Source organism: Nelusetta ayraudi, unplaced genomic scaffold (assembly GCF_046127955.1).
Source record: "Nelusetta ayraudi isolate G7.1 ecotype Tasmania unplaced genomic scaffold, CSIRO-AGI_Nayr_v1 ptg000084l, whole genome shotgun sequence".
Lineage (NCBI taxonomy): Eukaryota > Metazoa > Chordata > Actinopteri > Tetraodontiformes > Monacanthidae > Nelusetta > Nelusetta ayraudi.
The window spans coordinates 1,132,367-1,266,302 of record NW_027466134.1 but is presented as its reverse complement, the minus strand read 5'-3'; the positions used below and the strand labels follow the sequence as shown (position 1 = coordinate 1,266,302).

Sequence of the window (133,936 nt, the reverse complement as noted above, 5' to 3'; positions counted from 1 at the left end):
CCCCCCCCCCCCCCCCCCCCAAAAAAAAAGAAGATGTTTTCATCAAAAGCACCAGGGCCTCTGCTTAGGTTGGCGTTAATAGAAAGAGGACCAAAAAGAGGCACAATCTGCAAATACTTCGGATGAACTATTTACATGTTGTTTTGTAGGAATTAGGTCTTTTTTGTATTGGAGTACTATTCAGACCAGTGACTTTTAATGGTCTGAAACAATGAAGCTTTGTAAGCATAAAAAAATAAATAAGAAACACCACGTCAGGCAAAACTACTTCTTGGGTTGGATGAAGTAATATGTGTCGAGCTAATGGAAGAACACAAAGGTCCACTTTTGTGGTCGTTTTATAAACCTCAGTAAAGGCCATTCAGGACTTGTCACAGATTTTCGTGAATTATGATTTATTCATGAATAATGAATCCCATTAAGGGCCATTTTCAAACCGGAGGCCTGTCTAGCTGGGGCAGACTGGCCCCTTTCAAATTAGATTTTCAGCCCCAAGCAGAACCCCATCATTCTTAATGATAATAAATCAACTAGGAAATGAGAAGTGGGACCTTGGTTAAATTCAGTGGAAAGGTTATGAACGATAACATACAGGGAGTTTTGTCCTATTTCATATGGCTTCATATATTTTTCACGTGTCAGCGCCAGCACATTTTACTGACTGTCAACCCCAACACACAGACAGTTAATAGTGTAATCTTATATCACTGCTGACCTAAACTGTTTTGAGATAATAACACGTTATGGATCAGTGAGTTGGGAACATAATGAGGAGATTAATCAGAAACCAATCAACGTTTTTTTTTTTTCTCTATGAGCTCTGAACTAATATTATTAGTAGTATCTAAGACAAAGCAGGGAAACAGTTTTTGCAATAATAAGAAGCTCTAACATGCAAATACATTGCTGTGAAATAACATAACAAGAAGCGAAACTAGTGAAGCTTTAGTAAATGTTTCACGATTAGGTGCTATGATAATGTGATCATCACTATTTCCATCACGTCTTCAGTCATCTCCAAAACCCAAACCCCCAAAATCGAGATGTCAAGCGTCGTGTTAAAGCGAGCCTTTCACTGGTGGCTGTGAGCTGACCAGTGACGAGCACACAAACAGCTCTCAACACCTCAGGAGAAATGTACTTCGCTGCTGCTGCTGCTGCTGCTGCTGCTGCTGCTGCTGCTGCACAATGAATCGAATCAGCCTTTTCACAGGACGCTGCCGCTCACCTAGCGCCTCTAAATCGTTAGCCTTTACAAAGTACACCGGACAGAGTGCATCACTGGGGTCCTGCCTTTCGTTTCATCTTCATTATTGCACACGAGGGACGTGCGGGCTCTTTTTTCACCCAGTACGTGAGGTCGACGCCAGCCGCATGACGGATCGCAGCAGATTATCGAACTGACACTTTTATCTGGAGTGTATCTGGAGTAATCCTCTCCTCTTTGACCCCCGTGGCTAACAACCCTGCCCCGTCCCCACTCGCGGCGCCTGCCGGTGGGCTCTGAGGGCGGCAGCGACAGCGATGAAACGTACTTCACTTGAACCTTAAGCCATTTGTTTGCTGTTGCCTCCACCTGGAATGTGCGAGAGAATGAGCCGTTGAAAGGCCGTCGCCGGGTTTGCGAGGGGCGCACATGGGCGCTCCGCCTCTCTTTCGAGGTGCAAACACACTCACGCACTCTCGCACACCTTCACTCTACCCTCACTCTATAACTGTGCCCCTCTTCTCCGTGTCCAACCGCGACTGAGGGCGTTTATTGTCCGAGCCGTTCGTCCCCAGGGCCCCAGCGTCCCACATTCGGGCTCCTTTTCACCCCCACACACCACCACCACTGCTCTCACGCAAACATGATAAGCATCTGTTATTTCTCTGCAGGAGCTGTGTAAGGCCCCGACGCCTCAGCCTGCTTCCCCCTCTGACTGAGTAGACCCTGTCAGGGCAGTTATTTACAGGTCAAAACCTGCAGGCTGCATAGTGTGTCTTTGTGCGCCCATGAGAGAGAGAAAAAAAGGGGGGTGTCATGAGGGGAAAAGTAGGCTAAATGGATCACAATATGTTGGGCCAGGTTGAGGTGTTGAGGTTGATTTATGTATTTAACGCCGGACATGGCCTTTTAAAAAAAAAAAAAACATTTAACATATATCATCGGCATAATTTATCATTCTTGGAACAACTTGCATTCTTGGATAAATGCACCCTTGTTTGTCGGTTATTTAGCGATGCATGCCGCAGGAATACAAGAAACAACAAAGGTTGCAGAGGTGGTGGTCCCTGACAATTAAAAAGTTCTATTGATTTTGTTCCATCAGTGCTGATATTTGATTGGCATCATTCATAGTTCAAAGGACACTTTTACTTCATAATATTGTGGTGGTGGGGAAAACTTGGTTCATTCTAACTTATGCCTGGGAGATTTGATTCAACCATAAAATGTAAAACACCAAAAATCATTCATCGGAGACTTTGCAGACCATCACGTTTCATGCTGATATCAGCCGGGTCAAACTGAGATGATACAGGGAAGCGATGGAGCCACCAGCTACTGGATGAAGCTGCTTATCTTGACGTGGATGATAAGACTCTTCTTTAGCAGGACCTGTTGGAGGCACATCAGGTGTCATGGGCTCCTACCGGAAGACAAGTGACAAAACTGATTTTGCTGATCCGAAAAGACGCCCTTATTTTTGTGCACAGTCACAACAACCAGTCAGGTGTTGTTGCTCCGCACGCTGACTCAGTGCTCGGGCCGTGCGGGTGCAGGGAGGGTGTTTGCCCTCCTTTCTCTTTCTTATTTCTCCCCCTCTCCTCTGGCCGTCACTTGCGCTCTTTGTGAAGTCTGGCGGCGCAACATCTGCTTAGCTCGGCCCCCTTTCAGACGGTCCCGGCCGGAGTGTGTGCAGGGGAGAAAAGTGAATTAGTGCGAGTGGGGATGTGGGGGCTCAGCAGCTGTTGGGGCTCCCCTCCTGGCCGCCCATTGTTTCCTCCTCTCTGTGTCCCAGCCGGTTTATGGGCCTTTCCCCCTTTCTGCCCCGGAAAAAATTTACGTCCTTGCACACAGGCCTTTCTCAGGGTATAAATCTAGAGGTGGACGATTTCTGTCGGGAGCCCTGTTGCCAAGTGCCAGAGGCTTTTTTTTTTTTTTTGCATTCCAGAGTCACATTATTGTCATGTGTAGCTGGTCGGAGAAAAAGAAATACTGAAGTAAAGTACAGCTACCTGAAAAATCTACTTAAGTACCGTAACAAAGTATTTGTTCTTTGTTACTTGCCACCTCTGTAAAACACTAATACCAGCGATCTGATGGGCATGAACCCTCTGTTAGCAACACATCCACCAGCTCCTGTCTTATGAAATGTAAACAGAAGTGATATAACAGGGGGGATTACAATAGGAGAGTTTTGTTTACTTGTGTTGATGAAAAGGTTGTGAGGGCTTCTATGAGGATGGAAAGAAATAAAGCGACCAAGTGAGGCCTCCTCAGTTGTAGCACGAGATCTTCTGAAGTCCTTGACTTCAGAACTGAGGCTTAAAGTCTTCTCTTGAATTGACTTCACCCAAGGCTGTAAATACGGCATTAAAGGGTGTGAAGCGCTCACCATTTAAACGTTTTATGATCCAACGAGGGAAGGGAAAATATTTTTATGGACACAGTACCTCAGGTGAGATAAACAGAAGGAAGCTGGTGTGCAAATGGATTATATTTCCTTCTTCTTCTTTTGGAAAGTTTAGCAAAACAACCCGTTTAGCAAGAAAATAAACATGACTCTTTTTTTTTTTTTGCAAGAGGCTGTAAACAGAGGGCTAAGTATGCTGTTATATTATTTTATTTATTTGTTTTAAAATCCGCTAGGTTTTTTTTTAAATTATTTATATTCTATAATATTCTATATGTATGCAAGGCTGTTCCGCTGGGTCCTTGGATGAAGAATAAAGATCTGTGCATGGGGAAATACACCAACTTTACGGGTGAGTTTTACATTTTAAGAGGGAAAATATACACTCTATCTCAGATGTCAGTCTTGATTAACAGCTCATTCCTACTTTTCCTGACACACGCGCACACACACACACACACGCACACACACACAGAATCTTGGAGTTTCTGCTATGACATTTATCAAGGAGAAGTCAGACTTCTTGTCTCCAGCTTCTCTTCTCTATCGCCTTTAAACATTTTTCCTCTTGATTACGCTGTGATGTTTCTATCATGTGATCAGGCTTGACGGCTTGTTTCAGTTTGCACGTTTATCTTTGTGTTCCACTATCTGTGAATTTCCTTGAGTAAACACATAGCGCTGAGTCTCTCAGAAACGTGCCGACACTAACGTAAAACAAAACTATTAACTACGGTTATTGTTATTATTTGCCTTGTCTGAGCCTCAGTCCTATATGTTTGTCAGATCATATTTTCTCTTGCTAGCATTTTTGTGGCACATTTCTTTAAATTACTCCGGATTGTCTTACCACTCCTCAAAGTTTCCGCTCTATTCAAGACGGCCCAGGAAAATATATACATATATGTATGTATATAGATATATATACATACAGTATGTACATTGCTGTAACTACAGCCCACTAATTACTCATATTCAGATTCATATGTACAAACGTAAGATGATTTCCCCTTTTTTTAAAATCAAATTCTGAAATGTATTTAGTAGTTGCCATCTGCTTGTCCCCTGTTGTTGATTTTTTTGATCTAAAGACCTGATAAAAAAAATCTCCCAGAGGTTCTAAGATGTTCGTGGGTGGTATGAAGGGATAAAACTGATATACCATCTCAAGACTAGGGGGATTAGTTTGGAACTCGGTGGCGAGCCGCTGCAATATTGAGTTAAATTGCAATATTATGTTACTGTCCCCCCCATCCTTTGGAAATTTTTACTCCATGCTCAGTGTACGAAAAGTCCGTGGTTTCGAGGCCCTGATTTTCTCCAAGCAAGGAATTATTGTGATGATTTCAGCATACGATCGTACTGTTGTAACTCGGTTGGATTCATTTTTATTAGACGGCTGGAAAGGGGAAACCTATACCAAAAAAACACTCTGAAGGCTATTGGATGAACCCATTGACCACTGCTCACTGCTGGTTGAGGCAGTTGGCAACAGCTGGAGGCTTCCTATTGGTGGAGAATTGACAATAGATGCTCAACACCAACCAAAAATGAGTCTTAATGCATCAGCGGCGCTAAACAGCTCTAGTTGCAGTTTCTTCTTCTTTGTCTTCTTCCTTGGTGAAATGTGAGGAGCACAGCTGCATTGCGAGTTGAGCTGTACCAAAACTATTAGGCCTTTACGAGTCTTAACATTTTTTTTTTTAAGTGAACAGCAAATGACAGGTTGAGAGGATTTGTCTGTCTCTAGATTCCAAGATTCCAGGTTACCCCCCCACACACACACACACCTGCGTAACATCTGTTTCACCTGACTGGCATGAGCGCGATTGTGAAATGTAAAAAAACAAGTCCGAGCCTGAGACGACGCAAAATCAGCGTCTGAAATGACTATATCATATTATCTCAAGCGTAACTTTATTGAAATGAAATTTCAAGCTTCATGGGAAAGCAAATCGAGTCTATCACCTGTCTCTGATCCAGACTAAAGCACCATAAGATTACATTTCCATGAGGGTTAATCATTAAACTTGGTAATCCCCTGAATTCGCCTTGTAAACAACCGCTGTTGACAGACTGCTGCGAAATGGGCCACAAATTAAGATAAAAGACCATCAGGTTAATTGCTCAATTTTGTCCTGTGTAAACTAAAATGAAGCAACCATTCCAAGATTTTTCGGCAAGGAAAACCTACTAATCATTTTTCAGGCTGGAAAAGGAGCTGCAGGTGCGGAGCCTGACGTTTGGGTGAAGTTAAATGACGAGAGAAGAAGAAAAAAAAAAACAACTCTCGGATCGTTGCCTTTAGCCCCCCCCTTCGCACCGAGCAACAGCCGCAGATTCATTTGCACAGCGCCTGTGACATTGTGGCCACTGTGTGAAAATGTCATAAGTCAGAGAGAAGCAGCTGTCAGCGGCCGGCTCAATAAAGATCCCTGAATACTCGATGGCCATCACGAGGTCTTGACCTTCCACTAAATGTGTCACAGTGATGAACGGTTAGTGTGAGTGACACTTTTCAAAGGCCACACTGGACCAGAGTTACTGGCAAACCCTTCATTTTCATTTCGATATAGCAGTGACTCACACAGGCTTTTTTATTTTTTTTTTTATTTTTTTTTTAAACAGACATTTCTCATGGTAACCTCGCAATGCCAGCTGGTCTTCTGAGACCTTAAATCTGAAATCTCTCTCTGGGATGTCCAAAGCTTCAGTCAAAGGAGTTTTCAGTCAGTGTTGTTACTCAACAAAATCAGGCAGTGACTGCTGCAAGCTGCTCAAAAATAGCACAGAAGAAGAAGAAGAAGAAGAACAACAACAACAAACGATGGTGAGTCTAGCTCAGGCATGGGCAAACTACGGCCCAGGGGCCATATGCGGCCTGTTAAGTTTTTAAATCCAGGCCGCCGAACATAAAGGCAATAATTTAATAGTAAGTAAGTCATAAAATAGCTGTATTTCACCAATTTTTTGGTGTTTAAAGAGAAATTTCAAAAAAGAGTTAAATACCGTGAGGCTTCAAAGACACATTTTGTTGCAACTTTGCTTTTGTTCATTTTTAATAGACATTAAAGCACGTATGTTTTCTACATATCCATTGACATATTTTTTCCTCCTCTGAAGTGGGTCACCAAAACACTCCATCCATCTGCTGCTGCTCTGGACCCTCTGTCAAATTTTAGGACCCATTGTGGCCAACCAGTCAAAAAGTTTGCCCACCCCTGGTCTAGCTGCTGCTAAAGAGATTAGCATAGGTGCTGCAATAGCAACCTCTAGCAACCTTTGTCACAACTGGATTAAAATGTACAACTATATAGAAGGACAGAGAACAGCACAGAAGTTTGTTGTTTCTTGTTTTGGGTTTTTTTTTACGTCGAAAAGATGTTTTCTTCCCTCTTGACTCTTTGCCGAGAGTTAAGTAAATACACTGTGGCTCATGGTGCATTGACGCAGGTTTTGTGTCATCCTGAACTGTTGCTCAACTAGCTGTGAATTTAAAAAAAAATCAGACCTATTTCATACGCCTTCCCTTTCCAAACATCTCAATGAATTCTTTACCGGACATGATTGAGGAAACATTCAAGGTTACCTGCAGGTGCCAAAGTTCAGGATGTTCTCCCCCCCCCCCACAAAAAAAAAATAAGGATAAGATCAGTTCTGTGCGATACTATTTGAGGGCCACACAATGTTTTAACTCAGGAAACGTTGTCTCTCAAACAAGGCTACATCGCTGCAGGAATGCAGCTTGATAGCTTATCAACAATTGTACAACACAGGAAAAATAAGAAAACAAAAACCCTCCGCCGGAATGCACAATGCTTTTCCCTCCAAGGAAGTCTTGGAATAGATAACATGAGTTTTCTGGGAAATGTCCAGCTGCAACACTGACAGCCAGATGAGTTATTGTCACGTCCTGACGGACGAAGCCCCGCTGGCCATCGCTCATATGGCAGCTACGGGCAGAGGGGAGTTATTTGTTCATAAATATGGCTGATTAAATCAGTCTGCACGCCCTGTTGTGCAGAACCGGCCACGCTCTTCAGACAAGGCCAGGCACATACCTGCAGGCTGGAATTTTATCAGAGGCATATTTACCACTATTTCACGTCAGGCCCCAATGACAGATAGGCCCCCGGAATTCCTCTGATCACAAAGCTGCAGCAAAGTGGAAAGGTTTTTGTTTTTTTTGAACACATGACAAACGATTATACTTTCTATACCTTTTTATTACTGGTCCTTACATTTAGGACATTCCTTAACTTGGGTTGGAACTTTCATTCATGTTAAATAATCTGACAAAATCGCCTTTTAAACAAAAAAATACCTTTATTGCCAGGGGATCGGGGTTATGCTGAAGAAAATGGTGTTTCAGAATCAGGATCATGAGAATTCCAAAATATTTTACAGCAATATGCAGATTTAGGAAAAAAAAACAAAAAACAAAAACACTGTCAAACATTCTATATTTTACAAATGTTTTACTAGGCATGCCACACTGTATCTTATCTCATAAACATGTGATGCGTAATAAAACTCAGACCGAAGATAAAAACAACAACCTGTGCGCATCAGGTATCTCAGGAGAACTAAGATGAGACAAACAAAACAAGACTTTCACTTCTTGTCATCTGAGAGCAGGAGACCAGATTGCAACATGACTGCAAGAGAGAGCTAAGAAAGGCTCAAGGGTGACATCTGGTGTCCACAAACGGTAACAACAGGCAATTTCATAAAAGTGTCATTTCAACAGATTTACGCGCATTTCAAAAAGAACACTCCCCGTCATTAACACTACGAACCACATTAATATTCTACTGTGTGTTAGATTATTGGTGCAACACAAGACAGATACAAGTTCAACACAGTATCACAGTCAACATAGTGGCTCGGGAAAACAAAGCAAAATAAAAGAAAAAATATAAAAACTACATTTGAGAGCTGTTTGAAGGGGGCGACTCTTTCAGCACAATGCCACACATTTGGGGAAAATACAATATTTTAATTGTTTTTTTTTGTTCTTGTTATTAAACAAAAAAAATGAATTTGTATATCCAATGCAACCACACCTTTTGAAATACAAGATATTTCTGTATTTCATAATACATTCAAATCGAAAGGTATAGGGTTTTCTTCCTTAAGCATAATTACTAACTTCTAAATGCTATCTATATATGTACATGTCCAATATAGCTAGAAATTACAACATTCTGGTGGAGCTCACAGAATTATGTAATGAAGTGAATTTACTTACTATCCTGCAGTTGACAATCTGGTGAACCACCAGACAAACATTATACTGTTGCAAATGATAAACGGGAGTAAAGCCGGGTTTTATTTTTGGTGGATTTTGTCAGAGGACATAAAAAGCTTAAATTAGAAATAAAATGCCAACATTTTACAGCTCAATCAGCCTTTTCCCTGAGAATCCTCTTCTCCTCTTCCACAAAGTTCTTGTCAGAGGTGGCTTGTCCCATGTCCCTCTTCCTCCTCTCCTTTTGCCTGAACGTCTCCACCCGCAGTTTCTTGAACGAATCGTCACCCTTTGACTCCTCCTCATCTGTAAACAGGGTAAGTGGTGAATTTTTGTTTTGTTCTTGTAAAGATGAAAATATCGCCAAACAGAAGACAATAACTAATTGCTATTCTGTGTCATGAAAATAAAATAATTTTAATTTTTTTTTTTTAAAAAAATCAATTTTCCATAGATATAATTGCAGCTGTTTGTATAACAGTGCAAATCTTGCACTGTGGGACCGACCTGACTCAGAAAGTTGTTCCTCTGCAGGTAAGAAGCGAGCCTTTCCTGTGAAAGCCTTCGGCGCATCTGCCCCGTTGTCCTCGTACACACTGGACCACTTGATAGCCATGTCCATGCCGGGAGGAGGGCCTTTCTTCTTCACTGGCTCTGCAGCGTAGCTCTCAGGAGGCGGTACAGCGTTGGTCTTCCATGGTTTGAACTCTTTGACAGGCTTCAAGAAATACAGAGAACAAGGATTTACTTATGATCAGATGGTGACGTTTTTAAGGAGATTGTCAACACCTTTAACTTCACTGTCTGATGATAAGAAAATCCTAAACATAAATAAAAGAGACAGTATGAACGTAGGTAATCTGAGAATTGTTATCAGAATTGTTTCACTCAGAATTTCGTGGCTTGAGCTGCAAAATGAAAAACGCATCAACAAAAAAAAAACAAAATGAGTGAAGGTTAAACAAACATCAAATGTGTGTGGTGTTTTTGATCGACTGACAAACCTTTCAAATTTACATGACATTTTACATGTAAATTGGCCACTAAAAAGAATCAAACCAAGACCCTGACTAAGTGCCACCTTTCTGCGTCATTTCTAAAGTGTTCTTCCGGTCATTGTGTTTCACCAGCTGATCCACCTGCACCTGAGTTACCCATAAAGCAACCAAACAGCGTGGGGGTGACGGTAATGTTGATATAAACACACGGGTTAGCTTGAGCTAACCCCCCCCTCCTGAATGTTCACCTCTTCTGGCGGTTTGACGGCGAGATTGTCCCAGTCTATTTCCTTATTCAACGGATTATAGAGGAAAGTCGGTTTGGACACGGAGCGAAACAGCTCGTCGGGTTTGGGCAGAGCAGCTCCACCGGCGGTTCGTTTGGTCCCGTGCTGGGAGGACTGAGCCCCGCTTTCCGGGGCGCCCGACCCGGGTTTCTTCTTTCCGCGATCCGCTCCCTCGTCCGAGTCGCTGGCGTCGCTGCTGTCACTCAGGTCGTCGTAGCTCGAAAAGAACCCCAGAGAGCCCGACTTCTTTTCCTCTGCCATATTGAAGATGAAGTACCAAGACGGACCCACGACACGCTGTCGACGCAAAGAGAATTAACGGCAGAGGTAGGATCAACGTTAAAGGGCTATCTTACTCCATTTTGAATCAGCCTCCAAAATAGACGGAAAGCAAACCACGCAGTGTCGCGACGACTGCCGCAAAACGAATTTTATTTAAAGGGGACGAACTGAGCGAGTGAAACAATCTCATGTCATCTAAATAACGATTGTGAAGTATGTGTGTGGGTAGTTTGTCTTTCATTTTGTCACGAAAACTCCGGGCTTCTTAATTGAAGCAAAGACAAACAAAGATTGTAATTTTGAAAAGCCGAGCATCATGGGGGAAAAAAAACATGACTTGACAGCAGTTTACTTCAGCTGCCTGCACCCCAAACCGCAGACATTATATGTCGCTGTTGAGTCACATTAACTTTTTTTCCCCCCCCTCGGTTGTGTTTGTTTGTTTGTTTTTAATAAACCTTAAGTTTAAAAGGCAAACCACTATTGCGTTTTGCTGTTATCCTGACTTAGGGCACGCCTGTGATTTAATTATGTTTATCATATTATATCCTTGCTGACAGTGATTGACTCACAATGCTTTAAAGACGTTTTTGCGAGTTTTTACCACTAGAGTGCAGCACAGTCACACAAAAGAGTCTTTCCTACTGATTGACCTCACATATGCGCAGTATAGCAATTACTTTGTTGTTGTTGTTGTTGTCATTGTTGTGTTGTTCTTTTTTAAATTCCTCATAGTAAAACGGTCCTGGCTTTGATTCCTATGACAGGGATGTGGAGTTTGCAAGTTCTGCATGCTCAAGCTTTAGCACACAAGCTTGTTTGGCTCTGACAGAGGATGAATGGATTGATGGATGGATGGGTTTTTTTTTTATGTGATTTACAGTATTTGTCATCTTTACACCATTGTAATTATATCACTAAACCTTTAGACTGTGTACCTCATTCCCACATCTTGACCTTTACCTCCACCTGTCACACCTCTGCGTTCTTGATGACTCTGAGTCAGTTCAGAGAACTAAAGAATGAAAATTATTCTAAGTTGCCATGAGTGGCTGGATTCTTTGGGGGCGTTCTTCACCTCAGTGCAGAGGTCGAACTTGGACTGAAACACAAGGACAGACAAGTAAAGATATATAGAGTGAAATTTCTCCCTCCTGTCAATCTCCTCCCCTCACATGCTCAATAATGACAATACAGACGCTTCAAATGAGATGTTTTGCATTTTTTTGGTGAGCTAGAGGTCAGGTGTGTGCAGAGATTTACTGGAAGTCCGGTCCTAACAGGTCCGAGAGGTAAACGTTCAGGTGCAGAAAAAAAATTCGCATTTTTGGTGCAAAGAGTGTAACATCTTCCTGCCTGTGTTTGAACCTTCCTTTGCACCAGCACATATTTCCAAAAGTGTTACAGATATATAGTGTCTGTAACACTAGGCTGATTTAAGGAGGCAATATTTTATCAGCCTTGTATTAATAACTATCCGAAAAAACACACCGTACATGAGGTGAGTATTCTCACCTCATGTATCCATGAGGTGAGAATACTATTATTTCCCATAAAAACTCAAAAGAAAACTGTTGTCAAATGTTAATTGACAGTGAGCCATAGCTGGATACATTTCAAGTAATGTCTAGCCCAATACATGATGTTTATCTCAAAGTATTAAGCAAATAATTTCAACATTTCATCAACACTTCAATGAAATCATCAAATAAAGCCTGTTTGTGATTTGCATCTTTCAACAATAGAAGCTTTTCAGATGATGTCTGAACTGAAAGAGAAACACATGTCCCTGGTTGCTTTGCTGAAACCAGAAAATTGAACCTGATTTCAAACAATTTAGTCAATTATGCGATTAAGGTCTCAATTTCCCTTTTTCCCCCTTTCTTAGGCCCAAGTGCTATTGAGACAGGCTGAGATTAAAATTTCTCCCCTATGAGCTAATCTTGTAAACGACTGTGTATTTTTCCCATCTGGATATTCTTGCGTTCTGACCAGTTCTTCCTCAGAAAACCCTGAAAAAAGACTTTTAATTCACCAGGGCCAATATTGTCACATAGCTCAAGCAACTGGACCTTCTTTTCAGGCTATTCCCCCACCCCTTTAATCCCCGCAGAAGATGCCCATGATGTGAGACATTCCACATGAAGGTGAAAAGCCACTCCTCCTTACAACTCTGTTTAATTTTAAGTGTCTTATTTCATTCATGCAGGTGATATGGATAGGTTAGAACACAAGTTTGACAAGTGCTTTAACTCACATCAGCAAGCTTATTTTAGGAGGGTTTTTTTTTTTTTGGTTTATTGATGTTTTTTTTTTTTATTATTATTAATTTGCTTTCAAACCTACCTGACAGGAAATGCCAACAAATGAGACTGTCTCCCCAACACACGGAACCAACCAACTAAGGTTTTTGTTTGTTTTTTCATTCCTGGTGAGTTCATTGAAATGACCTATAAATTGAAACAAGAATTTGTAAGGTGAATTTTGCATCATTGAGCCTGTAAACCCCAGGCTGATCAGAAGACCTCGGACCGCTGGCGCGACGTAACGGATGACACGGAGGGCAGAACATTGACCTCACAGACACGACTCTAATGTCAAGATCACGGCCTCTTTTCAGCTCAACATGATTTTTCATACAGAGGGGGAATGTTACCTCTCTGCCATGTGTTCTGTAAAGTCAGCCACCAGTCTCAAGGTTAAGGGTGTTGTTACGCAGGCTGGAATGGAAAAATGCTTGAGCTATTCTGCACATGTGCAACAATGGACTTTGTTTCGCCGCTTTTCCGACGTGTTTCGACGGTTGTGAGTCCCGTGCAGGCACAAGGCAAGCGCCTGTTTTGTTTGTCCCTGTCTGTCGAGATGAGAAAAAACAGAGAAGCCCAATTAGAACCTATTTTGTACAGACCTTTAAAGCACCAACTTGCTTCGCTGTCAGCATTAATCATAACCGCGACATGAGAGGGTCTGTGCAGTTTGGAACGTGAGAGCGGCAAATGTTCTCACTGCTGTGTTTTTCTTTTTAAATGAATTGTTGTTGTTGTTGCTGAGACTTTTTAGCTTTTCGCTATCAGCCAGTCATATTTCATTCTCACCCATCATGCAAGGGCCCACACAAGCGAACCCAGCATTAAAAAGAGTTAATGTCAAACATCGTGGCAGCACTATTAAAGCATTTAAGCTCCACCTCTCCTCATTATGTGGTATCAATCCATTAAGTTCCGCTGTTGCCTCTTTACAAGGCTGCAGTCAAGCAGTGACGCAGCGAGTTTGGAGGTGAGATGAGCTGTCATGACTTGCCCCCTTTCTTTCCACTAAAAAACGAGAAAGAGGCCTTAATGAAGCGTAAAGGCTGTTATTTAAGTGTGCCTGCAGTGCAAATTATAACTATTAAGACGCTCGCAGTGCAGAGTGCGCCGACTTTTCTTCTTCTTTTTTTTTTTTAACCATATCTTTCCTTCGGCTCACCACTGATCTCGTACGTTTCTACAGCCGCCTGGAAAAGTCGCACACGCTTCAAAATCAATCCGCACAAAGACGGTAGCGCGCACGCACAGGGAGCACATGGCTGTTTTTTCTTCTTCTTTTTTTTTCCCCCCCTGGTCACCTCGCACTCAGTCCTGTTTCAGACCTGAGAGGTGGCATTCTTCAGCTTATTACATTAACTCAAGGCTCTGTTTGCACCGCGGCCTGTCAGGGCTCGTGGTTGGAGGCTGGTGCGCGGTCCAACCCAGTGTGCTGAGAGGAGGGAGTGAGAGAGAGGGTGGGAGGGAGGGAGAGGGAGAGGGAGAGGGAAGGGTGGAGAGAGCGGGCGAGGAGACAGTGTGAGAGGGATCTGGGTCAAAAGGACAGTTTGCGGGCAAGCGGGGTGGTATGTGTTGTGGGCAGGGGCGGGTGCCGGGGGTGATCATCCCTATCACATGTTCCTCGGTGTCCTGCAGCGTGGACGGCTGCGGGCTAAGCGCGCACAGCACACTCAACCCCGTGCCCTTCCTGATGCTTTGATTTTTTTTTTTTTTTTTTTTCACCGCTCCTGCTCCTTCTGCGAGCCTGCCGCAACCTCCACAACATGCCCATGCAGACACACTGCCACGTGCGCACACACACACACACACACACACACACACACACACTTCCAGAGGAAAGTTTGCTCATATGATGCCTACAACTCTTGATTCGACGAGTCTCTACTTTTAATATCTTTTTATGACATGTCAGCCAAATGATAAATGATGACTTTAGGGCGTTGCAAGCTTGCAAACTTTGAATATGTTGTGGGTTTTTCATCTCTATGGTATGATATATGGCTTTATTGTCATTTATTGTCTCTATGGTAGAATGTTAACACATGCACATGGAGGGGAAAGGGAAACAAGAACGAAAGGGAACTGATCATGGAATTGAAACATTTGAGCGACATTTGCATTTATTCGTTCAGGCTATTTTGGTTATTTTTGCTATTTCCAGTTCTTTTTCCATTCAATACATGTATATGTGCAGTTACATTTGCTTAATTTTGTGTCTCTTTCTTTGTACTAAAAACCAAACTGTCGCTTCTTGGTGTCTTTTACCCGATGGAGAAACGTTTCGTTCTGAGGTTCACTGCTGAAAGCCGCACTAAAGGAAAAACCAAGTTAAACCCTAACATTTTTAGCTGCATGGGTTAAAGGAAGTGAGTGTCCTTTGTAATACTTGCATTTGCCTCTATAGGGTATGTAATCAACAAGCTGTCAGATTCTATCCAAAGAGACGTTTAACCGTGACAGGTCTCCTATGATCTTGTGGATGAGCTTCAGTGCTTCGGTCTGCGTAACATATTGGTCACTGCATGAAAAAAGCCTTCCGGTCTGTATTTTCTGCATGTCACAGAAGAATGCTTTGAACCAGCGTCTAGTTTTCAAAAGGAAAAAAAACATCATTTAAATGGACATTGTTCCAAACTTTCAGCCAATTTCAAAGATGTAACATACAGGGATGTGCAAAGGATGGGTATCTAGATGGTGAATGCACATTGGTGTACTCTCAAAAATACATATCCAGAAAGAGTATAAAAAATCTTATCTTATATAAGGGCCTAAACTGTTACTGCACTCAGGGTCGCGGGGGTTGCTGGAGTCTATCCCAGTTGTCTGCGGGCGAAGGTGGGGTTATACTGGTGACAAGTCTCCACTTTACCGCTGGGCCAAAAGACAAATCACTCACTCTCACACCTACAGCCAATTTAGGGTTCCCAATCTCGACTCAGGTCCATTGTCTTTGTCCTGTGGGAGGAAGTGGCGTACCCGGACAGAACCTACACAGTCCAGTCCTGGGGATCAAACTCACAATCTTCCTGCCTCTCGTAACCTGACTAAAGCTTGTATATGTTTTAACTTGGTCCATATCCTACCTGATATTGTTAATTAGAAGATGGTTAATTGTAAGACTGCTCTCTGCCCACCACTAGCAGGCGGACGGGATTCGTTGGCATTCACCGCTCATGCTGGCTTGAGGCCACCTTAAAATAAGTTGTGGTTTTAGAACATTTTTTTTGTGGATGAAATTGAATGAATCAATATGGTTTTCTTCTGGATAAAGTGGGAAATTCCAATTCCGTTGGAATACTGAATTTCACCTTCGTGCCTAGCCTCTCCAGTAGCCACAAGGTATGTTCCAAAATGACATACCTCGCAATTAAACACCTATGGAAACAAAGCAAAAAATGGCCTCTCCGAAGGACACAATCCAAAACTTGAGTGTGCAATGACGCACAGTTTGCACTCTCAACAAACAAGACTATTGGCGACATTGTGGAAGTGGCACACGAGCGTTACATGCTAATTTTGCTAAATAGCTAATGTTCTCCTTGACATAGTGGCAAATCAAACATTGTACTATGTGACTGGTGTATGTGCAATGAATTGTAATCTTTAGTGTCTTTTTTTTCTGCAGTAGAAGAAGAAGAGGGGGGTTAAAAAACCCAAAAACAAAGTAGCTTTGCCTCAGTGAAAATTGACAGTGCCAGATTCAGGACAACTCCTCCATTGTTGAGGTTTAAAAGCTACACAAAGTCCGCACACTGCCTTCAAAGTGCACAAACAGAGGTGCGTGAGCCAAGAGTTAGTCCTCTGCCACTGCGCTCGACGGTCCGAGTGCGGTGGGGTCTGATGCATCCTTCCCTCCCGTCTCTCTGTTCCTTTGCCAATCCTTGCTGCTGTAGGTCCGCTGTGTGATGGGGCGTGCAGGAAAAGGATTGGGGGCACATTTCACACCTTGGGGGCAGCTTGGGGGTGGTGGTGGTGGTGGTGGTGGTGGTGGTAGTGGAGGGGCCAGTAGTTGGCATCAGCTTGATGAACAGAGTGCACCTGGCTGAGCTGAGAGGTCCCCACGGATCCCTGGTACAGACACGGTCGGCGGATCAAAGCGGAATAATCCTCGCCGCTCCATTCACTCTCACGCCAACCTTCCGCCTTCTCCTCCGTAGGTCCGTCCTCCAAACCCCCTTCGTCCCCCGCCGTCTCTTCGACCAGCTCCTGAAAAAACGAAGAAAAAAACCAAATCCAAACGAAACACGCCCACTCATCTCCCCCTGTGCCTCAACTACCTGTTTCCCCCGATGCCCACGGTGAACCCTGGAGCCCTGGCTGTGGGATTTTCTGACTCATTAGCTCTGCTCAGTCAAGTGGAGCATGCCTGCAGATTCCTTCCAGCCAAGTTCATCAGCCCAGCCAGTGGCTCCGGCTGTGAGGTGATAAGAGAGAGGGGGCTCCAGCCATCGGACCCTGCCGCGACTTTGTTTAGTGTGAAATGAGACGAGGAGGAGGGGGGACGAAGAGGAGCAGGTTCGGGATGAGAGGCGCGAGCGTTTTTTTTTGTGTGTGCGTCCGAGGTGGGCAGCACGGCGCGGCCCGTCCAGCGCCCTTAATGCAGTGCAGCGTATTTAACGCAGCTTAGCAGTGTAGTTACAGGGGTGTTAACGCCTGTCAGTTATACGACTGCTCGTCTTGGCAGCAGGTGTCTGTTTGACCCTGGGTCTAATGCGCAGACGGCGTCCTGTTGACCCGGACTGTGCGAAGCAATAGAATGAGCTCGGAACAACACGAAAGAAGGGGGAACGCCTTTTCACACCCGCATTCTCGGAAGGTTTACCGTTGACCCTAGATGTTAATGGATGATACCGGCTCTCATCACATGTTCATGTCCGTTTGACAGGGTTTTGGACAGACACTGTTGAAAAGACTTTCTAAAATCACTGCGTTTCGGGGTGAAAGAGCTCTGTTTCCTTCAGGAAGACTTGTGATTGATCTGAGAGAATGGAAAGAGTTTTTTTGTTTGTTTTTTTTTTTTAAATGATGACCATTACAGTTTTTTGTCTTAGATATTTAAGTAGACTTAGAATGCCAATGCCAACTCGCACCTTATTGATAACCAGCCACACCGGATAGAATGCTTCTATTCGGTGTGAGGCCCCCTCAATAAGAATTTGGAAGATTAGTGGACTGAGCGGGTCAATCCATTTTTTCCCTTTTTACAAATTCCTAGCTTTGAGGCTTCCTATCAAAACTTGACTCACACATCGTGGCCGTGTGGCAAAGCGTGACACACTGCAGTGTGCCGCAGCAAAAGAAAAGTAACGTTTTCACTTTCCAGGAGTGAAGTGAAAACATATTTTTTTCCCAAGGAAAAGCAGTCAGTGTGGTGCTTCATTCAGCAACAAATGCAGAAGAAAAAAAACAGTTTTGATTAAACGGCTAATGTCTAGACCACGCCAATTTCTTTAGCAGGAGCCATGATGTACCCACGTAGCAGACACTTTTGTCAGAACCAATCCAGGAAGTGCGCTGGTTACACGACACACACAGGACCAGCAAAAAATGCATCAGTCTGGAGGTTTTCAAGATTTCAAGAACGATCCAGCCCCGAGGTGTGTGTGTGTGTGTGTGTGTGTGTGTGTGTGTGTGTGTGTGTGTGTGTGTGTGTGTGTGTGTGTGTGTGTGTGTGTGTGTGTGTTCCCCTTTATTGAGCGAAATTATGATGGCTTTTCTTTTGGTCTTTATTGTCTCAAATTACATTGTACCTTTTTGCATTTTTATTACAAACGTATTTGTAACTCAAAGAGTATTGACGTCTTCAAGCAGTTTAAGAGATTGGGACTGACCCATCAAGCATTTCAAAAAAGGTGTTTTAGTGAAGATCACAATAAAGTTATTATATTTTTTCTTTTTTTTTGTGTAGCACTTTTATTGCACTAGTGGGACCACTGGTACTGCAACGATTGCAGCAGTCGGTGATCATGTAATAATTGGCGCAGGTTCTTCTTTGTCACGACCCCACTCTCTCACCGCCACCTCATTTCCATTCCAATCTGGAAAAAGGAAAGAATTACTCGAAGGCTACTCGAGGACAAAAATCCGTCACACTCATCTTACATCAATCACATGGGTCCCTCTGTTGGACATTTACAGGAGGAACTGTGAGAGGGTTTGTTGCAGGAGAGTGAGGCCCGGCACTAATGTTACTGCTCAGTAAAAAACCTCCTAGGCCAGTAAAAGCCACTGTACGGCAGGTTTGTAAAAGGACGGTCGCTGATGCAATCGTTTGAAACTGTTAAACTTGACACAGATTTAATGATTGAGCTGCGAAATCTCTGCAGCAGGCCCTGCCAGAGCTCATGATATCATAAAACTCTGGCTTGACAGCGAGGTGCTAGAAAGACAAACTCTATATTCCCAGTGGGACTGTACATTTTTCTCTGTTTTTTTTTTTTTTCCGTCTTTTCCCATTAATTCTGTTTGCAGATGTCACTCCTTTCTGTCGCGCGATTGAAAACGTTTTCATTCAGGATAAAAAGAAGAAGACCCGTAGTTTCCTTGCAATGGCGTGAACGAGGTGGATCGTGCGTCCTTGTGTGTGTCTGTTCCGTCAATAAATTCAGATTTATTGTAATTGTAAGCTTGATGCAGCAGAGCCGCTTTGCTCCATTTAGGTGCATTTAGGTGCATTCCAGTTCCGCTCCTGGCTTACTTTCATGTGTCTTTGCTGGCGTTGAGAATGCAGCCCCCGTGTGAAGCAGCGGCGGGCACGTCGGCGAACAAGAGGGGCGAGAAAATAGCCGAGCGCCGCCTCCATCCAACATTTCTCTTTTATACTGGTGCCTACAGGCGACTCATTAAGAGGAAATTGCTCACAGATCTTCCCTTTGATCCTTCACTTGATCAGCAAGAGGTTATTCAGTTCACATTTGGATCTACCTCACTTTGTCTTGCCTTTAAGTATGCTGCTGATGTTTCCCCTCTCTTGTCTTTTTTTTTTTTATCACGGCGTTGCCACAGAGATTATAATGACCGGTCCCATTGCTGTTCTTTCATTATGTGCTGTAAAGTTGACGCCAAAGGTAGCTGAGAAAATTAGCCTGTAATTTACAGTCGCCTTCTTACGGTCTCCAACCAGTCTGTCCATTCTGACCTTTGACCCCTGACACCAACGAGGCATTTTTCCTCCACGCAACTGCTGCTCACTGGATGTTTTCTCTTTTTGGCACCATTCTATGTAAACCCCACAGGTGGTTGTCGGGTCCGGAAAAGTAAATCAGCAGTTTACGACCAACAACCGCGTTCATCACGTTCAAACTCACTTTAATCCGCCTTCTCCCCCATTTTGATGCTGGCTTTAAACAGAAAGTCGTCTTCACCAACGTCGACATGCCCAAATGCATTGAGGTGCCATAGTAGCAAATCAGTGAGTCTTTTGTGTGTTTCAGGAGCTTCAGGGGACTTAAGAAGATTAACAGCAACGTCTTTAATTGAGGAAAGTGGCTTTTACACACAACTGTGAAGTTAGCACTGTACAAAAACCAAAAAAGCACTCTCTCACAGCAATCAACATCTCCTCCATCTTTTTCATTAAGGAAAAACCACAGCTTGCGCATGGGTGCAGCAACGCCGGAAACGGTGCACCTGGAATTTTTCTGTGGTCTTCTCGGAGCGCCGGATTTATGAGGCACTGTCACATTTTTAAGAGCTTCCTCAAGCAGACTTTACCTGCGAGTTATTTTTGGAAACTTTTATTCAGTCTTATTATGCAACGTAACCACAGCTGACATAACCTGAGTCTTAGCCAGTTGAATGTTTGGGTTTCCACTGAGTCCCGTGTCCAGCAGAGCCAGTCAGCTCAAAACAGTCTGGAAGTCGTGACGGGGATGATGGCCTCAGGAGTATCGCCAGCCGTCTAGACTGGACTCTGGTTCAATCTTCTAGTTTCACGTCTGCAGGCGGATGTGTTTTCAGATAGTCATGTTGTTTCAATCATGCACAGTGCTTTGGTGCAAAAGGCATGACACACTTATTAAAAAATAACAAAAAACATTTATTCATTCTTGAATTTGTAAGGAAATTACTCAAGTGTCCTGCTGTGTCACAACAACCGAACCGTTTATCAACCACTTAACAACGCAGCGCTGTCCTCCTGGAAATCGAACCCTCAAGGGATTTTTAAACATGATGCTTTTGAGTCCTTTTCAAAAATGTACTAATTCCTATGTTCCTGCCAAAAGCAACAGCTGTGAGGAAACCACAAGGTAATCTAATATGATACTTTCCAGTCATGATCCAGTTTCCATCCCCAAAGGGAAATGAACAAGTCGTTCTTGTTTTGTTCTGTTGATGTACACTTACAGACAAGCTGAGAGATCGTGTGAAGTACCAAACATGCATAATGTGCCCATAAATCTTTCAAACTGATACACTTTTTCAAAGCTTCTAATCTTTCTATGTCTTTTTCCAGTCAGTTTTTGCATTCTGGGTTGAAATAAGGTTCCCTTTGGCATAGTAATGCATTTTAAAGTTTAAATTACATTAAGCCATCTTGCGTATTTACATCCCAAAAAAATTTGAAAAACTCCTGCCATGGATATGGACTCTAAATTTTCTGATGAAAATGTTTTTTGTGGGCTTTGTGGCACTGCATAAGGAAATACTTCCAAGGGGAATGGTTATCATTTTAGACATCTAGGATGTTCCCTTGGAACAAACAAGGGGCATAATTATTGTGGTTTTTATTACACACAGATTGTCAAAGTGTAAGATGCAGCCTTAGTTGTAGTGGTGTTTTGCAACATGAGCGGCCCCCGGCTTGGAAGCGCCATTACTGCACCCTGCCTGGTCGGCTGTTGATCTCTCGCGCAGGCGATACCTGCGTTTACAGGGTCACTTTTTTGTCAATCTGATTGAATTGCTTTTAAATTGAGAGCTCAGATCAGCCCGTTTACATGAACACTGAAACTGTTGCACTGCAAGACGTGCATGTGACCCCACACCCAGCAATCCCTGTTAGCCCTGCCAGTAGTTGAGATAGAGTTGTTGGCTTTCTTTTTGTGTTTGTTTGAAATTGCAACACCAAAGAAAAATTCTCCTTGTTTAAAATATGAGCAGGAAGAGACAAGCAGGGTTACATGGACTTTGCTCCAATCAAAATAAAGCCACACCATCTCCTCCGGTCTGATTTAAATTTCCATCGGATCTGGCCGATTTAATTAGCATATTTCCATGATGAGATTTTCATCAGGTCTGTGTTTAATATGACTTCCAGTTCATGTAACCGGGCCCAATGAGTCTATCTCCTTTTGCCCTTTTGGTGTTTTTGGGTTTAGTGTTGGAACTAAATAGCACTTGAAACATAATTTTGGGGGGGATTCTTTGTTTTATACATTAATTTAGTCAAAGTAGTTAAAAGGAGTCTTATTAGCAATTTTGATTTTTTTTTTTTTCTCAACCCTTGAACAACGAAGACGAGACATCCTGTGGCCCTGTGTTTATTTATCTAATTGTCTTATCACGCTATGTCTTTAATATTTTTAGGTCCAACATCCCCAACGGCAAGAATGGCATGCTCTGCATTTAGGAACACAACGGTTTTGATCTCTCTCAGCACCTCAAGGATGGTTGCTTGATTGATTGATTGATTATTAACAGACTCAAGGTCTAGTTCACAAGATTAAAAAAAAAGAAAACAAAGAAAGAAAACAGATGAAACTGAGGCTTTGTTCTTTTACAACTGCAGATCCGTTCTTGGCATGCTGGACGACATCAAACCTTTATAATGACTATTGTTACGTCCTTGTCAGCCCGCCAATAACACCAAATCAGTATGTAGCCTCAATGGCGAAGGCATGAGGTAGTGGAGATTCTGCGTCTGTGTCTGGAGCCTGGCTTTTAACCTGTGTTTGGGCTGACAGGTGGCACTGCTTTGCCCCAGTGCACAGAGACGCCGCAGGGCAGGAAGGCCATAGCTATTTTTTGCGGTGTTGAGTGTAGTCGGAGACACGGAGCAGCTGATGGATAGAAAAGCGTCTCGGCTAAAACTAGAACTGGCATGCGAGGAACAAAAGGTCTTTACCACCCATGAGTTTGCTGAAAAAGGAAACAGGCAGCACGGTGGGTTGGATGTAGGTGGAAAATTAATGTGAAACGTACATGTGACTGGGATCTTGTCGTAGTGGAAGTTTGAATGGCTCTATTTTCCCCTAAATACTTTCTGTTGGGGCAGCACCATGCTGTCGGAGTGCCCAGTGGCCGTTTCAGTGTACTGTGGTCTTGAGCTGTAATTATCTTGGCTGTGCATAGCAACACTTGGTGCTGTAAGTGATGAAACTTGTGACCCTGCAGCTGACTTCAGTCGCACGGAGAGATTCCCGCCTCTCCTAAGTACAGCTGGAACACAAGCTGGGAACAGACACATCCATCAAGACCGGCCGTGTTCAGAGTTGAGAGATCGACTGCAGTCGCGGCAACAGAAGAATATTATTAAACCGGCTTCACACTGTGTGGTTTTTAACAATGGTAGCTAAGATGGTCCCTATTGACTGGGGGTCAGTGTAGTTTCTCCTTCTTTCAGCATCGCCTTGTAGGTAGGCCTGAAAAAACCTTATAGATGAAAGGTCTGTAAGGTCCTGGAACTCTTAATACTTGAGGATTTTGACTGTAAATCCTCGAGTCTATTTCATCTTAGAAATGAACTAAACTCTTTGTAGAAAAAAAAATCATTTTGGGATGGTTTACTGCAACAAAGAGGAATTGTGGAAAGGGGACCAGAGTTGTGAAAAATTTAATAAGGTACCCAAAGTGCACACATTGAAGCTATTATTTATTTGCTCCGCATTCATACTAGTGGTGGTAAACCAGTCCCGCCAAACTGCACTGGATTTTCTGGCCTGTAGACTTTTTTTTTTTGAAAGATTGAAAGTCAACGACTCAAAAACATATGATGGAAAGATTTATTTGAACATTGATTTTGGTTGGAGGCGTCCTGGTAGCCATTTCACACGCATCTACTGTATAGGCAGTCGATAGGAAATTGCTTTTCGGGCCGCATGGGATTTTGGCTACTGTGCTTTGAGCGACGGCTAGGAAAAGAAAATCACCATGCCACTGTATTGGAAACCTGGTATCCAGTTCTTATGATATGTCCACGGGAGTGAAAGATCTGTGTGGTCCCTTTCAATTGACCCACAGAGAGTTTGCACAATGACTTCGAAATTCTGCCTCCTCTTTTCGAATGTTTTCTGTGGGCTCTTTACCAGGCGGGTACGTGAGTAAGACGTAACGAAAGCCGCAAAATCATTTAATGTGGCGTTCCCGGCTGGTATGGATGGACAAACTTTATTCAACCCGAAACACCACATCAGTCTGTGGTTGCACGAGTAAGTGCAGTGCGTGTATGATGAATAGAATCATTTTCCGTGCAGCACAACTTTGTTCTCACTATTGTTGATATCAGATTTTGGTGCCTTGCCATCCAATTATTTCAATACCTTGAGGCAAACAGCCTCGCTGTAAACTGCAGCTAAACAAATCTCCTCTATTGGCAGCCATATGAAACTGATCTGCCCCTCAGTTGTTGCCTTGTGCCTGTTCCACGTTCATCCCTCCTTCTCCTCCTCCTCCATCTCGGGAATGTTATTGTGTAAACCAGGGATCACAGCAGGCCCTCCAACCCCCCCAGCAGTAAATGTGCGTCGTCCCTCCGCTTAAACTGGAAACAATTTTCCGTGGTGCAGTTGTTTTTGATCTTCGGCTGGACAGATTGGGTTTTGTGTGTGAGCTCGCTTTCTCTCTCCCAAGAAATAAATTGTTTTGTTTATCAGTGTTGGTGTTTGAAGTCTCTGACTGGATGAGAGAGGTTGAATAGAATACATCTTTTCCGCGACGTTCGCCCTCGCGGGAACTGTGCAGAACCGCTACAGAAAGGGAGAGCGTTGCATGATGAAAACATTCACATGTAAAATCTATCAAAACAAATCAAGAAGCATCCGGATGTTTCCTGTGTCCTCCGTCTTTGCTTTCTTTGAGCTCTCCTCCATTGAAACCTGTGCCAGACATACTGTTTCTTTAAAAACCACTCGGACAGATGTGGACTGTATACTCAAACAAAACCTGGCTTACGCAGCTTGTCCTTCTCAAATTATATAAACTTTTAAGCACTCACGCTGGATTTGTGGCTAAGTGAATTGAAAAAGCCCGGGGAGCGGAGCTCAAGGAGCCAGCGACGCTTCTGTTTTCCACATCTTGCGGAAGTCTCGCATGGGAGAAATGATCCGGATCCAGAGCCACCATGCGAGGGTCTGGTGTTGTGACAGGTGGCTGTGGCTAGGCTCCCCTGCACCTTTAAAAACATCCTAATCTCTCACTTTGAATCTGCTAAGGCTGACGAAAAGCAATCGTCAATTTCCAGCCGCCTGGCGAATTTTGTTTCCTGCTGATAAAAAGAGGGATAATACTGTCAAAACCCGCCGCGGAAGATGAATGGCGCTCCACTGAGAAGCTGAGAGGGCCGCACTGAAGTTGGCCTGATAAAGTGGGCCCGCGGTCAGATCAGACATGGGAAATATTTTGTACAATAAGAAGGAACTTGGAACTTGGCTGTATGGACATGGTAGCAGACATTGGTTCAAGCCCCACGAGATGATTCGCTTTCTTCAAGACCCACATGTAATGAGATGAGTACAGGCAGTCCCAACTCAACAGCTGGCCTTTACTTTGTACTAACTTTTTTACCACATTAAGCTTTAAGAAATTTTTAAAGTGAACTTTGCAAATTGATAAAGATGGACAACATTTCTTTCTTAGGAGGTTAATAAATACATGAGGTTAAAAAAAAGAGAAAGTAAATGAGTCCAAAGATGTATAACTATATCTGATTCGGAGAAATATTAATGTATAGTTTTACATACACGGTTTTATTCCATATGCACCAGTGCTTGTCAGTGGTGTCCTAAGACTCTAAATCTGTATCACGATTGTTCAACACTTAGTTCTTGCATAAAGATGATATCAGTGGGAGCACAGACTTGGCTTTACATGGAAAATATATAGGATCAGGCAAAAATTGCTCGGAGCCTACTGATATCACTGGAGATAAGAGAGGACGTGCCTTTCAAGGCATTCGCTCAACCCTCCCGAGCAATGAAATCGGATTTTGTATGAGGAACATTGTAGTAAGCAAGCATAAAGCCCCTCTCTGTTCCATAGCCAGCTCCTTGGAGAATTGACGCCAGACAGAGGATCAGCTCCAGAGATGAAAGTGAGGTCAAGGTGGCCTTCTTTCCTCCTCCTCCTCCCCCTCCTACTACTACTTTCCCTCCTCTCCTCTCCAAATCTGCCTTCTCTCCCCTTCTGTCCTCACCTCTGTCCTCTCCTTGTCCCAAACTGAGAGCGGCCAGAGCTCTGGGAAATGAGTGATAATGATGTCAAAGAGGGGTTGCGGTTGTGAATGTTTGGCCAAGTTGGCCCATGTCGTCAGGGTTAGAATTTTCCTCCAAGAGCTTTTGGGCACCGCATTTGTGACGATGAATGGAATATTTAGAAAAGTACAACTCTTTAAAAAAAAAAAAAAAGAAAAAAAGCTGTTCTGCCAAAAGTGAGAAATTCTCCAGTTTTATGTTTGATGCCTGTGCACACTGTGGTGGTTTGCCCTCCTGTGTGTTCTTCCTTCCTCCAATTTTATCATATCAATGCTTATGTTTACAGAAAGTCCATGCTGTCTTTGAGTGACAGCTGCAGCCTTGAGCGGTCTCCTCGGCTTCACCTCAGACGTCTCAAATGACTGAACTTCACCTTTAGTGTGTGTGTGCGTGGTGTTGCTGACTTCTGGAGAATGATTTTTGCAACTCACACGAGACTGATGTGACTTGCTGTCTGTTTTAAATTCCACACAGGACAGATGCCGGTGCCTTGGATTAACAGGCAGCCATGTTTGCTTTGCTTGTTTTTACCTTCTTATATTGTGAGTCATGTGTGAGTGGGAAGCTCAGCGAATTCATGGTGACGTCTTGCGATCCTCTCCAATTGGATTCGAATGGTGCTTGCATAACATTTTTAAGATGGAAAATGGTACACAAACAGAAGAATAGCAGAGCCGGAGGCTTTTGGGAGAGCTGACTCATTAATGGTTGCAGCATGGTCGCTGAACTAATGAAGGGTAGCGAGTTAATCAGGAGTGGATGGCATTTACACGTAAAAAAAAAACCAAACAATGGTTGTGTTTCATAATTGTGTTAAACACAATGGTGCACAGCAGCTGCAGGAACACAGTGAGAAAACCTCAGGCTTGTTGAATCAAACCTGCTCTTAAGTGTGATGGTGGTTTTACCCAACCGCCAATCTGTCTCGATTGGACAACAAAACGGCCGTTGAACTGTGACACCATTGTTGTAATGATGCTGGTTGAACATAACCTTTACCACCAATGAGCACAACATCCTGTTGGGAAAATGTAAGGCAACTATTTTGTCCAGCCCCATTACTGCGATGGCAGCATTTTATTTTACCGCCACGCCTCTGGAATGGACCCAACTAATAGCTGCTTAACTATGGTCTGAGTGGTAATGGTAGAAAGATAGCTAAGGCATCTGAAGACCTCAGTGGGTTTAATGTGTTGTGAAATGTGATGCGTTGTCCACTCTGTTTTCCTAAATTTGATTAAACAATAAATATTAATATATTAATGTAAAAAATATTAACTTATGAAAACACATTGTCCCTTTGATGAGAGAGAGAGTGAGAGAGAGAGAGAGAGAGAGAGAGAGAGAGAGAGAGAGGGTGGTTTCCCACCTGTTCAGCAGGTTTACTTTATTATCCGTGCCCTCCAATGCTGTTAATTGTTCTTTGTATGATACATCGTTTTTTCTTTTATCCCCTTTCCAGAGCATAAAAGACAAGCATGTAATAAAAAGCAACATTTAAAGTTGGCCCGATAAAACAACATCTGATAAATCCATGCAGAGCTTCGCATTCATCCTACTTGGCATGTTTCTTCTTTTCCTGTTCCTTTTTTTTCCTGTCAGGCACTTATTTTTCATAAACAAGTATCTTGTTTTCCAAGGTAGTTTGAGTAAAATTGTTAAGGATTTTATTTTTGCCATTTGCCTTTTATATTGTATTTGTTTGCGATGTGGTATGCATTTTTGGGCAGCACCGGCTTGCAGGTGGTTTTTGAGAGGCTGCAGACAGACCGGTTTTAATTTCAAAATGATGCTTGTCTGGGCACCATTCAATCCAACAGACGACCTGGAGACAAGTTCCCCCAGCATTTGAGTGTGTGTGTGTGTGTGTGTGTGTGTGTGTGTGTGTGTGTGTGTTCTGTATCCGTGGCCCCCTCCACCCCACTTGACCCCCTAAGGAGACTTTCACTTTCCCTCCACTCTCCCAAACTTCCCCTCAGCCCAAACACCTCCTTCACCCTGGACTCCCCTGGCCCCTCTCCCCTTCCCGTCCCACTGGTCCTTTAAACCCTGCAAGCTACCTCGAGGAGAACACACACGCACACACACACACACACTGTTGCGTGTAGCATTGTTGCAGATCTCAGCCCCTCAGTGTGCGTTCGCCATCTGTTAAGCACTCTCCCAGCTGTTGCCCACTCTCTCCCTGCTCAGCAAAATAACAGGCCTCCGAGATGGTGACACGCACCCAGGACAGAAATTACACAGGGCCGCGGGCGCTAATTAGAGGCAGAGGCGTGTTTAGCGTCTCGCCAGTTTGCAGGTATAGAGTCAGCTGTCAACCTGCTCGTCAGACACATGCCAAAAAGTTACTTTTACGCTCCAGTCAGAGCTTCTTCTTCTTCTTCTTCTTCTTCTTGATTGGCTGTTTAACGAACGGCACGCCCTTAAAACCGTCAAGCTGCCTGCTCCATGATGCCCAGAGGAACGCACCTCCTACATTGGCGCTTGATGCTTGATTTATTAAGTCGTTCTGGATGCTTACAAAGACCACGTTGGGTTTTCCTCGGATCCTTCCTTCTGCTCGTCAAGCGGCCCATTCGCTGCTGGCTTCAGTCCGATCCTGCAAGGCTAAAAGTTTCCACGCACCCCACATTTACAAGCTGTTACTGTAACTACTTACGTTATCCTGAAAGACAATATGTTCTGTGACCAGGACATTGAATTCAGGTGTTCCAGTGGGAAACTCTGGAGCTGCAATCGTGTGTGTGTGTGTGTGTGTGTGTGTGTGTGTGTGTGTGTGTGTGTGTGTGTGTGTGTGTGTGTGTGTGTGTGTGTGTGTGTGTGTGCCAGTAGAAGGATGCAGAGCCCACTGAGACTTGAGTGAACATCTCTTAATCCAAACTAAGTGCGGATTTATAGATCAGATAAAAGGCCCGGCGGAAGCTCGTCCAATAACTCCATGGTTTCTGCTCCTGGTATCTGTTTCAAAGGGCTTCTAAAAGTTTACTTCAACAGTCAAATTAGAATGAATGTGCCCTCTTGATGCATTTATTTGATGTTAGATCACACAGAGGGACAGTGGGAGGTCTCACTGAGTTTTTTTTTTTTTTTTTTTTAAAGAATCAAGCTAAAGCAATACTTGCAAAAGCAGAAAACACATGAATCAAATTGGTGGCTTGATGCCATTGATTTGACAGACATCTTTAGACTCACACAACTGAAATTTCGAGTGTCGCCATTGGGATGAAAATGTTTGCAGAATCAAAGCAGGATTTGACCTGGTCTCTGGAGTCCAGCCCAGAACAGGACCAGTGTTTCTACTCAGTCTGAGGTCAAAAACAACATACAGCAATCAATTTGTTCACTTCACTATCTGAAGATCTCAAACGTATAAAATAAAATGATCTCTGGAGTCGCTCCAGAAGGAATCTTCTCTTAGCCTACATTCACACTCCAGCTGTTAATGCTTAGTTACAATTTCTTCTTAATTTGGTCATGTTAGAATTTAACTGTGTCAGCACACTGTGTTCAGGGGTGTAAATGCAGATGCTACTCTTGTCAGGGTGTGTGTATCAGTGTTACAAAGTTGTTGCGCATTTGGAGCTGACAAAAATGTCACCAAGTCATTAAAAGAAGAAATTGTCATTTTCCACTGACTATCTCCATCATCATTTTTTCTTTCATGCTTGTTTTGTCTATTGCAAACATTCCACCTTGGCTGCTCTGGCCTCCTGCAGCAGAAATGTGACGTCTTTTGCATTTCAGTGAGGCAAAAGTCAGATGAAATGCGGCTTGACCGTTCAGACTGAAGTGGCCTTGCAAACCATCAAATATGTACCCAAATCAAGACCACCTATGAGAATGGCTTGGTTCTGACTTGGGGGAAAAAAAAATAGACTTTTGCCTGCTGTCTGGATGTACCTTTCGTCTCCTGAATAGTCCTATTGTGTTGTGGCTCCTCTACGTGTACAGTAGACAGTTGGTGTGTCACTGTACATGTTTTCAAAGTCATGTAGGTGTTTTCCTCCAAATTTAGTCTTGTCAAACCCAAATGGCACCTGCGCCGCGAGGGAGTTTCACCATGTCACGATGTATTCTACGCTTTACGCGTCTTGATCCTCTCAGGCCACCGTCGCTTCCCTGCCATGTGTTTCGTAAAAACTCTGAGGTCATTGCACGAAAATAACTCTCATTGACTACCATTCAGATCCTGGCGGGATGACAACACATAGAACCTCCCCGCCCCACTTGGAACTCACTGGATGAAGGTCCGAAACTTTTAAGAAAGGGCAGCAGCAACACATGCTCCGAGAGAGAGAGAGGGAGAGAGGGAGAGAGAGAGAGAGAGAGAGAGAGAGAGAGAGAGAGAGAGACGGTCTGATTCCGATTATTGGACAGCGGTTCCTCACTGGGCCGAACATTCTGGTGCGGTGTGCACAATGGACTGATTAGTACACATCTGGACATGTGGAAAAAGAGAAAATTCATCTTGAAACGCTCGCTGTAAATCTGTGCACATATTTTAGCTCAACTCCCGTCTCATGGTGTGTTTGAGCAAAGGAAGAGCGCCCTCGGAGCCGACATCAGAATTCTCCTCGTGTTTTTTTTTTTATTTTTTTTTTTTACCCATTCGACACGCGTCCTCTTAAACATGTAGCAGCCGGCAAATGAACACAACACCCTTATTCTCCTAAAATATTATTCATGCCTCTTCCCGCCCAACTTCTTTATGAAAAAGGTCTTGACGTGAGCGTCTCTCGTAATTCATCGGTTTGCGTCCTTGTCAGATATCCAGCATCTCCCGACATTGTCTTTTTTTTGGGGGGGGGGCTTTCCCTGGAAGTGGGAGAAAACATCTGGCCGAAGCATTGCTCTCCCCAGGTGCCGGCTTGATGGCAAAGCCAGCCAGCGAGAGAGAAAGAAGGAGAGAGTGGGAGGAGGAGGGCGGGAGAGCGAGAGAGGCGAACATCCCGTGGAAGTGCTTCCTCCTCTGAGACGGCTGCCTTTGATGAAGAGGAGGGGGAGGAGAAGGTTTGACCCACTCCGGCGGACGCCGAACGGACCAACGCGAGCACAAAAGCTCCAGATGTGGCGACCGACCGATGAAACATCTGCGTTCGTTCTTTTTATGCAATTGTTTACCGCGGCGGGCAAACCCCCTTTGTTTCCTTGTCGCTTTGACCTCCTCCTACATTTGTGCTGACTTGGGGATATTTTCACTGCTCACTGTTAGCATGTCCCGCTTGAAAAGAACCCCCTCTGCGCTCCGTGAGGAATTCCGAGGCAGGAACTGCTCTGTCTCCTCCAAGCATCACTCTCCTAAACCTTAAACCATATGGAACCCCCTCTTTCGCCCAGACAGGGGAAGGAGGGAGGCTGTGGACAGGCATATTTCTGCAGGAGGTGTGGATGCTGGGAGTGTGTTGGACCCAGACAGAGCTCTGTTTGTTCTGGGTTAGCGGTTTAAACCTTGATCGGGGAAGGGTGAAAGTGGGTCAGAGCCTGTTTGTTTGCAGGGGGGGTGGGGGGGGAAGAAAAAGTCGACGGATGAGATAACGAAAAGAAACGGTGTCGGTGTCAATGCAAGGGAGCGCGCCCCCCGTGTGTGCGTTCCGGTTTCACAGGCGCAAGAGGAGCGATGTTCCGCAGCTCAGATCAGAAAGCGTTGATGATAAACATCAGGAGGGGCCTTTCACAGCTAATAAATCAGCCGTTGAGTAAACATTGTCAGATGGAGCTGATTCAGAAACACCACTGGCGTGCCGCCCTGACCTTCTCGGCCGCATGGACATTTTAATATTGTCAGTCACGCTCGGAACTGCACCAACGCGTGTTGGTCTGTAATAACTGCAGATAATTCTATGGGATCAAAAACATTTCTTTTTAATGGAAAAGAAAAACACGATTAAAATGTAATTCATCTGGATGCTGGCCAGTTAATATTAAGAGTCCCGGGGCTGCTTTGTATACAGCACAACTGCATACCTTTGAGCAATCATGTCGATGGCAGCGTTCTCTTTCAACTATCTGCCCCAGCCTACACGTTCATACGTACACGTAGATGCACTTAGCGATAAAATGCCTTTGTCACCCCCTTCTGTTTGATGGAATTATATACATACCAGCTGCAATTACAGACAAGTTCAGTCAAGTGTAAATGCCAGAAACAGTAAGGTCAACCTTTCAGTGTGTGTACAAAAAAAAAAATCTACTTCAATTCACAATAATATAATGTGTAATTTAAGATGTGGAGACGTGCTGCAACAGATTGCGCTCCCTTTTACTGTTTAAACTAGACAAACTACACACAACCAGTCTTTTCTGACAAAATGTTTCAAGTCTAGTCCGTCGTTTATGTCTTTTGCTTGCACCAATTCTCATACGAGTGTGTTTGTTTGTTTTTTGAGTTACTATTGACTTTCTATGGTCTCCAAACAGCATGCCCATTCTCCGCTGACCCTGACCACAAGGCGAGATCATTGCTCACGCAGAAGTCGGGCCATAAGTAGATAATCGAAATGTCTTCATTTCTGATTTCATCATTGTAATTGAGACCGTAGTTTGTGTGTGTGTGACCTTATAACAGTCCACATATATTAACTAACAAGTCAGAAATACATGTTTAAAACAAGGCACTGCACATCAATCAACAAAGATATGACTTGACATGCTGTAGTGTGGAAGTGTAAGCCCTTTCGACAAAACATCCTCCCGCCTTGGGGCCGCACGTTTGATGCACAACGCAAGGAGCCAAAGAGCCACAGTGGGGGAAACAATGTGAGGTCCGTCAGACGGCGCACTCTCGTTCTGTCGATTTATGACAACTGCCAGGTGCGGTAACTCTGAGCAGGAAACTATCGTTACGCTTGTTGGTAAATCTGGCAATTCATATGCTTTTTTTTTTAAACTGACTTTTCATGATTCACACCAGAAAGCTGTGAAGATGGATGCACGTTAGCGTTCGAGGAAAAAGCACACAATGCACCGGCAGATTGATCTAGGCTGCGACACACTCACTGCCCAGACTGCTCAACCAATCACGTGGCAGAAGGCTCAAGTCATATGTTTGTTGATTGATGTGCAGTATTTCTTTTTTAGATATTTATTTCTGACTTGATGGTTAATTCATTGGCCGAGTGATATGTCTCACTAAAACATTTAATAAATACCAACAACTGAACTAACAAATGTAATAATAATAATAATAATAATAATAATAATAATAATAACAATAATAATAATAATAATAATGAACAGAAATGTAGACATTTCAGGTATATACTAATTGCCATCCGTATGCAAACAATGCCCCCCCCCCCACTCGCATCCCCTAAGAAACATTTCTGGCTTCCGCCACTGGGGCTTGAACGCCGCACCGGTGAACGCACCAAGGAAGGCGAGACGTCTCTCCCCGTGATGTCACGAGTGTGTAGCTGTTGAAATCCAACACCGCCAGCTGGTAGGAGCAGCAGCGCTGGGGTGAGCTGCACGGGTCTCCTCTGCATCAGTGCAAGTCAAGGCACATAGCAGAGACAGAGAGCAGCGCCCGGAGGTAACAGCCGCGCAGATCCGCTGTCGGCGTCGGAGATCACTGAGATAGAGGAAGCCGCTCTCCTGGGGTCGACAGAAAATGACCATTATTTTATTATTATTATTATTATTATTATTATTTTTTGCGTGTGCGCCTTCCATGAAAGTATGACATTTTTGGCGCGTCTCCACCTTGGATAGAAAGAGGCTGTTCGCTGCGCGCCACAGAGCGCAGAGGATTGGGGAGAAGTTCCAGATTATTATTTTTATTACTATTATTATTATTAGTAGTAGTAGTATTTCTTTCTTTTTTGACCAAGTCAGGGGAGAACTCTCCTCCGGACCGCAACGCGATGAGGAAATTGTGAAGTGGATCCCGCTCCTACGTCTGACTTTTCTTTTCTTTTCTTTTTTTTTTTTTTAACGCTTCCTCCCGGCGGTTGCCAAAGTGTCGGTTGGCTCATGTGCAGGTATCCTCTCGAGCGCGATTCTGTTTTCACCCAGATTTCTGCTGCCTGGACAAATGCATACAAATGCATTTAGGAGCTCAACGGACAAGGAGTGGACACGTTTCCGCGGCAGCAACGTAAGTCAGCGGTTTTTTTTTGTTGGTCGAACGTGCAATTTGTGCAATTGCTGTTGATTGATTGCTGGAAACTTGGACGGATATTAGAAGGGCTGTTAATTGTGCACTGATCCCTTGGAATCCTTGACGCCAGTCTGTTGAGCAGGAGGTCTGTTGAGCAGGATGCCTGCAGCAACAGCTTCTGCTGCCAGATCGTGACCGACAAACGTTTTGATTCGGTTTATAGCGCAAAAGTGCCGAGCTGATGTTTGGCATCATCACTGTTACTTTTTTTTTTTTCTTTCTTTCTTTCTTTCAGTCTTACTCGGAATTGTTGACGTTTGTACAAAAGATATCATGGGCTACTAAAGTATCAAACCTATCAGTTTAATGATGTGTAGTATTGCTGTGTGTGCCTCTGACTAAACTACACAACTTGAAATGATCACGAATCTGTACGTCTATGTCCCTCTGGCTAGCCTCCAAATGGAAAATTGTATAGTTACTAGTGCATTTAGTAGCTCTAAACCTACACATTCCTCATGGGAGTGTTTGTTATTGACACTCTGCATGCTGGTTTTGTTGTCCCGTCACATTCAGCTGAGTCTGTGGCCAGAAAATGTCCATCCTCCGTAGGTACAGTTGATGGGCAACATCCTCAGTTGTGTCAGAAATTAGACCCAGTCAATCAGACCAGACACCTTTTTTTGAATCCTTTCCCACTCCCCCCACCCACCACTCCCCCCCCCCCTCCCTCTCCGCCCCCCCCACAAAAACAAAAAGCCCATTTAACATTGAACTTTGTTATTTTTCCACGGGGACATGGTTGCTTGATGCTAAACACAACAGGTCTGAATTCCTGAAAGGTCAGGTTTTTACCCATTAGAAGTAAATATGAGAGACTTATGAAGGCACTAAGTTGTCTGAGAACAAGTGTGGCCTGCCTTGAATTTAGTGGGAGAGTTAGCGGGTATGCATCAGTGGTTAACTGGTTCCTGAGCTCCAGACAATCACCCACTGTTGGAAGAATTGCCCCGTTGCTGGCAGTGGTTGGACTATATGGCTGCAGACACTCACGTACTTCACACTGGGCTGGGAGCAAGCTGTCTTGACTGCACTTTGGAAAACTTGCAGAACTAAACTAGAGGCTGAGGATGCAGACTTCTCGGGAAGTGCACATAGGCCATGACATTGAAGGAGGAGGCTGATAAAAAATGTGCTAGTAATGTCCTGAGGAGAGGAACTTTGTCACTAGTTAACAAGGTGAATTTCCTATCCAGTATTGCATTAAATGTCACAAAGAGCCTCTTTTTGTAGGCTGGCATATTAAAGTTTTAATATTATTGCACATTTTGTGCAACACTGCTACACAAGGCACACCTTGCTACAACAGTGCATTACCACAGTGAACAAAATCAACATCTGCCGAGCTGTGGCCATTATCACTCAGTGCTAAATGGAATTACCCTGCGACAATGAAAATAATCAGTAAGTGATTGTTGAATGTAGCACTTTTTCAGTTACGTTTGTTGACGGGCAAGATCCTGCTGCTAAACTAAAACATAGCTTGTTCTCAATGTTGCCACTCATTTATGAGATCCAATAAAATGGAAGACTTCGGAGAGATTCAGAACATAGAAACTTTAAAATGTATTTTCCAATTAAAACGGACGTCTTTTCAGAATCATCATCTGTTGTACCATGGACTCCCCACCTTGTTACTTCAGTACGATCTCGACCTCCATAACAGTGACTGACGGCTCTTTGGCCTGTCAGCGTGAGTGAGTGTATTTAACTCTGCTAACATCTGCAGGTCCCCCTGCAACAGGAAAAGGGCAAACCAATAAAGGCCAGTGGAAGTTTACTCACAGCCCTTTGTCTGCTTGCTGTCTTGTGGACTAAGTCAATCTTTACTCTGGTCTGCAGTGACCTCTTGACTCAAGCCAACCCTCCAAGTGACTGCAAACATGCCCAAAATGCTGTGTTTTTTTGAGAGAGAAGTAAAAGCTCCATGACTCAATGGAAATTAAAAGTTGATCACAGATCAGTATCAAGTTGACACACACACAGTTAGTGCTGGAGCTTGTTGAGTTTGAAAAGAGACATAGAAAAAGAATACCTTGTTAACTTAAGAAACTCAGACTATTGTGATTAAAGGTTTAAGTCCCACTGATTGCCACATCCTCAAGGATGTGGAATTTGTCCTCCGCATTTGACCCATCCCTAATAGTGAGTGCCAAGCTGGGTGGCAATAGGTACCATTTTTTCTTTGGTGTGGGTCTTTGGTGTGACTCTGGCCCGGGATTGAACCCACAACCTTGAACGGACACTTCCACTAGACCTCTGAGCTGGTTTTTATCAAACCTAATGGTCCAACAGTCAGTATTTTCATTGGGTCAACCAAACAGCTTCCTTACTGTGACCTATCCGCTTCCTTTTCAAAATCTTTTGCCATCTTTTATATAAGTAATCCATTATTTTCTGGTGATAAGGAAGCATAAGTTACTAGATTGAGACATGATTGTTCAAAGTTGCTCTGGAAGACTAGTGAGAAGAAGCTACAATAAGTTGGAGACAAATGACAACTGAGGGAGAGACTTTTGTGGATGCCACTACAGAGGCAGTTGAATTCTACGACATTTTCAGATTGAATGAAAAATGGCAGTGAAGTCTTGACTCGTAAGAAAACGTTGTTCTGCTTGATGTTGCGGTATAGCGTTGAGTTCCATTAAACACCAGTGTGCGCAGTGGCAAGCCTCGGGGTAGTGATGCATTGCAAATGTCCCCCTTCACATCATTTAAGTATGGAAGAAGCTGAGCTTATTCTTTCGAAGGGCTTTTTTCCATTTGGCTAATAAAAGATTGATTAATGGTAGTTTCCCCTATCATGGTTGGTTGATTCAACTATATTATTTAACTATGGGTTGATTCCATTTTTTTTTTTAATCTTTTTTTCATTTGTCATTCTCAATGTCAATTGTGTCGGCAGTTTCACATAGTGTTTGATAGCTGAGTCCTGCTCCCTACTGACTAAGTCAAAAGTGTCATTGGGAAATACGCCATCTGGTGACTGCCTAGAGCCATAGATTCACCAGACCCGGATTTTTGTGAAGTGGATGAAGCTGCATCCACAATCCTCTTTCACGAAGTTTGTGTGTGTGTCATGTGTGTGGCTGCTCACACTCCTTGCCCTGCTCTCTGTTCTTTCCCACCCTGTTTAAAACTAAAGCTCAGAGGTTAGGCAAATGCCCTGAGGTCAAGCTCAATAAACCTCAAATTTCTGAATAACGGCTCTCATGTGGTGTTGTTTCGAATTTAATATCCCAAAGAAAACAATCTTCTTTTTTTAAAAAAAAAAAAAAAGTCAACATTGCGGATGAAATGGGACAAGGCAGTCCAGAGGGACGGTTCGGATGGCCAGCATGTCTGTACAAATCGGCTTGGACAGAGCTCACAAGCAGTTCTTTGAGAGTCTCTGTAGCAAGTTGATCTGACTGTGTGCAGTGCTTTGTCACTACTAATAGCTCTAGTAAATCACCTGCTAAATCAAGCTGTCGAACTGTTACTGTGAATGTCACTGTTGCAAATTCAAGTCTTGACAGACAGAAATGACAACCACTAAAAAAAAAAAAGGCTTCTTTTCCTCATTGTAAACAGAGCCCAAATTGAATTAGCTCCTCTGTGAAGGCAAACCAAGCACCCAGTCAGTTGGTCTCCCTCAAACTTTGTCTCTGCTAAATGGACCATTGTTTGGGGTTCAGGCTAAATTTCTTAAGGCAGGGTCCCTGACTCCTGGAAAGATTCATCGCCGGGGGGGGAGTTTTAAGTTGTGATTATTTATAGTCCTGACATGACACCCACTCCCCGCATAGTGGTATTTCCCTCAGTCAACAGAGCAGTGTTTGGGTAGCTTTGTCTTGTTTTTTGCACTCCTTTCCATTAAGTGCAAGGATCGGAAAGCATGTCAGACTACGCTGTCACGTCAGCAGAGACTTACTTCAGTGCCTGCACAAAGACACAGTGAACCTTGGCATGCACTCTGGGCTCTGTTAAGAACTTTAAGAAGAAAAAAGATAAATGAAAATAAAAAGGTCGTGCGGATTTTTCTCCAGCTGGAGATCAATGAATTACAAATCATAGAATAGAGGTGCCAGGGAATTCCCACATCCTGCACTTACATCACTGCAAGACATGCTGAATCTTCAAATTGAGTTCACTTGGTGGCAGAGTCTTCGAGGATGCCTGAAATAGTGCTGAGTGGGGGGACTATGTGCCAGACCGGCAAAAAAAAGAAGGTTGTCTGAATCAGCATCAGATGGCCCCAATTGACACTCCAACATGGAACGTTATATTTAGTTTGTTGTTTTTTCTCGGCCCACTTTTAAACCTTGCCAGCTTCGAACCAGAAACAGCCAACCACTGGCTTTTTGCATTTTTTTTTTTTTGGTGACTTGAGTTATTTCCCCTTTCAACAGATGAACAATTGCTAATGTACTTTGTCCTCCCTATTGGTTTTCCGTGATTCCCTTTGTCTGGAATACGTCTGTGCTACTGACTGTGGAATGTCGCACCACTTCCCCGATGGGAAACAGGTGACAGGCGCAGCTCAATCCATCACCCCCACCCCTCCTCCCTCCGGCTCTCGCCTTCTCTTCTCAACTTCTATCCCTTTTTTGTCTTCCTGTTTCTTATTCTTTTGGTCCGAAAAAATAAACATGGCTTCTTGCGTAGCTTCTATCAAACAGAGCCAAATAAACACCAGTAGCGCTTTTCCTGGGTTAATGCAGTCCCCGGAGGTCACAGAGAGCGAGACTTTTGTGGGAAAGCTGCCATCAGATTGACACAGCGATCCCGCTGGGGGTGAAGGTCTGACCACGGCCAGTGATGGACACGACACTTTTAGCCCTGCGCTCATTAAAATAGCGGGACTTGTGTCTCCTCCTGTCCTTTGTGCCGTCCGCCACACGGTGTCGAGAATCATCACGCTGGCTGCCAGAAGGCCCCCTGACGCTGTCAGCTGCCGTTTGCTGTCAGTTTGATTAATGGGGGATTGAAAGTACAGTGCGGAGCCTGCTGCGAAGCCGTACAGTGATGCCGTGTTAAGTGTGTTCTTCATTCGAGTTGGGGGAAGCAGGGAGAGAAGATAATAATAAAATAATAATACATTGCATCTGTTATGGCGTCTTTCGTGACACTCAAGGTCACCTTACAGAAAACTGTTAAAAATACAAAATACCAGAGATAAAAAAACAAAACAAAAAAAGGATGCTACAAAAACACACAACAAATAAAATACATTAACAGAGTTGTACAGTATATAGGGTGTCAGGTGGGCTAAGCAAGTTTGAATAGATGGGTTTTGATTTTGAATTTGAACACAGAGGCAGAGTTGATGTTCCCGAGGTCACGGGGGAGTGAATTCCAGAGTTGAGGAGCAGAGTGGCTGAATGCTCTGCTCCCCATGGTAGTCAGGCAGGCTCAGGAAACAAAGAGGTGGATAGAGGAAGAGGATCTGAGTGTGTGGGTAGGCGTGGCAATGTGAAGGAGTTCAGACAGGTGCGAGGTTGCGATTGGCCTTGTACAGTAGGTGAGCAGTAGGATTTTGTAGTGAATGCGTTGTGTGATGAGGAGCCAGTGGAGCTGCTGTAGGATTGGTGTTTTGTAATGAGTGGATGGGGGGTGATGAGTTCAGTACTAGCTGGAGTTTGTGGAGGACTTTCTGTGGGAGACCAAACAGGAGGGAGTTGCAGTAGTCAAGCCAGGAGGTGACGAGACTGTGGACAGTGGCAGTTGTATGTGGTGTGAGAGAGGGACGGATACGATTTATAATGCAGAGGTGGAAGTAGGCTGTACGGGTTATATTGTTGATGTGTGATTTGTAGGAAGGCGTGTTGTCAAGGATGACACCCAGACTCTTGACCTATTCAGAGGGAGAAATGTAGGAATCATCAATTGTTAGGGTGAGACGGCGTTTTATTTCAAGTCGACGGTCAAAGAGGGAGGAAGGTGGGAGGGTGGAGTCCGGCTTGGTGGAGATATAGAGCTGGGTGTCATCCGCATAGCAGTGGATGTGGTGTTGACGCGACTTAACTGGTGTACCAGTTTGGAGCGACTGAATGAAAACATTTCAACATTAACATCATACTTAATCACGCTGGCTAGTTGAGTGGGATTGGGAATATGACATCAGATGATGATATTAAAACTTGATATCCTGAAAACAAAAACGTGAACACTTTCTGACAGCACGTGTCTTTCGGCTCTCTCTGATACTCGTTCGTGCCTCTGCTACTTTTCACAAATGTTGTATTAAAACATGGATATCACCCATTTTTTGATGTCACAAAGTGGGTGGTCCAAATAATCAAAACACCAAAACAGAGCTTTTAGGGTTAGCCTGTAAACACAAGGCAAAAAAAAAAATATTCTGGTTTCTGAAGTTAAACTAACAGTTGAATTGATGGTGCAAGGCTGCTTCACTGGGGGTTAAGCGTAAAGATCAGTAAATGCGGCCTACTATAGGAGTCTTATGGCTGTATGGTGGCCAGTGCCACCTAGAGGTGGGCTCGGTATGGTTAGAAGAACTATGCTGGTATGACTTAGGCAAAAATACTGTATGTATGTATGTTATTCTACATTTTAATGCAACTGCAAGAGTAAATATTGAACATATAGTTCAATTAACACCTAATACAACTAATAAGAAACTATCTTGCCAACTGACAGACGCACAAGACAAGTTGCTCGTCTTGATCCATGCTTCCATTAATTAAATCTTAAAATATCTGTTGTTCAGCATAAACGATTGCTTTGCATATATAGCTTTGTTTCCACCAGGAATGTGTAGCCGTCAGGCAGATTGCTGTCTGGAGGTCTGACAGTAAATCTTCAAAGTCAGGTCTGGCACTCACCTTAGTTAGGGGTTTGTTCAGACATGCATTACTGTTAATCAGAATTAATCACACGTGCAGTTTGACAACTAGTTTGTAGTTTATTCTGCTAAAAATCAGACATGAAGAAAATGTAGAAACCCTAACATGAACACAGTGCTTGTTTTGATAATATCAAATGTCTGTGTGGACGAAATGTCAGGCTGTTTTATATTTGTGGCGCCTACCTTTTTATTTGATTAAACTCGCTCATTTATACTAATGGGATACTATTAATCAACCTCTAATGTTAGTGTAATGTTGTCATGATATAAAATATGAGATTGATTTGATGATAGCTTTTTCGTCACTCTGATTACCTTAATAGGAATTGTGATACTGTGAGCTGTGGAAGTAAAATGGTTCAAAGGTGAAGCAAAAATGGGCCCAGTTAAGTAAATTTTGAATTGTATAAAGTTGAATATGTATTGTTCAAATAACTTACCTAATGTCTCATTACAAGCCGGTTGGTGTTGTTGAGAAATTGATTGACTTAGTAGACTCACTATTCTTTACGAATAAAGGTTTCGCGCAATTAACTGTTGTATTGAACATTTGGCTCATGGGATTCCAGCGTCTCTTGATACTGGCACATGTTCATATTTATAATGCCATGACTGTGCTCATTGCTTTTTGCTTCTTTTTTTTTTTGTCTTAAGCTAAGATCAGAAATCCTAATGGCTAATGCGAGCTGATTGGCAAGAATAATTACAAATTGGCCAGTTTATGTCCTGAAATCCTCTCTTCATTCTTAAGTGGATTTGGTGTGATAACAGGATTTTACCTCTGCTCTGCCTCTTGATTTTCAGTAGACGATGAATAGAAGTGTGTTCTTTTTTAAATTTATACATTTCTTTTCTTCATATAGGCTTTATAAACACCTCTGCCAAGTTAAATTTTCTAACTACATTGTCCTGGTCGACTGAGGATAGTCCCTGTTTAGTCCTCATAAAGTACACATGCACAACATCTGTTTTGTCAGTGCTTTGTGCACACTGAAAAGCACGTGACATGTGTTATTATGCTGAATAGTTTCTCATATGAGCCATCTAACTGGGTTACAGATGTAAGCAAAAGTATTTGTCAAGTGGTTTGCTATATTGACTCACAGCAAAAAGAACCAGACATAAATACGTAGCCTTGGTTTATTTTCTGGGCAGCTATCATGACCAGCTCTGCAACGGTTTACTGATGGGTTGTTTCCTGTATTTGTGTCATGTGGTTTTCCTAAAATGCTGCCCCTGAACACTCCGAAGCTGAGGTACTCTGTAGACACTGCCTGAGGCTTTGGCATCTTCACTAAGTGCTTGCTGGGCTGAGCAAGGGAATATGTTCACCATTTGGACCATTCGGTCATGCTTGCGAACCCGAACATGGCCACGTACTGAATCAACGTGAATCCTCCATTTCTGTTAGCTGTTAACTGCTCACATGGGACATGCAGTCATCATGGGAGAACCTGATTAGATTGTCTGCGTCAGCTTTTATTTTCATGTGCATTGCGTTGCTAGTAGGATGTGCTAATAACCTGCTTTGCCACTGTGTCTTTCTGTTTAGGTGGATCTTCCTCCTGCTCCTGTCAGTATGTTCAACTGTACTTGCTGCAGAAGAAGAATACCGGGCTCAAGGTATGACTTTGTATTCATGACCGGTTTTGCTCTGCAGCCGACTACACTTATGTGTCAGGCAGGGATTGAGGTCTACATTCGTGAAGTTTACAGAACATTTACTTGAACAATACTCGTCAACTGGTCTCAAGGATGAAAAACATCAAAGATGTGAAACTTGGATTCTGGGCGGCATGGTGGTGCATTGGTTGGAACTGTTACCTCAAAGCAAGAAGGTTGTGGGTTTCCAAACCTGGGGCCTTTTTGGATGGACGTAAACTGGTGACTCGTGCAGCGTGTAAACTGTGATAGGCACCAGCATCCCCGCGGGCCAGAGTGCTGGAGAAAACAGGTATCAAAAATGAATGAATGAAAAACCTTGGATCCATTGGTGAACTGAATAATTGAAAACACTTTTGTGGAGGTTAGAGTCAAACTAATTTAAGTATATAAATGGATTCCATGTGTATTCTGAATAACTTTAGACCTTAGACTTTATTGTCCCCTTGAGGAAATTCTTTTCCCCAGCACCATCTCCATTCCACAGTGTCCCCACTAAACGGAACGAGACACACATTTGGAAACACGCTTTTGAAAAGAGACAAACAAGACAGTGTCAAACACTTCTCTGGGTCTGCACTCTGTCCTGTTCATCAAGGCATTTTGTTAGTGGCTGCTACTACATCATGGATCAAATTTTTCCTCAACCTTGAGTGCTGTGTATCTGTGTTCTTTATGGGGTTTGTCTGTCGAGGGTGTCTCCAGAGCCACGGTCAACGTTCTGACTTGATTTGAAATTTGATCTGAATTTGATGCAATAATGTATGTTGATGCATAAAAAGGTGGTGGGACGTTGCTTGATGAGGTGCTGTAATGAGTAACAATTGTAGTGCGGGAGAGAAATGTGCCATTTATTTTTGTTCAGCTTAAACAACAGTAGATCAGGTATAATGTTCAGCGCTATTTGGAGCAGACACAAAAGCAGAAGAGCTTTGAGACACTGGCTGTATTTGCGCAACTTGAAACCATGCTTCTAACACAGAACCATATTGAGGCACTTACCCTTGTTCCTCTTTTATTAATGTCGTCTGTAATTCTCCACCTTACCATGTAACCTGTGAGGAATTGGTTTCCAGCTTCCTCTGTACTCAACTGCGAGATTCCCAAAATACAGATGTGTATGCCGCACAGTTGGCAGAGTTGCTTTGAAGAAGTGCCTGTATGTGCAGTCAATGTATGTCAAGACCATTTGAAGGAAAGCTGTTCTCATCAATCTCGTTTGGCAGATATATTCAAAAAAGCTGTGTGGATTGGTTTCCTTTACCCGTGTTTAGACCCATCCCTCTTTTGTCTCCTCCACTGATCTGGCCTGCAGCTGCTTTTCTTGTATTAGATTGGGTGAAAAAAAAACAAAACAGTATGTGTATCTGGGCATGCATGCAAACATGGCTGATGGTAATGGCAACAACAGATAGGTGTCACCCCTGAGGTGACCATATCTTCACCCTAATATCAGTTTTCTAAGTTGTAAACTGCCGACTTGCGTCTGGTTTGTAACCTGTGTTTCTTTAAGACTTTACTCTTGCCATTTTGTGGTGTGCTGGTTGTACCGGCCACCAGTGAGTAATCAAGCTTAGTTTATTGGGTCCAATTACTTCTTTTTCCCGTTACTAGCCAGGTAGTCTGTTATGACCAACTGGGGACTATCCACTGTAATTTTATAAGCAAACTCATGCAATAATTTTTTTTTTAGTCATGCAGTTAACACAAATAACGGTTACCATATAAAATACTGTCTCCCTACTTTAGATGAAGGGTGGGACCATTGTCCTCTTGTCGAGTTGTTCTGATTGTATCTTCCCAATGTAAGTTTCTGTGATATGCCATTCACAATAAAAGCAAAATTCTTTATCTCAGCGCCATTAAACGTTCAACAAATATGAGGGGAACAAATAAACCACACAATTCTCTCCACTGATTTTCAACATTCACTTTCATCATAAATTTGTGTAAATACGTTTGAAACGGTTCCACCTTGAATTGTCTGAATTCCCATGTCATTGTCTCCTCTGTTCTTCAGGAGTGGATATCCTCCTCCGACTCAGGCTTATGAGCATCACACACAATCCTCGCGAGAAGACAGGCTCTCCTTTGACGACTCTCACCACTGCTCCTCCGCCTCTGACCAACCCTGTCTCAGGATACGGGGTGTTGCTCGACTCAACCTCCCTCTATGAAGCCAAGGCGGGAGATCTGTTCCCGCCAGATATCGGCGAGGAGTTTTCTGTTGTGGTCAGCCTAAGCTCCTGGCGAGCGAACAATGCTTTTCTTTTTAGCGTCAAAGATGGCAGGGACAGACTGCGATTTGGCATTCAGCTGCTACCACGCAGGGTGGTGGTGTACACTGCTGAGAAAGCGCCCGTCTACTTCACCTACGACTGGCAGGATGGGCGCCAGCACCCTTTTGCTGTCGGCGTTCGCGCACGCTCGGTGTCCTTCTTTGCAGGATGCGGAGCGGTGCAGCAACGGGAGCAGACCCTGGGAAGATCTCAGGCTCTTCGGGACTCAGGGGGTCTCTTTACTCTGGGGAGGATGAACTCCAAAGCAGCGCCATTCAATGGCCGGGTATGCCAGCTTGATATATACCCCTCAGCCCAAGCTGCCGCGCACTACTGCAACTATCTTAAAACACAGTGCCGGCAGGCCGACACTTACCGGTTGCCCTTAGTACATCACGATTTGAATATAGAGGCAAATGACACGCCTTCTAATCCCTCGACAAAATCCCTTATTGGAGTTGCTGCTACCAGCGATGCACCTGCAAAACCCACCCAGTACCCAACTCTGAGGCCATCAGCACTGCCTATTCTTGAGCAACGAAGTCACGGTCCCAACTTGGACCCACTAGCCCACTTCACAACATCTTATGCTCCACCCAACAGCCCAACCTTACCCACCCAGAGCGCGTCAGGAGTTAATGCGGACAGTCCAACCAATACCACTTCTAAGAATGTGTGGACAACAGAGGGTAGCACCTCGAGAGTGTCTCAGTATTTTGAAAACATCACAGTGGAGGAAAGCAGCTCTGGAGGTCTGCAGATTCCTGACACCACCCCAAGTCCAATTGTCACAGTTCAACAAAGTCAAGAGGAAGATGGCAGTAACCTGACTGCGAGCACCGGCCACCCGCACGTTGTGTCCCAGCAGACCGATCACCTGGTGGAGATTAATCCGAAGACCAGTGGCACAACTTTGTACCGGGAAAATCAGGTGGACAACTCGGAGCGACAAGGACCGGACGGCAGCTACGGTGACTTGGACATGGGCGGGTACGATTATGGATTTGAGGAGCCCGATTTCTTGTATGAATACGAAGACGGTTTCCGCGGCCCCAAAGGAGAGCCTGGTCCTATGGTAAGTGGCACACACATCACAAATCACTGGAAGAGCTTTGATCTGGGTTTTAGAGCAGTTTGAAACAATAGGATGCTGTGATCATCGCACTGCTGAGCAATTCAACACAATGTAAAAGTAATCCCCCTGGCATACACTAAGATATGAGCAAGAAATAATTTCGCAGGGTGCTAGGTTGTTTAGAATCAGTGGTATACCCAAGTGCTGTCCGCCTTCATGTATCCACATGTTAAAATAACACGTCACTCCCTTTGCTGAAGAATCATCAGCTGCATTTGCTCTTGTTTATGGCCGGTAAAGTCAGCCACTGGTTGTGGATAGGAACTGCCAATAACACTACACTGTGAACTCAGCCTGTCACGCCTCCCAGGTTTCTGTTTTCAGTTAGTGTACATTTGGTACATACGTTGATATGATTGGTTCTCTTTCAAACTTGCGGGTTTTTTGGTGGGAATGTTTGCCAGCGCCGACTTGGATCTCCAGAGTCTCATACTCTGAACGCAGGAGCTTTTTCCAGTTAGAAACATTTGGCAAAGATATTGATGAAATCGGATTATTTAGTTGTGCTACTTACAACTGTTGTTGGCTCTTGACTGTTATTGATGATGCATGTTTTTACATGCTGGGTCAACTGAGGGTCAGCAAGTGTGCTGTCATTGCCTGTTAAACCTCCTCGAGGGAAATCCCTGCCGCTTAACCAGACACTACAGTAGCATGTGTACAGGCTTCTTCTCATTTTTATGAGATCCTGTGAACTCGACTGCATGTTTCCACAAACACTTGGTCATTTTAGTGGGTCGTTGACAATGCATAATTTCTGCATGTATTTAGAAACTCAAAAGAGAGCAAATTATATGTGCTAAGATATCAATTTTAATTTAGCTCTTCAGCAGAACAGCCTCACACAAAAAACTATGTATATCTCTGTTCATTTAGTCCTGGGTTTGCAGCCTCCTGCTTTGCTCATTTCTCTAAAGATCCTTAACAGGTTAGATTCTTTTTTTTGTGTGTTGACATCTTTTGTAAAAGTGAATTTTGCATAATTTAGCATTCGGGACCCACTGCTTTGTGTTGACTTCAGGATCTACGTTTATTCTGCCTTTTCATTCTGTCAAGTAAAGAAATACCTCAAAGTTTAAGCTGTTGACATGTTGGGGAGGCTGGCAGTCTTGTCATGCTGCTCAGCACACATTTGTGTCAAAGTCACCAGTTCAGAAGATGATTGATTGTAACCTTCAGCTTTACATAGGTTCTTGTTGAATGGGCGACGATGGGAAAGATTTATGCTGGGCTTGGCAGCTCACGGGATGCTTTCGCACATTATCATTTTACTGCATGAATGGCTGGGTTTCTTTGGGCCTTGTTGTGGCAAAGTCGCTGGTGTGCTCACACTTTCCATGTGTCCTTGCGTGGGAGTGTGGAGGAACAAACAGCTGTTTCTTTATTCATATCCCTCCCAGAGCTCATCTTCTTTTCTGATTGGAGGGGGGAGCGGCTGAGAAAATGTAATTAAACATAGTGTTAAATAACAGGAAAAAAATAAGTGCCAAGACTCTTGGGACGTACAGCGTCTTTTTCAAGTTGAGTTTTACTTGGCATGCTATGCAGTTTTTCATATTTCACAAAGATTTCATTCTTTAGATTTCAAATCTAAGACAGATTGTGCCAATCTCATCATTGGCCCCGAAATTTGTGATGAGTCGTGTTGAAAATGTAACCAAACCATTTTGCTGAAAGCGTTCCTATCAGTGCTTTTTGTTGAACAAAAAAAGGCTTTGAACTTTGTAGGTCTTACGTAAATATAGTGCATACTCATCATTGCAGAGGCCTGGACAGTGAACTACATGTTATCGCTTGCCATTAACATAGTCTATCTGTTTTTTTCCCCTCTCTCTCTCTCTCTCTCTCACTCCTGACACTACAACATTCCCGTCTCTCTCTCTCTATCCTCCTGCTTCTCTGATTTAGGGCCCTCCTGGTCCCCCGGGCTTACCTGGTCCTTCAGGAAAAAGAGGTCCTCGGGTGAGTAACACGTTCCACTATGTACACTAAACATGTAATTCGCGCATATGCGTGGACTGTATAATGAATGCATATATATTTGCATATAGAGGGATAATTTCCACCATTGTTCATTATAGAAAATCGGTGTATTATGAGTTTGTATTAATGAGTTATTTGCTGCGTTAGAAAAAAAGGCGGAAACACAGAATCATTAGCCTAACAAGCTTCATGCTGTGTCATGCTCTTACTGCAGAATGACTCCAAAAATGTGGCGGGCCATCTGCACACGCTGAAGATTGTATTTGTCACTGCGTTGTCGCTGTGTGCACGCCTTTGCTTCTGCATCGGCAGTTAACCTTGCTTTCATTTACCGCCACTGGTGCACTTGTATCGCTGCCTTTGTTGGTTTTCAACAATTCTTTTTTTTCTTTGCAAGTGGCAACGCGACCATTTCTTAAAAATTAGGCTGTTTGAGGATGCAGGCAACATGGTTTACTTGTCCGCACCTTTGGATCATCAAGACTGGATGATCAAACTGCTCCACAAGCAACGAGCTGCAACCAGCCCCAGTGTTGGCGAGAAAGGCCAAGTTTCCACTCTGATCTTTCAACTGTTGCGTGTGCAACTGCCAAAGCTGTCATGATGCAATGCTGCGCTCATGCCAAAGGCCCCCCAGAGGCATCTTTAAATACAACATAACATTTATTAAATGGATTTGGTATGTGGTCACAGGAAAGTGCAGATAAGTAGTCTGCCCTGCAACACAGCAAAGTTGTCATCAGAACGTTAAGGGCAAGAATGGAACTGTAATGGAAATACACACTCACCGGCCACTTTATTTGGTACAATGTTTGATTTCTTGTGAAGACAAATAGCAAGTCAGCCAATCACATGGCAGCAGTACGATGCATTTAGCCGTGTACACGTGCTGAAGACGTCTTGCTGAAGTTCAAAATGAGCATCAGAATGGGGGAATAAAGCGGTTGTAAGGGACTTTAAGTGTAGTGAACGTGATTGCTGCTGGGCTGGTCTGAGTACGTTAGTGAGATTTTCACACCAAGTGAATCTGTGGGGGTAGCTACATTTGCCAACCACTTTATTAGAGGCCTTGAAAAACTGTACTCAATAAAGTGGCTGGTGAGTGTATGCAGTGTTTAACCCCATTGAGACGTGATGCAAGTGAGACGTCGGTGACACATTAGAAAAAAATTACATTTATTTTTTATTTTATCTTTTTTTTTTGTAGACAACACACTCTCTTGTTGCGTCCAGGTTCAGATCACTCGCAGGCCGGGAAAAGTGAGAAGTAAGAGTGAGACCCTTCTACCTGGCTCTTGGCCGCGGAGCAGAGAAAGCCAGCAGGGGCACAGATGTGCAGGAATGTAGTGTGCTGTTGGTGTGTGTGCATGTGCGCCGGCGTGCGTGCACACTCACAAGTGTACATCCAGTCGCAGGCAGCGATGTGTTGGATGTGAGGTTACATGTTCAGTCCTATCTGCAAAGTCCAAGAGAGGAAATTGCATTTCCGCACTCCTTCACACACGCAGCCAATCATCATTTATTTTCATTTGTGGGATTGTATATATGCAAATCACAGCACTGCATCACAATTACAAAGACAGAATTTGTGTCTGAGTATGTCTGCCCGCATCCACTTATTTCTCCTGTACGAGCAAGTCGATCCTGTGCCTCTTCAGTTAGTTTTGTGGTTGCGTTTCATGATGTTGTTACAATTTGAAATAGCTCCATAACAGAGAAAATCACATCGTTTTGACGTTTGTTTGGCTTTCACTTCGGTGTGCCAACTAGATTTGTAGATAGCAAGTCTATTATGGGGTAATAGCTTAATGCTTCTATCAAGAGTCAAATCTGACTCACTTCAACACTCGCATGGCTCCTGTGGCTGCACACAGTGGTCGATGCTCATCTTGGGGCTCCTCTATGTGTGTGTTCACATTTAATTGCTGTTTATTGCGATTCAAGCGTTCATTTTTTGAAGGTTATTGATAATTGGTGCGATGCCGCTCCTGCAGTTTTAGTTGCACCCGGGGTGGCAGGGCGCCGCTGGAGCCTCCTGAGGTGAAGGCGGGGTTACACCCGAGACAAGGCGCCAATCAATCTCGCATTCAGAACTAGGGACTACTTACTTTCACGCGTCTTTGGATTGTGGAAAAACGCCTGCAGAGAACCCATGCTGGCACAGAAAGAACATTCAAACTTAACACAGGAAGGAAGACCTGTGTTGGAATTAGACTTGTGGCTTTGTTATTATGACTGCGGTAAAACACGGCTGCCTTTCTTGTGCATATTTCTCAAACATTAATTTGTGGATAATTGAGTGGCTGCTTTGTGGAATTATTTTTGAAAAGATGAAGGGGTGTTTCAGTTATTTCCATTAGGGCTGTGATGCAAAAATGTGGCAAACGATGATAGTGAAAGTAAAAGTACCACAGTAACTGTGATGTTTTTGCAGTTGTAGTATTTGCTCACATTAGGCTGCGGCGCAAACAGACCAGTGTTCTCTCGAATATTGCCCATCCATTTTATATGTCCTTTGATGGTAATGGAGTATCTAGTATTGTATTGAATGACTGTTGTGGAAAGAGCCTATTGATCAAAGCCATTCTTCAATACAAGTTAGACAAATAATGTTGTTTTTTTTTTCCAACCATGAAAGGACCCAAACTTTTTTTTGCCACGTTGTCTTTTGCATGTCGGAAACACAGAGGCGGTGTGCACTGGCGCTTTCTTCTCACAGGACCACATGCTTAAACACTGTCCTTGCCTTTCTTGACATGTCAACATGCAGCCAGAGTCGGGGATCAAACGACGAAGCACCCACAAGTTCAATGCCTTACAGGCCAGAACCTCGTCATGTGACTGAGTCTGAATGACACCAAACGCTTGTTGAAAGAAAGTAGAACCCAAGGCAAATTGTGAAAGAACGGCAGGCCGTGTGAAGTGGTGCTTGAAAGCAGAAAAGCTTTGTCAGTGTCTTCTTCATTGCTAGGAAGCCAGACCAGAGACCACTGAGTTTTTGATTCTAGATGTCTCTTTAGAACCATCCACTAGATTTTAGCGGAGAATTTACTGGACCAATCAGCATCTCCTAAGGCGGCATCTATTTTTTTTTCTTTTTCTCCTATTTTTTTTCAATCGTTTTCAATAGGCTGAATCCCAGAAGGACATGTGAAATATGTCTTGTGCATATTGTTTGCTGTCACATCCTGTAAATCTGGATGAATTTTGATTGCTTGAGAGTACAGTTGGGAAGTGTTCCCAATATTATGCTGCTATTCTTTGCCACCGTTGTTGGTCTTTCCAGTTGTTTTCAAGTTCCAAGTTTCTAATTGTTTTGTTTTCACTAAATGAATGAAATAAACGTTTTAATGAACAAAAAAATAAATAAAACATGTTTCTGTTCCAGGGGCCCACAGGTCCACATGGGAGCCCAGGAGAGCCAGGACCACACGGGCCAAAGGTACACTGCTTTATTTTTTTTTTTAATTATTATTTTTACATTTGTAGTAATAGTAAGAGATTGATATATTAGTTAGTGTGGTATTCAGTAGAAGCCACATTCAACAACTCTGGAGTACATAATTCGGGCCATTCATTTCATCAGTCAACAACATTTATTCTTTCTGTGAGAGCCTCATTTCTTTTTCAGTCAGCCTGCGCTTTTGCGTCTGTGTTGGACAACGGCAGAGTCGCATTATTGAACCATAGTGTTATGTTAGAGCAGGAAAACACTCGGGAGACCTGGAAGAGTTTTTGGCCAAAGTGATTAACCTCCCTAATGTTCGGTCTCTGTTCTCCCGGTCTTCGCCACGGGGCATAGGTTTTGCTAGTCTCGGCTCATTAGACTTGACACTAACATTGCACACGGGAGAAAAAAGGGAAATGAGCAATTTTTGGATAAAAATAAATCTCTCATGTCTGCAGCAGTGGCAACCACATGTAAATGATAAATTGGTGAGACAAGGATGTGGGTTTGTGCGGGCAGATGGTTGTTGTGAATGTGGGCCAGACTGGCTGCCGCAAGGACGTCTACAACCACCCCATATGTGCGTTTTTTTTAAGGGGAAACCTTTATGTTGTTAGCAGTGCCGTATGTGGAATACTACATTTTTAGCTTAACGGGGCATTGTGCGATTTTATTCATTGACAGATTTAAGGTAAATTAAAAAATAAAAGGTTTGTGAAGCTCTCGTGGTGTCATTTCAAATTTAGCCAAATTGCAAATTGCAAAGCCGGACTCGTGTGAAATTGTTATATTTTTCACTTTGATCACTTGTAAAAAAATATATATTCTGTCTCCTCAGTCCAAACACAATGCGCCATTCTCACTTGAAGTGAGCTGGTCACGTGAACCCGTACGTCACGTCTGAAAAACCACCTCATCAGAGCGTAAAAACCTTTTCGCGACATTTGAGAGGTTTTTGAAGTTTAGGTGTTTCAATTACCATTTTTTTTTTTTATTATGATATTTAGGTTTTGCGCAATACAGATTTACTTTCTTCCTTCTTCTGACCTTGTTCGAACTTTGTCTTTTTTTGGCTGTTTTATTGGTTTATTTTGAAATGTGAGCCCACTGTGTATTAGCAAAGTCAGAGCGTCTTATTCTAAAGTGGCCCATCAATGAGTCATTCTCACACCCCCAAACACATATGTGGCAGAGTGGGACTGAAGGAGCCTTTGTCTCGCTTTGTCTCCATGTTGTAATGTTTGGTTACCGCGGCATAAACACAAAATCAGATTCCCTGAAGCTCTGACTTGTGTTTGAGAGAAGAACGAGACTGTATTTTCCTCAGCGTTGGGTGTAAAAGAACCGTGTCAATCTTCTTTATGCCCTGCTCACTCTTTTTTTATTTTTATTTTTTTTTTTTTAAAGCACTGTCTTTACCTCGTGACAGGGCTTCCTCTCAGAATTCTGTGCCTCAATGGCATCCAGTCAAAGCTATGGAAACATGATATTGAGAATAGAGGGAGGAACAATGGAGTTTCTCCTGGAAACTCACTGACTCACTCAGACAGCTTTTATGAGCGCGCGTATTTAAGATGTCAAGCCACGACTTAACACCTCAAGCCGTTACCAGCGGAAAAATCTGAGATTAAGCATTTGTGCATACAAGCCAGAACTATACTTGGGTACATTTGTTTCACCTGTCAGGAAAGGTGTTATCACGTAGTGGTTGGTGGTCTTTTCTCACCTTCAGGGTACATTTTCCTGACTCATTTTTAATCCCCAACTATATATATATATATATATGTATATATATATATATATATACATATATATACATATATATATATGTATATATATATATATGTATATATATATGTATATATGTATATATATATATGTATATATATATATATATATATATATATATATATGTATATATATATATATATATATATATATATATATATATATGTATAGTTGGGGATTAAAAATGTATTGATGTATTCAATTTCATTACGAGATACTAATGACAGTTTGCTTGTCCCATTAACATGTGACTCTGCCTCTTCACCAGGGTTCGAAGGGAGACCCTGGGTTGTCCCCTGGACAGGCTCAACCAGGAGAGAAGGTAAGAAATGACCCACCAGATGTTGTGATAGTAGACCTGTTTTTCCACACAGACTTCTTCTTCTTCTTCTTCTTCTTCTTCTTCTTCTTCTTCTTCTTCTTCTTCTTCTTCTTCTCCTTCTTCTTCTTCTTCACAGACTGCTTCTTTGTTCCTTGTTCTTCTCCTCAACCTCTTCATCTGTCTCACGCTGAGGTTTTACTTGATAAATTGCTGGCAGAAAGTTTCCCCGGTAGACATCCATCTGCTTGCACTTTACTGTTGGTAGGGCAGGGTTAGTGCACACCATGTACACATATTAGCGTATGAATGAGAGCATGCTACCTGGAGCACAGCTAATGCACATTTTGCTCTCAGTAACCTCTGCTTCTTTTGAGTCCTTTTACTGCTTGTTTTTATGATGCAGATACTGCTGCTCTTCATACTGTCGTCACTCCCTTCATCACTTCATTCTGCCAAGACCTGATTTCTTTTTCTTTTTTTTCTCAATGCACAACTGCTCAATGTCCTCTGTTCATGCATCCCAGAAAATGTTGTTCTCTCCCTTGGAGACTCAACAGCAAATCTCTTTGAAAAACTGTTAAGATTTCTCCCTTCAGTTGAGATAATTGTTCTGACTAATTTCAAACCAAACACAAAGCCTGCTGCCCATACAGCTTGTCCTGGCTGTCATCGCCTTCATTATTAAGATCTGTCTTTTGCCCACGCCCATTTCTCCAATGATAGTTTTTTTGCTTGCATAATTTCTCTTGAATCCCACCAGCGAATCAAAGAAAAATTGTGTTTGCGTTGAGTAAACGTGCTATGACTTGGATTGGAAGTTTAGATAATGCATCTTTTAAAAAATGTGGATGGGTTTTAAACAGTGCCTTTAAAGGGCTGAAACCTTCTCGCTGTCCTTTTCCTCCCCTCAGGAAAAAAATAAAAACTATTCGACGAGACCGACTGACAGACATAAGCCATAAATAATGACCAGACAAACCACTGAAAAAATCTCCATAAATCATTTCAGATTAACTTTGTTACGTAAAAGTAATTGATGCAAGGGGGTTGCACGTAGGAGGAAGGTTAGCATGAGCTTCATTCATTAGCATCATGCACTCCAGTGTAAGGCTTTGAAGTCATGATGCCGTTTGCTTGAATGGATTGCTCTTGGAGAATATCATCGTGTTGCTGCCTTGCATTTTTGTCATAGCAGCAAAAGTGACATCTGAATTTCTCCCAACAGGGTGAGCGAGGTCCACCGGGTCTGCCTGGGCCTGATGGATTTCCAGGTCTGCCGGTAAGATGGTTTGTGTATTGTTTAAACTACAAGTAGAGGCCAAAGGCAGATTTTGAAGACGCTGGCGTGACCCGTCCACATTACGTAACGGATTCCATCCATTAGTTTCCTCCCTTAAGGCAGCATTTTTCTTTCTTCTTCGCCGCTGCCGCTGCTGACTAGGAATTTACCACGCTGATTGAGAGCAATGCAAGATATTGCATGTTTGTAAGTCATGGTGATCGGTGATATGAGTTCATTTTAAGGTTGTAAATAGTAATAGGACTTTCTGACCATTGCTTTTCGAGTTCAGATTATGTATTTATCTGTTTTGTGTTTGTCATTGCTCTCCTCTACCTTGCTCTCAATCTTTGCCACGGCCTCAGAAAACTGGTAAAGGCCATTCCAGGCCGACACGTTGCTCGTCTGCGTGCTTATGCTTGCGTATGTTCACATGGAATTTAAGTATTTTGGCTGTGGATGACAAATGGACCACCCCTGAAATCTTGACACAGTTTCAACTCTTTTTTGCAACTCTGCCCGCGGTCTTCGCGGTACCCTGCGCAAGCTTTTCCTGAACTCGTAAAGAGTTTAGATTGAAAGATTTCACGGACGTGTTGTTTTTCAGCGTGCATCCGCTGTGTAAAGGCTACGAGACCAAGGCCAAGGGGTCGCTCCAAAGTGGAAAAGCACCCGGCTGAGAGTCACGTTGGGTCGGTGACACGGCACTGACCTTGCCCGGCCCGCGGGTCGGCAACTGCTGTTGTCCCTTTTTGAAAGGGGGGACGTCTCGGACGCTGGCGTGATCAACGGTGAAGATCCACGTTGGTGCGCAAAGCGACTGACTGAGCGCTGAGTGGACGTGAACTTGATTTATTGTGCCACTGTGGCGAAGCCCGCACAGTTGTCCAGGTCATCTCTTACTGGGAACTCGGGGAGTCTAGTCTCCACATAGCTGGCCTTCACCTTTCCTCCCAGGGGGCCGTCCCAGTGTTTGCAGTAGCTGAACCTAATACGGCCGGCACACAACCTCTTCCCCGTCAAGTATTTTGAGAGGAAATGACTGGCTGGGGTATTATGACTCCCTCTCCCAAAGGGATGGGGGCGGGCGGGGGGGGGGGGGGGGGGGGCATTTTATTGAGTGCGAAGGTTCAAGTGTCGCAACCTCGGAAGCGCGGGCCTGGAGTCAATGGCGCTGGTGAAGAAGGAGCCTCGGCGCCCCCCAAAAAAGATCCAGATCTGGCCCTGACCTTGTGTTTTGGGAGTTGTAAACATCTGTTGCTGATCATCATGTTGAAAGGAAACAAAAAAAAAAAAGGAGTTCAGGAAGAGAAGAGAAGCTCTGTTTTTTGCCCCACAAATAAACCTTGTTTCGTTTTCACTAAAGCGATTGTTTTGACCCGAATAGAGGAATTCTGCACGGCAGCTGCAAAATATAAGGATGAGGACCAATTGGCGAATAAGTTCAAAGGAAGTCTTTATCCCTTGTTGTGCTCTGCAAAAGGTTTGCGTTTAAAGAAAGTGCTCGGGACTGCGCTATCGCCGTCTTCATCTCTGACACAAGCCCACACGCCAGTCTGTACCCAATAGGCAATCAGTTCAATTCAATTCAGCCTCAGTTGTGAAGCACCGTGTCACGACGGAGTTATCTCAGGCCACTTGACGCGTTGAAATGCTCCAGACCTCACTCTTAAAGCCAGGACAGGCTGCTATTTCCGAAGGCAGAAACCTCGAGTGGATCCCGACTCTCAAATTAAGGGTCGGAGGCCAATCGTGCCGGAGCAAGAAATCTCAAAATACAAGCCCTATGGATTCTATTTTTGTTTTACATTGAGTTTTACAGTTGCAGTTAACCTGATCAGCTCGCAGTTGCCCCGGAACCACCCGCTTTTAAAGGCCTTTATTTTGGACCTCTGGCCTCTGAGCGAGACACCAAGGGTTGGCCGCAGGCAGCGAAGTGAAGGCGTCGCTGGATCACTCAAATTCTCTCAAGTGTTTCATTTTTGAGGTGATGCAGCTGACGCGGTGAAGCCAGAGAGCGCGATTGAACTTTGCAGTTGGAGCACCAGTACATTTCAGCTCTTTTTTCAGATGATTTCGGGATCAAATGGCGATTGGTAATAACCACTTTTATGTACAATAAGAGAGAGAACAACCTGATTTTCGATCAAATACCTTCAATTTGGCGATATTGCCTTTGCCCCAAACTCTATTAGATCCCTCCCTTCACTTTTTGATAATTGTCATCACTGTCTTTGCTTTTTTCTCACATCATTATTTCTTCTCGTTATCCCTACAGGGTCCTAAAGGTTATCAAGGTCCAGCTGGATTACCAGGAGAACAAGTGAGTGCCGCTGGTGGCCATGCTGTCTGTGTCGACATGCTTATTCAAAACTGTCAACTGCACATTTGTTTGGCGCTCGTATGCTTGTCGACGGGCGGCGGCGTGGAAGCCGGAGGAAGGCTCTGTTGTGAGTGTTGTGCCGGGTTCATCAGCAGCGCTGCTGGGTCGACTGTGTCAAATAACCAGGCCTGCTGGTTTTGGCAGCCTTCACAGACACTGTGGACGTGTTGGATTGGTCTAAATAGTTGTGTTCCCACGCAAAAACACAAACTTGAAATCAGCAGAATGTCCCCTCGACTCTCACTATTTCAAAATGGAGAAACTCTTCAAGCATTCCTGGTGATGGTACTTTGTGTCCATGCGTTGCACCATGTGAGCAGCTGAGATGGCTTTAAATTCTGACACATTTAAAAAAAAGAACCATTGAAACCAAACCCAATATAGTATAAATAACTAGTAAATTAATAATTGATAAACAATACATGTCAGTGAAATACTTACTTTGTTTAAAATGCAACCGCTATGCTGATACAGTCATGGAAAAAAGTTTTTGGACCCCCTTAAAATATTGCTCAATCCAAATGACTGTCTTGTATATATTTGCCTGATTTTTGTATGCATGTGTTTCAAAAGTTTTAACTGCATCTGAGACACACAAACAAATGTGCCTCAGATTCAGTTTCTTGTTAATAAGACAAAATAAGAAAACTAAATTCTTGTAGTTCTCTTACTCTTGTACTCTGGACGTATTGCAAGCCAGTCGTCTCCTCGTTGAAACATCGAGTTCTGAGCTGGACGGAGCAGCGCACGTGTAGCATTGTGGGTAAATGTTGGTGACTTTAAATATACTGGAGGCGTCCCAAAACTTTTTCCCGCGACTGTACACGATTGTGAGCGGAGTGGAGCTATTAATAAATATCAAAATCAAAATCAATTCTAACGTTGCGGTTGGTGACATGATATCAGTTTATGTTTGGAGTTGTCTGAAGACAACACAGTGGAAGGGTGCAGTGGAACAGCAAAGGGCTGAAAAGTGTTCACTTGACTGAGTGGAAGGTCTCCGGGGCGAACAGTGCATGTTTTATCCCCGGCTTTGGCACCGCCGCTCTGGCTCTCTGTGTCTCCTCTTTCACTTTATCCATCCATCTAACCTCCTCTGTCTCCATCTCCATTACAGGGCATACCTGGAACTCCTGGAGAGGCTGGTGAAGCAGGTTTCCCTGGCAGGCAGGTGCAGTAAAAAAAAAAAAAAAAAAAAGAATGAAAAAGAAAAAGATAACAATGATAATGAAAAAAAGAAAAAAAGAATCACGTCTGCCAAGACATCTGCAGTTCTATCAGTAACATCTAGAGTGCCTGAGACTGTTTAACACACAATTGTAATTTACTTTCCCTCAAGCGACAGTTTTGATCATTTAATACTCCCGCCTCCATCTAAAGCTTGGCTCCCCAACCTCAAACGCCCTCCTCCATAGGCTTGTGTGTTGGTGAGCCAACATTAGCTAAACCAAAGAGGAAAGAAATATGCTGCTGAAGGAAAGAATAGAGTCGGACTCTGTGTTTGCATTTTGTATTTGCCAGAAGAGTCTGTTAACAGGATATTAATAGTTTTTTTTTTTTTTTCAATAAGAGAAAAATGTTAAAAGTTTCCAGAAAGGTAAGTGTTCCCATGCAGGTGCCAGTTTAAACGTTTTATACTGTACGTTGTTGTGGTGTATTTTAATGTGCACCAACAAATGAAATATTGAATTCAAACTTAGCAGTGTTCTCCAATTAGAGCTGCAATTGTACCTGCATATTAAGACTCTAGGCAAACTTAGCGACAGTTGCAGGCCTTCATTAGTTAGCTTTTAGTTTTCATTAAATGTCTCTGCATGAAATATCCGTTGCCATTTTTGCTTCCTGAATATCTGAATCATGCTGTTTAAAGTGCGAGAGGTACACAGTCAGTGTTGTGTCACTATAGAGGGCCTCACCTTGAGGACTCGTGCCGCCAAATGTTGTGGTCAGATTTTTCTATATATTTTTTTTTTTTTTTTTTTTTTTTTTTACACATTGTCGACACATTTTTACAACGAAGGAAGAAAAGAATTGCAAGTCATGTGAGAAAAATACATAGTTGAGAAATCCAGTCCTCCTCACCAGTCTCACCTTTGTCTGCAGGGGTCGGCGGGACCGGAAGGTAACCCAGGGCCCAAGGGTGTCCGTGTAAGTACAGTGAACAGCATGTTATCGTAACTCATTTTCCATAGTGGATCTATTTTCCTTTGGAAGCAGCACATTTCAACCTCTCAGCTCAGTCAACAGATCAAGAGTGTCACTCTGAAGCCTCTCACAGTGTTTCCTCCCTTCTGGCCTCCGTTTCAGCTGTTTGTAACTTCCTGCTTTTAAAGAATATTTTGCAACCCAGCTGCTCCCTCATTTCCTGTTCCGTCCAGTTGCCTTTGCTGTTTCTATTAATCTGCCGTGTTTTTACAAAATGCGTGAAAATAAGTCAACAAAATGCGTACAAATGTATTTTTCTCTTTTGAAAGGGTTTCATTGGGCCTCCTGGCATTGCTGGGCCACCAGGGCTGGAAGGCGAGAAAGTAAGTCATATTTCAGTTCACTAACTGCACCTAATGGCATAGAATTTGCAGCCAGTCATTTTTTTTTTTTAGCGCGGCCTGATATATGATGAGTAACTTACTGCTCGCAGGTGCTTCTCAGTACATTTTCAGCCAGCTGTCCTCAAGTATTGGAGAAGAAAAAAACTATAATGTAGAATTATGAAAAGGAAGCTTCAATTAACTCGTTCAAAATGCTGAGACAGTGTAGGATTTTTTTTTTTTTTTTTTTTTTAATATGGGTTATGCCGGAATGATGTCACACATTCCTGCTTTCTTGTCAGTCCAAAGGAAATCCTGACTTTAATAGCTGTTATGGCTTCCAGCACATCGGCGTGATGTGTGCCAGTAGTGCTATTAAATCAGCATGGCGAAGCAGTTTTGGAACACTGGCCTGGATCAGTTTGTGTAAAAATGCAACAGTTTGTGCTTATAAAAAGAATATTACTGTCCTGCAGTTCATTTACTTATATTGCTTTTGATCTGGACTGGGTGCTGCTTCTCCTGCAGCTGTATTTTAATCCAAAATTTCAGTGTCATGAAGTTGTGATTTCATGGAAGTAATAAAATTTTTATGAGTCAAAGCTGAGCCATTTCTCTCCACTTGTTTTTCTTTTGCAGGGGATTCCTGGTCCAGCTGGGAAGCCTGGCCCCAAAGGACGACCTGTAAGAATATGCTTATTTATTTCATTTTTTTCCTTCGCCTTTTTTCGCATTTGCCTCCAAGTGCGGGGTCGTTCATTTCTGTCTCCCATCAACAGCACTCGGAGAAACAGCTGCCGGACACAGTGGTCTGTGTTGCAGTCTGGAAAGCAGAAAAGTCGTTCAAATGAATAGAAACGTTCCATCCTTTCTGCTCGTCTCACAGATGCATTTCTATTTATTTATTTATTTATTTATATATATATTTTATGGTTCCGCTTTTCTGAGGTCGTAAATCCAAGAAATCTCACTCACCGACGCGATACGAATACGTTTATGGTAAATATTAAGTTAGCTGCATGTTAGCTATGTCAGTTCACGTCAATTCAGTGAACCTGCTTCTGCTAACAGTCTGCACATTACCTCTGATTACATTAAAATGGATGAAAAGATGAAGGCTGAAACTGCCTCAAGCACGCATGGACTTTGTTGTCACTCAAATGAAGTTGCTTCGAGTTTTGCTGCTTCCAGACATTTTCTAATACAATGTCCTTCATGCATATCAAAGAGGTTCTGAGGTAAGTATCAAAAGGAAAGTCTGACGTCATCATTTTTGAAATGGCAAAACTAGACAGAGTTGCTTTAAGACCTCCCACTATGTCACAAGTCAGGAAATGTCAGGTCGTGCTATAAATATGATTTAGAAGCGTCTCACTGTTATTAGCATTACTATCACTTATTATCACCATTTGGAAAAGACGCACATGCCGTACACGGCATTTATGACATTTCCAGGAGATAATGAGAGCGCTGCGGACGAGGCTGTCACCCACTCAGTGTCAACCCACTAATCTTGCAGGGCGTTGTTGGCGATGTCGGCGAGAGGGGTCCTCCCGGTCCCGACGGCAAAGAGGTAAAGACCCTCCTCCCCACCTCAGCTGTCTGCCTTCATCCTTTTTACTTCCTTCACGCCGTTCTACCTGTTCTCCACCTCTGCACTGCAACTCGAGTCCTCACACTGTCTCATGGCTCCCATCAGCACATCCTGCAGGGTCACATTCAGGTTCATGTGCTGCACCGGTTCGGTGTTTTTATTTATTTATTTATTTATTTATTTATTTATTTTTTATTTTATTTTTTAAGTCCAAAGAGTCACATTTAAGTACAGCTTGAGGGTCAAGTGGTTAAAGCTTGGCGAGCATGTTTTAGCAGATGCCAAGCAATTTGCAGTTATGAACAGATGGCATATGCATATGTCACACGTGCAAAAGGTCAGTTGTCAAATCCTGCAGAAACTCTCAACTGGATATTTTAAACACCCCTAACTGAAAAAAACAGGAAATGTTGTGGTCATATTGGATTTGGTGCTTGGTTAGATACCTCCTTGCATATACGGTGCAAAGAGAAGATGAGAAAATGTTATGAATAACCAAATAAGTGTTTAAAATATGTGTTCATGAATGTGTTTTATTGCACCTGTAGGGAAATGTTGTGGTTTAAAAGGCAGTATTTTTCAGAACCTACCTTAAGTCTTTTCAAGCAGGTACAGTAGGTTCGCCTCCGTCATCTAATCCAGCAGTTTCACACACAGTGTCCAGAGAAAAGGAGACACAGGGCTTCTCTGTTGTTGCCTCGGAAACGGGGGGTGCGTGATACCATCAGTGTCCTTTATGCTCAGCGTGTGTTTCTGTGGTGCTTCACAGGGGCCTGTTGGTGGCACCGGCATCAGCGGTTTTCCAGGTCTGAGGGTGAGTATCACTTTTTTTTTTTTTTTTTTACAGATGCAGAATATGGATGGATTCAATCTTTTGTGTAATTTCTTATTTTTCTCCACATTTATTTTATTTCCGAGTCAACAAACATGAGAAAATAAGTCGAGGTGAAGACTGAATTCATTCTTACCGCTGAGCTGTTCTCACTCAACAATTGCTCCGCCTTCCAGTTTTCACGATGGCGCCCAAAGCAAAAGTGTGACTCACCGTCGCATAGTTGCCGAAGACCATCCTTCATTTTCAGTCAGGTTCACTCAGTCATCGTGCAGTCCGTCGGGTTTTTCCTTTAAAAAAAAAAAAAAAAATGTTCAGGCAGCGACTGACCCCCCCACCCCCCGGGCGTCTCCCCAAGTGAGTGAGCGCGCCGCTCTTCTCTCGCCGTGGAATGCCGAGGCGTTTGGAAGTTCAAGTCCACGGTGAAGCGCAGTGCTGCTTTGTTGCCGCCTGCGCCGCTTCTTTCTTCTTTCCTTTTGTTTTTCGAGCGTCATTCAGACTTTGCTCCGTGCGCTTGTAGCGCTGTGATTCATTGGGGGTGTTTGAGGGGTCGCTGCGTGTCCATCTGGAGCGGCAACCTTTTCTCAGCCTTTACCTGAGGTGCTGCCAGTAAGTCATCCTCAGTATGTACGCAAGACGTGCCCACGCAACGACACGGTCATAATCTGTTGTTTTAATTAACAATTCCCTGACAATGATTTTACTTTATTTATTTTTTTTCTAGTCGCTCAATCTAAAAAAAAAAATCAAAAACTTTTTCCAGACTCCTTTTCCGCATAGCTGTCGTCCGCCACGGCCAATCATCTGCCTCCATCTCACCCTCTCCTCCTCTTCCTCCTTCTCTCACAACAACTAGCTTCTTGTCCTCTCTCACTCCATCCATAAATCTCCTCTCTGCTCTTCCTCCAGGCCTCCTGCCTGCCACTTCCAACCTCAGCATCCCTCCGCTGATATATTCACTCTCCCTCCTGCTGTACATGTCCAAACCATCTCAGTCTGCCTTCATCTCCAAAACATCTGACGCGCTCTGTCCCTCTCTCTCCCTCTGATCTTCTCATTCCTCATCTATTGATGTGCCCACTCTTGATCTAAATCTTAAGCGGCATCTATTTAGAAGAATTTAACGTCGTACGTATAGTTAATGGAGATCTTTTTTCATATTAAATGTGAAATGAAACACATTCACAGATAATTTGGTTCATTACTCAGGTTATTTGACTCGGTTGTTCAGAGGTTTGTTACAGCAAAAGAAAGTTTCAACTCCCCGGAACCAAGTGCTGTCTGCACATGATTTGCCAGCGGCACCATTACTGAAGCACAGCTGTGTGATCTTTGATTGGTGGGTCAAAAACAAAAGGTTAACAAAGAAAGGCGCTTTTCAAGGTGGATGTGTGTGATTTCAGATTTGAAACCTCAGTTCCTTGCAAGGTTCTCTGCAAACTACATCACCTGAATAGGGTTACATTTTGAACAAGGCTCACACCAGCCATAGCCAAACACAGTGCATCTATATATACAAAGTGTTTTGTTTTAATTAAAGTGCTTTATTGTGAGCGTCTGCTGCTGCAAACTGCTCCTTTTTTCGGATCATATATATGCTTTCACGCGTACGTGCGCGCACACAGAAATGCCCACACATCGTTTTCGCTCGCCGCTTGGCGCAAAAATCATGTTTGCAGCAGTTGCAGTAAAAAAAAAGAAAAGAAAAATGAAATAACAAAAAACACACCCAATCCGTGACCACTTTGACCACATGCCCAGTTTTAAAGAGTATTTTTTTTAGTCCAGCCACATTTTTAGCCCATTCTCACCTCGCCTCCAACAATTAGAGTCGATGTTGCGGGCCGGCAGTGGCGAGAAGTCAGACCCATAAACGGCAACTGCACGGACGCTCAGCACAGCGTAGCGTTGTGAAGTTGTGTTCTGCAGAAGTGCTTCTTCTTCCAGAGAAAGCGCAGCGGCACTGGAGGACACCCAGAACATTTTAGTTAAAATGTGCACTGCCAGTCAAAGGTCTGGACGCACTCTATGAATTGAATGTCTTTTCTTTCATTCTCATGACTATTGACATTGCAGTTTCTCAGACTTACTTCTGACTGGTAGTGTTTCAGATGGCAAACCAAGGTTACCCTCAGTGGTGTGTGTGTGTGTGTGTGTGTGTGTGTGTGTGTGTGTGTGTGTGTGTGTGTCCATTAATTGAGTTAATTGTGTGTCTCCTTCTTCCTGTAGGGGGATCCTGGGCCTGAGGGGCTGCGAGGGCTTCCTGGTATGGTTGGACCTCTGGTAGGTCACACATGGACTTAGGTGAACAGAACAAAACTTGACAGCGCTGTTAGTTGTCGAACTCATGATCACCACTGGCCGTCTGGTCGCTCGCGTCAAATGTCGATACAGCGTCAACTTCCCTTTTCCTTCATCGTCGCTTCCCTCCGTTTCCTCCTTTTTCCTGACTAATTGACTGATTCTTGCACCCTCCGTCTTTCCCTCTGCCTCCACCCCAACCCCCCAACCCCTCTGTGGCAGGGCCCAGCAGGACGAGCCGGCCTGCCTGGATTGAAAGGTGATAAGGTGATCTAAATATTTATATTATTGCAGTGTGTCTCTAATCTGTTAGCGGACCAGCTCGCAGCACTGGACCTCTTACTTTTAGGTCCTGTGGACTTTGATGAGAAAAGTTAAATGAATATTTCTACACTACCAGTCAATGGTTTTTCATTCCTTTTCGTGACTATTTACATTGTAGATTGTCACTATGAATGACATCAAAACTATGAATGAACACATATGGAATGTGTATTAACCAAAAAAGTGTGAAATAGTAGTAATATTTATTATATATTATTTATAATATATATATATATATTTTTGTTTTGTTTTGTTTTGTTTTGTTTTGTTTTTGTTTTGTTTTTTGTTTTTTTTTGTTTTAAGCACAAACAAGATATATTAGATCAACATATATTAGATGATCTAGAATAGCCACCCTTCATATAAAAAACATGTTTTACTTTTGCCACATGAATCCACATATCTTGGTCATAGATTTGACGTCTTCAGTGTGTATCTACCGTGTAGAAAGTCGTAAAGGTAAAGAAGAAACAGGTGTGTCCAAACTTTTGATCGCTAGTGTATAAAACAGAGAAGCAGGCGTTTTATCTAACGTGCAGCATCTGTGTTCTGAGTCTTGCATTATGGGCACTGCGGCAGGCCAGCGTTGTGTTATATCTCTGTGTGATCCTGTGAAATTCAGGCTGAAGTGGGACAAGCGGGCGAACCAGGAGAGATGGGCTACCAGGGCGACAAGGTGGGTCTCACAAGCATTTCTTTTTTTGTTTGGGGGGGGGGGGGGTGCTGGGTTAACTATTTTTTTTGCCTAGTTCGCGAGTGCAATTCGATCTGTGGGGATTTCACTCAAAGACGGCAGATGATTATAACCACTTTCTCTTGTTTGGAGAAACGACACAACTCCGCATTCCTGTTTCATGGAAAAAACGTTTGTTTGTCGTGATGGAAAAGTATGTCAAGTCCTAAAAGGAGGCTATTACGTGACCCACATTATGGATTCATATTGTGGACGTCCTTGCCTGAGCCTTGACTTGCATCAGAAAACCAATGTGTTTCAAATGAAGTCACCTTTGGAAATTTTTTTTTAATTTTTTTTCACGTTTGTCCGTTATGATGGAAGAAAAATTAGTTGAACTGACTCGTGTCTCCTTCTTTCAGGGTGCTGTCGGGTTGCCAGGTTCCACCGGGCCGAGAGGGAAGCCAGGACCATCGGTAAGTCTGTGTGTGTGTGTGTGTGTGTGTGTGTGCGCGTGTGTCAACGCAATGGGCCTATGTGTGATTTCAGCTAAAGCGCTCTCATTTGGTGGGCTGTGTGTGTTTGTGAGCGAGTCTGTGCGTGCGCTTTTCTTTTATAGCTTTTATAGATAAAGCTAAGCAAACACATTGTACTCACTCAGCATCAGGACTCTTTTTGTTGGCTTGTAAAGCAATGGCCTGCGTGCACTCTCTCCCTCTGTCTCGCATTCTGAACACGCGCCGGGTTGCGCACTCTCTCAGTAATAACAGAAGTGAAGTAAAAGTGCAACCTTTTTATTAACTGACTGAGGCTTTTCTGCGCCATATTATTTCTCTGCAAGCTAACAAAATAAATCACATTAGTGCTACTCCTTCAGTGATCATATTCTTGATGTGAACGCACTATGCGCGTGAAGTGCCGACTTAAGGGACTTTTTATTTTCCTTTTATATTTTAAACAGGGCAAAATTGGTGAAATGGGGCCACAAGGACCACCAGGGCCTCCAGGACCAGAGGTAGGACATAAATATGACCATATTGAGTATTTGGATATATTGTTATGTACAGTCAATTTAATTTTGGATGCAGAAGACTTCTCTGTGGTCATGTTTATGAAAAACAAGAGTTGCTTTGCTTTTTGGTTATTTATGCACACTAGACGTACAGTATATGTGTCTTTCTCCAGTTTGCGTGAGAGTGAAGTCAATAAATTTAGATTTTCGATACTTGGGCACACCGTTAAAAGCTGCGTCATCTAAGTTCATCTAAGTTTTGGAAATGGTGCCCTCTCTGGTGGAGCTGTACGCTAACACAAGACATGGGGCCCAGGAGAGAAATTGGTGCATTTCCAAGTAAATTCACCTCAAACCAATACCAAGAACATTTCATCCTGTATGGATAGAAGTCAGTTGTCCAATTGATGATACATCCTGTTTGGTTTAAGTCTCTCAATGAAAAGTTATCACTGTCTGTCTTCTTGTTACTTGTACAAATGTCAGCCAGTATTTGAGACCTAAACGCACTAAGCCGTCTTTCTTGCTCCCAATATTTCCAGCTCTAACTGAGTCTGGCATCTCCCTCCGCTACGTCCGGCGTCAGTTTCAAGACGACCTCGTGTTTTGTCAGAAATTGTTGTCGACGTCACACAGCTCTGGGCAGTGCGGGACGTCGGCGGGTCGAAAGGGCCGTCAACATTTTTTTTTTTTTTTTTTTGCCTGTAATGACTGATTGCGTCGTGGCAGATGCGCTTGAAGGCGTTCGGGTTCTCGCTGTTCGGGAGCAATTCATCACCTCGCTGACTCAGTCTTCTGTACCTCCACCCATAAAGTTAAGCAGACCCCTCCTCAACCCCCCGTTCTGACAGCTGCCTGCTACGCATTCATCCAGGAAGTCCTCGGTGATTTCGCAAAAACAAGTTTCTGCTGCAGAGAAACACATCTCTGTTTTGTTTTTGTTTGTTTTTTTTTGTATTTTTGAAGGGTTTCCCCGGAGATATTGGAATGCCAGGGCCAAACGGTCCACCTGGACCAAAGGTACTTCCTCCATCCAAACGTACATCCAACCACGCATGCGTCATCCATCCCATAAATCAACTGAATCCTTGCCTGTCGCTGCATTTCAGGGTTTGCAAGGTGCCAGAGGACCACCAGGCCCACCAGGGCCACAAGGAACACAGGTGAGACCAATTTACAGCCAATTTACCTTTTTCACTGCAATTTCTCAGTTGTTGGGTCACTGTTTTAAGAAAAGAAGGGAATTTAAAAAAAAAGAAAGAAAAGACGGATTGTGACTCAAAACCAAGAAAAGGTTGAACTGTGGTTCTGCATCGGATCAGACGTCACACAGTTGCAGCTTCCACCTCAGCTCCTGACTCATCTTGGAGGGCGTGCGCGACCGCGTGAAGTGATGATCAATCATTTAGCGCTTAAAACAGCAAGGCAAAGTTTTGCGGCTATCGGGGGGGGGGTTCAACACAAATACTCTTTTATTTTGCTTGATGGCAACGAATACACATGACTTCTTTTGCTTGCAGTAAGCAGTAATGTAGAGCCATGGATGGAGCAGGTGGGGGAGGGGCAGAGAGCCTAAACAACCTCTTCAGGCTGGCTGAGAGAAACACTTTGCTTTGGAAGGATTTCACATCTCAAACGAGGAGTGTTTTGACCAAACCAACCTTGTTTATTGTTGAAAGCAGACATCAAGATAGATTTGGTAAACCTGCAAATGGACATAGTAGGTGCCCTCAAAGTGCCCTACTTTCATGATATATATAGACTTTCCATGAAGTCAAATATCCCCAATGTTCTGTGAGTTGGCCCACGGGCCAGAGTTTGACACCTGTGCTATAGTGAAAAATGAACAATCTCATTCCGATCAACAACAAAGCAAGGAAGCGGCTCCAGCATCTCGACTGTCATAAGATCTGCCTCGCTGCTTCTGCTCTGCAGGTCCTCCTGTTTCTAAGTCAAGCAGTCTCTGCGCTGGTGTTTTGTATCCACCAGTGTGAATGTGATGACAACACGCTGCTCCTGTCTGGCTCTTCAACGCGGGTTATCATCAGCAAAATGGAATTTTTCTCTTTTCTTTCTTTTTTCTTTCGTCTGAGACAGTGACAGAGGAGCAGACGGGCGAGCAAGTCGAGCCCTCTGATGTCGGGAGTCCTCCGTCACATGAATGGAATGCATTTGTCTGTGTTGTTCGGCAGGACAGCTGTATTTACGTGTTTTCTGAATCCTGAGTGTACGTTGAACTGCGACTGTGTTCCTGCAGGGTGACGAAGGACCGATCGGCCCACCTGGCATCGCCGGCCCCACCGTAAGAACTGCAGCGCCCGCACACTCGAGAGAGACACACACACACACACACACACACACACACTGGCACAAACCGTTGTTTTGCAGATGGTTTGAGTAAGAACAAAACAAAAAGCTCTTAGATGTTCTACCAGGAAGCAGCTGGCACTAGATGTTGCTTCTCTTTTGATCCTTCCCTGTGTTTCTGTCTTCTGGTTTGCCTTTGCAGGGGAGACCAGGGAGGAAAGGCAACACAGGGGAACCTGGCCCCGAGGGTTTAAAGGTGGGTCAGCTCTCATGCAGTCAGTAGATGGCGTTCTCTTAACCTTGAAAATTGCTAAAATTCAACTTGCGAGTAATACTGTCTATACACAGCAAAATGGACACATCAGCTCCAATGTATGTATGTACGTGTGTGAGTGTGTGTGTGTGTGTGTGTGTGTGTGTGTGTGTATTTTTTTCCTGCTCTTGTAGGTCACATGCTATAAATATAAATATAATATGAATGCATAGAGGTGTGAATTAAAGGGGAGATGCTTTGGAATATAATAAGAGATTGGTGAAACAAACAAACTCCACATTTGATTGGAAACAGCAGAAGCATTAGCAGTAAATAAAAATGCTTGAAGTGATGGAAACGTCTCAGCAGTGGTGTCTAATAACCAAACTTTTATTACCAAACTAGAGATTTGGTGTCTCTTGTTTTCCGTTTTTTTTTTTTTCCATGCACAGGTCAAAACCTCAGAAAAAATAATAATATGACCAACCAAGTAATCTACTTTTAGTAGAATTCTCTCCATACATATTCAGTGTATATGTAGCCCGCCCGCCCGTGCGACCCGTTCTCTCCCTTTAAACCATCTTATTTTACAACAATTTAGTAGATATGCGCTAGAATTAAATGAGTATGCACATTATTTGGACACTGTCTCACGACTTCTGTTTTTTTTTTACTTTGAAATAGCAGCAAAGCAGAACATCTCAGTCAACCCTTTTCACTCTGTTCCGTTTTATGGGCCTTTTGCAGGCGCCGCAAAACGAGCTCTACAAAATTGTGTCATGATGTTTGTCATGACTTCATTAGTCTGACATTCTTGCCTCGCGCCTCCATCTGAGTGCCATTGTCTCCGACGTCTGTGGCCCCGCTCTCTGTTGCAAGTTACACTTAAATGTGTTCCGTGGTGGTGCTTTTCATTAGGAGGGACCATTCAGTCCATAAAAGCAGCCGCACTGAACCACAATAAGGAATGACATCGCTCAGTAATGTTTCTCCTTGCGTGTCTGCATTTGCGCCTTCTTTTTTCCCCCCCAACGGCTGTAATATCCTGTGATTTCTCCGCCGGCAGGATGGAGAGACATCTGTTTTAATTACAGGAAGCTAACGCGTGTGCCTCTCTCTCTCTCGCTCTCTTTTGTGTCGTTTGCTTGCAGGGAGAGAAGGGCGACACGGCAAACGTCGGAAAAATCGGACCGCAAGTAAGTTGTAATTCCTCGTACGCGTTACCAGTTCTCACTTGTGTGCGGAGCTGACGTCGATTAACAGGCGTCCCCGCTGCGGCCTCGTGCCCTTTCATTAAATCCGTGAGAGCGTAGAGATTGGCGCCTGTGCTGCTGCTTTCGGCTTGCTTCATTTCCTGCTCTTGAATCGTTTCATGTATTTAGAGAAAAGCTGTCATCCCTCCACTGAAAAGTTCTAACTCATGTTTTTTTCAAAACAGCTTCAATGTCGGAGTCTGCATTGCTGCCATACTAAAAAAAAAAAAGTGGTGGGGGGGCTCAGTATCATGTAATTCAGAGAAAGTTCCATGTTTTAACTGAAAATTTTCAATGTTAATTTTTCAAATTCTCAATTTCAATTTTTCAAATTTTCAATTTCAATTTCAATTTCAATTTTTCAATTTCAATTTCAAATTTTCAAATTTTCAATTTCAATTTCAAACTTTCAATTTCAATTTCAAACTTTCAATTTCAATTTCAATTTCAATTTCAATTTCAATTTCAATTTCAATTTTTCAATCTTTCATTTCAGTTTTATTTAATTTTCAATTTCAACGTTTAAATTTTTCAATTTTAAAATCCTCAAAGTACGCACACTAATAATAACGTCATTGACAGTGCTCAATAAGTTCAGGATCTCACCATGTCTCAAACCAAGATTAAAGTGCAGTTCAAATGAATCGTGCAAACGAGCCGTAGTGCCTTGCTTCTGCCTCGTCTCATTTAGTTGCGATTCGTTATCATAAAATAAAGTGAAAAATGTTCACATAATTACGTGACACTGAGCCTTTCAGTTGGTGCGCATTTCATTGGTGCGCATTCTGTTAAAAATGCAGTCGTCTCAAAAATGTGATTGGCCTTGCAACCTGTTCCAAAACATCTGCGTCGGGGATTGTAATCAACTGCATCAACTGAGTCACGTAGTCTTTCATCTGCCGTGCTGATTCCGTGCCTCGCTTCATCCTTCGTCACAAACATTTGGGCCGATTGAGAAAAAAAGAGAGAAAAAAAAAACAAACGATCTGGAGTTTCATGGCGTGACTCTGTGTCCATCCAGCCTGAAGGCCCCATTTCCGTTAATATTTGCATTCTGTACGTAGACGAGGAGGCAATCAAGCAGCCTGTCATGAATCGCGTTGCAACAGTGCGCATCAAGGAGGACTAAAGCGTGGACGATGTGCCGTGGCTAACTTTTCAACATATTACCACTTTAATGGACACTAGCTGCACTTTCCATTACCCCTAGAATTGTGCATAACCTAAGTATTGCCGTGCAGTAAGAAGCTGAGAAAGTGGTTAACAACTTTGTTTTGCCAGAAGAAAACAGCATTTTTACTTTTTTTAGCCTTTTGTTTACAGCCTTCTCTAAAAACGGGAAATGCTTTCTGGGAGTTTGTTAGATTCGATTGTTGGCTCGGCTTAGACTCTACGTCGGCCCTCCTTTGTGTAGGGCGGCTGCAGGGTTGCAATGAAATACATCTGACGCGTCGAGCTCTTGAATTTCCAGGAGGCCGGGGACCAATCGCCTATTTAAACTTGTGCGTGAGAAAAGTGCACATGAGCAGGACAGACCCGCTCCTTTCAGCAGTCTGTGACTAACTAACTCAGGGCTAATGGCCCGGACCAGTACTTCAAAAGAACTCTATAAAAGATCCCACGTATTCCCCCGCACATGGAAACCCATTTTAAAAAACCATTTCCTTCTGTTAAATCACACAGTGCACCACGCAATCCCACTCTGTGTCCCAATTAAGGGATTTGAGGTCAATTTTAGAGCTCCATGCTCCCCCAGAAGTCTGCAGCCTGCAACCCCTCACCCACACCGCCGCTAATCCAGCGCTCGGCCGACGGTGGGAACTCGGTTTGGGCCGCGGCACTTTTTGCTGCGTAAGGGAGCTTCAAGCGGGAAAAAAAACGCAATCTCGCTGTGCCGAGCTTCGAATCGAGTTCAACATTCAGTTTGTTCTGTCTTTTGTTTCCAGTTGGTTCCACTCCTGCCGACTTGATCAGTGGAATCCAATCACCTGTGCGTAGTTTTTGCGCTTGCGGCCCCGGGCTGCTCACGTTTTTGGCCGCGCCGGCTGTTGCGGTTGGCTGGGAACGAGGAACACGGCCTGTAACTCCACCGTTCATTGGAATTATTGCCATAACCGTCTGAATCAGTTAGACTCGCGTGTTCTGCTCCGTCATGACTTGTGCGCGTTCGCGGCGTTGCACGTTTCAACACTTGCTGCGTGTTTTTGCAAAACTTTTTGGCGACTTGGGTTAAATGCACACCGTATACACGCACACACACACACACACATGCGCGGTGCTGTTGGTCTTAGAGCTTCAGATTATGTCGGACAGGCGCTGGCACCGGTCCAGACCGCAGTCCCAGTTTCCAGTCAACTGATCTGGAGACGGTTCGGCCGGGCTTGTTGTGCTTATATTTTCATTAGCATGGTGTTTAGATTCGCTTTCCCTGCCTTTGCCTCTGTTACTGTGTGTTACTGACTCCACACGCCGTCTCACTCTGACCTTTCCCAGGAAGCAGGTTCATCTGCCGGGATCCCGCCACGTTCCTTCTCTGCTGAGTAACCATTCGTTTTTTTTTCTCAGTCTCAATCGAGATCACTGATCTGAATCAGGGTGCCTGACTCATTTCTGCATTGAACTCCATTATAATCGTCTTCCTGAAATGATCTACTGGAATGCTCCAAGAATGTTACTCGTGCAGGAAAATCTGTCAGGATGGGATGGGATGGGATGGCTTTGACAGCTGTTGCCTTGACTGTCTAATAGAATGTGGTTTTAGAGTTAGAGTACAGTACGCGGCCACCATTACAGAAGTTGAATGCTTTAAAATTATTTTTAAAAAATGTCAGCGTTTATCAAACAAACTTTTGTCTCATAATCACGCTTAGTTGTGTTTGCTAAACCATAAAAGAGTGAACAAAGCATCGTGGTTTATATTTTAGGCTCTTTAAAGCTTTCACACAGAATCTTGCACTTGGAATTCTCTCAATCACTTTTAATTAGACCTTAGAAATGGTTTTCATGAAACACTAAATTGTTCCCATGCCTGTTCAGCACATCTTGACTGATTTTCGTGCGCTCATAATGATCGCAGAGCATTCAAGATCATCATTTCATAAAAATGGTTACAATGGAGTTCAGTGGAGAAATGAGTCAGCGACCCCAAACTTTTGAATGGTAGTGTAGCTTTTTCACAAGGACAACAAAAGAATGTTTGCTCATATGTCTAAAAAAAAAAAAAAAAAGGTGAAACATTTTTCTAATTTTTTTTTAATTAAAAAAAAAAAAAAAAAAAATCAAAAGTGATTCGCCTCTGATCGGCGGCTGCTCTGTTTTCCCTCTTTGGAGCCGTTTCCTTGCAATGCCTGACCTCTCGCATTCCAGGTGTCACAACAGGTTGGAGAAGCGGGCGTCGGATGACTGAAACTCGGGCCCTACTGACATACCTCCCCTTCTGCTCTGCCTCTCGTCCGTCTCCTCCCCCCCCCCCCCCCAACCCCCCCCCCCTTCCAGGGTCCGCCGGGCCTGATCGGAGCGGCCGGGGTGATCGGAGTGCCCGGTGAAAAGGTGAGACGTGCGCTTCCCTGTCATTAGGCTGTCAGTCAGCATCAGCTGCTGGCTCGCCCGGCGGCGGAGCCCTGTAATTAGCCGGGGTGTTCGCAGCCGTGGCTCCTGGGGTTGGGGGGGTGGACCCCTTGGGGGTCCCCGGAGCCACCGAGCTAAAAATAAACATCCAACGTCCTCCCAATCGCCATCGGTGATGGTCTTCTAATCAACATTATCGCTTCAAATGGGCCTGTCACCGTGCATCCCACCCTCCCCCCAACCCTACCGTGCCGGCTGGAGACGTGATGTACCGGTGTGTTTATCATAAATCACACAGTGTAATGCTCTTGTAAAAATCCGACGACAAGGGGGAGGAGTTCACAGCCAGCACGCCGGTGATATAAAGATTCTCATTATGCAACTACGAACTTCACTCCCCCGAGGCCTTTTTCTGTGTTTCCTCTCATCATCTGTGACTGTAAAAGTGGGTGACATCTATCCATCTATCTATCTATCTATTGATCTATCTATCTATCTATCGATCTATTGATCTATCTATCTATAGATCTATCGATCTGTCAGTCTATCTATCTATCTATAGATCTATCGATCTATTGATCTATCTATCTATCTATCGATCTATTGATCTATCTATCTATAGATCTATCAGTCTATCTATCTATCTACCCATTTATCCATCTATCGATTGATCTATCAATCTACCTACCTATCTATCCTTCTATCTATCTATTGATCGATCCATCTACCTATTTATCTATCTATGGATCTATCTCTGTCTATCTGTCCATCTATCTATCTATCTATCTATCTATCTCACTCTAACTAACACGTTATTATTTATAGCGCTCCGCCACAAGAAACACCTGTGTTTTCAAATCCCGGCTTTGTTCCCTCCCTCCTTCTCAACCTGTTGGCCTTTCCCTCTTCCTACCCAGCAGCCTCCTGTGTGTCCCAACATGTTTCCCGCGACGCCGAGCTCTTTCCCTCCCTATCCCTCCCCCCGCCGCACTAAATCCTCCTCCCCCCGGCTCCGTCTGTCAACACCAGCCTTCCCCTGCCAGCCCACACATTCCATATATACAATATATTCAAACCGGATCGCGAGCCTCGCTGTTTAACCTTGGTCGTCATCAAAGTGGCGGCCGCGTGTCCGCCACAAGCGAAGCCAGACCTCCGAGGGCCCCGAATGTTTTCCCGCAGACGAACCGGGGGGATTAAAGCGTCAGCGACGCGTGTTGCAGAGTGGTTCCAGCGAGGACTCGGGGAGTCTCTGCGGCTTCACCGGGAGCCGAGTGCCACCAACTGTGTTTCTCATAGTACCTGCTCGCTTTTCAACCGCGCTCCACTCAACCAGCTGTCACTCCCCGCGACCCGCCGCCTTCCAGGAGCAGCTCTCCGGTTTCATGACGCTTTATTAGGTCTAAGGCAGCAAGGTTTTTGCTGTTGAGGTTTCAGGTCATAGTTTAATGATCTCTGTTTCTGCTTCACTGTCCCCTCCCCCAACCCTCACTCCTCCTCAGGGCGACCGAGGCCCGGTGGGTCCGACGGGTCCAGTTGGAGAGAAGGGACCGATGGTAAGTGCAGCTTCGAGATCAGCTGTTCACTTACGGCGCACAGGATCCTGCAGTGTTGATTCTGAAGACCTCAGGCAGATTTCATAGAACCTGTCAATATATGATCAATAAGGACGACTTATTGCGGCTTCCTGTATTTCCCACTTTAACTATTTAAATCACAACTCTGTGTCTTCGGAATATAAAGATGTCCATTTTGGCTTTTTGAGAGGAGTGCAATGGGGTCAAATGTGGTTGCAAGATTGTATCTCATCAGTCTTGGCACCGTGAATAAACGTTTTTGAAAGATCCGACAATAAAATATATGGCCTACCCCTAAAGACAATGTTATGCTAGTGCTATGGAGGAATTTCTCCAGATGTGCACATTGTTTTTTTTGTTTTTTTTAAATTCCTTTCTTTTAATGCATGCATTGCATTAAAAATTAGGTTTTCATGTGCTGTTGTTGTAGAGTTAAAACGTGTTCCGGAGTTCTGTTGAATTTCTGGAAACCAGCAAACAGTGCTGCCACGACAGCCATGTTTCCCCCTCTTGTTTGGTCAGCATCACTGAGTCCAGTGTGCATCACTTGCTGTCCTTGGGCCTTGGATGAACTCCATGTCTGTTGTTTTGGGCCTCAGTCCCGACGTAGCTGGTTGGCTGGCAGGCAGGCTCAGCAGCCGGACTTCAGTGGCTGGGGAGAACTGAGGATGACTAATTTGGTGGCTGGCTCCCTGGCTGGCTGGCTGAATAGTTAGATGATTGGATCACTGATGGTGTTTGACCAAGATAGGGAGCTTTTTGGACCTTCAGCCTTGTGTGTTTCTCACTTCATTAACAAAATCAGGGGAGGGAAAGTTGGTTTTAAGGCAGATAATGACAGCATTTTTGGTTGTGTGTCTATCACAAAGCCGTTTTGTCACTTTGGTGTTGACTGGTACTACCTCTTGAAGAGTTATTACAAAAAGTGTTGTGATGACAGCCGTAGGCTCCAGCTGCTCAGAGGATCTGGATCACATTTTCTGGGGAGGGAATTCATAATATGAAACACAATTCTCCAGAACCGCTTTAATCTTTTACAGTCAAGGACCCTGATGACATTTCATTGTACAGTTTGACCCAGCTGCATTTTTTTCATTTTATTTTTATTCGAGCTATCCTTTGCTAAAACATTCAATTGTTTATTCCCTTTGTGTTTATTGTGCTTTTTGTATCTCTTTTGGTTTCAGGGCTATCCAGGCTTGCCAGGAAGTCCAGGGGACATCGGCTTGCAAGGTGCACCTGTAAGTTTCAGCCACTTTTTAGTGGCTTTTCAGACTTTTAGGTCATGAAATGCTTTGCAAGTCAACAAGCCTTGCTGTGTAAATAACATTTTGCCCTTTGTTTAAACTTTTCCCAAGATGATTATTCATCACTTTCACAAGATCAATGAACAGGAAGTCATAAGCAATCTGACTTATGTAGTCATGTGTTATACATGGATTATAACCAAAGGGTAAACCTAAAAAAAAAAAAAAAAAAATTGAACCTGGCCTTTGCAGCTCAGATCTTTGTCAAAGTCACTCCCTTTTGACTCCCCCGTGGACTGAGTCATGCACACTGTCTTGTTCAACAAGGAGGGACTTTTCACATTGTTATCTTGAACCCAATTATAAATGCCAGGTGGCCTGATTAATTGAACGACTGTGAAGCCGAGCTGGGGGAAGTTTGTGTTGTCTCCGTTTGACGTACAAATTCAGACATGCGATTCGATGAATCAGCGCTCTCCTCTCCCACAAGTTGCTCGAGACCTGCGTAAACTGTTTGCCTGGAAGTGCTCACGGCTGACACGCAATGATGCACAGGGAATTTCTGGCCTGTGAACATTTTCACTGTCTAGCCTCAACAAGTGAAGTCAATAAATAAATCCCAAGGCAACCTTCTACTCTCATTAATTCTCCAGTGTCTTCTCACTTCCTCCATCTCTCTCCTCCACAGGGTCCTCAGGGCCAGACTGGCAGTTCAGGTGGTGTTGGACCGAAGGGCAGGAGGGTAAGTGGCGCAGTAGGCAGTACGTAAACCTTCTTCCTAAGGTTACAGAGTGACCATGAAAATAAGAAAAATATAATAAAATCACACTCTCTTGTTGTCTGTTTGGTGTTAAAGCTCTCATAACAGGTTAACACAAATAAAAGCCATGCGTTTGTCCTTTCAGTTGTTTTCCCTGTGGGTTCCAAGTTTTCTCTATGGGTGCATTTATCGCTCTTTCAAGAGCCCCATGAGTTTCAGGTTAGAAGGTCTATTAGTGCACATGAGGAGGTAATGCTGGTGAGACATCGTGTGGCCAAGAGCCGAATGACACCCAGGAGGAAAAGATTCTTATAATCACGAAGACTGTATCATTCTTCATGATTCAGATTCAGAGATATTTTTTCCTTGTGGCTCTTTGGAGTACCTGACTCCTGATTTGAGATAAGAGTTGTTTTTTTTTTTAAATCATGGAATTTTATTCATATTTTTCCTCTCCATGATATTATTTTTATAATTCAGATGCAGATTTTCAGGCATCAAGTTATCCGTTCATGTGAAGTGGCTGTACGCAGTATTCAGTAGTTTCATCGCATTTTTTTCTGTAGTTTTTCTTTTTTATTTGTTTTTCCCACTGTTTCTCGCTTCACAGATGCGTGATTGTGCTTTGCCCTCTCTGAAAGGTCCCCTTTGTTTCTATCGAAGGACTTGCTTTCAATATTTACCATGCCAAGCTGGAAGCTGCTGCATTCAACAGCTGTGCATTTGACTGAAATATGGAACAATCACTCCAACATGCTGAGAAGCTAATGAAGGGCTTCTGAAAGACATCATTCTGGAACTCCATTATTTACCCAGAGTGTCCTGTGTTCTGTTCTATTTTTACCCATTTTGCCCTGCAGATCCCTTTTCCAAGCAGCGCATCTGGCAGCACTTAACGTGCCACGGCATGTGTTGTTCGCTCTAACCTATACGTGTGTTCGCCTATGGTCACATTTCCTGTCGGCTACCGGTCGGAGCAGCCCAGAAGTGTTATCGCGCTGCTCGCCGTACCTTTTTTCCAATGAGAGGCTGTCAACTGAGATACATCCTTTCTCAACGCTGCCAGGTCCACAGGAGATTAACCTCAGAATGCAGCAGAAAGGAGAAAAAAATTCACTTTGCGCGGCTTAGCCCTCATTCTTTTAACCTCCATCTGAGGTCACATCCTGGCGCACACCTGCGCCGCCACTAAGGCCGTCTGTCATCAGGGGAAATCTTTACAGATCTGGTTTGGGATCAGCCTGCAGTCGACGGTATTACTGGTCACCTATTTTTGAAGGATTAGGGAGAGGTGATGTGGGGGAGAAGGGCATGTTGATGTAAAAGATAAAGCCGACTACATCTTTCTGGAATCCTTGAAGGGAATGCAGGTGTCTGAAGGCAACATTTAAGCACCTCATTTGAGCAGTGATGGGCCGCTAGGGCTAGCTAGGCCTTCTCTGCTGGCCTAACCATACTTGGAAAAGTACATTTTCACGTAAATAAGTTCACAAAATTATTTTTTATAGTCCGTTCGTTTCACATCATATAATATCCACTTGGTTGCGTTGCTTCCATTGTCGTATATTACTGTAAAGTTTTTTATCCAATCATGTTTCAGCTAGCTTGTGTTGCCAGGTGCCATGAAATCTGCCTGAGGCCAGCAGAGCTGACGTAGCAGGACCCTGCCCGCTGAAATGAGCGGACCTCAGTTACAGTTGCGATAGCCAATCAGATCTCGAGTTTGCGATGGCAAGACCAGCTAGCTGGCCTAACGCTGAACTTCACAAGTACTCGTCCTGTGATTGGATAAGAACCTGAGAACCTTACAGACTGAACTCAACCCGGTTGCTAACCACGATGAACCACGACGGCTAAAGGATAATATGAAGGTTTAGTCACCGAATCGTCTGCAATTTAAAATGTCAGTACCATGGCGCGTTCAACGTTGTTCTCTCATACGAATCGGCGACAATGGGCAGTTTATTGGACGAGGTTGGACAAGAGTTTAAGTGTGGCGTTTTGGTGGACTTATTAAAATCTCTCAGAAAATCGCCTTTTATAGGTAATGTTTGACAGTATCAGTGTACTTAGTTACTTCGTCTTAATTATGATTTAAATCACCCGGAAACTAGGTTTTGCTCAACTAGGTTACCAATATGACGATGATGACGTCACCGATGGCCAAGGCGTGAAGTGGACGGCCCGCCGCCACTGCATATGAGACATAGACGATTAAAAAAAAAAAAAAAAATACAGTTCTTCATTGCAATTGGGGATCTTTATCTGCCTTCATGCGTGTGTGGCCGCGCTGACGCTGGAATGTGAGTGGGGGAGGGGGAGGGGTCTGCTGAAAGAAAATCAAAAACGCCTCAGGTGCCCCAACAAATGCAGACTGATGACTTTGTTGTGACATTTTCTTGGACGCGTCATCGTGCTATTGTTTTTGCGTGAGGAAGCGACGCTACTATGTATAATGATATAATATGTCTCCTTATCTTTTTGGTCTTTGTTGAGTGATGCTCAAAGGTCTGTTTTCTGTCGCTGTCTTGCAGGGTCCTCAGGGTCCAGACGGCCCTCTGGGAGAAACAGGCCCTGAAGGCCCCAAGGTGAGTGTTCAACGAAGCCACACTTATTGAAAAACACCAGTGTACCAGTATAGTGCAAAAAACAAAACAAAAACAACAACATCTCTTTGCACTGTACAGTTGCTGCTTAATTACAGCAGCAACTGTACAGTGCAAAGAGATAATTATATTAATTTAAAAAAGTAAGGCAATAAAAATATAATATTTGTAGTAGTGAATTATTTATATATAATTATTATTTGCACGATAAGCAGCTCTTCCTTCCACATTAGCCATTGTTTTGGCACGAGTGGGTCGGATCTCAAATTGTTCATAATTTCTCCTTGTTCCATATTTTTTTCCCCTCAATGTGACTTTTTTTTTTTTTCTTTTTACCAGGGTGAAAGAGGTGAACCTGGACCAAAAGGAGAGCTTGGATTCATTGTAAGTAGCTGATAATGTCCCTTTATTACTTGTTTTTAACGTTAATTCAACATTTACAGACAAACTGAGAGACATTCAAAAAAGAAAATTGGGAAAATGAATGCCATCACTGGATAATCTACCAGGAAAGCTTGTTATCATGTGTCAACTGCAGCAGCAGTGTGAGTTGTTGCGCTGTTTCCATAGAACCCCTAAATATAAGTCTCCGTGCTCAAGAGAGAATGATGAGTATATTTACAGGCATAAATGACCGCTGCAGCTTCATTATGAAGGTAAATGCCAAGCTGGGTTGGGATGTCTGTGGTATGCGATATTAATATCATAACTTGACAAAAATAATAATAAAAAAAAACAAGTATATATATATATATTGTATATATACTGAATATATCATGGGAAAATGATCATGAATAACTTTGTGGCAGTCTTGTCACTTAAAAGGTGATATACAATACACCATGCAAAATTAATTATAGACATGTTTCAATGGATGGCTCAAACCTGTCAGTGCAGTAGTCCCAGAAATCCTCTTGGTGATGTCATAGAGAGCACCGCCTACACACTGCCAGAGATACAGCAAATCATTCTCATCCATCAGATCATTCCAGGTCATGTCATGTGACGCTGTACCAAAGATTACGCGACACCGCCAGAGCTTCACATGCCAGTTTTCTCTCTTTTGACAGTGATTAAAATTGCGTATCACCCCCTTAAATCAAGCGAGATAAGCGTGAGGTTTGGCTGGTTTTGACAAATGCTCCATTGTTTCGCCAGAAGAGTTATTGGCCTCCTCTGATGTCTGGATCTTATCAACGGCACAATTGCAGCAAGCGTCAATTCCACCTCTCAGTTTCCAGCCCCCTGGCAGCCTTTTGTCTTTTTTGGAATTGTTGGGAAGTTAGTAACATAGATGAAAACAGAGAAAAAAGCACTTCAAGCTATATCTTATTTATTAATAATAAAACAGGCGGTGATGATCAGGAATTGAGGGTTACCTCTATTCAATACAAAGTAGAATAGAAAACCTTTATTAATCCCACATTGGGGAATTTGCTTATTATATAACAATTAGCAAATGATTATTATTGATTAAATAATAAATTGTGTGTTTAGCTGTCAAACAGCCACTGTCACCAGACTTATTTGGTATTTATACATTTCGCAACTGTACACCATCTGTATTTTCTTAATGGTCATTTCCTCAGACTAATATTGTTTATATGTATTAAAAATGATTGAGTCATTGTGTACACTATTAGCTTCAGCTGCTTTCTAATTTACTTCTAGACAATGTTTCATATGCTTTTAATACTATTTCGTTTGTATTCTAAGCATTAAAAAAAAAGCTTAGATTTCTTTTTTTGCACTGTGCAGCTTGTGTTTTACAATAGCAATTTAAAAAAAGACTCTGCTATACATCTTGCAGTTGTTGACTGTTTGTTGTCCATTGTTATTTTGCCATATGAACTGCGATCCACACAGCCAGCCAAGTGCAACTCAACTGGACTCATTTTTTCACTGTGTGGCTTTTCTTTTTTCTTTTTTTCAGGGCAAAGCTGGAAGTCCAGGGGAGAGAGGCCCCCCGGGGAAGCCTGTAAGTATTGTTTACCACGGGAATATTTCTCTGCTGAGATGCTCTTTCATGGCTTTAATTTCAGGGCCTCTTTTCTTTTTTCTTTCAACCTTAAGCAAGAAAACATCACTGTCCGGTGCAGACAACACAGACCTGTAAACTGTCCTCACATCCTCTCCTCAATGTAATATATATAATTATCGCTTTGGGTGTTTGCCAGTAAAGTCGCAGCAGAGGAAGTTGTCATGGTTAAAAGAATACGCTGTAGTTGCGTTTCCAGGCCTGTAATCGAAACATAGGTGCAGTTAATCCCCTCTCTCCCTCACACACACACACACACACACACGCGTCAGTGCAGACTCAAGGATTTCATGCTGGGAGCACTTCTAGCATCCTTTACGCCCAACCAGCTCTTAGGCTGAACTCAGGGTACCAACATCAACAAATGTGGGTTGAATTTCCTTGAAATGAGGGAGTTGAAAGACTGGGGTTTCCTCCATGTGACTGCAGCAATTAGGTTGTTCTAAATGATTACTACTGTTCTAAAGTTGAGAATCCAACCCAACCTGCAGTCTCTACATTTGTACACAAGTATCTGGGCTTTCTACGGCTTGAATTGGAAAAGCATGTTGAGGACTCTTGTGTTTAAAGGATACAAATTCTGCTGAAAGTAATTTGCTTATAATTTTTTTGATAGTTATTGTTGCTTGAAGTGGAGCTATTGGAACTATGTTGTTGTGTATTTAAGTATCAAGACAACCAATGTATTGTTTATTATTAACTGCAAAAAACAATTTTGCTTTTTACTTGAGTCAGAACCTGAACTGTCTTACTTCTGAGACAAGGAGTTGAATCAATGCTTTTACATTGATTCTTTTACAAAAGTATCTGTACCTTTACTTAAGTATCCATACTTTTTCTTAAGTACAGAATGTGAATACTTTAGCCACCTGGAGAAAGAGCTGCATCTCATGGAGTTACAGACGCCTTCTTGTGGCTAATTGCAGCATTGCAACACTTTCATCTTTTCGTAACAATAAATAAATGAGGAAGACATGCAGGTGTACAGTTTAACGATGTGTTTAAAGATACTGAAATGATGCGTTGCCTCCTTTAGAGTCTTTCAAGTATGTCTTGTGGGAAGAAAACAACTCATGTGGGAAATGTTGTGTCAGGCTGTTGGATTGTTGATCTGATAACGATGGAAAGAAGCAATGACAGGCGGGTTGGCCGGCCCTCTGCTTCTTTCTGTCTCTTTACGACGGGATTTACGAGGGTCGATTGCCTGTTTTTCAAACAACTCGCATTCCGCTTAGCTGTTATTTAGATGTTGGTTCGTTCTGACTCTGCGTCCTCCGGGCCATCGCTGTTCTCTCAGGTTATCGGCAGCCACACAAACACACAAACAAACACATCTTCAGCCATCTAATTCAACACCGGGGCTTGGCAGGCCTTCATCGCTCAGTGTTTCCCTCATGCTGATATAAGGCGAGGCAGCTTTATTTACACAGCACATTTCATACACAAGGCAACTCAGTGTGCTTTACATGATTAAAAATTCAAACATTTTAAAACCATTCAAGAAATGGAACACAGTCTTCGAAGTAAAGTTGCAAAAAAATAGAGCAGTAATAAAAGAGAATAGAAATAAAAATATGATACTGAAATAGAATAAGATGACCAAAAGCACTCAATTATAACCCTGAGAGAAAGAGTCTTTCACCTGGATTTAAAAACATCCACACTTGGGCCTGACTTCACGTCTTCCTCCCACAATATTCCTGCTGCCAGGCGCCACCTGTAGGGCGTTTGAAGATGTAGAGCGCCATCTTGTGTCCGAGAAGGTCTTGACCCATCACGAAACTTTGCTCAGACAATGTTTTTTGTTTGTTGCTGTTGTTGTTTGAAATCATCATATTGTGAGCTGATGTGATAGAAGCTCTACATTAGTTGTTGTTGCTGCTATTTATTTTTTTGATAGTTTGTTATTGTCGCAGAAAAGCAGTTCTTGGTGCCGTTGGGTTTTGAGGACCAGTAATGACATCCGCCTGCTTTATTATATACTGTACAGGGTTCATTTGATCGTGACCACAAATCTAATCTAATCAGCCAATCACGTGCAACACAAGTTCAAAGTGAGCATCAGTCGCAGCCTGTATTTACACTCACAGGCCACCTTGTATAAGTGGCCTGTGAGTAAATTTTTGTGTCTATTAAAAGTTCATTTACCGTTTGTAGGGACACCGTTTGCTCATTGATTTTCTTGGTTGAAAAGTATCTCGGAAAATCTGCCGAAAGCCTCAACGCCACGCAGAGGTCTCAGGTTTGCCGTCTGGTGCTGGAAAAATAAATATGAACATGCGGCTGAACGGCGGCGCTCACTTCGCAAAGTAAAAGCACCACAGCAGAGCAGAAACACGAAACATAAACGCATAATGAATCAATTGAGTGGCTTCTAACATCTGTCGGTTAATAATGAGCACGGCACCGAGTCATTTGGCCAATGAGCTAATTGTCGCTGCTACTGAAACTGCGAATCAATCAGATGTCCACACACGCGACTCATTTCCTCTCGCGGTGATGAATGAAACCCTGTTTCCACCTCAGGCTGTCTTGCCACTGGAATGGATGGAGGGTTTATTTATTTTATTTTATTTTATTTTTTTGGAGAAAGTATCCGTGCACGCGCTACTCCACCGCTACTCCAGCACATCGCACATTCAGTCCTGCCGCCAATAGGGATTATTTTCTCCTGCTTGTTTTCTCTGCGATTGGCCTGAGCTCCTGACTGTGTTTGCAGGGGAAAGCAGGCGTCCCTGGGAGCACCGGGGAGAGGGGACCTCACGGCGAGCCTGTAAGTATCACATGATGGGAAGGTGTTTCAGGGCTGCTTCTAGTTTTTAAGCCGAGGAGGCCGTGAAGAGAGCAGGACTTGAAATAAGCGTTGCTGGTTGTGTGTCTCTGTGCTGTCGCTGTCGTCGCTCCTTGAGACAAAACAAGATGCCCTCGACTTCTCTCTCAAACTTTATCCAATCAGACTCTGCGTGAAAATGGTTCCTGCTTTTCGGATTTAAGGTTTCCCAGAATCACAATAGACTCAGTTGTTAAATAAGACCGGGTTGTTTTATGGTATGGCTGCCCTTCAGCGGCTTTGCCTCCACTCATTTAAATGTTTTTTGTTAATTGTTTCAATATTGCACAAACGATAAAGACCACCATGGTGGTTGTTGCTCTTGCAGGGACCCAGAGGACCTCCTGGAGAAGCTGGACCAGATGGAGAGCAGGGCCCTGAAGTAATTTTTCCTTATTTAGGTTCTAGTTGAATAACACTTTGCCAATGAGCTTGAGGTTCAGGCCTGAATCCTGCTTATTGTTTCTCTCGCTGTCTCCTCCACAGGGCGGACCCGGTGCTGAGGGGGAGCCAGGTGCCGTCGGAGAACCTGGGTTAAAGGTCAGCGACCTCACAGCGGCATCCTTATCTTTGAAATCGCTCCTCTCATTTAAGCTCTCGGAAAAGATCCCGACTCAGCCCGCTTCAGTTTGTCCACGTCACCAATGTGGACGTCTGGCGGCGGAGGAACCGGATTCACTGTCAAGTCCGGAAAATGAGTCTGGTGTCGCGTGTTTTGCCTACCTTGAGGTGCAGGAGTGCTGGAGAAAATACCAGTTGTGTGTTCTCTGTGTGTGTGTGTGTGTGCACAGGGTGATGTCGGTCCTCCCGGAGCTGAAGGGGAACAAGGCCAGGAGGGAATGAGGGTGAGTGACTGCAAACAAGGCCGCTAATCCCTTCCTGCCTCGTGTTTGGGTTCATCTGAACCCGGCGGGCCGTTTATTTACCCCCCCACCCTCCCCAAACCCCAAACCCAACAAAATGTGAGACCGTCACCCCCCACCCCCCACCCCTTGACCCCTAACCAATCCCCTCTGCTGGCCCTGAAACAGAAGAGTGCGACAGGATTACTGCTTCTTCTACTCGACTCTCAAACTGAACACCATCGTCCTCGGAGGAGTTGAGAAATCAGGAGATGTTGATGTTTAATTCGGCGCGTGCAGATCGTATCACGCAGCCAGACTGCTTGACAATTGGAGCTGAAAAGGTTTATATTTCTCAATGGGAAACGCTCCGAAGGACAAACCCGCTGCCACCGATTGGCTGCTGAAATGGTTAAAAAAAAAAAAAAGCAACACGTGGTGTTTTTTTTTGCATGTCAGCTTTGTTTATCGTCATTGCTTTCAGATGGTCTCAGACTTCACGTTGGCCAAGCTGTTTGTTTTTTTTGCCGGGTATCTGTACAGGAGTGTGGCTGAACTTCTTCATCAGTTCCCTCATTATCACTATTTTGTTATATGCATGGTTCTCTCATTGCACATTGAGCATTGCAAGAGCCCTTTAAAGCCTTTGCCTTTCTTGACTTCTCTGACAGAAAGATTTGAAATATTGAGCCGAGATATCCAAGTTTGGTTGTTAACGCGCTACAACCCACTTCAGTAGCCTGTTTCTTTCGAGCACTGTGAGCTGACATGCGGGATATAACTTTAAGGAGAAAAAAAATCCTATCAAAACGATGTTGACTTTTCAACTGTTTGTTTGTTTGTTTGTTTGTTTGTTTGCAGGGCCCTCCTGGTCCCCCTGGTGAAGACGGCCCTCAGGGAAAAGATGGCGCAAAGGTGAACGTCGCTGCGTCTTGTGATCGATCAACTCACTCCTCCAATGAGCTTTATGGTTTTTCTCATTATTTGGATTTTTTTTTCACCTGCCTGCTTTATTTCATTCAATCGTTAATTTGAAGTATTTCCATGATCTGCAGAGAGATTATTTAAGGCATGTATCCGATTTTTGGATTATTACACAATGCAGTGATTTCCTGATTCCACTTCAAATTTGATTTTGACATTAACTCTCCGTGGAAAAAATATAGTTTGCCTTCAATGTTTCTGGACACTGTAGACTGGCTGACCTTTGACCTCCCTGCGTTGGTCGTTTAAAATGTGCCTTTATCTATTTAACCAGGGTTGGTCTCTGATTTTTTTTGGGGGGCCTTCTGCCTCTGTTGCCATTCTTAGGGGGACCCTGGTGAACACGGACCAATTGGAGAGCCAGGAGACAAGGGAGTGGAGGGGGACCCTGGACCCCCTGGACTTTCTGGAGAGCCTGGGAAACAAGGTTTTCGTGTAAGTTTATTTTATTTTACATACAGCCAGAAACAACATCTGTCTTATGAAACTTTATTTGCAGGGGATGTGCGCTGGCATCCCGATGGACTAGCAACATGCTTGCTTTCAATTAAAGACAACAGTAGGGCTCTAGCAAGACCAAGGGACATTTCAGTTTGTTGCACACAAGGTCCCTTTATTTTTGCAAATTCTTGAAAGATGTATGCTGAAAATAAAGACAGACAGCAGTTAACGTCTTCACGCGCATGTTCTCCAATGAGACACAGAGGTACAGCTCGTGAGAATTTCAACTGAAGGACCAGAAAGCAAAATTAAATTCAAACGAGTTAATGCACGATTTGACCAGCAGGGGTCAGCCTTCTCCTCAGCAACGACCGTGTTTGAACTTGGAAGTGACTCCAGGTCATTGATTGTAGACGTCAGGAAAGGTTCTCTCAAGGTGTAGGTTTGTTTTGAGATGCATATCAAGATGCATGGTGTCCAAATGTGAACACCATGATGAAGAGAGAGGTCTGCTTAGACACAAAGAGAAAACCATTGAAGAACTCGTCTTTGGGATTTTTGCTCAAAATCAACTTGTTGGAGAGCAGCACGTTCTCAAAGTTTAGAGAAATGCATTCATTGCACTCAGAGATTTCATCTATGATGGCGTTTTACGATGTGACAATAATATAACACCTCCTGTTTCAGGGGCCAGAGGGAAAACTTGGGCCACCGGGGAACAGAGGACGGCAGGGCAAGAAGGTAAAAACACCTCCGGCAGTCCAGCTCCTGTCGTCACAAACAGCAAACAGGACCTGCACATCACATTCCGACAGCCCTTGACAAGAGCTAATGGTTTTTCACCTGTCACCGCTCTTGCTCGGAGCAATGACAGGTCCACTCATTATCTCCTGAATGAAGCTAAATTGCCCCTTAAGCTGCTTTTAAACTTGGACTTGTTTTCGTTTTAAGGACAAATCCATTAGCATGGACGCTCCCTGCTGTCAAAGAGGAGAAGAATGTTGATATTTCATCTCCGTAACTGGTTTCCTCCTTTGTGATCTTCCACCTGTGTCCAGGGTGAGAGAGGCCCTCCAGGCGTTGTTGGCGAGATGGGCTCGCGAGGAGACATCGGACAACCAGGGGAGCCGGGGCTGAAAGGTGCCCGAGGGACTCGAGGCAGCACCGTTAGTTTCCTGTCTTCTCTTTTTTGTTTCCCTCTCAATCAGTGTCGTCGCCAGCAGCAGTGTTGACGAGTGTTCGGAGGCAACGGAAAGCAGTGTGCTGCTACTTGTCAGCCACAACAATAGAATCTTACTGTCACTAACTAAGTAACAGGCAATCTCCGATGAAAAGAAACAACCTCTCCTAGAACTGTTTGTGCATTGCACAATGGATTTTTTTTTATGACAGCTATTAAAATAAAAATAATTTACTTTAGAGTCAGTAGACCTAATTTAGTTTTAATTTTATCGGTGTCCTGATAAGTGTTATAATCTGCTTTGTGGTTCCTTGCCTTATAGCCTGATCACTGGCTGTTTGACCGGCCTGTATCATGCAAATTAAAACAAGTGCCTTCTTTTGCACTTAAGTTACAAGTTACTCTGTAAGTTGTAACTTAAAATTAGCCCAAGTTCAGATGTGAAGTGCGGTGCGAAAATCCAAAAACATCCGTAATTCCTGAGAAAATATAGTGTTATATTTGTATTATATTATACATCTCGTAAGTTTGTAAATATGTAACCTCTTATGTAAAAACTCACAAGTGCTCAATGTAAAACCAGAACAGTTGATAAAAGACGAGAAAACCGGAACGGCGAACGATGACGATCGCCAATGAGAGCAAAAATGAAGGCCTCCACTTTTGGACCCCACAATCTGCTGCACAACTGCTTCCTCCGCCGCAGTGAAACTATGTTGGGATGTTGTTTGGACAACTGTGGAGAAAAGATTTGCGCCCCGCTCGTGAAACAACCGTGCACGTCAGACAGTAAAGCCTGCATGTCTGCGAGAGGCCGAGCGCGGGTTCAGGTGGGAGGGGGGAAAGATGACGACGGAGAAGCAAAACACACTGCTCAGACTTGTGTGCGTTTTTTTTCTGCACTGCTTTCAGGGTCAGCCTGGAGTCATGGGTGTAGAAGGGCAACCCGGACTAGCAGGATACACAGTGAGTTACCGTTATTGGTCTTCTTTGCCTGTATATGCAGGGGGTATGAATGTGCAAAAACAAATGATGTGTTCACTCTGTACCGTGCAAACAGAAGCTTGCGCGTGAGCTGCAGATCTCCACTTGTTGCCGAGGCCTCCGAGAAGGTGCCAGGCGCTGAAATCACAGCCACGGCTGCAAATCGCAACACTTGCAAAATCAGAATGCGCCTCCATCAGTTTGACACCGTTAAAAAAAAGCTCAGGTTTTCTGCCTTAAAATGATGAAGGGTTTTTTTTTTTCTCAAAACATTTTGACAATCCAGTGATCTGTAACTGGTAGATCAGCACCAGTGCCCTGACACCAGCTCCCCAACGGGACCTCAGAGTGTACACGATGACGGACCAAGCCTCTCCCGGGCTTCCTCAGCTGCTCTCCCTTCTTATCACCACGTCTGCAGTGCATCTCTGTTTGTCTCTGCCTATCTGCTCGCAGCCAGAGAGACGAGGTGTGGACGCACTGTGGGTGTGTGAAGTGATGATGTCAAGTGAGGCGTCCTGTTACAAGAAGGTGTCAGAGAGAATTATACAGCCCAGCACCGGCGCAGCATCAATGAGCGAAGCATTTTCCCCATGATAAGTCAATGAACTGAAGAAACTCAACACATCATTTTAAGGGAGAAAACAACATGCATGAAGTGACTGGAGATGATGAGTACTCACAAATTCATGCAACACAATCCGCCATGATGCGACTCCAGCTGAAAGGCTTGTGTGACCTAAAATGTTGAAGCCAACTTTATGAACAGCGAATGACTTTTTGATGGCTAAGAACCCCGGTGATGCTTTTTATTTTCAGTGTGCTGCTCAAAGCCACAACAGAAACTCATCATGATTGTCGAAGAATTACAGTGGAAAAGAATGCAGTCAAGGGAATAATTGTTGATCAGACATAATCTTTTCTGTCTTTCTAAAGTGTCGCAGCAAACACAAACAAATGCAAATGATTTGGTTTTTATTTATTTGTTGACAAGAAAGAAAAAAAATCTCAAAACTAAATTCTTGTACTCGGGTAAAACATTTTTATGATTTTCATGTTGCCAACTAAAATTGAAATTAAAATACAATTGTTTAAAATTCTTGTCCTTGAGCTGGGATGTGTTCTCTTGCTGAAACACTCAGTCTGGCCCTGGGGGGGGGGGGGCAGGTTCACCGTGGGTTGTGGGTGACTGGGAGACGTGAGAGTGCTTCTCAGTGCAATATATCACAAATGTGGTGTCCAAAAACCTTTTTTTCCACCACTGTATTGGTGTTGGGGACGTTTCCATGGAGCCGGTCGTGGTCATGCCTCTATCGTATTTTGGCTGTCTGCGTGGGTGCGTGTGTGAATTTGCAGCGTTGTGCAGATGTTGTCATGTGCCCTGTTTGCGCCGCAGGCTATTTGGCTTGCAGGTTTCCGCCAAATCCATGCGCGTATGATCCTTCCAGCTTTGTGTTGCAGCCAAAATGTGCCCGGCGGGGACAAGAGTAAACCAGCAGCTCAACGCCATTGGTTAGAAGATTGCCTGCCGAGCCCTCGGGCGGATAAAACAAATGCATTTTCAGCTGTCATCAGCGCTGTAACAGAACTGAAATGCAAAAACCGCCCATGTCATTCTTATGTAATTATTCAAGAACGAAAAAATACCTGGAGAGAAAAAAAGGCTGCTTACATTTATACTGATGAAAAGTCAGCCGAACCTGATTGTCTCCATGGCAAAAAAAATCTATGGCTGTTTTTTTTTTTTTTTTTTTTTTTTTTTTTCATGTTTGTTTTTCTGTTTTATTTCTGGGAAGCCTCACAGCCCGATGGGTGCCAGCATCAGTGAGTTTGGGTTATGCAACCCAAACCGGGCACCGCAAGTTCATCGAGCGCCCTTTTTTTGTGTGTTTGTGTGTGTGTGTGTGTGTGTGTGTGTGTGTGTGTGTGTGTGTGTGTGTGCGAAGGCTCTCCGGCTCGTTAACACTTGACTCGAGTTGCCGAGTGATTTGGAAGCGCGGGCCAAAATCACAATCTTGTGTGACAGAATGGACGCTCGACACACGGAGCCGTGTTTATATAAAACAGGCCTGATTAATATGCTGACAGCCGAACTCGTGTTTCTAATCGACGCACGCGGCTGTCAGCAGCAGCACGGAGGGTCACTTGGGTGGAAGCAGTCCCCGCCTTCTTATGACACCTTTTTGTTTTGTTTTTGTTCTCGCTTTCAGGGTCACCCGGGCAAGCCTGGACCCATTGGGCCACCGGGCGCCAAAGGTGAAAAGGTAACACGATGCCTTAATGCGTTTGGAATCATTTCAGTATTTAGGCTTTGCGTTGAAAAAGAAACTCCCTCCTGCCACATTTGGTTACAAAATCTGGTCACACATTTGTGTGTGTGATTGTTGGTGTTTGCTACATTCCAGGGTTATCCAGGTGAAGACAATAAGACCCCCGGACCACCAGGGACCTTAGGTGAACCAGTAGGTCTTGCTTTTCTTTACACTCTCTGTTCTAAACCCTAGGAGCTCCCACTCTGTTTACTCCAGGCTGTTGAAATATGGGATTGACCCTGACAATAAAAGTCAATCCCGATTAACTCCAGCTTTTATCGTCATGTGTGCCCTGTTGTATAAATATGTCTCCAGTAGGCCGACCCTGATGTTCTTCTAATGCTGCTTTTCTCTGGTAACCTTCTATGCATGGAAATTAAAAGTGAAACCATGTATTCCAGACAACTATTTGTCTTCATTGATGTTCACAGATGTTTAAGTGTAAGGTTAAACCTCAAGGCTCAGTTTACCTTCTACCAATTAAATTTAGATTTAATCCTAGATTAAAAAATCTAGACTGAAGCAAGAATCTCGTGATGGCGAACACGGCGGACGCGTCTTTCCTTCCCGTTTCTCAGTGCGGCTCTCCAGCACATTGTTTTGTCTGACGGGATCAGGTTTGCCAGTGAGGTTTATAATCCAAACCCCTTATTAAAGTCTTACATAAGAGCGTCAGAACGTATAGAGGCAGCATTGTGAAGACCACACTTCTTCGCTTCCTTCAATGCATTTTTCAACAGAGTTTTCCACCTCGGTGCACGTGCAGTGAGTGCGGCTGGTTGCGCACAAAGCTACCGATCACCGGCCAGGCTGATCACACTGGCATAACGGTGCACTGCAGAACACTAGCAACAGATCTGGAGCCTCAGCGAGGAAGGGAATCCCATCTCAAGTAATCATATGTAAAAAAAAATCTAATAACAACAGAGGGCTAGCACAGCATCTCTCCAAACCGCTTGTGTGGTTTCTTCTAAATGGACGCTAATATAGTTTGATTGGAAATGTTCGGGAAAGAATAGCTTTAAGTGAGCTGGCACGCTGCCATACCAGCCAACTTGCTTGCCAGAAGGTCCCGTGTCCGTGAGAGCCGACGTGAAAGCGGTCCCTGGCGAGGCGGCTGCTGTGAATATTTTAACTCCAGTCCTGTTTTTAACGTTAGTAGAAACAAAAAAAAAAAATTGAACCGCTGAGTCTTTAGGAAACTTGGATCGCTGCGCACAACCTCTTGTAGTCACGTGTTATTTTGTGTTTTTCTTCTTTTTCTTTTTTTTTCCTTTCCCCCCACGTGCGCGCGTGTGCGTGCTGGAGCGCATGACCTCCTTCAGCCTCGAATTCTTTCCTCCTATCAAACACCAAAATTGTTTAGAACGTGCTTATAAATCGCCACGAGAGCCTCCATCAAGGTAGCGAACTGACCGGCGATGCGTCTCCTGCGGCTGAACGACCCCAGCCGAGAAGAGGATCTACAATTCAAACTGTGTGCAGGCCTGTTGAGTCAACCCACTGTAACGTGGGTGAAATGAAATCATGCCTTGTGTGAGGCGCACGTGTGTTTACGCCTGTGCCGTTTGTCTACACAGGGGCCCCCGGGTGAACGAGGAGAGCGCGGAGAGCCCGGCGACGAAGGCTATCAGGTAGACGAAAATCATCAAATGAATGTCAGACGCGCAGGGCTTGTGTTGCAGGGTTTGTTGTTTGGTCTGGTCGGGGGTGGGAGGCTCGGTCGGTTCGTCGCCGCCGCGCTCAGGTGAAGGCGCGGACCACACACGTCGGGGCGGATTACGAAATTCCTCCGTATGAAGTCGGAGGAAATCTGTTGGTTTTGCCCCCCCCCCCCCCCCCCCCCCTCTCCCGGACCCGCATCGTGCCTTTTTAGGCACATAATTCTTCACACACACGCACATGCATGTGCTACTTGGGTTATATATAGTTCACTGAACAGCTGGACTTGATGCTACGCTGCAGATTGGGACGGCACGGAGGGCCTCTGCAGGAGCTGTTTTGAAGTGGGCTGATAGAAGCGGTCAGATTTTCAGTTTTAGCGGCGGCCCGGTGTTGAAACGCTATTCACGAATAAACACAACGGAAAGGGCAAACTGTCAAAAGAAACGAGTCATCGCTCCATTGAGGTTCGGTTAGCAGGTGTTGCCTCAAAGCCTCGGGATTCAAACTCTGAATGCAGACATCAAAGCCATTTGGTTGCATCACAGGAACAGTTTAAGCTAGCAGAACGCCAGCCAGTTTTAAAATGTCCATATTTCAAAATGTGCTGTTTTACTTGTGGTCAATCAGTGTTTTCACTGGAAAGATGGATGTAGACACGGTCAGCGTCAAGTCCAACGAACTCTTATTACGGAATTTAACACCGCCGTCAGAACACAGCAGTGCAACTTCACCATTCAATTTGGACGCTAAGTTTCCGAAGAACTGAGGATCTGCATAAACCTCTGCGGTCTTCCAGCGAACAAAGTTTAGTGGCTTGTTCTTGTCAGCTGTTGTTGCCAAGTTGTAAATCTGTTTGTGTTTCATCTCAGGGTCATCTTGGTGCTGTTGGGCCTCGTGGAGCTGTTGGACCACAGGGTCCTCCGGTATGTCAGCAAAATGTCTGTAGGGCAGAAATGACAATATATAAGTGTGTATCAGTGAAGCAAACACATTTCTAATGTCATTAAATAGTTTTTGATACATTGATCAAAACGGTGGCAGTCTGATTTTCCTTGGAAATTTTGTTTGAACTTTTTTCTTGTGTTGTACTATTTAAACAACGGTGCATGCATACTTTGTAAGAAAAACAGTTTAGCTTGTAATTTTTTTTATTCTCATTTTATTTAGGGCTCTCCAGGCTCACCCGGAGAGCTTGGCCCCAAAGGAGAAATGGGATCTTTGGTAAGTTCACTGTTCTTTACAACAAAAAAAAAAGTGAAAAGTAAAATAAGTAAAAAAGGATGTTGGAAAAAAAGTTTGTTTGAAGTCCCAAAAGTCCGCTGCCATCTTTCATTCAAGCATGAAGGGTTGCTGCAGGCTACAAACAGAGGGCTAAATATACAGTTTTCTTTAGAACTGCAGATGTATTTTGGATAACTTGTCATGCAGTAAGGGACCTTTAAATGTGATCCTGACTTTTAGAAGAAAAAAGGGTAGTTGAAATGCTGGATTACAGACATCGTGAGGACATCATCGCCATGCTTGATTTTTGCTAACGACCTTTAAATGAAGAACGGGCTGCGATCGGCTTGAAACAATACAACGGAGCAGTAACAAGAGAGGGAACGCCAGGAAAGGGCGGCTGGAAGAAAAATCACCTCATCGTCCAAGTATTGGGAGTGGAAAGCAGCGCGACTGTCTGCAATTAATGATTTCATTCATTGAAGGAAGTCTTTTCTCGCCGATCCGTACAGTAAGCGCGGGTCAGGCTAAAATGGGAGGCCTGCTTACGGGCCTCCTGATTGCATAACCACGGCTCCCCCTTTGAAACGGCTCGGGGGCCGCCTTGAGCGCCGTTCCACTTGTTGTTGTTGTTTTTTCGATAGCGAAAGCCTCACAGGCTTCCAGATCCCACCGACTCGCTTCCACTTTGCGCGGTGGCTCGTGGTGCGCGTACGTGCGATTACACAACCGGTTCACGTCGCGGGTTGTCCTCATGTAAAAGCTTGGCTGGGCTATCAGAACCAGATTGAGCCGTGACGAGATCTGTTACATTTCTGCTCTCCGTGAGCGCTCCCATTCGAGTGTCACCCAGTAAATGACTTTGTGATACTTGACATCCTTACATTCTTACGTAAGATAAAGTTGGAACGGGTGAAGGATGGAAAGCACGTCTGCTGTTTTTTTCTTCCTGAGACTCGTGTGTGTGTGTGTGTGTGTGTGTGTGTGTGTGTGTGTGTGTCAACAAAACACGAGGGTGTTTTGGCTCTAAAATCCGCCCATAAGGGTGCGTGAGTGCGCAAACGAATTAACGATGCTGTTGTTGTTAAAACCAACACCGTGCCGTGTTTTCCGCGCCGGTGTTATGCCAGCGCCTCCGGCGTGATTTAGCCCAACGCACGTTTAAACAGTCGGGCGTATTTCTTTCACCGCCGCCTGCGCCGAGGAAAGCGGGAGAAACGGGCCCGCACTCGGATTTTCCGTAAGACTCCCTGTTAGACACGGCCTTTAAAAACGCACGTGAGCCAGTGAGATGCACTGGCGTGCGTGTGCCTTTCGGTGATTACTCATGTGCGTCTCGCTCCTTACGTCTGTGTGTTTACCCAGGGCCCAGCGGGAAAGAAAGGCGAGAGGGGGCTGAGTGGATCTCCTGGCGTTGAGGTGAGTCCCACACTTTTCCCTCGCTTTAAAACACACACCGAGTGCGTGGTGTGACCAGCGGCCGGTGCGCTCACATGCCAGGTTGGGCGGGGGGGTCCGGTTACATTGATAACATTGAAAAAGTAAAAAAATAAAAAAAAGAAGAAGCCACATTGAACCATCACGATTTCTACAGTAGCTTCAAACATGAATCTGCTGAGGTCCTTGTTATGTAACCCATGTGACATCACAGCTGGCATGAGCACCGTCCCACATGAGATCACATGAGACAACTGGGATTCGTTTCAATCAATCAATTCGATTCCGATTCCGAGGGCTACGATTCAATTCATAATTGCAGTTAATCTAAGAATCATTTTTTTTTCCCCACCCCTATTTGCAGCATGTGCTAAAAAAGACTATTAAAACTCACAACACTGGGCCTCCAGTGGGACCATCATAAAAAAGAAAACAATATATGATGTGAATCTTATGATTTGCTGAATCTTGCAGGGGCCCATCGGTTTACCTGGACTGACGGGATTGAGGGGATACCCAGGATCTGATGGCCCACCAGGACTGACTGGCGTACAAGGACTACCAGGAAGCGCAGGACGACCGGTAATCACCTGAAGCAGTTTGGACACAGTGGAAGTGTTTGAAGTTAGACAGTTTTCATTTTCAGGCCCTTTTTTATTTTTGCCGTGCAGTGTAGCATTTGTTACATATTGTGTTTTTAAAAAAAAATAAATAAATATGAGTCCACTGCCTCCAGTGGTTGCAGAGACCGGTACTGAGACAAGTACAACTCCAATTGCTTTCCTCCAATTCCACCTCAGATTTTGTTTTGGCAGTCGCCAGAAGCAAAATAGCCCATTAAAAAGAAAGTCAATAAATGGTTTGGCTTTCAGAAGAAAAATTAGCCTTGCAGTGAAGTCTTACCTTCTTTAATTAATTCCAAGCCATGCTCAACAAATAATGACATGCCTGTCTGTGCGCAGCCTCATTGCTCAGCACTGAGAATGTGGGTCACGGAAGGAATTGGAAGATTTTCTCACATAACTGAGGGTTGAAGTTGAATGTTTCCATCCCTCTGCTCAGGGCGTAATTAACATCGCAGACCTGAGCTCTGTTGTGAAGGCGTTTAAACAAACAAACTAACTTCTCCCTTCGCCTTCTATCGACTTTGCACATGTGGCCAATTACTTTGCAACCGTGATTTATTTTGTTCGCCTTTTTTTTTTTTTGCTCCTTGTCTGCCCACCGGAAGAGGAGACCTTTTTTCCTGGTGAAGCTTCTTCTTTAGTTTCTCGTGTGAGACCTGCAGCTGAGATCATTCAAGCGCTGTTTGATGTCTCAAACTTCTTCTGGCTGCGTCACAGGAGGTTCATCCAAATAGCAGCACAGCAGGATCGGTCTCGGATGCTCCGCACAGGGTTGTTGTTAGTCCAGAGGCGGAAAGCATTTCTTCTTTCATCTGATGTTTTTCATTTTGCACAAGGTTGTGTAAAAGCTCCGCCTAATCTCATTTCAAACATTGATGTTCACGTTGACAGCGTCAATGTTGCTTTTTTTCATTAGCAGGGAGAGATATGCGGCCTATTCCTCTCCAGCTTCTTTTATAAATAAAAAAATACACATGCAGTAAATTTGAAAATAGTAGAGAAACAGAAACAAACCTTCACTGACTGCAATCTGTGACTCATGTTTGGAGATAGATTTTCTTAAGCCAGCTGTGTCCGCCAGCAGCCTAAACCTCTTGTTTCACTTCTAAGCATCACAACGAGCCAAAATCTGGAAATTCTATTTGCTAAATTCTATTTTCCCACTGCAGAGTGCTGCGTACGGAGACCTTGCAAATTCATCACAGTTGCTTTTTTCCCCCCCCTCTCATGGCTGAATGTTTTCTTCATCATGTCTTTCATTTTGTATTTACTGCATCGTTTACGTTCACATAAGCGGCTGGATGCCTTTGCTAAGAGGACGCCCATGTGCTCGTCATATTTCTTCCCCGCAAATTGAACCAGAGAGTTACATCACAACTTGCTGCTTTCATCCAGGACTCCAGCGAAGCAGTTGCCCTCTACCCTCAAATCTCCCCCTTCCCCAACTACAACAACTCTGGAAGAGAATTTTGAGGCCCTCTGTTCACAGATCTCCAGCTTTGGCTTTCTGATTTTGTTTGTTGTTGTTGTTTTCTTCCCTCTTCTCCCGTTGCTGTTTCTGTCTTACGGTCTGTTTTGTGTGCGTTGCGTGTCTGGCTTGGCGAGGCACTGAAAATATGAATTTGCTTTGGTTTGACTCTTGTATAGTTATTTATTTTGTCATTAATTTGCACTGTCATTTCAAAGAAGTCAACTTAAGCTGTTAGACAGCTCTGGTAAACTGATTTTTGAATATTATGGGATTTAGATTTGGATGAATCTGTTGCTGGAACTGATGAGACGTGATCACAGGATGGCGCCGAGTTGACGTACATAGTGAAGAGTTGCTGCTTCCTCACATTTTCCAAAGTCATCAAGTGAGACCCGCCCACACAAAAACACACCAGCGCACTGTTTGGCAATTTCAAATCAAAAATCCCGATGACACCGAGGCTCTTTTTCTTGCGTAAGAGCTCTGCGGCACCTGCAGGTCGGGGCTCTCAGTGACGCGCAATTGCATCCCGGTGTTCTGTTGCGCAGCCGATGGTGATGGATGAACAGGAGACGGTGTCGGAGATTACGGGCCGCTCAGCCTGGCGTTTTAATATCGCCTGCTGTCCTCTGCCCAGCCGCAGCGCCGGCGGAGCAGGAAACCGCTGCGGTCTGAGCTTTGGAGACAGCGGCTCGGTAGCAGCTCGTCAGTCTTCTAGGAGCGCCGCGGCGTCGAGAGACGACCGAGCCGAGGAGAAGACAGAGGGGGGGGGCGAGTTTGTCTTTGTAGCTCCGACACTTGGAGATGTGTTTGGATAGAAAGTCACACTCGAGGTGCAACATTTTTGAATTATGTTGCCGCGGCTTGTCACGTTAGAACCGGGGGCTTCCTTTGAAGCGGTGATGATACTTCCACGCGGATGTGTGGCTACGGTAGCCGTCACTCGGGGGGGGGGGGCTGTTGTGTGAAAATGGGTTTGTGGTGAGCGGCTGCACTCGCACTCACTCTGTCATCGTGGTTAAGTCGCCTTTTTGTCTTGATCGCGTTCTGGGTCTTTGCATTTTGCGCACATCAGCGCTCACGTTCACATGATGAATAAGAGTCACGTTTTTTTTTTTTTTTTTATAACTACTGTGTGTCATTTGCACAGGCGTCTGCGAGGCAGCACACATTTTAAAGCCATAGAAAAATGAGACCACGGCGGCCCATTCCAGGCTCCATGCTACTTAATGCTAATGTCACCCTGCAGATATGATTTATCCATCTCAATTTAGAGCAATGACAGAAGAGAACCTGCAGCCTGTTTCTCCGCAGACTTGAACAGAACAACCTCCTTCTGTCTGAACTTCCATTTGAACTTCTTTTTTCATTACTTAACTTCTTCATCAGTCCAGAGGTCCACAGTTTTCTTCCCTGGCAGCGACAGCTTGTGTTCTTGTGTGTGTGTGTGTGTATTCCTAAAATCATCAAACATCATAATTAAACTGCACCTCGCTCACCCTGCTGTTAGTATTTCAAAGTATTTCAGTTGCCACAAATTTGCCTGAAACACATGAATGTGATTTCTTTGGAGAAAAAAAAAACAAAAACCTTGATGACTCATCAAGTTTACGATCGACTCTCTGCATCTTCTCAGAGAGACTTTGATGGTCAGGAGTAGTGGAACCAAATACGCAGAAGAACGCCTTTGGTATTTCGGATCAGTATTTGTCACAGGTTCTGAATATTTATCATCAAGCCGGTAACCCAAAAACGTACCAGCAGGCAGAAAATAAAAGTATGTTTTGCTTTTTTCCGGTCAAAGGAACTGCTGAATTTGCAGGTCTTGACCAGCGTGCTGTAAGTAACCGCGGAGATGCTCGGCAGGGACAGTCGGAGTTTCCCTTGTTGATATGTTGCCTCAATGAAAACCTACACAATAAAAGGCTAAAGTTTAGCAGTGTGAAGAGGCCTACAAGATTTAGATTTGGGGGTAAAATGTTCTTAATTATTCTAAAAATTATTATTATTATTTTTTTTAGTATATTTTTATTTATTCATTATTATTTAATTTGTCTTAATGTGATGTGAGGCAACGTTGACTGACATCAACTCTCATTTACGGTCAGGGTCAGAGAGGCTCGGCTGGAACGGAGGGCTTTGTTGGTCGCCCAGGTCCCAGAGGAGAAGTGGGACCACCTGGACCACCTGGAGAAAGAGGTCCGCCTGGTGAAAAGGTAGAAACACACATTGTTGAAGTAATAAAAGAAAACAGTCTCATAAATTGCACTTTATTTTTAACCTCTGTCTCTCTGTTGGTTTTTAGGGGGATCCAGGACTGCTGGGTGACAGAGGAACCTCGGGAATGAAAGGTCTGGAGGGGGCTGCAGGTGACCAGGGAAAGAAAGGTGACATTGGGGCCAAAGGACAACCGGTAAGAACAACAGCCGTCTTTAACTCGAGCAAAAATACGTTTTGGATTAGGTCTTGTAGCCACAGCATTAATAGTCCAATATCACACTGGTGAGGCGTGTTGTCAACAATCCTGGGGGAATCCAACCAACCATCCACAACTAGACACAATGTAGAGCTGCCAGTTACCCCAATGGGAATGAATGAGGAAGGAAGCTGGGGAACCTGGAGGGAATCGGTGTAGACGCATGGAGAACATACAAACTCTTGGCTGGAATTAAACCCACAACCTTCTTGCTGTGAGGCAACAATGCGAGCAACAACGGCATCAAGCTGCTCGTCTATATTAGACGAAATGAAGAATAGAAAAATTGAAAAGTCTCGGTCCAGGTGTTCTTTTTGTTACGACAAAATTGTAAAGATCTTTCAAGGGAAAGCAAACTCAACTCATCCTAATAACACCATATAATTACTTGGTTATTTTTATTCCTACCAGTTCTTGGGTCCAGTTTATGGTGATGATATTCTTAGTGATGCTCGACAGGGTAGAAGGTTTTTATTTTTATTTTTTTAATGGCAACAGCAGCATCTCTTTGAACTCTCTAAATCCTATCAGGTCTGTCAGTGTGTTGTGTTCCTCTCACATTGATACCATGCTGAGCAAAAGGAGCATTTTCATGAGCCTATATAGTCAATCTAAATATAGCCTCCAAGGGTTTAGATGGCCATTCTGTGGTGGCGCTTGAAATGTGCGTGTGACACTTTTCCACCCCGAGTGGTGAAGCAAATTATCTGGGCGAGACCGAGGAATGGAAACATTCCGCCTGCTCAGGCCAAGTTATGTAAGATCCCTCACGCCGGAGCCCATTAAAAAAAGGTGCTCCACTTAACTTATGTAACTCCCCCGCCCCCCCGAAAAGAAGAAAAAAAAATATAAACAACATTCAATCCCGTGCTCTCGCCTGCCTCGGCTGTTTTCTTTTTTTTTTTTGCTTCATTTTCCTCCATTGATGCTCGGGAAACGGAGAGCAGGCCGGGGCCCTTTGGGTCTGATCCCTTTACAGCGTTTCGCTGCGTCGTTTTCTTGCTCAAAGACGTCGGCCTGTAAGCAGAGCTGTCCAGAGGATGTGGACGACTCGCTGCACAAACACAGTGGCCGCCACCCCGGAGGACAGACGCTGCTCAGACACCCAATAGGTAGTGACACCTGACCCTGCACTGTTGCGTCTCCCGCAGGGTGTCTGGCTGCGGTCTGGGGCTACTGTTGATCCAGACATGGGCCCCTTGTGTGCCCTACTTCTTTGAAACAGACAGGGACATTTATGAAAGATCAACTTTCTCCGCTCCTACTGTGTCTGGTGGACCTGTTGGTGTTAAAGAAAGACTTTGCAAACAATAAGAGTACTACCGACGTTCGCGCCGTGCGTTTTTTCTTAAACATTTTTGCTATTAAAATGTTGTTCATGTCGTTCTGTTCATAGGGCGAAGTCGGAGATCCGGGGTTTGTTGGGTTACAGGGATTTCCAGGGCCAATGGTAAGCTGCTACATCAAGTAGTATGACAGACGGTTTCATATTGGGTGAAGAAAAGCACTGAGGCAGTGGTTCTCTATTGGTGGAGTCTCAGGAGCCACATTATTTTTCTTATCATGAAGTCGCGACCCAAATTTATTCCACAAAGATAAAAATGCGAGCGCATCTCAGTCATATCTAGTCATTGGATTACAGAAATAATCAAATTGCGTGTCCTGCAAAATAAATGCCCAACATTTTATAATAATACATATATGAATATATGTGTATATATATATAAATATTAAAATCACTTTTTAAAGAAAAGGGGAAACTGCCCACGAATCTGCGACCCAATCAAAACAGCTCCACGACCCACCAGTTGAGAAACACCGCACCAAGGCATGAGTTCCTGGTGGATGACACACTCAAGATGACAACACTTGTGTCTTCTAACAGGGGCCTAATGGAGATGTAGGATTCAGGGGCTTTCCCGGCCCCAAAGGCCCCATGGGTAATTTGGTAAGTGTCATAAAAATTGTTGGTTCCATTGCTGTTTCTGCACGTGCTCAGTGTCACAGCGTCAGACAGGGGTGGATTCGAAAACGAAGCACCATTGCATAAAACCCAGAGACCTCCTCTACTGATGTGGAGGCAAACTGGTGACCAACTCTTGAAGAATGCGAACACGAAAACATTTTTCTCATCTCATTGTTTGTTTATTTTAGGGTTTTACTGGACCCGTCGGCCCAGAAGGACTGATAGGCCCCATGGGGAAACCAGTAGGTTTCTTTATGCGCTTGAAATGAGAATTATGTAACAACAATGTCATTGCACACGAGGTGTGGCGCTCTGGAAGCGGTGCTTCGTTGAGCCATGCTATATATCATGCACAGCGTGAGATGAATGGTGTTTTTAATTACGCTGTTCCTCTTTTCCACAGGGGCCGAGGGGTCCGAAAGGAATCAGCGGCGAAATGGTACGATCTGATTTAAAACCAGCGCTCCCAACACTGAAGCAGTCCGACAGGCTGATGATGTCATACTGAGTTGAAATATGGCTTTGAAATATGATTAAATGTTCTTATGCCGTGCAACAACAACGCGGTTGTGCTTCACTGCAATGCGTTATATGCGCCGCGCTCGCAAACAGTGCAGCGCTTTTGGGGCGAAATGCACAGAAAACGGAAACAGTTTTCCGTATATTAGTGCATTTTTTGGGTGCAATCTGAAATTTCATCCGCAAGTCAAATTCCCCCTGACATTTTGAGAGTAGCGTGGCGATGACGTGGCGACGCACAAGGTGGCTGCTGCATCAGACTAACTGTAGATGTCAAAGGTCACATTTCAAGGCACCCTAAGAGCCTTCACGCTCCAGGCCTTTGCGCCGTTGGGCAGAACCCCACCGGCTGAGTGAGAATAAGCACTCCTGCTCATCGCGCGGCCAGCCGTCGCCTCTCGCCTCTCGCTCTCCGAGCCTCCCCCGAGTGTGAACGCTGGCGAGGAAATGCCTTGTCAAAATGTTAGCGTGACAAACCACAGTGCAATCCCCTTCGCCCGGGCCGTAATGCCCACCGGAGTAATATCCTCGGCTTCAGTCGGCTTAAATGTCCCTCCGATTGACACGACACCCCACACACGCCGGCCTGCACAATGGATCCCTTATCCCGTCCTGCTTCTCCAGCGCCCGTGGACATCGAATATTTGCGCACCCCTCACATGTGTAGACATAAACTCTCTTAAACTGTACAAACAGACTTAATACAAACCAGCTGCGGCGGGGCAGCTTCTGCAGAGAGGAGGCAGTGGGCATTCATTTGGGTTATGTACAGTGTGGCACGCGGTCAAACTCTCGGTGCAGGAAAAAAACCGTGAGTCCAACGTGCGGCTCGAGTTGAATTCCCCCGATACACACTGTCCTTAAGCTCACGCCGGCTGCGGCTTTACCCGTAAGCTCGCCAGGACAAACGGTGTAAAAATATTTAATATTTGCACAATTTTACCCCTTTTTTTTTTTTTAATGCTGTGTTTTTAACACTTCCAGGGGCCTCAAGGACCACAGGGAAGTCCAGGGCCGAGAGTAAGTGTTTGGAGTTTCGCCTTCACTTTTGAGGAATCGCTATGCTCCATATTGGAAAAATAATATTGCAATATATATATATATATATATATATATTTATTTATTTTTTAAGTAAAAAGCAAAAGAAGTCCATAAACACAGGGCACTCAGAGGAGCTGACATTTCACTCTCATTTATGTGTCGTTGCCTCTCCAGAATAAAAGCCAATTTGCCCAATGTGTATCTTTACAAAACAAGATATGATGAAGCTGTTTTGTGGCTTAATATCCCTAAAAATAAAAAGCCTCATGTCACCTGTTGAGGAAGTAATTACAGCCGTGACAGACAACTCAGATGTCTTACTTACTTGTGTTTTATGTCCCTTTCTTTTTCCTTTTTAGGGACCTCCTGGTGCTCCAGGCCCAACGGTAAGTCATGAATGGGACTCATGTAGACTTGAGTTGTTCAGTTGTAACATCGATGTAAATGCCATTGTCTGTGAAGCGTGTAGGAAAAGCCCCTCTTGTGCACTCTCGTGTTTGGAATGTCGCGCTTTTAAAACTGACTAAGCCATCTGTCGTCATCCTGATGTATACCTTAATCCCAGTTTGGCGGGATTGTAATCCCGTCCTATAGTTTCCACAAAGACGTTCTGAGCGCTGACTGAAGTTTTCACAGAATCTTCTTGTAAAGTCGACCGCTGAGCACCGTAGGAGTGTCAGCGAGTGCGTTATTGTCCAAGTATTTGCTCATACGCAACAAGTTAGAGAATCATCCAGTGACTTTCAGTAAGACCGGCTGTAATTTTGTCCGTGAAGGTCGCTGGTTGGCCCTCTCCCCTTGTGTTATCTTCTGCGATCAAAGTTCTATGCGAATGACCTTTTCCTCTGAGAACTAATTCAAAACGGAGTAAAAAAAGAAAGTACATCCGAGGCCTCCGCAGACACACATTATATGATAACTGTGGTGTTTGCGCTGAGTGGAATGTGTTATTCTTCCCCCTACTGAAGCCTGGAATGTGGGGGATTGTTGATGTAAGAGTTATTTTACTGCTTTCCTCTGGCATTAAGGTGTATTCTTATCCTATTAAAGTTTTCTCTGTAAACCGCATGATTGTTGAAACTGCCGTGTTTTTCCTTATTACGGCCGAACAAGCCCGCCGATTAAAATCTCTCCGTTGAAAAACAACGGACGGGGCCATCGAATCCTCCGTGTTTTCATTAACCAAATGTGTTGATTTTGAATCCGCAGAGGGTCATGTATGATGACTTGGCAGGCCACGCCTTATCTGAGTCGAACGCTGCCCTCAGGACAGAGGTAAGGCACTGACTGAAGCCACGTTGATGGGGAGAATGTGCTGAACGAATGGCAAATCAGCAGAATTTTCAGCTTATTTATGTAATTCTTATGTATTTTCTGCTGATAGGGCTTACCAGCGGGGTAATGATCACGGGATAAATAATCAGCCAATAAGTCACGCCTGATTTAACACGCACTCATCAAAAAAAAAATGAGTTGATGCAGAGGAATGTAGCGAGTAGCATCAATACCTGCCTGATCCCAGCAAAAGCAGACAATCTTCTTGAGGTGCTTTATGAAGTGGGCGCTGAGGCTCTGCCAATTCTCACTGTGCTGCCCCCGCCTCCACCTACCCAGAGCTTCATGAACACAGAGATGAGTCTACCAGACGAGAACGTGGAGATCCTCAAGACGCTCCGTTACCTCAGCACCGTGATCGAGAGCATCAAAAAGCCTCTGGGAACGCGGGAGAACCCGGCTCGTGTCTGCAAGGATCTGCTCAACTGTCAACACAAGCTTAATGATGGTGAGAGTCCAATGCATGCCAGGTATAATGTTACATAAGCCTTTGAACGGTAAGATTTGTGTAAATGAAATGAACTTGCTTTTTTTGTGTGTGTGTGTTTGGCTGCCAGGTCTCTTCTGGGTTGATCCAAACTTGGGCTGCACTTCTGACGCTTTCAAGGTTTTCTGTAACTTTACGGCGGGAGGGCAGACTTGTTTACATCCAGAGGCCTCTGATAAGGTAAGAGGAGAAAACAGTCTGTGTGATCATTTGGTGCATGTATCATTTGATTTTAATCTGTCACAGCTTTATGAACAAAAAAATAAAATAAATATCCCGACAAAACTTCCTTAAGCTGACAGATCACACGTGTTCATCGCTTTGCGCAAAACAGATGGTGTTTGGTGTCGACAAAGTCCAAATGAAATTTCTCCACTTGCTGAGCACCGAGGCCAGCCACCACGTCACGCTCCACTGCAAGAACCACCAGCCTTCCGACGGCTTCGGCTCCACGGGGTCCACGCCGCAGGAGGACACCGGTCCTCGCTTCTCCGGCTGGAACAAACAGACGTTTGAGAAAGACACACTACTTGAACCACACGTGCTACAAGACGACTGCAAGGTGACGAGCCAGACGAAGACACAGCTGGAGTGATTGCGTGTTGCTTTTCTCTATTTTCACGTGCCAAACAGCAATTTTGGTTTGAAATCAGCGGAGCGCACAGCTGGCTGTGATTTTATGTCAATGGGGACCGGATGTGTGTTCTTTCTTTGAGTAGCCGGGAAATATGTATGAACGAGGGGAACCCATGTGGGACGTTGAGGTTACAGAGAGTAGAGATAAAGAATGTGGAGGAGTTCAAGGGCAGTCCACAATCAAACAGAAGCTCCCGCACGCTGCTCAGCTCTCACTCAGACCTTCGTCAGACATTACACATCTCTCTCTATGTATAGGCGTGTGGTAGATGCAGTTAGCCAATCAGGAGGCTGGAGGGCTCAGCATAGCTGATGGGCCTCACCTGTCAGGTAAAACAAGTAGAAGCAGAAGTAGCCTGGATCAGGTAAGAACAACAGGACAGATGTACATCACGGGGGTCGGGCCCAGGACGCTGGCTGTTTTAGAGACTATGGAGATCAGGCGGCAAAGCTAGTGGTTACGTAGATGTGACCAGGACGATCAGGAATAAGTGCATGTGAGGGACCGAGCATATTACGTAGATATTTTAGGGAATAAACCAAGAGAGGCCAGACTGAGATGGTTCCTATATGAACACAGGAGGGACAGTCGTCAGTGGAAGGACGCTGAGGTTGACACTGGCGGTCAGAAGAAGAGATTTATAGATGTAGTGAAAGAGAACATGAGGTCAGTTGGTGTGAGAGGACGAGGGTGAGGTGGAGGCGATTGGCTGAGGTCACCACTAAAAAGAAGAAGATGCAGCATCCAACATAAAACATGTGCTTTCCAAAAATCCATGGAGTAAAAGAAGCTGCTGTGCTTTGTGCTGTTACTGTGACATCACAGCTTCTATGAGACACAAGTGTGAGATTAGCTGGGATCAACATCAGGGCGGCTGCCTTCCACCATATGGAATTTTCTGACGAAAGAGTGACGCTGAAGTCAGCCGCTGGATCACCGAGCCGATCGCTCTCATTTCAATCTATCGCTTAATCGCTGAGGCTGACGTTACATCACGGCTGTGAGCGTACAAATTTGGGTGCTCATACATCGCAATGAGCTTTCTTCCCAACAGATGCTGGTAATTGTTACCTACTGGGCTCGTTGTATCATATTGAAGGAATTGAATCTAGAGAATTAGCAGCAGATTTTTTCTATATTTAATGAATGCAGAGCTTATGGTATTGGTCTGAAAAATGGGATTCATTTTGAACGTTTGTTTTCCCAGAAAGCTACTTGGCAACACGGACAAAAGCATTCCTAAAAGTCTCAATGCCATTTGTGTAATTTATAATGGACATTGAAACTCATTATGTAACAGTGTTTGTGTTACCAATTTGAACTATGTATTTCTTCTACTCATCCTCCTCCAGATCCAAGATGGCAGCTGGCACCAGTCACGCTTCTTCTTCTATACTCAGGACAGTCGTCAGCTCCCTATCGTGGACATACAGCGACTCCCAACACTGCAGCACAACAGTCAGCGGCATATAGAAATTGGTCCCGTCTGCTTCTTCTGACATGAACACCACTGTGGTGTAAACCTGTGTACTCGGACGACCTAATTTCAAGGCTGCAAAGCCGCTTCCCACCAAAGAGCTAGTTGCAGGTTTCGGGAAACGTTAATGAGGAGCAACTATCGTCCAGCGGGACAACTCGACGTCTGTGGAACACCCAGGCCACAGTGGCCAAAGGAGAACAGTGTATTACCAGTATTTATCGATCGTTGTTTTTTTGAAAAGTGTTTCTGTGGGGGAAAAAAAAAAAAAAATCCCTATCCAAATGGTGCTTAGGTCGGCTTGAATATGGACCCATTGTACTCCCTGATCACAGGGTAGGACCTGAGCTGCCACCTTTATCCAAACCGTAAAATCGCACGCGTCTCACCCCTCAAACGCATCGCACACCCAGACCATCCGAAGCAGAGGCCTAACCTGAGAGAGTGAGCCAGGCCTCTTGGTAGGAGCACTGTCGAACTTAAGGTTATAATGAGTGCAATAGCATGTGGATAATGAGTGAATGCTTTAGGTATTTCTTTTTTTTCTGATTAAAGGCTATATTTGACATTGTTTTCATGGTTTCTTTCCCCCCCGTCTTTGGTCCTGCCCAGTTGGACCTGTACATCTTTACAGATGGTGCTCTACCTCTACCTGCTTATTTGCCTTCTAGAATAATGCCAATGTCAAATTAGTATTTTTGTGTGTTCTATGTACCGGTTACATAAAGATTTGTCATGTTGAATAGGTACTTATGTTGATTTGGTCATTTCTAATTTATGAACCAGTTTATTTTTTTTATTACACTTCTTTTTTCTTTTTTCTTTTTTTTTTTTTTTTTTTAGCTTTTCCTTCTGTGTGGTAGGTTCTTCAGGGGAAACCTATCGTTGGTGCTGCAACAGAATGAGTCAACAGTAACTTGTTATGTTTCCTGTGTATATATTGAGGCATACTGTATGTTTATTTAATTCTTTTTTGTTTTTGTTTTTTTTTCACATAACTGTACCACAGTAAGTTAAACTCTCAGAGAACTACTTGGTCAAACACAGCTCAGTAAAAAAAAAAAAAAAACACAAAAAACACAAAAAACACACAAAAAAATGAAAACAAAAAAAGTATTTATGTTTAAACTGTGTGATTGTATGATCCCATTTGTGACATTACATCCAGAATCCTGGTTTTCCAGCTCATTCAGTGGTGGACTGGCAGCTACACTGGGCCAGAGTCAAAATACACACGACAAACAGTCATCATATTAAGTTATATTACCTTGAGAAAGGTGTCATAATATAAAGTCTGTGGCGGATAACATTGAATTCAAATGTGTACATAATTAATAATTTGATATATGAATAAATTGAGCATTTTATCCACAAATGACCTATGTTTTTTCTCAACTCAATGTTGTGTTAACAGTGTGTCCAGCGGAGGGACTGCCAAGGTAATTATTACTGAATATAAACAATTTGGTCCTGACAAACCTCTGTGAGTTGATTGGTGATTTAACCACCTCTGGCACTGGCAGAATTTATATTGGGCAGAGAAAAGCATAATGTGTATGACAGAGGTGCTGTCAATACACCTCGGATCCCATGAAGTCAGCGACCAAGACTGTATATATGAAGCAGTTTATAGAGGAAACATCAGTGCCAGACTGGGGTGTCAGATGCCAAGGAACTACTCATATTAAAATAACCCAAAACGTCAAGCAATCACAAAAGTTAGCATGCTTTTATAAACGCCCTACAGCTGCACACAAAGCAAGACTTAATTTTGAGCAACGACTAAAGTGAGTTGTTGATGTGACTATCTGCCTACTTTCTTCGTAGTCGTAAATGGACATGACTTTTTTTTTTTTGTAATCCTAGCGTCCTAGTCAATCTAAAATCAAATTTTCCGTCGGCCGTATTTGTGTCGAAGAACCTGCAATCCCCACATCCTAGCACTGCGGGGCGCTGGCGTGCGCTTTTTCAACCGGAAGTCAACTCCACGTGTTGTGAGCGGGCACCGGCAAAGGAAGAAGAGGGTTTGTTTTGGTGTCGCAGGTCCGAGTACAAGCCGTGAGTGCCCTTTAGCCAACGATGTGCTCCGTAGTAGTTCCAACAACAGACATGATACCAACTGCTGAGAGCCAAACAGGAAACAGCGACCGCGAAGAAGGGTCGAAAGCGACCAAAAGGAAGATATCTCTGTCTACGTGAGTGTTTTGACGGGCATTCAACTATGTGGAAAGCTGCTAGCGTCGCTCGCAGATTTTAGTTTCCCGATATGTTTAACACATTGATTTTCCTCATGTCTTAAAAAAATACATAATCAGTAGTATGACATTAAAAATACACGACAATTTGCGCGTTACGCTTGCAATATCATCACCAATTGTAGCACACCGTTAGCTTGTTGCCCCACGTTCTTCCAAACCGCAAGTGACACCATCACTCGTTGTAGCCTCTCAAACTGGCATGGCACCTGACTGCATAACTGTCATACGATGTTTTGAGACTCTTTCTTTTTTTTTTCCTTTTCTTTTTTTTTTTTTTTTCTTTTAATCGGCGTTTGTCTTCTCTTTGAGTCACGCTGCTAATGTCGTCTCGCCTGCAGATGCGGTGTGTGCGGCTCAGAAGAAGCCAAGTACAGATGTCCTGCTTGTCTTGGCCATTCCTGCAGGTGAGGTCATAACACACAATTATGAAAGAGACTCAATGCCGCCCCCATAACTTAAGCCAGAGGAAACACAAATCTGCTGCGGGTTGTTTCATCAAGTTCTTCTTCTCCTGTACCAAATCTAACATTTATTCAAATGTACAGCCATAAAACACAGCGTGATGCTATAGACTCATTCCAAGAGTAACCCAAATAGAAACTCATTACAGTACGGTTCTGGTCACCCTTGTGGCTATAATGTAACTATATTACATTATAGTTGCTATGACTTTTGTTAGGTGGTTGTAAATAAAGATTATCGAAAAATAAGTAAAACCGTGTCACATGTCCAGCAATGATTTTAATTTGCCAAAAGTGTTAACTAACTCCCTTTTGCATTTTTATGCAATAATATAATATAATATAATGTAATACCACAGACTCTTTTACTTTAATTGCACTTTCATTGCCTGTCGACCGTTGTTGTCCACCACGACACGATCAGAAAGGCAGCATGTGTTATCATCTACCTTTCAAGAGTGACAGTGCCTGTCTCGACCCAGTTTGAGTCATCACCAGCCAGCATGAAGTCACTGTGTAGGAAGCTCGCCTTCCTTCACAGCACTTTAGCATTACAGCGATGGCTAACTAATATTTATGCCACTAAGGTGACATAAGGTGAGCACCTTGTTTTGCATGGAAACCAAACTGCTTGTTATGTGCACAATTAGCATCTCCTGTGTCGAAATATAGCCTTTAATTTACCTGACTGTTAACGTTTGCCTCAATGAATACATTACGTCATTGATAGTGAACATAAGATTTTATGAGGATTTCAATTAAAATGGCGCAGTTCAATTAGCACATTACCAGAGCAGGTAATTTGTGTTCATAAAGAAGGAGAAAGATTTAAGTATATATGGAAGGGTTCTGTATCTCTGATTCCTTTACTGATAAATAAGTAAATGTATTAGCTGGTAACTAACATCTAGTAACACAATTATATGTAGACCTCTTCTTATCCCTCTGAAATTCTTTGAAAGCAATATTACATTTTGGCTCTACTAGGTGTTCCACAAGCCTTTTTGATCATTTTTTTTTCTGGAGAAGCGCTGAGGAAATGCCAGGTGGTTGTAAAAATTGATTTACACAGAAGAATGACGGTCCCTGGTCCGTCCGACGTTTTGATTCGGTGGAAATGATCTTCCCCTCGGTGCTTCCAAACCGTCTCTCTTGAGTCTGAAGTTGTGTAACATCAACACGGTAGATGTTGTTGGAATGAGTACAGGAAAAAAAGATGTATCCTCCACAGCCTCTCAAAAGAATATGTTTTATACGTGTGAATGTTTTGGATGGGGTTCAAGGATCGCGGTAATAAAACGAACGGGAAGACAGCGGTCCACCCAAAGCGCCCGATGACTCTTTTGGCAGTTTTTTGTAAATTTCTCAAAGTCAATGCACAAATCAGCATGACACACAAATCACACTCATTCCGTTCTTATCAGCGTCATCGGGTAATTCAAAAGTTATGAACCCTGAAGAGAGATTTCTCCGAATAATCCTTCTCTATGAGAAGATAAATACTTGTTTAAAATCGAGGGGAAAATGACGAGGTCGTATTTAATTGGATGCGACGGGATTATGAAACAGTTCCTTGATGTCAAATTCTTCCCCTGCAATTAGCTCATGTCCCATGCGAAATAGAAAAGATCTGATTCCATAGCATCACAACTGAGATGTGCTGTCAGGTAATATTCATCACAGACTCGCTGCAATATTTTTTTTTTTACTTTTACCAACTCCCCACCACAGCCTGAGACGGAATGCCTGCGGTAAGCGCAGTGGTCCGTGCATCACATGGTCGCAAACCCTAACGGGAAAACTGCTTTTACGAGTTAATGCTCAGGCACATAATGGCCCATTTAAGAGCGTACCTGAAAATTTCACTCAAACTCCTGTGTGTTCGCCCTGGGACGTCCCTTTCCTTTCCTTGCCGCTTGTTTCTTTTGGGCATCGGTCAGCATTCCTCGCACATAGTTTCACAGGACACAGGTTTTGTCTCACGCTGCCAAATACCTGTCTCTCAGCAAGTGTCTGAAATTCCATCTTTTCAGACATCGATTGGATTTTTATGCACATTTTTTTTTTCCTCTCTCGCCAGGTCGTTTTTGAAAGCCCATCGCATGCGTCTTTGTTTAATCATGTGTCCGTCAAAAATATTTCAACATATTTCAGCGGTAAAGCCTTGTTGAGCTTATTTTTTAAAGTCAGAGCAGCTTATTGCTGTGTGTGTGTGCTTCATTGTTTAAAGCTTCTTTCAACACCACCTTCATTGTTTTTGTTGGTAGATTATCTGTCCAACCAAGATTCAAAAAGTCTTGATTGGCTGTCACAAATGACAAAGGAAATCTGCAAGGTGCTCAGAGTGTTAACATAAACCATTCCATTGTCCTGATCGGGATTTAGGACGGGCAAACTACGGCCCTGGGTCCACATGCGGCCCGTTATGCTTTTTAATCAGGGCCGTTGAACTTGAAACTATATTAATAAACCTTGTTAATGTTATAGTTTCCCTGCGTTCTTGCGTTTTCTGCCACAGCGATGATGATGATATCCTGAAGAGTAACATAACTCTAAATTACTTATAAATAGCAGTAACTGTTAGTGTCAGGAAAAAAAAGCTGTATTTCATTTATTTAATTTTCACTGTCTGCCACTTATAGGGCACGCTGTCTCACAGAAGTGACAAGTAATGTGTGTTTTAAATTATGGAATGGTTTTTGTTTTTTTAATTCAGTGATTGAAGTCTCCATCAACTCACGTCTCTGTGTTTATGAAGTTTGCAGTGTGTGAAGAAGCACAAGGAGGATTTGGGATGCAGTGGAATAAGGAATAAAACTGCCTTTGTGCCCGTCTCCCAGTTTGATGAAATGGCCCTTCTCAGTGGTGAGTCACTTTCCGTGATTTTTTTTTTTTTTTTTTTTGCAGTTCACCAACAATTTTTTTTTTTTTTTCCGTAATCAGTAAAGAGATGCTTCTATTCATCCTTCGGGTTTACTTTTACCGTACGTCAACTTCAGATTACAGATTCCTGGAGGACACTGGACGATTTGCTGACGGCAGCACCAGAGACAAACTCATCCGAGCTCCTCGCACCACCGGCAAAGTAAGTCCAACACTGACCGTTGGAGTCATTTTACTGCTGGAGTTCGTATTTCATGTCACACTTTTAAAATGGAGTTTGTTTGTTTGTTTGGTGCAAATCCACAAAGCATCCTGTTCGATGAGACGCAGCTCTGTTCACAGTCGTCACAGGATTGATTGATTGATTGATTGATTGATTGATTGATTGATTACTTTTCTTGTGAGAATTTGTCTTGCATCTGAGACACCTGTTTCTTATATTTAAATGAAATCGCCCCAAAAAAATACAACAACAACATCAGACCAGATATAACATCAGACATGTAATGTGCTATACAAAGCAAAACATCAATGTGGCTTTGATGCCTCCAAGTCCCTGTACCAACACTAAGTTAACACATGGACTCAGTCTTGTACTTGCATGTGGAATAACAGGAAAAATCATATGGAAGTCAGTCTTTTCATTGACGCAACTGTTGGAAGTGGGCAGTTGTATTTCAAAGGGCACTGCTAATACAACAGACATTCTTCCTAGTCAAGGTTTTTTTTGATCGCTATTATTCGTGACGCAACCAGAGTTTCTTTATCCCTATTGCTCATGTTTTCACTCTGACACAATGACAGTTCATAATTTGTAATTCGTACAGCCAGTTCCTCCAAAACTATTCCCTGTTGTGCTGATTGGTCATTTCTTCCCCCCCCCCACCCCCATCTAATCAAATCTATCACGGTACAATAAGTCCTGAAAAGCCCAGCGGCTGTTAGAAATGTTGGCCTTTCCATTCTGAAGAGTCTGACTCACAGCAGAACAAATCATCAGTCGCGCTGGACGGCGATACCCCGGGCGTTTTATGACTGTGAAAATGAATGCATTTGATTCACGCCACAGGTTAGCAGGCCACATAACAGTCAATCCGGACGTGTAAATTCATTAATCTAAAGCTGAAAAAAAAAAACCAAACCAGCTTGATTGCTATGAAACATTTTGTACCTTCTTGCAATGAGGCTGCAGTGCTAACACTGCCTGTGTGCCCGCATGCAACTTCCATAACAACAGAGTTGTGGACCAAGTTGTGGAATCGGCCTATAAATCTGATTTATTTTGCTCTGTAATTGTAAGCGTATGGCACCATATTAGTCGCACCATTATAAGTTGTTTAAGTGAGTTGAGTCCACATTGCTAAAAAGCAAATTGTTCCCACCTAAAGTGAGCTCAGTGGACATCATTAATTTCCTTCTAGAAAGGAGAAACCTGGACTTGGATGTGAACTTGAGGTTTTATTTTTAAGAGTTCAATGAAAACTTGGACATGAAATTTAAAAAAAAAAAAAAAAAAAAAAAATGGAGGGGTCATTACAATTAATTGTGACCAGGGCCATTTTGCAGGATGTTTCAAATGATTTGTGAGCAAATGACCTGGCACGCAGGTGCAGCGTTCACTAAATACTCCCGAGTTTTTGTTTTCTCAAGAACCAATTTGGTAAAGAGCCTCCTCAAGAAGGTCAAGGAGGTTGCTTCTCAAAGACAGACGGTAAAAAAAGACGGAAGTCGTCGTCAGCCTGGTGCCTGGCTGTGGAACCTGCTCGGTGCTGATCCCAGCGAGAAGCCAAACCACAGCTGCTCTCAGACCGCACTGTCTGCAGCAGCGCATCTCTGTTTTGGAGAGACAAGCTCAGCGCCAAAAAGAAAAAAACATTTTTTTTTTTTTTCTTCAACCCAAGTTTTGTTCTTCAGTGTTCCTGCCGAACCGCTTGGCCCCACACCCTCCGACTAAGTTTGTCATTTCGACGATGAACTTGGCCTCCACATCCAAAGTTTATACAGAGGAAATACCTTTGATAGTGAAAGTATGAAAATACTACACTGATACTCCCTTCTTAGGACAAACTGAACTCTTGGCCGCAAGATAAGAAGCCGTCTCGAATGTTAAAATAGAAAAAAACAAAACAAAAGAAAGAACTGATGTTCACCTATGATTTAATAGCGAAAGCTTGAGAACACTGAGCTCCCTTTTGAAAATCATTTTAATACTTCCCTGCTTTTACTGCAACTTAGATAATTTGTGGTTGCAGTTACGCAACGCCTCGGGCTGACGTTCCAAACCGCAAGCATTAAATTATGTAATATCCATTCCCCTCCTGCCAGCCCTCACCTGTGCTCCTACTAATGGACTACATAAGCGATACTTGATAGCTTGGAGTGAGGTTCATTGTGGGATTTTGGGACTCCTTCAGCAGGTTCAAATCAAAGTAACGATGCTTATTCAGCGCCGAGAGATAAAAAGCTTGGTCCGCGTCGAGCCGAGTTGGCGTTTGGAGCACAAAGTGCTGTAACCTGTTGTATATATTTTTTAAATTTAAATATAAATCTCTTTTACTGTCTCGCATTCTAAGAATCTGAAGTCATGAAGAAGCTTCATGGGGGTCAGTAAATACTTTGAGATTAAATAAGAGCAGCTCACAGATCTCCAAGATTGATTTTGGAACTCTGGTAATTGTTAATTATGTTCTGCCGCCAGAATTCCTGATGCAAAAGCACAATTTTGTGGACGTTGGAACAAATTTGAGTGTTTTTCGCAGTTCTAATTTTCTTACGGCTCAAAGTTTTTAAACTGCTCGCGCTTCAACCTCGTTTTCTCATCTTTCTTGTTTCCAGACGAAGAAGCTGACCGCCTGGGCACACAAAATGAACATCACACTGAAACTCCTACCCGTCACCTTCACGAGGAGCAGAGAAAATTCCACCTTCTTCCTCACAAAGTAAGAATCCCAACCATACAGACACTGAGAGCCAAGTTTTGCTCTCACCTCATTCACTTCTTCTTTTAGTTTTATTTAGAAAATATCTCGTGTTGGGGTGTTTTTACACTAAACATTTGTTTTTTAGTCTCACACACTCACTGGTGGCTGTGCCTTGTTCAGGTCTCAAAGTGGGAAAGTCAACGATGAATACGTTTGTATATTTCCCTCACAGCCAGAGAAAACATGGCCTTGTTCTGCTGGTGATCCGGCAAATCCCTAAATTAAATCCGGCCTTGGCTGCTGCGACATGAAGCTTCTGATTGGTGTTAAATGTTGTGCTTTACCACAGGATGGCACTCTTGTTAAGCCCCAACGACAGGCGCTGGCTCCCCTGTGGACGGGGACTGAGTTGTAGTGTTAGTTAACCTAAAGTATGTCTCAGTCAAAAATGTCTTTGCCCTCGGCCGTTGCTGTTGCTCCAAGCATAATTCACCGCGGACTCTCTCTCTGTCATCTTGTAGTTGTCCTATGAGAGATGCAAATGAGATTATGGCCTTTGCGCGGTGGAGTTTTTAAGTTTTGCCTTTTCTTGGATTTAACCTGTCACACATGTCGTGTGTCGGTTTTGTTGCACAGGCTGAGCCTTCCCGACTATGTCAGAGAGCAGTGTCGCATATTTGGAGTGTTGCAGACAGATAAGCATGCGTCTAATGCACAAAGTCCGTCCTGTGTTGTCTCTGCCTCGTTGGCCTCCTCCTTCTTGTGCTTCCTGAAACCATTTTAACGAAACATAAGTTCACACGGGGAGGTCTGTAATGCCTGTTTTAGCCGGGCACTCAAATGCTGTGCTTTTGAGTGCCAGTGCCATCCAGACTGTCACTGTCAACCGCCACTGGTTATTCTGTATATTCACTACTCTAGTTTACCCACTCCTCCCTTATTTTTCCTCTTTGTGCAACATGTTTTCTCTTTTCTCAGTCTTTTTTGCAACATGTTTTCCCATTCCTCCAAGGGTCGACTCCTGCCTCCATAATCCTTCAAAGGAAGAGAAAAAAATTGTTATTGAACAGCATTGTAAAGGCCGAAACGCTCCGGGGAGAACAGTGCTTGTCAATCAGGATTGCCACTAAAAAGAATCCTTTGTTGGTTCCCTCCAGCCGCTCCAATGTTGTGACTCTCTCTCTCTCTCTCTCTCTCTCTCTCTCTCTCTCTCTCTCTCTCTCTCTCTCTCTCCCCCCCCCTTGCTCTGCTTTCTTTTCCATCCTCCACGTACCACTCCGTCATGTCTGTCTGTCTCTGGTGTTTTTCAGACAGCCAGTTGAATAAGGGGCAACATTAGAAGTCGGGGGATGTAGTAGCACATTCTGCCCACCCTGGAACACCGCAGTCCTCCGCTTCCAGCCATATGACTGTCAGAAGGGAGGTGGGGTGAGGTGAGGGGGGTGGGGGGGGTGCTTGAATGAGAACAGAATGTGAACGAGTGTGTTCTGAACTGTGGGTTCTTCCTTGGACCGCTGCTCTGCCTTGATTTATTTATTTGTTTGGTCTGTTTGGCTGCAGAGCCCCCTCCCCCCTCCCCCCTCCCCCCAGAAAAAAAAAAAAAAAAAAAAAAAAGTGACCGCAACTGTGTCCCGTTGGGAGCTGCAAACATTCTCTCGAGGGACGGGGATGAAAGGTACACGAGAAAATTGCGAAGGATGGGGAGCGCCTCAGAAGTACGTTATATAAAAAGCAGATGTGTTGCGCAGTGCGACTGCAGCTGCTCGGTGACACGTTCAAACTGCTGGCTGGCTCGCGCCGCCAGAGGAGGAGGTCCTCGCTGGGAGTCCTCGCTGCCAGGCGGCTGACGAGAAGGCTCCCATGCCCGACCGCAGTCGGTGCGCCCGCGCGCGCGTCTGCCTTTTTTTTTTTTTTTTTTTCAGGCGAGAATATCATTGGCTGGGAGTTTGCGAGGGCCGTCGGTCGAGGCGAGCGATGACGCGAGAGAGTCGTGAGGCCTCCGCTGTGCTCAGCAACTTAAAGGTTGAGTGTGAAATAGGGCCGCAATGATTAGTCGACGGAATCAAATACATACGACGGTGTAAGACAGGTGTGAAGAGTCATTCATATCGAGTGCATCTGATTGATTTTTAGGAAAGATTTTGGAGTCATCAAACCCTGAACCCTGAAGATCTGTTGTTGAAGTTCCTGCAGTTGTTGTTGTTGTTGTTTTGTTTTTTAAAGATGTCATTTGCACACACTTTTGGAATTGCGCATTAACTCTCTGTTGTGCAAAGCTTCTAATGAATGCACAACAAAATAAAGGCCCAATTTGAGTGTCGGTCTCCACTTGTTTTGCAGCCCAGCCCACTACAGAACCTCTGAGTTGTTGTTCATAGGGGCCTGTTTTTGTGTCGCAGGGTGCAACACCGTCTTGTGGGGCGGCACTGAGTGGCGCTTTGCCACCTGACGCTTACGTGAACCCACAATTACTTAAATGTACAATTACTTAAACTGGCCCTCTCCTCTCTGTGACTGTGGATTATTTTTTTTTAACCCTGTTTTTGTTTGTTTGGAAATGACTACAAAACACGTGAGTCGGTATTTTTTGCCAGAAAACAACTTCTTTCCACGTTCAACATTTGAACACCATTTCAGTTGACTCGGTTTCCATTCCCGTCCCTCTTCACACAGATTTTGGCCCAAGTGCTTATAGTTTCCAGAACTAGTAAGGACCTAAAAATTAACCAGTGAGGAGTGGCATTTTCTGACCATTTGAAGGCCATCACTGATGGTTAATTTGGTGCTGTACTAATCCTGTCTTTCAGCGATTACCAACTAGCATTCCAGTCTGTGCAATCACAGACAACAATCAAAGAACGGAAGTGTCAAACGTTACCTAAGGCCAAGCAAAAAAAGTTTGCGGCAGTCATAATTCAGACTTGCAATTTTGTCTGTAATAATAACCAGATCATGCAGCTCTGAAGTCGTGAGTGAGTTTATGGTAATAATAAAGTGACTTGGCGAGGAATGTAACAATGAAGGCTTAGCTTTGACTGAAAATGAAGATGGATTTTGAAATACTGGAAATGGTTGACTGGAATTCATTCCATTTGTTCATACTTGCAACTTCCCAACACTGTTAAGCCTTTTAACACCGAAACATGAAAGAAAACGCCAGAAGTCAATGTTGTTTGTTGCTTTACGAGTATGCAGAGCAGCTGTTATCTATTCAGAGTGTCAGAACACATGTACATCAAAGCCGTTTGGTGTCTAACTTGTGTAAAACTGAAGACGCTGGCCGCGTTGGTCACATGATCGCTCGAAGCTAAACCCTAAAAATGATTTGGCTGTGTCATAGCACCTCAAAACTATTAAAAAAAAATGTAATGTTTCACTCTTGCCATTATTCCCTTATAGTTGTTTACTGTTCTTCCCAAGTGTAGTGAAAGTATATCTTATCACTTTCCATTGACAAGATCCACAGGGGTTGTAGCTGAACCGTGCAATAGGATGGAGAATCTAACTCAAGAGCCTGTGTTGTGGCGATGATCACTGTAATGCAGCAATAACATTCATCACAGGTTAACGAGGACAAAATGCTGCATGCACGAAACTAATGCAAAAACGGTATTGCAGTTGACAGGAGCCACTTCTCGCCGCAGGCTTCGTGGTGCAGAACGACTCTTCATCACTTTGCATGATGACAAGCGCCATGATTCCTACTTTCCAGGAATTAAGGAAAGTATTCCGCAGCAAACTCTGGCAGGCAACCTTCTGGCCCACCTTTGCTATGATTAACCACTCACTGCCTGTACCGTGTGGAGCTTTTGCCGCTGGCTGACATCTGTGGAGAACCTCGCATTACAGTGGCGAGCAACAGTTTAATCTGTGTTGCTCACGCTGTCATCGCAAATGGCCACATGGCTTCAGGCAACAAGCTGCTTCGTGGCTCTTTGCGGTATTTCAAATTGCAGACTTGGAAAACGTTGGCTACGTGGGCTTGAAAGCTTTGTAATTAACAAGGTATCACATTTGATTTTCAGTCATTTTTTGAAATTCATTTTTTCTCTATTGAAACGTGACTCTCCTGACTTTGGGCTTGCACCAAACATGGTTGTTGTGTTGGTGGCTTTCGCCCAGAAAAATGTCTCATTTTCAACATGCACTGATACTAGAAAAAAAACAAAACTGAACATTGGCAATGCTAACTGATACTTTGGCTCAATAGGTGACTGGATTATAGGATTTAGGATTTCGCAAAAGCTTGTGTAGCGCAACCAAAGCATTTGTCCTTGTCATGGTGTTACACATGGTGATTTTTCCCTGGGTCAGTGTCCGTTCACTCGACATTGTAATTTCAGTCTTTCAAGAGCCGCTCATACATCACTTGAGGTCCTGGTGACATTTTCCAATCCATATGACCATTTCAAAACATAACATACTGTCTCCATGCTGCTCGTGGGTCTGATTCCATCATTTGGAAGTCCAATTAGTCTCAGCTAAGGTGATGCTCACTCAGTGTTGTAGCATGAAAGTATTCACTGTGTCCTCCCAGCCAACAGTCGGGTGCATTTGGCTCTTGTGAGTCTGCCAAGTTCCAGTAGTATGTGTACAAGGTTGCCGTGCTGCTCATGAGAGCTAACGTAAGCTCGCTGCTGGCTCGGAGACAAGTGTCTATGTCGCCAAGGCAAATTGGACTGCCATGTCTTCCAAGCTCTTGGATGATATCACAAGTACAAGGAACATGTTGTGTTTTTATTCTTTCTTTTTAAGTACTTAACCATGAACAAGTTGCACAGGGTGGAGTTTTTTACCCCCATGACACTAGTTTATTGGGATTAGAGAATGTCACCACTCAGGGATGAGTGAACTATCCATTTCCTTTTAAAGCTGATGTCTGTGCGAATTAGATCAAAAGTTGTAAAGTTACCCAATTAGTTGCAGGATTTTTATACCATTTTTGTTTATCTTTTCAATCCAATAATCTGTTTACTATTTACTTTTGCAAGCACGATTGTGTCCAAAACCTCTTGTGGTGTTGCAACCTTGTCGACAACGATGCACACTAAGCCCCTTTGAAATGTTAACATCTGTTTTGACTTCTTTGGAAGCGCGTAGAGGTGTGTTTTCAAAGTAAACTCAACACTGTGCCATTTGTTCTGTGTGACTGCACCCTCTGGGGCTGTTGATACAGTCATGGTTTTTTAATGCTGGATTTATTTGTTGCCCAACACTTGTGTCATCGCACTCCACCAGCACCCGCCTGCCACCTCAATCCTGGCATCTGCCATCGGCGGGCAGATATGCAAGATAAATGGTTTCATCTGGGATGCCTTTTTTTTTTTTTTTTTCACTCGCGTTGGCGCTGTCCGATTCTTAAGCCCGCCAGATGGATTGTCAACCAGTGCCCGAGCGAGAGTCGGGCTTTCTGCTCTCCAGCGCTGATGGCCCAAATAACTCTGGTTATTACTTAATCAACAACAGCGTGCGAGCAAGAGCGCGGCCTTGGGAACAAATTCATCCATCCTCCTTGGAGTCTGCTTTGTGTCTCCCCGGCGAATGAAGACAGTTGCTTGGAGTTGCTTTCATTTTAGAGAGTGGGGCAAAGTCGCACGTATGAATTTGAGAACAACTTTGAATCAGATTTGTGCTTTTGCTCTTAGTTGGTTTGACAAAAGCATCCATTGAAAGCTCAGTGGTCCATCAGGGTTTGCTTAAGGAATGTGAGGTTTACAGTGATGCAAGTAACAAAGGTGGGGGAGGGGCAAGTATACAAATAAAAACTCTTATTATATATGTATAGTAGCAATATTTGACCCACAGAGTACCAAGTTATTTTAGTAGAAACTAAATGTCATCCAAATCATTCCAGGCATTCAAGTTCTGGCATTTGCAACACATCGCCTCTTGGCTTTTTAATTCGCCTTCATTCCTTTTTGCTCTCCAGAGATTTGAACGATGGCACTTGTCCCAGGTATGTGCTCTGTCCTTGGCTGAAATAATTGCATTCGTCTTTAGACAAGCCCCTTTTCCATCCAAAGGCATAGTTTCCACTTGCTCCGAGGAAAGAATAATGGTATCACACCTGGTGCCTCACCCTCGTTCGTTTTCTTGCACGTACAAACACATTCAGCCTCACGCACCGATACTCTGGAGGACGGACTGAAGGACTCGGGCAAAACTGAGCAAACGCATCCATTTTCGGTGACTCAGTAAGTTGGATGCCCAGCACGTCCAACGCTTGTGCAGGGAATCCCCGCCCACGTCCTTCATTCCTTCGCCCTCCTCCTTCATTCTAAACTGCAAACTCACGGCCGTCTTTCATTGGCTGTTCAGCACGTACGACCTGACTTTTGAACTTTTCAACCCTTGACAGTGTTTCTGCTCCCAAGGAAAAGGTAGAATGCTACTCCTTAGATGTCCAAAATAATCCTGGACGGTAGTGTGGGAGTCTTGCGTCTTGTTTCTCGACGAGGAGATCTGAGACAAGAATTCATCTTGTCGTATATTTATCAACGTTATAATCATGTAATTCAAGTGTTCTCTTTTTAGGGACTGAAGAGTTTCGGATAAAATACAGAATTATCTTTATATTACAGATATTGAAAATAAATCTTTAACTTTCCCCTTTCATGGGTAGTACTAAGCTCTAATTACAAGGGCTTCTCTGTGGCCTTTATAATTACACTTTGCTGGAGCGTTTCATGTTTTCATCCCTCGGATGTATTTAGGCTTCCAACCTACTGTAACCTTTAAATAGCAGTGTAGCTGCTTTAAAGTATTAATCTATGGGTCAAAGAGGTTCTTTGAATTAATCTTACTTTTTAGTGACAGCACATGATTGAAAAAGGCTTGCTTTTTTTGTGTGTGTTTTTACCTTTAACGCTGTAGAATAATTTGCATTTCAATGTTCTATGGGATTCTCTGCAAGTGCATTGAATACGTCGACTGTTGTTTCCTTACTGTAAAACAATATCTGCCATGTGTGTTTTCAAAGTTGTGTGAAGGAATGGATTTTGTCGGCCGTTTCTCTGACAAAATAACATTGCAAGATATGAAATCAGCAGCTGCTCGGGGACACGAGTGTTTGGTTGAGCGCCACACCCAGCAACCCTTCACAAGAAACAGCCACGCTTAATAGTTACTAGCCCAGAGCATTACCCAAGAAAAAAAAAAATAAAAAGGTCATTCTTTGATATCCGCCATCTGGTGTCCCATTATTGAGTGTATATGTCATGGTCTCCATGGTGACGGTGGTCTGTTCGTTTAAACACACATCGTCGGGCAGATGGACAGCTTTTTAGCGAGAAGCCAGGCAAATTATTTGGGACAGATTAGCGCTGATTCCTTTGCGTGCTCTGAATTCAAACAAGGGCATTTGTGTTTGACAGTGGTGAGAATGAATGCAACTTCTTTTTGCCTTTCTTGTAAACAAGTGTGCAGCCTTACTGATAAGCTGAACAGCGGTGAATTGTTCCATTGTTTGTCTGTTTCAGAGACAAAATATTCCTGTGGCACCTGAAACTAATCTTCCCTCAAAGCAGCACCGAGTTCAGTCAGAGGGGGTAAGTATATATATATGTATATCAACAAATAAATAAGAAAGAAAAAAATGCTCAGTCAGTAAGCGAAACAGGGTTGTATGCATAGTTCAAAAGAACTGTTCAATAGGGATCCATCTCAGTAACCCCACAACCCTCAGGGCTTTAGTTTTTTGCATTTACACCACCTGTTACCTCTGGTAACAAGTACAAAGAGTTGCAACTGCTCCTTCATGTAAATTAGAAGAGGAAAGAGTGCGACTACGCTTTGGGTTTGCTGCACCTGGTGGTGCCAATTTGTGCATTTCCATAAAATGATTTGCAAATTTTAAGTAAAGTGTTGAAAATTGGCTTTTATGAAGGAGAAAAAAAAAAGATAACCGTGGACATGCCGCCACTTTCTATTGAACGATTTAATCCAATTAAACAAAGATATATAAAGCGTAGTTCTGTCACAGGACGACATTACGGTACTGTAAAAAAAAACTGTTGTTTGGAGTTATGCTGTTTTCGTAAAATTTCTAAAGTGAATTTGACAACGTTTTCTTTCTTTTAGGGTCTCTGACAAAAAAACCTTGGAGGAGATCTTGACCCCGTACATCCACCCAACAGAGTCCGACCTTGTGAAACGACAGAAGTGAGAATCACTACAGAACTCTCGACACTTGAAGTTCTTGTCCGTGCACTTCTTTTTCGTCATTCGTTTCTCAAAAAAACAATGGAACGATGCAGGTGGAACGCATCTGCCGTCAACGCTCGCTTTCCCGCAGTGTAATGATGCCAAACGCTTACCTTCTTCCCAACATTTGCGCAACAAGGTCCGTTTTTTTTGCCCCGGTGTCGTAAACGACTAGGACGTATTCCAGAATACACAAAGTGAATGATACGATACGTTTACTCCGTTTCGTATGTGCAGCACGACAGCAAGTTGAACACTGTTGGATTTATTTGGATTCATATAACCGTTGACCATTTTATTTTAATGTGGAACACCAGAAATCTAGGTCATTTGTAGCCATGGCTGCTCGTGTCCACTACGACCGAGTGGAGCCCCTGTAATCAAGTTTGGCAGCAGTGAATTGAGGGAGGAACTCGGCTTCAGTTTCAAACCACATATAAATCAATCTCCATGTACTCTGGCTCTATAAAAAAACACAGATGCACTGGACCAGGATTGAGTCAGTTTTTTTTTCAGAATGACCAAGTGTCCTCTTTTCCTTCCTCCACATATTTCAGTCTGTCAATGGAAATAGCAAAAATTTTTGCTAATTGCGAATTTTTATTTTCATCGTGTTGGTTCGGTTTATTTTTCAAAACTATTTTCATTTCTTTCGCACCGGTGTCGATTTAAAAATAAAATAAAATAAAGGCTTCCAACTGGGCTGCGCCAGTATTTTTGAAGTAACCTTTGCAGAGCCTGGATTGGAGGGAGCGGGGGTTTAACTCCTCCATGGTACATTGGTTCACTGTTTAAAGTAGGTTCGGGGTTCTGTGGCCGTCAGCAGCGCCGAGGATTGTCCCCTTACACAAGAGGCCTGTCCATATATCAGTCTGCATACCAGACGTGTGTTGATTTGGGTCTCCCACTGAATGAGCTCTTTGTATTTTGACCTTTATGGGAACCACCTTAGAACGTTCTTCACAGTCGGTGTCCTGTGTGTTGTTTTTTTTGTCTTGTGTCTTTTTACAGGCTTCATATTAAGTTGCCCCACGCCTCTAATCTGCTCTCTGCTCATTTCTGTGTCAGGTTGAAGATGTACGTGCACGCGCCATTTGATGACGTGAAAGTTTTCATGAAAGCAGAAGGCAGAAAGGCGAACTCTGTGAGGTGGGATTTTTTTTTTCTTCATTTTCCATCACGATATCAGTACAATGATTTTAACTTGTCTCGTCATCGAAAGATATGGTTCACGCCCAGAGACTTTCCATTTACTTCTTATATATTAATTATATGATACTATTTTAATACATACTGTACTTAATAGTATGTATTACTATATATTATATTTGTAAATTGAGTCAAATGCCTTCCCCCCCCCCATTAATACAGTATATAGTATTGTTCATGGGGTATCTCTATCTCTATCCTAAATTATTCTTACCAAAATAAAAGATGATTTAAAGGCATTGGCTTTATGTTGGTCGGCCACTTTGTTGGCACAAATCCAGAAGGGTTTCGCTCTGATCCCAAAAAGTGTGTCAGTATCCCGTCATTGTGAAGGCATCCTGTTTGTGCGGCTGCGCCGTCCGTTCGCTCGGACTCGCATGCCATGACTAATTTATTCAGCATGTATGAAGTCCGCATAATTTGTTTATGAACGTGACATCACCGACTTGTAAATTCCTGCGAAGCTACACAGGCATTTGGCAGGGAAGCGCAGAGGTTCCCCCCCCTCCCCCCCTTCCTCCCTCTTTGCTTTGATTTCAGCATTGAGAAATGCCATTGATCAGAAAATCCTGCGTGATTATCATCCCCCTCTGTTTCCTCTCACCGGCTGCATGCTCTTAAAGTTCTACCCAGTCTGTCTCTCAGGCCTTTTGTTTTATTGGCCTCAGGGACTGGCGTTACATCACCTTCTCTACCAAGCTTCCTCACCATGGCTGTGCTTTATTTTTTCCTCTCATGTAATTCTTCTTGCCCATAATTATCAACCCTCTTGGAGGCTTGAAACATTGTGGAAGTTCCTCCCACCCATCTTTCAGCCTTGACGCATTGCTTTTGTTTGTTTTTTTTTGCCTGTGGGGTGGAAAGGAGGAAAGGAGGAAAGGAAAGAGGAATAAATAAAAGATGAGAGCACGACTTGTCGAAATGAAACACAGATCGCACACACATGAGCTGTCAGACTGATAACCTTTTTAGAGTAACAGAAATGCACAAACACTTTAATCTTTCAACATGTTTTATGGTGACGGCCACACACATTTAAGTGTACAAGTGTTTTTTTTTAGTGCAATATTTAGGTTTTGCGCAATTCTCGGGGTCATGGAAATGCAGAAGTTGAGAACCACTTCAATTTTACAACCAGAGAGGGTCTCGAGAGTAGTTGGACAAGCTACTGATAAGAACTTGTCAGTCTGTCTAGAATAATGAACACACTAAGCTTAACAACTAACTAAACACAAATTTGGACTTTTCCAGACTTTTGGATAGGAATCGGTGACGTCTGGATCCATCGCCTTTTCGGACCTTAAGTGCATTTGCTTCCAGGTGCATACTAATTCAGACTGCATTTTTTTTGGTTGTTTCCAAGTTAAAGCCTCCGGCATTGCATCAACACCTCTGCAGAAGTTTCACTGAACTGCAAACGCAGTTATTTTGGCCCCGCATTGAAAAGGTTAGGCTGAAGTCGTCATTTAGCTGACGTGTCTATCTGCTGTGTGTCGGGCGAGCCGTGACGATTCTAGCCAAAATGCTTTACGTAACGCGCTCTTGTTTTCTTCTTGTCAAGTGGCCAATGTCACAACTGGACAAGTTGCAGCTTTATTTGCTGAACTGTAGCCACATAACAAAGACAGGCCCTCATCGCGCTGTCAAACAGCCGTTCAGGAGCTCGAACAAACATCCACAACAGTCGTCTTGTCTTAAAAAGAAAGTGCTAAATTTGATGAGTGCCGTTTTCCATTGCTAACACAGAAGGGCCGTGACCGCATGGGTTTTGTTGTTGGATGCCTACTGGAATATAATCCCGCTCCAGTAAAGGAGCCCTTGTGCAAAACTAAACATAGCTGTGCAAAGCGGTCAACATCCTCTTACTGGAAGGCAGACGGACGCCGCTTCAAGAGAACCATTCACACTCCCCCGCATGTTTGTTTCTCTTATTTTCTCCACGTTTATTTTTATTCACTCCTCTCCTGTGAAACCAGCGCTTGCTTTTTTTCCTGCCCCAGGCCGCCTGAATCCCGCGGAATATCCCCTCCTGTTGACTTGTCCGAAATTGAGATTCCGTTTTTGCTTTGGCAGCCAAAAAAAGAAACGCATTCTGCACATTTTGTTTTTCGACCAGCGCACTGGGCTGCCTCGTAACGGAGCGTCCCCTCTGCTTCCCGCATATTTGTGGGCAGCCGTCTCTTTAGCCTCCTCGAGCCTGTCGATCTGCTCTCCCAAAGCTTGCCCCAAAGCTTTGTTCAGGTTTATTTGCGTGCAGCAGATGTTTCCGCAGCTCTCCTGCAATGCTGTAGTGTGCCGTCTTCTTTCTCTTTTTTTCTTCCCTGCCCCCCTCAGGTATGTTTTTACTAGAATAACTTCAGCATATAATATTATGCAATGGCCTCGTTTTCTTTGAATTAAAAATTAATGACATTTCAGGAACCACAGCCACAACTATCGCCATGGTTGGTGACCATCAAACGCAGTCATAATCCACTCATCCATTTATCCATCATCCATTCATCCATCCATTTATCCACAATCCATGCATCCATTCATCCATCCATCCATCCATCCATCCATCCATCCATCCATCCACCAATCTATCTCTCTGTCCATTCATTAACTTATCCATCCATCCATCCATCCATCCATCCATCCATCCATCCATCCATCCATCCAACCAACCAACCAAAGGTGTTTTTCTTTTCCAATATTTCCTATTTCACCCCCTGTTTGCTGGTTTGCTTTTTCTGGAAATGTTTTTAGCCGTAAAGACACAAACTGAAGCAGCCATTGTCTGACATGTTCACTTGATGCTAGTTTCTAAAGTTTCCGTCCGAACTTCAGTGTTTCCACCATCATTCACGGTGCCTATTTCAGTTTTACGGGTGGGTGAGTTCTCCTGCAAAGCATTTTGTTTGTTTCCAGCATGTCACTCAAGTGTTCTGATTTAGTGTGCACGTGTGTGCGACTGCAACCCCCTCATTGCAACGTAGCAAGACATTTCCTGTTTGTTCGGAGCCTGTCGGCTTTGACAGCAGCAGGAAGTGCCGCACATTTCCACTTTATTTGGAGCACCGCGCAAAATGATCTTAATCCCAAGTGAAACTATTCCAAGAAGGAGTGCCTCTGGGAAGCTGGCCTGGCAGCAACACTAGACAGTGAAACTTCAGTCAGAGTTTCTACCTGGGTATTTTTATTTTCTTCCCACCATGTGAACTTTCAACAAAACAAACAATAAGCTCATGAGTCAGTCTGGCACCGATATGGAATCGTTAGAGATGGAGTCATTTGCTCTATGCGTCTTGTATTCCGCTGATGACAGAGCTAAACTGGTTCTGAATCAGTTGAGCACAATGGCCAGCTGTGTCTTCCAAGAAATGTGGGCGCTATTTAGCCTGGTGATTTGTGGCCATCCTAAATGCATAGCGTGGATACTGAGAGACGGGACTGGACGGAGCTCACCTCAGATGCACTGAACAGCGTTTGTGAGTTTTTTTTTTCTTTGTTTGTCTTCCTGCCAGGTACCACGAGATGAACATTAAGCAAAGCCTGAGGGACAGCCTGAGCTATAAGACTCTGATTGAATATCCTGTTCTGCATGTGGTGCTCAGAGACCGCTGGGAGGACTATCCACTGAAAGAAGCAGGTAAACAGAGTGCTCCTATCCTGCAATAAACACCCATTAAGATTCTGCCCACAAACCATAGCTGAAATGGATTAAAAAAAAAAAACAAAAAAAAAAGCTGTCTAAGCAAGTCATCATTTCCCATTTACATAATGTTGGCTGTGCTATGTTCATACTGCAAAATGCCTGCACGAAGACACTCCAAACACCCGTGTATCCCCCCAAACACCGACTTCTCTCCACAATTCCAGCAGCATTGTATCATGTCCCTGCTCAAAGACTCCTTGTTCTCTTATTTTTCACTATGGTAACGAGCTACCCAAACGGAGACGGGGGTGTTCTGCTCAGCGTCACAGTCACAGAATTAACATCAGCAGTGACAGTGTCCAAAAAGAGGATCAGACAAAGCTCACCGCTGGCCTCATGAAGCGTGAAATGACAGGTGACGAGGAGAGACGAGCGCCTTTTCATTTTTCACACCCATCTGCCACTCATGTTGAGTGCAGGATGCCAAAAAGAGTGTAATAAGTTCAGCAGCCAGTCCACTAGGCTGATAAATTGTCTTCTGAGCAGTCTGACTGACAGTTTATCAGTGACTGTAGCATTGTTTTTCAAAAAAAAAAAAGGTGGCGGGGGGAGAGAGAGAGACCACAGCAATCCATTGTTGGTTGCTGTGCCGTCAGGTTGTGACGTCTGAAATGTGGAATGAGGTCATGTTATTGGAGCGTGTTGTCAGCGATAAGGCCGCGGTGCCGCACTGTTTTGTTACAGTGTGAGCCATAGAAACATCCGCATGATAGCAGAAGTCGTGGCCCAGGAAGCAGGGCCGGAAGTGATAAAAAAAAAAAAAAGGTGATCAGACACTCTGGCAGCTGCATGTCCAGTGCACATAGAAAAGTAAAAGTAAGTCATGGCCCCCACTCTTAAGTAAAAGTTCCTATCAACCAAAAGAAAATCAAAATAAATCAAATGGAATTTTAAGAAAATTATAGTTGTTGTAGAACCTGAAACTGGGTGTATGTCAAGACAACAACACAAGACCGATCCGAGAGTTGTCACTTTGTGGCGTTCTGCCTTGAATAACAGTCATTTATTTATGCACTCATCACTCATGCAAAGCATTCAAATGTCATGCTCTGGTTTCACCATATCAGTTTGCATTCCGATGCTTGAATTTTCACCTTTTATCATGAATAATTTGTTGCTGACAATCAGCTTGCGCGTAAATGTCGCGCATGTCTGGCACTTGGACACTTGTGCCCTAAACATAAGTGTTGAGAGTGCAGCTCGTAACGAGTCTTAGATAAACTATGAGCTTTGTGAGGTGTAAAGTAAAATTAAAGCACTGAATGAAGCACTTGTGATGCTGACACATCTGCTCCTCCAAGCTACTCGGCAGGTTTTGTTTTGTGTTTTTAAAAAAAACCAAGCAACAACCAAGCAGCATTTCAATTGACAATGCGCAATGGTATCATTGCGTCATTTTTCCAGTGGTGCCATTATGTGGCCAGTGCTAATTGTGGGGTGGGCGTAGAGGGTCTGGGTTTTGTTTTTTTATTTATTTTTTTTACACACACCAGCTCCTATTCTTTCAGCCGTACCTGCCTCAGCCTGCAGTAGTTTCGCAAGACCAAACAAACAGGAGCGCACGAGCGAGGAGGGCGTGATCGGAGCCACAGCCCAGGGAACCGGCATCCGGACGGAGGCCCGCGAGCCCAGCCCTGAAACTGGACCCCCGAAAGAGAAAAGGGCAAAGAGAGAGATGGACAAGGAGGAAGAGCTGGAGGACGGCGAGCTGACGGACAGCAGCGGCGACGGGGAAAGGGAGGAGCCCGAGCGGGACGGCGAGGGAGTGACGTGCGACCAGAGTCCCGCGGGTGACGCAGGAGACGTCAAGGAGGAACCAGAGGACAGTTGTTGTTGAGACCGACCGGTAATAATAAACACGGCTGCCCGGCAGAGTGCCCAGGTCAGTGTGACTAAGGGGAGTAAAAGCGGAAGAGCTGAGGCCAGCGCCTGTTCATACCCATCACTGTCAGGATGAAAAGCAGTCCGCTAATGTTACTGACAGCTGGCCGCCGCTCGCACTGATGGGCAGCGCGACACCCGCACAGCGGCAGACATATCGGAACAGCAAGTCAGTCGGCAATCCTGCGCATCCCCGAGGAGGAAGACCTTTCAGTTGTTTTTAAGGATTATTAAAGAATTTAGGGAGTTTTGATAAAGAACCTCATGCGCCTGTGTACAGAGAACCTTACTTAATAAAAATCATTGTTTGTATTTACTGTGCCATCTGTTGTCTACAATGCGCAGTTACACAACTCCAGTGTGTGAAATTTGGCTTAATTTATGATTTTCATACTGGTAGAAACTTAACATACAGCCCATAAATACATTAATAAAAGTGTAGAGTCACGGTACATTAAAAAATATGTTGTTTTCCTACCCTCAGAATGATTGTTATATGTATAGAAAAATATACATCTAACAAGGTTCTTCTCGCCATCTTGTACCACCATGTTTCTAAGGAAGCCTGGGATGGACAATCCAGCCGCCTGGCAGCAGATTTCGTATTTAGGGTGAACGCTCGCATCCTCAAATAAACCCACAAAGGAGAAGGTGGACGAGGTATCCAAGTTTGTGCTCACAGGCACCGTAGTTCACTGGCAAGCTTCAGAGAGGGAGGGGTTTGGAGTCCCGAAGGGGACTTAAGTGAAAGAATGCTGCAATCTAGAATGTAACCACTTGATTTTGCTATTTCTTCTTAAAAAATCTCCAAATATTACACACTTGAAGTCAGTGGGGTTGCTCTCGAATCCAACAGTGAGAACAGTTGAAAAGCTGTGATGAAAAACCTCTGGTATTCATGATCACATTTGTCAGATAATTACGTAATAGTGATTAAAAAAAGATGTCTAGTGAAATGAACGCCAGGACCCAGAGTTAATTTTCAGCCAGTGTTTGGTTGTGGAACGCTGCACATAAAGTTCATGATGTTATGCGTGATATATTAAAAGATTAAGTCATAGTTGACGTCTGTGAAACAGACATGCAAATAAATGGCCTGGTGGGATTTTTAATGGCCAGTTAAAGCTCATTCAATTTGAATTGCAAGTTTATTGTAAAGTCGCCAATCAAAGAGAAGTTCTTTTTATGCACTGCACTTGAAGGTTAATGGAAAATGTTCTTCATTTTACCAACAATGTTCAACAATAATATGTCTCTAATCGGTGGGCTCTCCCAGAAATGAGAAAGTCCAGCCTTCTTTTGCCTGCTGAAAAGATTGCGCTCAAACACAACAGTTCTGGAAATCAGCCCTTTGTGATGTCACATTTGGGAATGATGCCTCATGGAACCAGTTGAATGACATCAAAGTCAACGAGGTTCTTTCATCGCCCCTTTAAGACCGCCACCTTGCTGCTTTGTTTTGTTTTTTTTTCTCATCCAAAAGTTGAAGGTACCACAACGTAAGATATAACGGGAATCTAAAACTAACCCCTCTTATTGAAGGCTGTAAACAGAGGGCTAAGTGTGTCAGTTTACGTTTTAAAAAAAAAAATCACCAAGCTGATCCTCTGCTGCCCCAAATAAAACAAAAAAAAGATCAAAGCCAGGCTGCACTTTTATGAACGCAACAACAAAATACTTTTCACATTCACCTGTTGCTCACACGTCACTCTGGTGACTCCGCGCTTGAAATAAAAACGCAGTAAAAGCAGCTCCGCGCGTCAGCGCTGCCACCGGCTCCTTCTCTGCCGGCCTTCGCCGAGCGCCATTAGTCTTGTTTTTCCATCAGCTCATAAAAGTTTAATGTCGACATGCTCGTTTTTCCCGACACCTCCGAGGTGTCTCCCAGCGCGGGTGCTCTTGCGCGCGCCGTATTCTTTCCTAATGTTGGTTTATTGCGCCGACGGGGTGCCAGTAATAACTGACAGTGCGGCTCACTGGCGAGGCCTGTGTTCATAGATGTGTTTTCATAACCTTTGCTAACTCCTCTTTGGACGTTAACCCCTGTGGACGGGCGAGCCCTTTGATGTCTGGCCTGTGCTGACGCATTTTCCACCCCGCCGCCGTCCGAGGCAATGATCTCACATCTGACTGCGCATCCCTGCGCGAGGGAGGATGCTTTTCTCCACTTAGCCGCCCGTA

At 43.8% G+C, this 133,936-nt stretch overlaps 3 protein-coding genes across 4 annotated transcripts; 2 read left to right on the top strand and 1 right to left on the bottom strand.

Moving 5' to 3' along the window:
• Positions 1–7,923: 7,923 nt before the first annotated feature.
• cunh1orf52 (chromosome unknown C1orf52 homolog) lies at positions 7,924–10,537 on the bottom strand. Its single transcript, XM_076045467.1, has 3 exons — positions 10,115–10,537; positions 9,376–9,586; positions 7,924–9,174 (listed from the first exon to the last, which is right to left on the bottom strand). The coding sequence occupies exons 1-3, from the start codon at positions 10,412–10,414 to the stop codon at positions 9,020–9,022; spliced, it is 666 nt and encodes a 221-aa protein (XP_075901582.1). The 5' UTR covers positions 10,415–10,537; the 3' UTR covers positions 7,924–9,019.
• Positions 10,538–33,630: 23,093 nt separating this feature from the next.
• col24a1 (collagen type XXIV alpha 1 chain) lies at positions 33,631–109,618 on the top strand. The gene is made up of 60 exons (XM_076045375.1): positions 33,631–34,248; positions 42,714–42,784; positions 44,844–46,177; positions 48,146–48,199; positions 51,609–51,662; positions 53,725–53,778; positions 55,004–55,057; positions 57,336–57,380; positions 58,558–58,611; positions 59,544–59,588; positions 59,915–59,968; positions 60,608–60,652; positions 61,488–61,541; positions 62,332–62,376; positions 64,624–64,677; positions 64,918–64,962; positions 65,642–65,695; positions 66,115–66,168; positions 66,654–66,707; positions 67,671–67,724; positions 67,814–67,867; positions 68,962–69,006; positions 69,214–69,267; positions 70,416–70,460; positions 74,013–74,066; positions 75,587–75,640; positions 76,849–76,902; positions 77,597–77,650; positions 80,203–80,256; positions 80,614–80,658; positions 82,208–82,252; positions 85,032–85,085; positions 85,471–85,524; positions 85,629–85,682; positions 85,934–85,987; positions 86,846–86,899; positions 87,296–87,403; positions 88,097–88,150; positions 88,468–88,575; positions 89,502–89,555; positions 91,784–91,837; positions 91,979–92,035; positions 93,466–93,519; positions 94,420–94,473; positions 94,718–94,771; positions 96,137–96,190; positions 96,683–96,790; positions 100,414–100,521; positions 100,611–100,718; positions 102,178–102,231; positions 102,667–102,729; positions 102,936–102,989; positions 103,151–103,186; positions 104,251–104,286; positions 104,667–104,693; positions 105,517–105,582; positions 105,922–106,090; positions 106,200–106,309; positions 106,464–106,691; positions 108,119–109,618. Exons 1-60 carry the CDS (start codon positions 34,196–34,198, stop codon positions 108,263–108,265), a joined length of 5,124 nt encoding a protein of 1,707 aa, XP_075901490.1. The 5' UTR covers positions 33,631–34,195; the 3' UTR covers positions 108,266–109,618.
• Positions 109,619–110,233: 615 nt separating this feature from the next.
• Positions 110,234–132,067, top strand: znhit6 (zinc finger HIT-type containing 6). 2 transcript variants are annotated; one of them, XM_076045387.1, is made up of 10 exons: positions 110,234–110,438; positions 110,840–110,905; positions 113,721–113,827; positions 113,962–114,047; positions 116,681–116,784; positions 124,245–124,313; positions 124,846–124,926; positions 126,037–126,117; positions 129,684–129,808; positions 131,383–132,067. In XM_076045387.1, exons 1-10 carry the CDS (start codon positions 110,323–110,325, stop codon positions 131,709–131,711), a joined length of 1,164 nt encoding a protein of 387 aa, XP_075901502.1. In that variant the 5' UTR covers positions 110,234–110,322; the 3' UTR covers positions 131,712–132,067. The 2 variants fall into 2 exon arrangements, with proteins under 2 accessions (XP_075901502.1, XP_075901501.1); XM_076045386.1 differs by having other exon boundaries at positions 131,368–132,067.
• The last annotated feature ends 1,869 nt before the right edge of the window (positions 132,068–133,936 follow it).

What these genes read in the sequence shown, in the direction of transcription:
- cunh1orf52 (XM_076045467.1), bottom strand. Translation starts at nt 10,414, where the DNA reads ATGGCAGAGGAAAAGAAGTCGGGCTCTCTGGGGTTCTTTTCGAGCTAC. An exon ending in CCGTCAAACCGCCAGAAGAG is followed by an intron (nt 9,587 to 10,114) that starts GTGAACATTCAG and finishes TATTTCTTGAAG; the next exon opens with CCTGTCAAAGAGTTCAAACC. An exon ending in GGAACAACTTTCTGAGTCAG is followed by an intron (nt 9,175 to 9,375) that starts GTCGGTCCCACA and finishes CCCTGTTTACAG; the next exon opens with ATGAGGAGGAGTCAAAGGGT.
- col24a1 (XM_076045375.1), top strand. Translation starts at nt 34,196, where the DNA reads ATGCATTTAGGAGCTCAACGGACAAGGAGTGGACACGTTTCCGCGGCA. An exon ending in CACGTTTCCGCGGCAGCAAC is followed by an intron (nt 34,249 to 42,713) that starts GTAAGTCAGCGG and finishes CTTTCTGTTTAG; the next exon opens with GTGGATCTTCCTCCTGCTCC. An exon ending in TGGGCTACCAGGGCGACAAG is followed by an intron (nt 65,696 to 66,114) that starts GTGGGTCTCACA and finishes TCCTTCTTTCAG; the next exon opens with GGTGCTGTCGGGTTGCCAGG.
- znhit6 (XM_076045386.1), top strand. Translation starts at nt 110,323, where the DNA reads ATGTGCTCCGTAGTAGTTCCAACAACAGACATGATACCAACTGCTGAG. An exon ending in AGGAAGATATCTCTGTCTAC is followed by an intron (nt 110,439 to 110,839) that starts GTGAGTGTTTTG and finishes TCTCGCCTGCAG; the next exon opens with ATGCGGTGTGTGCGGCTCAG. An exon ending in CTCCTCGCACCACCGGCAAA is followed by an intron (nt 114,048 to 116,680) that starts GTAAGTCCAACA and finishes TCTTGTTTCCAG; the next exon opens with ACGAAGAAGCTGACCGCCTG.